Source organism: Strongylocentrotus purpuratus, unplaced genomic scaffold, assembly GCF_000002235.5.
Source record: "Strongylocentrotus purpuratus isolate Spur 01 unplaced genomic scaffold, Spur_5.0 spur5_scaffold_15, whole genome shotgun sequence".
In the NCBI taxonomy this organism is placed as follows: domain Eukaryota; kingdom Metazoa; phylum Echinodermata; class Echinoidea; order Camarodonta; family Strongylocentrotidae; genus Strongylocentrotus; species Strongylocentrotus purpuratus.
The window spans coordinates 25,680,589-25,805,517 of record NW_022145600.1 but is presented as its reverse complement, the minus strand read 5'-3'; the positions used below and the strand labels follow the sequence as shown (position 1 = coordinate 25,805,517).

At 36.9% G+C, this 124,929-nt stretch overlaps 5 protein-coding genes across 8 annotated transcripts in view; 2 read left to right on the top strand and 3 right to left on the bottom strand.

Moving 5' to 3' along the window:
- Positions 1 to 3,882: 3,882 nt before the first annotated feature.
- Positions 3,883 to 16,496, bottom strand: LOC115918647 (ribonuclease P protein subunit p30-like). The gene is made up of 9 exons (XM_030985903.1): positions 16,370 to 16,496; positions 14,871 to 14,929; positions 14,158 to 14,208; positions 13,724 to 13,798; positions 11,549 to 11,704; positions 9,892 to 10,038; positions 7,885 to 7,922; positions 5,561 to 5,640; positions 3,883 to 5,033 (listed from the first exon to the last, which is right to left on the bottom strand). The coding sequence occupies exons 1-9, from the start codon at positions 16,452 to 16,454 to the stop codon at positions 4,819 to 4,821; spliced, it is 906 nt and encodes a 301-aa protein (XP_030841763.1). The 5' UTR covers positions 16,455 to 16,496; the 3' UTR covers positions 3,883 to 4,818.
- A 112-nt stretch (positions 16,497 to 16,608) lies between these two features.
- Positions 16,609 to 55,073, top strand: LOC579091 (kinesin-like protein KIF20B). Of its 4 annotated transcripts, none has more exons than XM_030985899.1 (38): positions 16,609 to 16,684; positions 19,468 to 19,738; positions 20,515 to 20,773; positions 21,545 to 21,753; positions 22,690 to 22,834; positions 23,747 to 23,974; positions 24,523 to 24,634; positions 25,203 to 25,274; positions 26,073 to 26,222; positions 27,056 to 27,221; positions 27,853 to 28,170; positions 28,613 to 28,761; positions 29,302 to 29,479; positions 30,493 to 30,582; positions 31,301 to 31,417; positions 32,057 to 32,173; positions 33,186 to 33,302; positions 33,734 to 33,817; positions 34,105 to 34,221; positions 34,569 to 34,685; positions 35,164 to 35,280; positions 35,531 to 35,647; positions 36,338 to 36,454; positions 37,493 to 37,609; positions 37,769 to 37,885; positions 38,578 to 38,694; positions 39,293 to 39,397; positions 42,318 to 42,428; positions 42,839 to 43,030; positions 44,064 to 44,174; positions 44,537 to 44,599; positions 45,229 to 45,440; positions 46,501 to 46,615; positions 47,968 to 48,078; positions 48,629 to 48,755; positions 51,205 to 51,216; positions 52,862 to 53,058; positions 53,888 to 55,073. In XM_030985899.1, exons 2-38 carry the CDS (start codon positions 19,502 to 19,504, stop codon positions 53,981 to 53,983), a joined length of 5,136 nt encoding a protein of 1,711 aa, XP_030841759.1. In that variant the 5' UTR covers positions 16,609 to 16,684; positions 19,468 to 19,501; the 3' UTR covers positions 53,984 to 55,073. The 4 variants fall into 4 exon arrangements, with proteins under 4 accessions (XP_030841759.1, XP_030841762.1, XP_030841761.1 ...); XM_030985900.1 differs by having other exon boundaries at positions 16,611 to 16,684; positions 19,471 to 19,738; XM_030985902.1 differs by lacking the exon at positions 37,493 to 37,609.
- Positions 55,074 to 58,894: 3,821 nt separating this feature from the next.
- On the bottom strand, positions 58,895 to 97,301 carry LOC577835 (AT-rich interactive domain-containing protein 5B). The gene is made up of 10 exons (XM_030985898.1): positions 97,157 to 97,301; positions 96,570 to 96,827; positions 74,729 to 75,029; positions 72,267 to 72,506; positions 71,254 to 71,357; positions 69,335 to 69,560; positions 68,086 to 68,236; positions 66,399 to 66,582; positions 60,030 to 65,908; positions 58,895 to 59,659 (listed from the first exon to the last, which is right to left on the bottom strand). Exons 1-9 carry the CDS (start codon positions 97,259 to 97,261, stop codon positions 63,920 to 63,922), a joined length of 3,558 nt encoding a protein of 1,185 aa, XP_030841758.1. The 5' UTR covers positions 97,262 to 97,301; the 3' UTR covers positions 58,895 to 59,659; positions 60,030 to 63,919.
- Positions 97,302 to 102,093: 4,792 nt separating this feature from the next.
- Positions 102,094 to 118,468, top strand: LOC115924159 (peptidase inhibitor 16-like). The gene is made up of 5 exons (XM_030986008.1): positions 102,094 to 102,246; positions 106,559 to 106,789; positions 116,233 to 116,318; positions 116,983 to 117,086; positions 118,216 to 118,468. The coding sequence occupies exons 1-5, from the start codon at positions 102,094 to 102,096 to the stop codon at positions 118,221 to 118,223; spliced, it is 582 nt and encodes a 193-aa protein (XP_030841868.1). The 3' UTR covers positions 118,224 to 118,468.
- A 6,347-nt stretch (positions 118,469 to 124,815) lies between these two features.
- The window catches only part of LOC593316 (ornithine aminotransferase, mitochondrial), an 18,036-nt gene continuing 17,922 nt past the window's right edge, over positions 124,816 to 124,929 (bottom strand). Inside the window, 1 exon segment of the mRNA XM_030985897.1 lies at positions 124,816 to 124,929. This exon segment is cut by the window's right edge and continues 271 nt beyond it. The gene's annotated coding sequence lies outside the window, so the exon portion shown is untranslated.

Below are 124,929 nucleotides of genomic sequence, written 5' to 3'. Positions count from 1 at the left end.
AAGAAACTACTTGACAGCAAATATGTTCATTTTTTTCAAAATGTTCTTTAGTTAATAACCACGGGTCCATTTGTCACTGCGAACAAGTTATCGTCATAATAATGTTCTTACTGTGGCATGTAACTGGATTTGGTTTGAGAAGACGGTTTAGACAATAGGCGACATGCCACTATTCATTTATTTTTTTACCGCATCATGCATGATTGAAAACGGGAGAATCCGCCATTTGAATAAAAAAGGATCGCAAACAACAGATGGAATGTGTTGGTATAAAAGAAACTACTTGACAGCAAATATGTTTATTTCTTCCAAATGCTGTATATATTAATAACTACGAGTCTTTGTCACTGTGAATAAGTTATCTGTATAATAATTTTCTCTATTGTGGCATGTAACATTTTGGCAGAGAAGACGGTTTTACAAGTACCTTAACATGCTAATTTAGTGATATTGCATTATAGAGTTCATACTTCTAGATACTAGCAAACAAACTCAAGAATTCAAGATACCTTCTATGCGAATTCCATTACTTCTAAAATCAGTACAAATAGACAATGAGTTGTCATTTGTCGTCTATTAAAGCACTCTGGTAGAATTTTGCCCTAGTCTTTACTCTTCCTAAAGAGAAACGAATTTGAATCATCCTCTGCCATTAAACGAATATTGTATAAAGGACTCGTCAGCCTAAACATGAATAGGGAATATCATTCTTGAAGCAAATTTGTCGCATTTCACACAACAGATAAAGTGGAAAGGGTGGAATAAAACATTGGGACGACATGCATGCAGAGCCGAAAAAGGGCGCAGAAGCTTCATTCTTACATGAATGGATCGTAACATTTAACTAAGAAAAGTGAAAATCAAGAAGGGAACTGAAATCGGACAAAATCTAAGTTCTCGAGAAGAGCTAGCACCGCTCATATTCTGATTGAAGGTTTTCTGCTCGATTTTTGTTTTTGTTTGAAGAAGAAGTAGAAGAAATAGAAGAAGGATAAGAAGGAGAAGGAGAAGAAGAAGAATTACGAAGAAGAACAACAACAAGAAAAAGAAGACGAAGAAAAATAGGCAAAATAGGAAGATCGAACAAAGATCGAGGCGATGGAGTAAAAACACAAGTAGAATAGCAAGTAAAAAGACAATCCAAAACACGAATGTCAAAAAATAGATTGGGGCAGCTTACTTGCACTCTACCGTTTCAAGATTGTTATGAACTGTAACATATAGCCACTCACTCTGTCACCCGTATACATACGAAATGAGTTCAATCTTTCACGACACATTTAGACTTCATGTTAATCAAAGGTCACATGCTGAATATACAATATGACGAGAGTACAACATTCTGGGGGCACTGACATCATTTGGGGCACCTGCCCTACTCTCAAAATAATATATACATGAAAAAAAACCATGACTTGGGGAAGGGTGCGGGAGGGGTCTCATTGAATTCTCGTCTCGCCCTTTTTTCCAATTTATCTTGTTATCCTTTTTGTTAATTTTCCTTTATCTCCGACTAATTCGATGGGAGGGGGCACGTATCTCCTCTGTCCCCTTTGCCCCCATGTAGCTACTCCACTGCATGCACCCACTCCCTATTTTCGTAGTTCTATCTTGCTCTTTTTGTCCTCAATTTCCAGTCAGTGATGCGATCAATCTGATCAGATATCCGAAAAGATTCGTCTCTTATCGGGTCGATCTATCGTCATGCATATTCAGTAGGATTATCCTTTAGCCCTGTGTTCCATAAAGGAACCTCCGAGAGTTTCGTAAAAAAAGAAGTGAGGATTAGAAGAGGAATATCTAGTTCTATTTCCATCTATCACCCTAAAAGGAAAGGTTGGTCAAGGCTCACGTTTCATTGGGATTTCCGGACGATTTGTGTTTCGTATACCTCTTTTTAGAGTGCACCTCAAAACTTAATCAGAAAAAATTCAAAACAAAATCTACTTCATGGAAGGTCTGTCAAATGGGAGAGGCGTTTCTTAAAAAGAAATCGATAAGATTCATCTTTCTTTTTTCTTTAATACTCAATCCTTTTTATCCATTTCCTCCCCCTCAGTCGCTATGCGTTAACAGTCTTTGCATGGTAAGTCTAGGGTGACACATAATGTATATATAGGCTCTGCTCAAAACTTTAAGAATGGTAAAAGGGTCAAATTAGAGTCTGTGCGTGCACATTACTCTCCCTCTCTGCCCCTTTCCCATCCTTCTTTTTTTATCCCCCAGTTTCTCTTTTCTCTCTCTATTTTCTTCTTCTTCCTCCTCCCCGTCATCTTCTTTTTGTTCTTTTTCCTCCTTTTTATCTTTTTTTCTTTCTTCTTCTCCTCATTCTCTTCCTCATCCTTTTTCTTGTTTTCCTTCTTCTTTCAATTACTTTGATGAAGGAATTCTCATAAATTAGTGGGTATTTCAATTCAAATTTACATCTAAAAATGGAAAAGTACAAGTGAATGTTAAGAAATAAAATCAGAGGTTTTTATTACATTCCTATATAGTAATAGCTTTGAAAGTTATAAACTGTCAGTACACATGGACATTGTATATTTGGAACTATAATCAGTCACAATTTTACACGATAGTTCCATTCTGAGAACAAACAAATACACAGTTTTGAGGTCACTAAATGCGAAAAAAAACCTCACTAATACAAATCCGTAGCTTCTCCAATTTCCATTAGTTATTCATTTGGCTGATATGTGACTACCTTTTAATTAGTCCATTTTGCTTGAACCCATATACGCAGATCAACTTAAGTCGCATCACTTTTTTGACAAATATAATCCTCCTCAAGCTTAAACTAGAGCTTCACGCATAATTGATCTTCATTCATACTGCTAGGAGTTACTGGCAAGGTGAACGATTGCCCACGGTAGTTTCTGTACATCAGGGTTCTACAGAGGAGGGGGTGTAAAATCTTGATAAAATCTCTGACAAGCAAGAAAAAAAGAAGTGAATTAGTTTTTGTTTATATTGCCAGATGTCTAAAAATAAAGAAATAAGGGGCATAAGAACAAGATTAGGGGCACATTTTTATTTTCTTTGGTGAAGTTAGCGTTTTAAAGGGATCCGGTAACTTTGTCTCAGATCCTTAAAAAAATCCTTGATTTAGCTCGTGCTGCAATCATAATTATAAACCTTTAGGACATACATGAACCCAATGACATTTACAAGCTGATCGCCTGTCTGATTATCAAGATATTTATGATTGGAAATCGAAATCAAATTTTGCTTTTCTAACGGTTTTCATAACACTACAGTCTGATGGGGAAAATGAGTACCGGTATGGTAAAACCAGTCACTCAAAGATTTTTACTTTTTTGAGGAACTTCATGATCATTTTGAAGCGCAATTTTTTCAGGGCTTCAATATTACACCATTTCACAAACACTGATAGCACGTAGGGCCATGCATATCAGATTTAAAATTGTTAAATGATGTCTTTAAAAGGGATTATGGACCTGTTGAGTCCCACCCCTTTAAATCTGCCACTGCTTTACATGAAGTATACCGAAATGTTCAGATCTTAGTTCATCAAATCACCTCTCAGCCCTATTTTCCCCCAATGTTTCAAGACTATTTTCATTTTAAGAGGAAAATGGGAAACTAGAAAAAGTGTACAACCACTGTGTCACAATCACCCTGGAATTGGATCACAAAACATCTTTTTAAATACAATTGGTTTGCATGTTATGGCAACCACCTGTGTGGAATGACCACCGTTCAATGAAGATCGCATTCTGATCCCCCTGAACAATGTCTCTCATTAAAACCTGCATTAAAGTAAACTGTCCCACATAAAGACCAACTACTTGTCCATGAAAACAGTGTATCTCGTCTCCCTCGAGAGGTCTTTATAAACAGGTTGTTTTACCATACAAAAACACAATGAACAGGAAAGTGAATCTAACGCCATGATTTTTCAAGTGTACTGGCCAGGATTCCTCTGGGTTCTATAGGTTAATCAGGCATCCCTGCCTGCTGAACCTATAAAACTTGAACATTTGTTGGTCGTCATATAGGTCCAAGGGATGCCTTCGGTCCCGAAAAACCCTCTCTCTCCTCAGAGCTGCGGCGTGTTGTATTGCGTGCAATATGGCAGCCATCTTGGTATGACAGCTTACCGTAATTGACTGATGGTAGTTAATGCTACCTTTATAGCTGTAGTAAAGTTACTGCTGTTTTTGAAGTGCTTACCGCTAAAAACTGCTTTAACTATTAATGCAATGGAAAGTTAACACTAAAACTAAATTTAACGCTGTTTCCAGACTTACCGCTAAAATAGGGGCTTAACGCTGCATTAAAAGTTTTATGCAACGGGGCCCTGATGAACTTTGGGAAAGAACTATAGATCTGAACTAATAATAGTGATCGTTCTTTCCAAAACAGGAGAAGGTATCAATATGATAGCTATTTTTTTTAGGGAAACAGAAATAGGCAATATACAAAAGAATAGCTTGATTTTGGTATAACATAGCTATAGGTACCGTCTGAAAACGGTAGAATACCTACTGTTTATCCTAACCCAGGAAAACATTTAGGCAGCAGTACATGTACTTGAGCTTAGGTCTTCACATCAGAAAAAAGGAAAATATCCCAGTTTCAAAATATCATGATACACTAAAACATAAAATTTGACCATTTCTATAGTGTAGTTTTAATTCTTGGCACAGATGGAGTTTTGCAGAATAAACCAGCAATCATAATTTATTTGCCAGTTCCAAAGAGGCAAACAGATCATGATGCCACCATAGCTTGCAATTTTCATAAGAGTCTTTAAAAAACAGGAGCTGGAATTCAAGTCCTTGAATCTGAAAGGTGTCACCTCTGCTTCTGCCTCTTCTCTTTAGGCTCCTCCCCAGGAGTTATCTCCTGTCTTGGTGTCTTCTTAACAGTCTTTGCCTCTAACTCTCTCAGCTGCTCCACTGACAAACCACTGGCTTCCAGACTAGCCTTCACCTTCCACAGTTCATCAGGGGCCAGTTCTGTCACCTTCTGAACGGACATTGCAGACCTGATGGTGCCATTCCTCGTGACTGGAATCATAATTTTGAAGAAGAAAAAAAAATACCGGTAAATATAATTACATGATATAAAAAGGACAGAAATCATAATTTTTCTAATTACGTGGATCAAGTATTTGTTGATAAACAGAGATAATGAGGAAATGAGAAAGAAAGTGGAAATGTGATTAAAACTATTTTGGGGCACTAGAGGGGTCACATTTGTTTTTTTGTACATAAAATGTACTCAAGGTGTGCAAAATTGGGTTGTGCTACAGGGGATATGCCTACAGAGTTTAAAGAAAATTATGCTCCATAATTTTCAACCCAGTAACTAAAAAAATTCCTCATTTATTTCGTTAAAACTTTGTAAGATAGTGTTCAAGACCCCTCAGAGAGGGGCCTGTACAATGTGTCATTTGCTGAGAGCTAAAAGGATGTCACAATGCAAAACTAGAGTTTACACCTTTCTTGCTTTTAACTGACTATGTGTGTTAATCTCAAATGAACCTGTAAATTAAAGGGGTTAAAAATCTAGCCTTCCTTCCACTCATACGTACATGCGTGGACGAGTGCTGATTGGCAGTTGGTGGAGATAGCAGCTTTTGCTTTGTCCTCACTCAGACCAAATAAGCTCCCTCTGAAGATCATACGGTTAAGGGAAATAAATACATGTAGTATCATTATGATCTGAATATCTCGAGTGAGGCCCGATGGCTCAGTGGTAGAGCAGGTTCAGGATAGAGTTTGGTCCAGGGTTAAGTTAAAAATTCCTTTAGTGAAGGAGATTGACAATGGAGCAATTGCCATGGGAGCACTTCTGTATGGTGCCATTTATCTGTGAACATATTCAAAGGCATCTTGCAACTAACAAATTACTATTTCACACATAAGAGCGAAAAACAATGATTGACTAACAACAAAATATTTCTTCCTACAATCTACAAATACTGGAAAGTTTAAATTGAAAGAGTATCATTTAATGTGTTTAGGAGAATTTTTTCTTCTTCAAGGAGCGTTTTATTAGAAATACCTACATTCCATAAAACTTTTTATGTTAAAGCTGAGATGCACGGCCCTACATGTTACCAGTGTCTGTGATATGGTGAAATATTAAAGCCCTAAAGAAAAAATGTGCTTCAAAATGATCAAGAAGTGCCTCAAAAAAGTAAAAATCTTTGAGTGACCGGTTATACCATACTCGTTTCCCCCAATAGACTGTAATGTCATGTACACCGTTTGGCAAACGCAAAATTTGGTTTCGATTTCCAATCATAAATATCTTGATAATCAGACAGGCGATCGGCTTGTAAAAGTTATGGGGTTGGTGACTGACCTAAAGGTTTATAATTATCATTGCAGCATGAGCTAAATCCAGGATTTTTTTTCAGAATCTGAGACAAAGTTACCAGATCCCTTTAATGACATTTGCTGCACCTGATGCTACTATCTTGTGGTTATAGAAGAAGTGTGCCACAGGCTTAGCAATAAATACAGTATTCCTCGAATCTTTTGTGTCTGAAAGAATTAACGATAAAACAATAAAAATGTTCTCCATAGGCTATATCTTTTCCATTTATTTAGATACAGAGTATTAAAGAGAAGGTTGAGTTCTGGGAGAGGTGAACAATAATTTGTGAGCGTTATCATTGTTATTATGCAAGTGCGGAAGAACATCAGAATACAAATGTTCCCTGAAAAGCATGGCTCTTTAAATGCCTTAATATTTTAAATATGGCATGTACCATCATAAAAATCAGGACTGATTTTTTACGCCACATGTTTGTGTACTCCCATATGCATCTTTCTTACAGTGCTTGTAATTCTACCAAGACTGGGCCAAATTTCTTATCATTTTGATGAATCCAGAACCTTGCAGTACACACCAATACTTAAGTGCTAGGTGATCAACCTTTTCTGATCCTTTCCACAACGTTTCTTTCACAGTGCAATTGCATGACCAGAACTCAACTATATCTTTAAGATTTGTGGAATTTTATTGTTCTACCCTCTGGCAAACTTCTGTTAGAAGCGGTTTCAATTCTAAAGTGGCTCAAGATTCTAAGCACTTTATGGCTATATATATATATACCCTACAGCTTGGATTCTTATAATCCTTTCAATCCCTCTTTCAAACATATAATCAGTATTCCAAGAATTGTTTTATCCTCTAGTACTTATTAGGCTTTAGTACCTTTATGCAGGTTGTTAAATTGCTACACTATAGCCTTTGGCAAACTCAATTACACCTTGAAAGCAAATGTCAATCATTGTGATTTTTAAATTAATGTCAAATGTGTGTTTTTATAACCTAATTTTAAATCCTAGTACACTGTCAACAAAATTTAAACTTATTCTTTAAAAATAATCCCCCCCCCATAAAAATTTTAAAAAAAGGATATAAACGTGGAGCCAGGGTGCTATGTGTGTTCTTTTAAAGCCACACTGTACTACATGTACTTGTAGCTACTTGCTCCCTCTTTATAGAAAACTTCCCTAATTGCATACATGCCAACATTTGAAAATCAGAAATCTGTACAAATTATGCTATTTTCAAAAAAAAAGAGGAACAATCCTAATTCTCCTATTCAATACTACAGACAAATTTGTACAGGAAGAGGAACACCTGCATTAAAATGATAATTATCTTCTCCCAAAAAGAGGAATGTTCCTCTTTAATTTGAACAGTTGGCATGTATGTAATTGGTGCCCGTTGGTCCCCCATGATCCTCTTTTTCTTATGTTAATTGAGAGCTGAGTTGATGAGATAACCACCTGTCAGTGACCATGCTGGGTGGTCTAATCCCTTCTGGCTGCACTAGTACAGACAGGCTTTAAAACAATGCATATATCTCATTCCCTGTCTTTGACTTGATAAGGATACAAATTGGCAACATCCTGCGGTCCTCTCAGCTCCATTGCCTGTATTAAGAGCATCACACAAAAGAAAAAAATTAAATTTGTTAATCTATTGCATAAAATTGTTGTTATACTAAATAGACTGAAAGGCCACAAAGAAAATATGGAACTCATGAAGAAATCACACATGTATTGTTACTTTCCATTCAAATCAATGTTTTCCTTCCTTCTATTCTCTTCTTTGTTTATATTTGTTTGACATTCTCCTACAACAGCAAGTATATATCTAATGTAATCAAGGATAAGTTGAAAACAGATTGTCATCAGCATCATTCCTAAATGCTTTAAAAAAAATGAAGTTAAGAGAGGGGTGGTAACGTCAAACTTTACTACAGATGAGAGAGCTAAAGAATTGTTAATACAACTTATAATAATAATATAATAAAATTGATAATTTAGGAGCCTTAAAACATATTTTAAAATACCATTGCTCTTACAAAATTATAGAAAATATATGACATACATAGACTTCAAAATAGGTAAATCGCATTCAATTACTGAGGGAAGAACTATGTTTAAAGGGATCTTTTGAAAGGAGGAAGAGATATTAATTCTCTGGTGGAAAGGGGGATAATGTTTGATGTTTTCAAAGCAGCCAATGTAAAACAATTTTTGGTTGATAAGAGTCTGGAGATTTGAATACCGTATTTGCCGGCGTAAAGGCCGCAGTATTTTTGGAAGAGAAAATATCAAAAAGTCGGGGTGCGGCGTATACGCCGAAACAGTAAAAATCGCAAGTCAAAACAGCACGTCCATTATTTGTAGGCAACTTCATACAAAAAAATATATTAACAAAATTGACTTGAAAACACATCGGACAAGATCTAGTCTGAACCACGTCAGCAGCAAATTTGAAGAAGTTATCTTTTTAATCAAAAACTGACCAGAAACTCGTACTAAAAATCGTACTTGTAAAAATGTTCTTGGCTTAGACAGCGCATGGCCCGGTTACCAAAATCATACCTCGCTCACACACTCTGTGGTGGGGAGCTACCGGGCTGGGAGTTGCAACAAATCCAACGCAGCTTCGGAGATTCGCAAAATCGTCAGTGTTCTTAACTTTTCAGTAAGATAATTCTGAATTATAATTGAGACTATCTAAATAATTAAAGCGACAAACTAACCTCGGTAGATCTCTAATAACAATACAAAAGCTTGTTTATTTTCTCCATTTGGCGGTACGATAGGGGTAAGACTGGATAACATTATGGCCACAGCTTGGTTATGGCAGGCCATTCATGTTTCTGTATGCATGCGAAGCATCCTCTAGTGTCCAATGAATGTGCTAATCTGCCTAAAAATCAATGAAGATTTGCTAAATTACGATCATTTTTTAGGTAATCTTCCTGTAAATTTATAAAATGATTGAGAATTTTGGTATTAGTTTGTAGGAAAAATAGAGTTCTACAAGAAAATTATGATTATTTTCTTTGGTCCGTTTTTTTTAAAATTTTTTTTTCTCTCTACGAAATGTCAAAGTTGGGGGTGCGGCCTATGCGGCGGTGCGGCCTTTATGCCGGCAAATACGGTAATTAGTTTACATTCCATAACTATTCAATACAAGAGGATGGCATACATAGCCTGTGTCTTTCTTTAGCCCAAGGCAAGCATGCAACATTTCTAAGAAATTCCTGTTCTTCCTAAGGGCCACCATGCAATTATTATTACCCCAGCAATTGCCAGGTGCCAGGTACCCATTTACAACAGGGTGGAGAGTGGCAAATGTAGATTAATGTCTTGCCAAAGGGACGTTAGTACCAGACTGGGATTTGAACCCTCAACCCTTGAATTGAGAGTCAAGTGAATGAACCACTACACCACGGCCCCTCCACACAAGAAAGATTTCTATACGTCTACTTCTTTAGCAATCTTACATGTTTCTTATCATGAAAATCTCTGTGAATTTGTATTTCATTTTATTTACAGAATTATGAAATAAATTGAATCCTTTCAACTTAAAAAAGATACTCACATTTTCAACTCCACTGCTGATGATTATATTCTTGCCCTTTAAAGAACCAACGAGAGCAAGAGCATTGTGGAATACATTCCTTCGTAGACTGGTGTCTCGGATTGCTGGTGTATAACAGATCTCAAACTGAACTCCCCTTTCCAGTGCCTTGATAAAGAGTAGATAGAAGTTTGTTATGCAGCGTTCCCCTCAAAGAAAGATGAGAACCACAGTTCATAACTTTCCATGAGCCATTTTATTTTCGTTTATCCATGACCAGACGAATACCATGCAGTGATACAGATTTGTTCATGTTTGTGATGGCCTCTGCCTCCCCGGCTCCCCTCACAATTTTGGGAGATTTGTTTTACTTCTCCATAACTTTCAATGACTTTCCAAAAGAATGTATTTTTCCATGACCGTGGAAACCCTGTTACCTTTAATGTCTTGTTGTATGACGTATTAAATATGAAGCATACATGTAATTGTATAAATCCTGTCTATACATGTAACACTACATTTAGATAAATGTCAACAATGAGATAAAAAAAATGTCTAAGAGAAGACAAATGATACTGTATGCTGAGAGCCAAAAGGGCATTCATCCATATCCATTAAAGGGATTTGATTTGATTTGATTTGATTTATTTATTTCTGTTTGATTTTCTTTTTCTTTTGCATTTTTACAAATATATAACAAACAAATATTGCAAATTTACACATGACAAAAGAATATATGTAGAATAAAGTAAGGCTGGGTGTAACTAATCCAGAACATCAAACAGGAGGGTTGACAAAATAAGCAAAGCTTGATAGTATGACTACCCTCAAAGGATTACATAATAATACAAATATGGAGGAACAAAATATTGGTAAAAGGGGGAAAAGACAGAAAAAAGAAGAGAAAAGAAAGATGGGATGCACATCAATATTCACAGACTTATGTGGTAGTTGGATTTCAAATTGATATATAAAGATTTTAAATAAGAAAAGAAATGCAAATTTGAATACTGAGTGGCCAACTTGGGATACAATAGAATGAGAAGACTCACGAGGTTCGGACAGTAAGAATGTGAATGTGGGATAGTTGAGTTTTGTTGCACAAAATAATTTTTTGTGAGATAATGAAAAACTGAGTGTCAAATTTGAAAGAACATAATATTTGAATGACAAAATCATCTTTGTTTGATCAAAATCGGTTCAGAGACTGCTGAAATATAACGATTTCTAATACTTGTGTACCACCACAAATATTAGATATTTTGAAAAAAAAATTGAAGAAACCGTTGAAAAAAACACAATAACGCCCTTTTACGTCGTATTTCAGCCAATGCCAATGTTGGCTTTTTTGTTGGCATTTCCGTGTTGCTTATATTACCCACAATTAGCTGGCTCATGTATTGTTATTTTTAATTAAATAATTAATTAACGGTCACCATGTTTTTTGGAAAGTGGAGCTGAATTGGTATGATCATATTGGCTAATTTCACACATTTTGGGGTCTAAAATTACCTTCATCGCAAGTTTAGGTTCTAAAAGGGCACTATAAATGTCATAGATAAGAATAAGAGCAATAACCATGCACTTTGAAGGCATTTGCGGTCTGAAAACAGAACTCAACTATCCCTTTAACACATAGTTAACACCCTTCTGGCTCTCAACAGCTGACATGACTTACTGGTTTGATGGAGTGGTGCTTGAAGTAGAAAGGTAGCTTCATTGTCATGTCACACGAGATGATATCAACCTCGAGCTCTGTACACGCTTTGTGAAACATTTTCTCTGTGGTCGGCTCAACAGCCAGAACATCGTATGTCGATACACCGTCAGACCGCTGAAGGGAAATTTAGTAGTTAGATAAAGGTTTGAACATTCACAAAAGCATCAGTCTAACATTAGAAAATTAATCATATCAATGTCAGTTTAGTATCAGCACTGCACATTCAAATTGTGTACTTACACCTCTATATCATACCTGCCAAGATTGGAAAAGGGGAATTAAGAATTTTTAGCACGGTATGTCTTCGAAAATCAGAAATCTGTACCCTTAACAGGCGTTCGCACATGCAGCAGCAGTGTAACTGGCAATACGCGGTAAATCTGTGCTAAAAAGTTAATACAAATTCGCTGCTCAATCATGCAGCCCTTCAACGCACGCAATACGTGAACTCTCACATCGCGGCATATGATAAAACAAGCTAAATTTGGCTTAAGCAACACAATTTTTTTTTGTTGAAAATCCGGGATATCCCGCATTTTGGGGCCTAAAAATCCAGAAAAACAGGATATTCAGGATTATTCGGGAGGGTTGGCAGGTATGGTATATGTGGATGCCTAAATGAACCTACAAAGTATGTTTCTGTGTCCTGGTTTTAGTCAAGCTGCCTTGTAGAACTACAGATTTTCAAGGAATTTCTATCTACCCGTTACCAATTCTCTTCACCTGGATTGAGAGGAGCAAATGTAGATCCCTGTCTTGCAAAAGGAAATTAGTGCTGCGGCTGGGACTTGAACTGAAACTGTTTGATCTACAGTCCAGTGACATATCCTATAATTGCTAAACAGACTCTATAGGCGCAACTCCACTGTCTCTCCAGAAAGACGGTTGCCAACAACAATCGCTTTAGTGTGCATAAACCAAGCATGGGTTTTTGAAAGAGGTATAATATATGGATAGGGTATAGTCAGTTGTGTCATTGTAGACACACATTAATTATTAGAAAAATAGATTTCTAAAAACAATCACATTTATACATTATATTACTTTGTCATTCTGGGGGCAGTTTCTCGAAACCGTCATAACTACAAGATCAACGACATCTCGCCACTGTCGCGCAACTTGTCAGCTATGTGTTTCACGAAGCCGTCTTTGCCAAGATGAGCGACAACTTCCGCGACAAGCGAGTTGTCACTGCTCCGAACCTGTCATATCTTTTTAATTGCTGTAAAGCGCCATCACAAGTCAGTTTGTTGACATTCCATGGCCCGAGAAATGGACGATTAGTTTCACTATCATTTTGAGAAAAATATAGACGAGTTCGGTACGTAATTCTCTGGGATGCGAAATGCAAATGTACAAAAGTGAGAATACAAATTATACAGAAACTTTAAAAAGCTGAATATAAACATTAAATCATAAATCATTAAACTATAACTTATAAATAAAAGAGGTAATAATGTTACACACCGTTTTCCATAGTCGATCCATAGTCTTTTCTTAGGATACCGTCATACCTTTGGGGCCTTTGTGCATTATTATCCCCTCTCTAATTACTTCTTCCAAATTATATTTTCAATATCAAATCAATTATATAACGAGTATTTATGAGACTCTAGAATAAAAACTGGCTGAGAAAAGACATTTTGCCTAAAATTCCTCGTCACAATAAACAAAAAAGTATGTATTGATAAACTATCACATTACGGTATCCTTCAACTAACTTTTGATTCGACTGTCAAAAAAAAAACACTCACCGGTTTTTCTTCAATTTAAGAATCTTTACAGAAATATGCAAATCGTTTGATGATGTAAATATGATAATGACACTATTTATTATTTATTTTAGGAGAATTTGTATGTATATATTTCTTTTTGAACAATTTTAGCCTCAAAACTTGTTATGGGTTAAATTCATAAATCAAATAGATCGTGACAAGACTATCTTCTTGAGCTGCTAGTATCGCGATATATCGATATCATGTCTGTCATGGCTTTGTGAAACGGTTTATCCAGTACATGACATCTCCGTAGGTCGCCGACAAAGATATGACTGTCATGGAGTTGGTTTCGAGAAACGGCCCCGTTTGCTTTTTGGATGCTTATGTTTTTAACAACAACAAAATATAAACTTACCAGAACAATAGTTTGTGCTGAATCATTCAGAGTCACAGTCAATCTTGAGAGAACCTTTATTTCCTTGCCTTGAACCTGTTTTAAACGAAGATTGAAAGTTTTTGAAAATCCCCAACCTAATTCTGCCAAACATCCTCTTATTAATTTGTACTTGCGTTTTCACCACAAATGTTGTAGAATAGTGAAGGTTACCTTCAAATATTGCTATAATCTAATCAAAGTTTTCAATTAACATTGGCAGGCTTGTCACAGAAAACAGTATTTTGAAATTCTGTAGAAACACACTGTTCATTCAGCCAATAAACTGAACTCCATTTTTGTTTTGGTCAAGCTGCAATCATGCAATGATAACATTGATTGCTTCAGGTTTATTTGTTCAAACACAATGTTCTTTAAGAGAGATTTTCATAAGCCTAAAGCTTCAAGAATATTACCTTCAGATAATCACTTTCCACCTCCTTTGGTCTCTCAGGGGCACTTGGAATCTGGAAAAGAGTGGTTAAAGAAAATCTTGTAAAGGAATTCATGCATTTCCCGTATTACTTTTCAAAGACCTTCCATTTGACAATATCATCATACAAAGCTCAAGTGTTAATTATCACTTTGTTTAAAAAAAGAAATCGGGGGTAAACAATCAAAACAGGCATTTGTTTGTCTTTTTACAACTTCCATTCTGAGGTGTACTATACAAATGGAGGTGGAACAGGAGTCCAATTGAGTGTCATATTCTCAATCTCATGTCCAGCCTTGAAGGTGCTGCTTATGATTTGGGGAAAATCCAACTGAAGTAAAAAAAAATATTTAAAAAATACCCACACCAAACAAATAAATGAACAAAATGCATACCATTGAAGTATTTCTGAAAAAGCCCTATCAAAGAAGTTAATTTGATAACAGCATTTTCTGGAAAGTCCAATATTTGCCAAACCCTTTGAAAAAAGAGCCCTTTCAGCTTTAATCAATGCATGGTGCAACCATTTCCATTATTCACTGAAAAATTATGTTTCAGTGAACATGTTAGATCTAGACATTCAAATATGATGTCCACGAACGTAGACATGTATATGCCACTTTAGAGAAACTTGCACCAATAGAGTCTAGACCTATAATTATAACATTTACTGAAGTTCTGAACTGCAGATCTCACCTTTGTTTTACGATCCAACTTGGCCTGCCTATGATTAATTGCAACAACTTCATAACCCACTGGAAAGGAGGGAGACAGAAAATAAACAAGGTCAAATAACTAATCAAATAAACTGCATAATTTTCATTAATATTGCTAATACCATCAGAAATTTTGATAATTGACTGCTTGCATTGGTAGGCATCACATCAATTTGTCACCTCTCTCCAACTTCAACTTAAAGTTCAACTACAGTAAGCCTAGCACAAGGCGTTTGATTTGAAAATATATCTAGCGGGTCTAGACTATATTTGCCTTTTGTAATGATCCGCATTATTTCCTTCACTGGTAATACAGTGCATTGGTTATTTGACAGTTAAGTATTTTGTTATATACAATCGTTTTGCGATTGATTTTAATCATAGTAAAACTATAACTGGTTACTTTTGAACAGTAGGGGCGCTGGTCCAAGAATAAGGATTGTCTTCATAAACGAGAAATCGTCTTCATAAACGTGGACCGATGCGTCCTCAAAAATAAGGATCGTCCCCATTTTCGCAGATATTTCGTTTTTTTTATCAGCGTGTTGGCGATGCCAAAAACGGATTCTGCCATGATTTTCGCGATACATTTTACATTGATTTTGTACAGAGACCTTCACATTATGAGTGATAAACCTAAATCCTCGAGAAGACGGACAACCCATAAAAGTAGATGGTAAACAAGGGTTATTTTCCCAAGGGGAATCCATTTTTCGCATTGCCAGCGGGCGGTTAACCCGAAACCTGCAGAGCACCGATGAAAAAAACGTCCGCGAAAATGCAGACGATCCTTATTTTTGCGGACGCATTTGGTCCATGTTTATGAGGATATCTTCGTTTATGAGAGCGATCCTCATTCTCGGACCAGCGCCCCTACTGCTGAATTTGACAAACATTGACAGTCAAAAAGACAAATTCTAGTGTGTATTTTGAGCATGGCGAGTCTGTTCTCAGTTTCACTCCCATTTTCCAACATGTAGGCTGTACCTGTTTCAGCTTCAGTTTAGTCTGGACTAGACTAGATTAGATCTAGACCCCAGACAATCTAGAGATTCTATTTTAGGCCCTAGAAGGTCTACATTAATTTAATTAAGGGTGACAAAATCAATCATTCAATCATGTCTGTGTATCTATGCAGAAGGTTAACATTAAGTTGATTAACTAAATACTTTTATAACAGTAGGCCTACTTAAGCTTCCCATACCAGACTGCCGACATTTTTCCTGTGAGATTTATAAAGTTGGACTAGATTGTTTCGGGCGTGACTTTGAGTTTGAGAGAGAGTCAAGTCGAGAGGTGCAAGCAGTTCGTATTTGTCCACCGTAATCCTACTGCAAGTCACGCCTACACTCCCGGCTAACCTCACAGATCAACTCCGCTCAGCTCCGCCTCCAGTGGGACTCCAGTGATGGACTGCACTGCGAAGTGTAAGTTAAGCTAAATATAGCTCACTAGACCATATTCAAAATTAATACTTACGCCTTGCTGCTCTAGCAATCGCTTTCTGTTTTCTTTTCTCGTCAAGACGGCTATCTATTAGATTTAGGTCGCTAAATTTTGTCATCTTGAGTGTTCTCGTGTTAGTCGCATCAAATCTTGAACACAGCACATGTATACACACTAATGACGTCATGGATAGCATGGACGGATATCATCCAATCACATCGCTCGTCATGCATAGACCTAGAGTTTTCATTTTAACTCGTTATTGATTGGATAGGAGATTTCGGCAGCGCTCTAACCGGTTCAATTTGAAGCAGATCAGCAACAATTTTCAAAAGAGAATTGTTTAGGGTAAGAAATGTCTTTATTCACTATAATCTCATACGAATCAAATTATTCGAAAGTACTGCTCTGTAAAAAATGATATGTGGATGTTGTTAGAGTAAATGTCACGTAATATCAGGCAAATACACAACGTGTTTTCTGTGACTTCTGACTTTCTGTGTGTGTGTTTGGCTGTTGATGCAAAGGCCATGCCCATGGTATGCCTTGTTATGAGCCGAGTAACCCGCCTGAGCGCGGGGCAGTGCCGTGCCGCGCGCGCTGGCGAAATTCGACGATGGTGCACTTGTACTTGTGCACAGATTGATGTAGCTCCACAGGGCAGTGTCACACAAAACCGTTCACCGACATCCCATTGAAACATGTATATATTTCGGCACAAATTCACACAAGCCGTCCACCGTCGGCAGAAGATCACCCTTGGCCTTGAGCCTTGTCTAGATGCTGAACAGGCTTAGCCTTTGACAAGTCATAGATCTAGAGCTAGCAGAATAGAAATAGAAATAGAAAAAAATGTGTGTTAAACTTAATTATACACGCTTAGGATGCCGTTGACAGTTTTCGTGAGATGCTGCCCTGTGTGGCTGTGCGATTCGACTTGATATTGAACCAGAATTTCTTTTTTTAAATTCTTCTAATCAATGCTTGAAAGGCCGTAGGTCTAGAGATCTAGGGGCCGTTTCTCGAAACCAACTCCATGACAGTCATATCTTTGTCGGCGACCTACGGAGATGTCATGAAGCGGATAAACTGTTTCACAAAGCCATGACAGACATGATATCGATATATCGCGATACTAGCAGCTCAAGAACATAGTCTTTGTCACGATCCATTTGATTTATCAAGAATAACCCAAAACAAATTTTGGGGCTAAAATTGTTCAAAAAGAAATATATACATATAAATTCTCTTAAAATAAATAATAATTAGTGTCATTATCAAATGTAGATTACCAAACAATTTGCATATTTCTGTAAAGATTCTTAAATTGAAGAAAAACCGATGAGTGTTTTTTTTTTTGACAGTCGAATGAAAAGTTAGTTGAAGGATACCGTATTGTGATAGTTTATCAATACGTACTTTTATGTTTATTGTGATGAGGAATTTTAGGCAAAATGTCTTTTCTCAGCCAGTTTTTATTCTAGAGTCTCATAAATACTCGTTATATAATTGATTTGATATTGAAAATATAATTTGGAAGAAGTAAATAGAGAGGGAAAAATAATGCACATAGGCCCCAAAGGTATGACGGTATCCTAAGGAAAGACTATGGATCGACTATGGAAAACGGTGTGTAACATTCTTACCTCTCTTATTTACATGTTATAGTTTAATGATTTGTGATTTAATGTTTATATTCAGTTTCTGTATAATTTGTATTCTCACTTTAGTACATTTGCATTTCGCATCCCAGAGAATTACGTACCGAACTCGTCTATATTTTTCTCAAAATGATAGTGAAACTAATCGTCCATTTCGCGGCCCATGGAATGGCAACAAACTGACTTGTGATGGCGCTTTACAGCAATTAAAAAGATATGACAGGTTCGGAGCAGTGACAACTCGCTTGTCGCGGAAGTTGTCGCTCATCTTGGCAAAGACGGCTTTGTGAAACACTTAGCTGACAAGTTGCGTGACAGTGGCGAGATGTCGTTGATCTTGTAGTTATGACGGTTTCGAGAAACGGCCCCCAAGACTCTACATGTAGATCTAGATCTAGACCTTGAAGTTAGATCTAGATCTAGACCTTAGATCTAGATCTAAGATGCACCAAGGTCAAGGAATTTTTTTTTTTTTTTTGCTTTTGGTTTTGGCTTTTTACCAGATCGCGTCTTATTTCAGCGTTCGGAAACCATGCATGCAGCTAGGGAAGGACTTTTTATTTATTACGAGGCGCAGTTGAAGTGCTTGTGAACTTGTCACAAATAGTAACAAATTTCTTTTTAAAACTAAAGATGACAGGCAAATTTTCCTATGAGTCTAAACAAAAATTTGGACAGGCTAGTTTTCGAGTGGTGAGTCCATATCCCCTGTGCGATCATGACGATTGAGCTACAAGAATTGATCTACAAGATTCCCCACCTTTACCATTTACCAAAGTGTACATGAGAGAGGTTTAGCAAGATAACAGTTTCCCGGCATGACATCGGCATTGTCTTGATAATTTGACGTACTAATACTATGCATTGCAAGGTCGTTTTTCAACTAAATCATGTATTCCAATTGATTAATAATAATAATATATGGATTCTTCCTTCCTGGGTACCTGTGGTGATGAAGCATTCACTTCACCTGCTATTAATTATCTTTTGTACTATGATTCTAAATTTGATAAATAAGTTGGTGCCGGAGTAGCTTGACCAGGAGTAATTATTTATATGTATTATTTATAATTTCTCAAGCACCAAGATTCCACTTCGACTTATTGACATGTTCATGAAATAATCAATGACTTCATTTTATCCAAAGAGGTTGTACATGTACATGCAGAATCAACACAATGAGTAGTATAGGAAAGTTAGGAACCTTGTGTAAACGCCGTAAACTAACCAGTCTTTGGTAATTTACATTACCAAGACCAACACTGACATCATAATCCAATCTCATTTTCAATTTATCACACGTCAGCAATGAAAAAAGAGAAGACATTGCTCCAACACAATGAGTACCGAGTATAGTAACCTTGCGTAGACGCCGTAAACTAACCAGTCTTTGGTAACATCTCCAACACTGACATACATAATCTGAAGACATTTATAATTCAATCTCATTTTCAATTTATCACACATCAGCAGTGAAAAAGAGAAGACATTGCCAGCCAGCACCATGAGTAATCTACCAATCTCCGGTAACTTCTCCGACACCGAGGATGACGTGGTCGAGGACGAGGATGAGGAGTTGCGCTTCCAGGAGAGCATCAAGAAGGACCTCTTCACCGAGTTCACCTCAGCCACACCCATGAAGATGGCCAGGGTGAGCGTCGCTCACGCCAGGGAACCCATGAAGGTGTACCTCAGAGTCAGGCCATTCACGAATATTGAGATTCAAGACGGAGAGTCACAGGTACATAACTATTATATCAGGGCCCTGTCTTATATAGAGTTGGTATTAATCGCAACGAGATGGGGGACTGCAAACTTGCGACTGATTAGAGGACTTATGATTGATTTGGATCAATCGCAACTCTCTATAAGACAGACCCCAGTAAGGATGAGAGAGACGGGAACTGTTGAAGCTTGTGTGAAAACCAGGTAGAAAATTGAAAGAAAGAAATTAGGGTATTGCTATGTTTTTCTTATCTTTCAATTGGTTGTATGCATGTCCAAACACTGGTTTAAAGGGCAATTAAACTTTTCTAGCAAGTTATATTGGGTAAAGAAATATAACCGGAGAAATATATATATTCTAAGTTTTTGATTAAAAAAAGAAGCTAGCCCCAAGTACAAAGCAAGACATTTTAAAGAAATCATTTTTATATGACACTTCACTAAATGTGCAAATGAGGCACAGAAAAGCATCAAAGTACAGTATCAATTTACAGAGCATGTGCTCTATACATTATGGCTTTCTTATTGATTAATGCACTTCATCTCTGTATAAAAAAAAAATCCCCATCTCTTTACTCAACATAGACTTGAAACAATAATATGGGTGCTTTTCTGAATTATTTATTTATGTTCGGGGGGGGGGGGGGCATTTTACAAAACTTGTCATTAGTGACAAATGACAGTTTTTGTTATAAGCTACTGAAATCCTGGCTTCTGATTGGTCATCGGCAGATTTGTCACTAATTTTTGATATTTGTCATTGAAAAAACGCTTTTATGAAACTCCCCCCAGGAGTGTATGGACCAGGAGAACCGCACCACTCTCCTCATGAGGGCACCCAAGAACAGCTTTGCCTTCAAGAGCAGTCAGCGAGGCTTCGGGGAGATGAATCACAAGTTCACCTTCTCCAACATCTTCGACGAAGACACCAGTCAGAAGGTGTTCTTTGACGACACCATGCTGGCCACGGTCAAGGACGTCATTGACGGCCACAACTGCCTGGTGTTCACCTACGGCGTGACCAATGCCGGCAAGACGTACACTATTCAAGGTTGGTATCGCATCTGGGCCCCATTTCACAAATGTGACAAATGACAGTTTTTGTTATGAGCTAGTTATATCCTTGCTTCTAATTAGTTATCAGCAGCGGAATTGTTACTGATTTTTGTCATTGAAAAAAGGTTTTGTGAAATGGGTCCCTGATTTGACCCAATGTAGTTGCACAATGTTTTTCAGAATATCAATCTTGTTGGAGAAGACTAAATGTATTCAATGGTTAGAAACTATTCAATTAGAATATTCTACAGGAAGTTATAAATGTCATTGTAATGATGCTTGTTGATTCATCATTACTATCCCAAAAGAACAAAAGAAAGTCAGTATGCTGTGGTGAGTTTCATTAAAAAAAAGTTAGAAGATGTTGCATCAAGAAAGAAGTCAAGAACCAACTGGGAAGAGAACATTAAGACATGGAATGGAATAATACTGCAAGAGTGTATAATAATTTATAAGAATAGAGGTGTGTGGAAAAAAACTATTCAACCATTGAACTGGGAGTAGAAAATACTGTGAGAGATAGATAATTGTTATAATGATCACAGAGAAAAATATTAAAAAATTTTTTTTTTTGGGGGGCTACTATTCAAGCTTGCTTGCATGAGAGTAACACTCTTCAATTTGTTTCGCATTGAACTCTATGCAAATTTTTAGGGCTTTTTTATGACCTTCAGGGACTCTTTTGGGCATTTCTGGGGCTCATTCGCCCCGAGCCCCCGTGTATTTTCCCCCTAATTCATCACCTTTTTGTTGGCATTGTAACTAGGTGTTCCACAAGATGGAGGGATTTTACCACGATCCCTGGACGTGATCTTCAACAGCATAGAAAACAGACAGTACTTTTCAAACAGGGTGAAGCCACGCTACTTCTGTGATGTGGTCAAACTCTCCGAGAAGCAGCAGAAGAAAGAAGAGGATGTCAAGTCCAAGCTGCTTGCCCTGGGCAATGTCCCTTCCACCGGTGCAGCAGATCAGGTAGCGGATCTTATGTCTTAGATACAGTGCGTCCCAGAAAAAACTAAACCAAGTGTTATCGATGTTTTTTGATACCTTAATCACAATTATAATTAATAAATGACACATATTTGTACAGCTTAAATCCTCTTCTTTCATTTGATGCAACTCATATTATGCATATTTCACGCATGAGTGATTACAAACATTTTGAAGAGAGGGTACCAAAAAGTCATTTGGGGAGCTGTATCTGAATTTCAAGTAGAACATTGCATTGTTGATTTTCTGCCCTTTCAAATGACACCTCAGTCAGGAATAATGAGCGAGGAATTAACAAAGTTCTGTTTGTTTAAAGTATTGCTTGCATTTCCATAAATTGATTAAACAAATTCGTTTTCACTGGCTGCCTGCCGTAGCGACAAACAGAGTTGACAAAAGACTTATCTCCGTTTCGTTGACGAGCAGCCACGCATCAAGTCTTTCGTCTTCTTTGTGCATGGCTGATCGTCAACGAAACGTCTTTTGTCGGTTTTTTTTGGACGCACTGTACAGGCACTTGTCGTGGGAAACAAAAATTTATCAATGCGTATTAAAGTCATATTCTTGCCCTTTGCAGCAGAACTTTTTTCGTCTTCCATTTTTGGCACGATGCAGGTAAATGTGTCCCATAAGACATACGTGGACCTTATGTCTTTTATCCAGTTATCTGATCAAATTTCTTAAACTATCTTTCGTGCACCACAACTTGAGAATATTTTGGTAATTCAATTATCTTAGATATGATGTTTGAAAATCGAAATTGCTTTCTAAGATCTTTATGCAAGAGTCTCATCATCTGTCTTTGCTAGTTATCAGGGTTGTTACTGATGTTACTGATGAACAAGTTAGGTTTGTTAGTAGCTGTTACACAAGGAAAAATATTTATTTTATTTTCTTGTTGACAACTCCTTCCTGCAGACGACGATGTTAGAGGGTGAAAGCATGATGGAGGATAGCCTGAACACAGACCTATCGCGGGCTTCCTATTCCGCCAGCAACGACGACACCCAGGACTCGTCCAAACTCTCAGAGAGCAAGATGTCTACTACAAAAGACTTTGAGGGTAAGATTTTTACGGCGTTGTTTAACAATGTAAGAGTTTGAAAAGTTGCCATGCCTGCCATAGCAGACAAAACTTGTTGAAATATCCCTCAGAATTCCATTTCATGAATGATTCATCATCTATTTGTCTCTATTCACATGTATATACCCAAGTGTTGAATATTGTCAGAATATTGTTTAAATACATTTAAGCATGTAGTCTGTGGTCATTTACACTGTACCATATTTACCATATGGTCATATATGCAAGTCAGACTGTCATACTATTTGCCAATGAAATAAAATACTATATCAAGGGTTTTCTCGATCTTTTGAGCCATTTGGTCATAATGCAATCTGTGTATGACCGCATGAACGTGCCTATGGCAAGCCAACGGTGCCTACCATGGTCAACGGGTGAATTTTCACAGCAAACACGTGCGTCTGGCTGTCTTCTTTTGGATGACTTACAGGGGGCAATTGGTGGCTCTACGAACGCAAATTTGCGCTTTGCGCCCGCTTATTTCAAGGGTTGTCTCTATGCTTTAATCCCTTGTTACAATTTTGAATTTTGTGGTCTAGACTTTGATTTTGGGCACCTGTGTTTTCTACATGTAGGTGCATTTTAATATCAAACCCTGTTATACAGTCAAACCTTCTTTATTGACCACCTGTCTACAAAAGCCACTTTTTGTGTTTCCCTTGGGTGGTCGCTATAGACAGGTTTAACTGTACCAGTCAAACCCTCATTTGTAAGGATGTAGTATTTCTTTTCTTTTTAATTGGCTCCTCTACAAATTACCCCAAGTCACACTAGAACAGTTGTTACCATAATAAAAACAAAAACAAACAAACAATTCACTATATAGTCTGTGTTCATTGTGTTGGACTTATCGTTAAACAACTTCTCATTAACCTATCCACTATCCTACAGCCTTGAGCAACCAGACATTCCTAGATGAGGTCAACGCCCGCATCCCGGATGACACCGTGGTCAACGTGGACGCGCAGGGACCCGTCAAGTTCAGCATCTGGATCTCCTTTGCTGAGATCTACAACGAGTACATGTACGACCTCCTGGAACCGCTGCCCAAGGAGAAGAAGATCAGACGACAGGCCCTCAAGCTGGCCGAGGACAAGAACGGCAGCATTTACATCAAGGGTAACCCATTGAATACTGAATTCATTCATTCTCATAGGCTCAATTCAGTAGCCATCGGGTTCTCGTAGGCAATGGTTAAGATTTTCCTGGTTTCCAACCGTTCAACAAACTTCAGAGAAAAAATATGAACTTTTCTTTTGTTGAATCAAAGAAGACCAATCTCTAAACTATTCCCGATTATATCAGCCATTTACCAACACACAACCGACAAATAGTTCTTCTTACGTTTCTGATAAAACATGTCCTGATTTTGATTCAATCATGATTTATTACGATACAAGAATAGGAAATCATGTCAGTAAATATTGACGAAAGTGTGCCTTGCATTTAATTTAACTGAAAATTTCCTCTACAGCAATGAAAAGCATGATATAATGAAAGCATGAGATTTACCCCCCCCCCTAAAAAAAAGCACTATCTGTACTAAGTAGGTAATTAACAAAGGTCAGTCGATTCAATTCAACAGTCCTTTCATATCTACCTATTTCAAAATTTAATCTTCAGATTAGGCAACATTACATATTGTATTGTTCATATCCTCTGTATAGGACTGAAGCAGATCCAAGTCATTAATGCAGATGAGGCCTATAAGGTCCTGAAGATAGGTCAGAGAAACCTCAGCATTGCAGCTACCAAACTCAATCACTGCTCCAGTAGAAGGTAAACAAAGGCAGGGCTTTGTCAAGAATTCTCAGGAATTCAATAACCCTTTTTTATTGCAGCCATATTTTATGCTCCCTCTGCATCACCTAGACTGAAGACACACTTAATTAAAAGCCTCTTTACATATGCTGAAGTAAACAGTTACAGCTTATTGCAGTTTTTTGTTGTGTGTGTGCGTCCCATGTTTCACATGTTACATCTTATAACACCCAGATAGAAGAGTATGCTTCGGACTTTTACAATAACTTTTACGAGAAGTGGTGTACAATTTCTACTTCATTTGTCACTGAATCTAGAGCAGCCTTAATGCTCCATCACTGTTTAAACTGCTGTTGAACAGCCATCGTTCTTTAATCAAATCATTTACTGTGCATATGTTTTTGATGGATGGTAAGCTAGATTACGTTTCCCATATATGGAGTACATATCGCCTTACAAGATCGCCATATCAAATGCAGTGTAATTTTTATTTAAATATTTTTGAATCAACAAGAATTTTAAACCTGTTATGAAACATTTTAGTATTCATATCTAAGTGTTAATTGTGGTATTTCTCATTTTTCAGTCACTGCATCTTCAGCATTAAGATCCTAAGAGTTGTAGACGTTGATGACCCTCATGTTGCCAGAGTCAGCCAGTAAGTACCTCAAATATACTTTTTTGAAAACGTGTATTTCTTGCAAAACATTTTCCCACTTGAGAGTACTGTTTAATATCAAATATTTTGCATTGATGCATTTTCTTTCCACATTGAAATGGACTTTGATTATACATGTACCTCTAGATATTGTGAGTTTTATATTGTCATTCATTTTCTACAAGAAAGATAAGAATCTTTGTGACTATAAAGCTGCTTTTTTAGAATCATTTTCTGCAAAGCATGTAGGCAGGGCTTTGGCCTGGCCCCCAGCTTTGAATTTTGGATCACCAAAATGTTGAAATTTAAACTTATGTAAACAAGCCCTTCATATTTCTATCCAGACAACTTTTGGAGAAAAAAATTAGTATGGATTGAGTCCTGATGTAAGACAAATTGAATCACACTTGTTTCTCTTTTGTTAGAAAGCCCTTTTAATCCACAAAATTTCCAAACTATACGTGTATATATGCCATATTTTGACTCCTCATTACCAAATGCTGCCTGGAAGACCTATAGTGGCAGCAGATGAGAAGGCTCTTCAGTGTGCAAGAATCCTGGCAGAACATTTGAGCTTGGATGATGGACACGAAGGAAGATTTCCAATGAGACAATATGATTGACTCATGACATGTGTCTTGTATTAAGAATAATAATAATAATAATAATAATAATAATGTCTTGTTTACCCAGGGTATTCTCATCAGTATTCATACTGTTCTCCCTGAGGGCCCTGCAATCATATCATAGTATTGACTTAAATTGATGAATTTCCCTCTCACCTTGTATTCATTCCAGCCTCTCATTCTGTGATCTCGCTGGATCCGAGCGCTACACTCGTACCCAGAACACGGGAGACAGACTGAAGGAGGCAGGGAATATCAACACCTCCCTCTTGACCCTGGGAAAGTGCATCCACGCTCTGCGGTACAACCAGAACCATCCAAAGTAAGTTTCACAACAGTATCAGTCATCTTTTTGTTGCATTTTTAGTGTTTTTGTTTGTTTGTTTGTTTTGGACAGGGATATCAGTTTTCAGCCTTTCCCTGATTTCTGATTACAATCAGAACCATCCAAATTAGGTCTTCCTGCAACACTTTCAATCGTCCTGTTGTTGCTGTTGATGCACTTCAGCTTTATAATTGTTGTGTTTTGTTTGACAGGGATATCAGTTTTTAGACTTTGCCTGATTTCTGATTACAATCAGAACCATCCAAATTAATTAGGTCTCACTGCAACACCTTCAATTGTTTTTTTTGTTGCTTTGTTGAATTTAATTGTTTTTCATTGTTTGTTTCAGACAGGGATATCAGTCTTCAGACTTGCCTAGATTCAGACCCTGGTACCCTTCTCTTCAGGCTTTTACAGGCTTGGTTTTGTTTGAAATATAAGAGACTCCAACTCCTATCTGCCTCTTTTCAGGCTATTGGGTACAGCCAAATAGTATTCTTGTTTTCATACATCCACCTTGCAGAGAACACCACAAACATGTGCTGGAGATTAAGAACAAACTGAATTTCAATTAATCAATTGTTGTGTGCCCCTTCTATTTCAAGAATACAAGACCACCTTTCCAATTTGTAAGGTGCCAATCAAAGTGACCATCACCCCCTAACCCTCACCTCCTATTCAATTATATCATTCCATAAGTGGCCTCCCCCCCCCCCCATTCCACAGAGTTCTAATTCTAGGCCTGGAACTTTATTCTATCCTACTCCTTTGTGCAGAAGTAATCCTTGAATATAGCCATTTCTAACCACGTTCCTTAACATTTCTTTCAGGGTGCATCCAAAGATCATCCCGTTTCGCGAGAGCAAACTGACTAGACTCTTCCAGAGTTTCTTCCTTGGCAAGGGCAAGGCTTCCATGGTTGTCAATGTCAACCAGTGTGCATCGGGATTCGATGAAACCATGCATGTCCTCAAGTTCTCAGCTATTGCCAAACAGGTCAGTGGCAAAGATTTGTGTAAAATATTACGTTTTTTTTTGCCATGAGTACGGAAGTACATTTTTTGTATGTTTTGTAAAAGATTTTTAATTAAAAACAAATAATTATAAATTGATGTTTTTCTTAATTTCCGATCATGGGCATTGTTTTGTATGTGAATTATGTACCTATGTCTTCAAAGGATGCACGTAAGACGGGGATACGGGGCCTCGATTTCGCTCAAACTTTTTTTGATTGGATCATCTGATTTTTCTGCTTCTATTTGAAAGTAAGTTATTGCTGGAGTGAACTTGCCCTTTAATTACATTCAAGTTTGTAAACTGTAAGTACAGGGAATGCAGCTGGCATTAATCATATTTGCGTTTAATCATTCCTGGAATCGATGCCATACTGACATTCTATTCATTAGCCATTACTCAATACAATATTCATGGTACCAAATCAGGGATGCCAATTTTCAGGCAATAGGCTTATTCAGGCCCTGGTGAGTTATTTTCAGACCATAGTTTCGGCTTTTTTGTGTACAAAATAGCTCATTCTAGGTGATTTTCAGGCCCTCTGATCACTTCTAACTGGCATCCCTGACCAAATGCAAATACATTAGTTCAATGAATTCAAATTTTAACCTAGGTAACGACCGTCACTTCAAAACTGGATAACAAGTGGAAGGAACCTCCTGCCAAGAAATCAAAGCGCCCTCTACGAAACGTCTCCCTGGCTCTGAACCAGGCCCTGGACTGCAAGGTCAAAGGTCAAAGGCCGTCGGTGCCGTGGGCGACCCCTGGCACCATCGCCCAGGTGATGAAGGAGACCGGGCACGTGGCATCCATCGAGGATACAGTCTTTGAAGAGGATGAGGAGGAAGAGGAAGAAGAAGAGGAGGAGGAGGATAGTGAATCGGATGTAGCCGATACTCCAGTAGCTAAGAAGAATGAGAACACTTCCAAGGTGAGACAAGTGAAGATGATGCTGATGTGATAGTGATTTGGGGGCGTTTCACAAAACTTGCCATCAGTGAAAAATTACTTCTTTTTTTATAAGCTAGTGATATCCTTGCTTCTGATTGGTTATCAGCAGATTTGTCACTGATTTTTGTCATTGAAAAAAAGTTTTGTGAGACGGGTCCCAGGACTTGGTTTTAGCTGTTGTTTGATGTCTGAGTGCCAAGGCCAAAGCGACTGGAGAATTTTTTTGTATCTGTTTTATCGTCATTTCATGTAAATTTTATTCGTTGTAATATAAATGACCACCATGAGTTTAATATGGCAACATGGGGGGGGGGGGGGGGCTCTCAGGCCCCCTCCCAGTCAAGGAGACGCTCAAAATAGCCCAGTACAGTAAGGGTTAAATATATCCCTTTTTTTCCCTCCTTCTCTTCATTGTTCAACAGATCCAGAAAGAGCTAATGGCCGTCATTGACGTACTGAAGCAGAAGCTGGTGGATGAGAAATCTGAGAAGTTCTACCTGGAGACCAAGATCAGGGAAGAGGTTTGCCAGGAGATGGCTGATCAGCTGGTAGAGATTGAGCAAGACTACAAGTAAGTAGTATACAAAGTATGCGTTGAATGAATGACAAATGCCCCGGCAACCATTTTTCCTATCAAATATAGTCAATACTAACCATTATTATCTATGTAAGGCTTCCAAGTGGTACAGTAAATCAGTGTTTCCAATATTTTTAGCGCAGTACACTCATGGCATTGTTCTTACCTTGCCTGTCATATCTATATTTTTTAAAACTTCATACCTGTTTTCCATACATTATACTTGATTTGAAATCTAATTTTTGTGCGTGTAATATACGCTTATACGCTTGTATTTAAAATAAAAACAAATTAATTTTTTTGTTGTTGATGTAAATGTGGAACAAATAAACTTCAAGGCCATCCAATATTATATAAATATTACCTCTCGTTACCAGGGACAGAGTTACTAACTTTGGTTTTTGCTTTGGTATCACTTATATGACCTTCATGCCTGATTGCTTAGCAGAGTTTTGGAATCAAATTTTTGTCAACATTCAATAATTTTCATCAAAATGTTGAAATGCTTGTTCTACTTTTGTCCTGATTATACAGTGAACGGCTGGAGGAAGATAAGCAACGAGCCGAGGAGGTCTACGAGAAACGTCTGGAGATATACGCCAAGTCCGTCAAGAAGACACGCAAGAGGGAGCGCAACGACGGGGATGCGGCAACTGATGCGGCCGAGCAAGTTTCCATCTCTCTTCTAGCCGCTGAGCAGAACAAAGTCAGGGTAAATATAAAGATGTTGATAGTGATGATTATAATGATGATGAGGGTGATGATTGTGATGTTGACAATGATTGACAGCTACGACAATTATGAAATACAGAATGGCAACCTCTTCTGGATTTTTTTTCTCTGTCTTTTTTTGAGGGGGGGGGGGGAATACAGATATGTTCCTAAGAATGATGATAACATAACATATTGTGGAATGCATATCACAGAACACATACATGTCCCTAAACAATGCAAGTACCGTAACTAACGGTGTATAAACCGCCCCTCGTGTATTAACCGCACCCCTCTTTTTCGCCCTTAAAAAAAAAAAAAAAAAAAAAAAAAAAACTTTTTGCCGACTTTGTCGGCAGCAAGCCAGGTCCGTGTTAAAAAACCCACGTGGGAAGGCCTTTCACTTAACTGCGAGGTGCATCTGAATTTGTAAGATCATTAATGTAAATTAAAAAAACAGTAGAGGACCTAGGATAAAACCTTGTGGTACGCGGTGTAATAGAAGAAAAATTGAAGGAATTATTATTATAAACTACATATTGAGATCTATCAGAAAGATTACTTTCAAACCAAGATGACAGACAAATTTGAGTGTTGTTCTAGTTTCCGAGTGGTGATTCAACACACCGATTACTGAGCTGGGAGACATTGCCAGGCATAGCGCCAGGTGGAGGGGAATAAATCGAAACTTTAAAAAAACATAATTTTTGTTGTTTTTTGTTTTGTTTTGTGTATCGTGTATAAACCGCACCCCGACTTTGAATTCATTTCGGCGGCAAAAAGGTGCGGTTTATACACCGTTAATTACGGTAGTGAAATACAAAACGTGCTGAAACGACTGATACACAGATTAAGCAGGACACATCTTCAAGCCCCTTTTTACTGTTGGAAGCATTTGTGAAGAGAGATTGATTTTATCAAGAATGTCACTTTTTAATAACATATGTAGTCTTCCCGTTCTGTATTTCTATCTATACATTGACTTACATTTATATTTATCTACTTCTTTGATAGGATCGCAATGCACAGATTGAAAAGCTGACTTCCGACCTGGAGTCAACTGAAAATTCTCTGAGAGACTTTGAGGATCGTATGCACAATGAAGTAAGACATATCTTCTGAAACGATTTACATGTACAGCTAGAAAAGTTCATTTTGGTCTTTGCCTTGTTTGTTTCAAATTTATTTTTGCTCCTCTTGTCATCTTAACTTGTGTGTGTTTACATTTATAATTGCCTGACTCACTGCTTGTATAATGTTGTCTATATAGCTCAGGTTGAGATCAAGAATTTAACAATGTGTTTGATCACGTTTTCATGCCACATGTGAATTTGGAATACACTCTTGATAGAGCAAAAAATTAGAGACAAGGTTTCTTAAATTGTGACTCAAGTTATTTTATCCCAGTCACCCCGAATGCCAAAAAGCTGTAGTGGTATGAGGGTTCTAGGGCTAGTCAGCTGAGAAACATATGAAGATTTGTGCATGCCCATTATATTTTACAGATTGATGATCACGCACCAAGTTGCCTAATCAGACATATCAAAGATATTTCGTAGCACCCTTCATTTCCACCTGTCATATCAAGATTTTCTGAAAATCAGAGAACTTCTGATATACCGTATGTCTCTTTACAATAATAATAATAATATTCCGCTTTGATTTAGCGCCCAATACATCCACACAACGATGTGCCTATCAAGCGCCTTACAGATATATTATTACCCCGGTCATCGGATTCAGGCTTACCCGCACACAATGTATGCACATTTTCCACTCCCTGGGGAGCACGTCAGTTTCATTTTTCTTTTTTAATTTGCAGGCTACTGAGCTGAACAAAACAATTGCTGATCAGAAGAAATGCATTGCAGAGAATGAATCAAAGGCCAGCAGTCGCGAGAAGGAATTTACGGATAGTAAAGAGGCTCTGCAAAATATGGTAAAAACTTTTTACAAAATAAAATTAACTCTTACAGTTTAGTCTATATGAATAGTAGAGGATATGATTTTGGAAACATGTGTCTATTTTACTTCTGTTTCAAACAAATTTTATCAGAGCAGCATTTTCCCCCCTTAGATGTATATGAAGGTTTTATTTCCTCCTAATATTTGAAATAAAAAGCAAGATTAAACTCAACTATTTAGGAAATAAGTACATGTTAATTTCTTTAAAAAATTATTGAGTGTCATTCAAATTGAGTCAAGACTTTATTTATGTCATCAGGTAAGTATTTTCTTCTTCAATAGCTCTTATATTTTCCCAAAATATTTGAATTAAAAATAACTCAATTATTTAGGAAAAGAGTACATGTTTATTTCTTTTTGAAATATTAATTGTCATTCAAATTGAGTCTAGACTTTATTTATGTTATCAGGTAAGCATTTTTTCTCCTTCAAAAAGAGATTCAATAAGAATATGTTTATTTCTTTTTAAATCATTAAGTGTCATTCAAATTGAGTCAAGACTTTGTTGATGTTTTGTGACAGCCATAAAAACTGCAAGTTTTTTTCTGAATTCTGAATTAACATATCTTTCAATTTCAACAATTTGTTTTTTTTTCACCATATTTCTGTCTAGATTGATGAATTAAATAGAACCATCGTAGAACAGAAGCATAGGCTTGTAGAGCAAGAACGAGACATCAATTCACATGAGGAGGAAGAGATGGGAGATAAAGAGTCCCTTCAAGAACAGGTTTGTTTTGACTGATGGCATGGAAAGTCTTTTAAAGGAGCTACACAAAGAAAATTCACTAACAACTCATAATTAGAACAAATTACATATGGATGGAAAGATTTTCTCTTGAAAAACATGAACAATTTGCTGAGAAATCATATAGATATCATGGAAAGGCGTAAAATGCAATTTTTCAAGACCCTCCTTGGACCCCCGAACGCCCCCGAACGTAAGTCAAACACACAGGCGTAGCGAGCTCTGAATTGTGACGTCACACAAGGGACGAACAGCTCAGTGCCGTGTAGCAGTATGCAGCTAGCCAGCCGTGTCCTGTATGTGACGTCACAAATATTGACGCTCTACAAAGGACCGCTGAAGGCAGAAAATCTGGATATCAAAACTAATATTTTTGGGAGTTGATTACTGCGGGCCCCAAACATATTTTTAAGAGAAGAGTTGTTGTATTTGATCGTCAAGGCTTCCTCTTCGCAATGATATGAGTTTTGCATCAATTCAAAACACTTTTGATTTCTTCATGTGGCTACTTTAAGCCCCTTTTACACATGATGTGATACTCCCCCTCCCCCCCCCCCCCCCCCCATTAAAAAAGCAACAAAATACAATGGCAGAATGTAAAGGGTAATGTGCGTCATATTTCTGTTTCCAAACAAAATAAGCAGCATTGATTTTTCTTGCCCCCACTTGACACGTATGTACCCAATAATTGTGTTTTATTTAGCTACTGATGTTTTTTTTGTTTTTTTTGTGGGGGGGGGGGGGGAAGGGGGCTGTTTACCATGTCTTTTATGAATGAAGCTTTTTATGAAATTTTTGAATTTTACAACCAAATTGAAGTTCAAAACTTTTTTTGTTGGTGTAATTTTTGTCCTGTTTGTAACAAACATTTGTTATCTTTGATTCAAAGCCACTTGCCTTTATCAAGGGTTCTCCTTTAGAATGTAATGTTGTGTTGATTTTGTTACAAAGGGGAAAATAATATTTCACTTCAAACTTGTGTTTTACCTTATAGATTTCGGAACTGAACAAGACAGTTGCCAATCAGAAGAAATGTCTTGAGGAGAAAGAGGCGTGGTTTAGCTGTCAAGAGAAGGAGCTAACGGAGAGTAAAGATGCACTGCAAAAACGGGTATGGGGTCTGAGTTCAAAACTTGAGAAAGAAAGTGGTATATTTGTGGTTCAATGAAAATCAATTTATTGTCTGTTTGTACCATTTTACACAGAGTTAAATTCCTTCTGGTTCCAAAAGATCAATTTTAAATTCAATTTTATATATCAACATGATGGAAAAGGGCTTGATTTAAACTCAGCTGAACATCATGTGCATATTTGAGTGAAATGTTAAAGAAGACAATTTCCAAGAAAACAAATTATCTCAAAGATTAAATGTGCATTTGTAATGTGGATTCTAAATTAGAAGGTTTTATAATGATTTTTTTTTTTTTTTTTAAAGAAGAAAATAAATTGGAGAGTGGCACTGAACCTAAGCCAGGAGATGTACTTCTGTGCAAAACTTTGATTACAATACAAATGGTTCTCCTTGGCTTTCTTTGCTTGCAGGTTGAAGAACTGAGCCAAACAATTCGAGAGGAGAGAGAGAAGGGAAGAGAGATAATGGAGAACAATGAGACTATCCTGGAACAGGTTGGTTACCTAATCACTAATCAATTAAAATCAAAATATTGTCTGTTTTGAGCCATAAGGGTGTTACACAATTTTACACAGAGTTAAAAAAAATAATTTTGGTTCCAAAAGGACAATTTAAATTCAATTTTTTTTTTTTTTTTTTTTTTAAATCAACATGATGACATGATGGAAAAGAGCATGATTTAAATTCAGTTGAAAATCATGTGCATTTTGTGAGTAAAATGTTAAAGAAGACAGATTCTAATTTTAATACCGATGGTCCTTCTTGGATTCTTTGCTTGCAGATGGAAGAACTGAACCAAACCGGTAGAGAAAATAAAGAGGCTTTCACACAGATGGAGAAAAAAGTGAGCTCACGTGCAAAGGAAGAAAAGGAAGTCAAAGAGGCTCTCCAGAAACAGGTTTGTTACCTAATCATTACCAGGGAATAGTTCCACGAAATTTCCATAAGTACACGTTCACTGATATCCTAAATAAAAAGTGTGCATTAAAATTAGAAATTGTTAGCACTCGGTTAGACACAGGATCATTTATATTTCTAACATTAGGGAAAATGGACACGTCATACATATCCAGCATTAGTATAATCATTTTGGATTTGCGTTGACAATTCTATACTATATGTTTAATGTATAACATGAATTCTCTTCATAAACTGCAATGTTTCCAATATATTTATTTATTTTATTTTTTTAATATTTAAATATGAGCAATGTGTTACTGTTCTTTTTTTTCTTCTATTTTACAGATATGTGAGCTGAATCAAACAATTGCAGATCTAAAGGACTGTCTGAATGAGAAGGAATCAGAGATCAGCTCTCAAGAGAAAGAGATTTCAGACACCAACGAGACAGTGCAGAAGCAGGTATGTTTCATTCCAGATCTACCTTAAAAATGGATTCAAATTTACTGTAAATTGTTATTATTATTTTTTTAACGAATGTTTGATAATACTTTGAAATTTACCACAGTATACATATGCAATGTAAGTTACATTTTTCCATAGTTGATATTACATCCGAGTATTGAGTGATGATTTCAAGAAATGTAATTTATATTCTTTTTCATAAATACAATAGGGCCATTCAAATCGAGACAGATACTGTTCTTTTTTTACCTCTTATCAAAGAATTTTGTTTTGTTGCTTGTGTCATAATTTTCCTGATATTGTTTCGTGTGTACACTGTAGATTGCGGACCTAAATAGCAACCATTGAAGAGCAGAAAATAAAGCATGACATTTCTGTACTATATATTTACTCTATCACATGATTTCTCTCCATGTTCCCAATTCTGTATTTAAAAAATATGAACATTTTAATAATGTTCTGTCTTCCTTTTCAGATTTGTGAGCTGAATCAATTAATTGCAGATCAAAATAACTGTCTGAAGGAAGAAAAAACAAAGATCGATGCTCAAGAAAAAAGGATTTCAGACATCAAAGAAACATTACAGAAACAGGTGTGTTTGACTCAAGATCTACCTTAAAAAAATGATTTAAATTTACTGCAAAGTTTTTATGTAAACAAAATTTAATGTAAGTTTTTCCTTAGTTGATATTACGTCAGAGTGTTCAGTATTAATTTGAAAAAAAAGTGATCTAGATCCATTTTTATGAATACAATAGACCATTTAAATTGAGACAGATTCTGTTCTTTTCTATCTCTAATCAAACAAGTTTTCTTTACGTTTGTCACAATTTCTTGTGTAGATTGTGGACCTAACCCAAACCATAAAAGAGCAGAAAGAGAAGCTTGTAGACAGGGAGACAGAAATCAGTGCACATGAGAAGGAGCAAGTGGAAGGAAAAGACTCTCTTCAAAAAGAGGTTTGTGACTTAATTGTTACCCTAAGGATTAGGAACGTACTTACACCAACAAGACCAAGACCAGACCAAACCAAAATACAGTCAAACTTGTCTATAGCGACCGCCCAAGGGAAACATAAAAGTGGTCCTTGTAGACAGGTGGTCTTTGTAGACAGGTTCCTTTAGTACATGTTTCAGTGAGAAACCATTTTCAAGGGAAACAAAAAATGTGGCCTTTGTAGACAGGTGGTCACTAAAGCAGGTTTGACTGTACAAGATTACTGTTACCTACAAGTGGCTTTGAATCGATCAGTGTGGAATGGTGTGGATTTAGTTTGGTGATGTGACCAAGGAAAAACGACCTCACACTTTCACTGCCTCCAACTTTAGCACTGTTACAAATATGTATACTAATGGACTTCGATCTCCATATTCAAATAGTGAATGGACATGTGCTGTTGAGAAATTATGAAATACAACAATTCAATTCAATTCAATTCAAATTATTGTATTCCCATAATTCAATAAAAACTTTACAAAAAGGAGTAATAATACAATTAGAAAAAAGGAGAGTTGTCAGCCATGTCTTTTTCCTTTATTTCTTCCAACTACTTAGCAGTGCAACTGTCTTATTGATTAAATCATTTCCTTTCCAATCAGAATTTGAAATTTGAAATGTTAATTTGGCCTTCCTTTGTTGACTTTTTACAGATTTCTGAGCTGAAAAGAACAATTGCTGATCTAGAGAAAAGTCTAGAGGAGAAAGAGGCCAAGTCCAGCGCTCAGGAGAAGGTGCTTATAGAGAGTAAAGAGGCACTGCAAAAACAGGTATGCTAGCTGTCGATTTAGACATTTCAAGAAAGCCAAGTAAAATATTTTTGCATTAAAGGTACTACGTCCCATTTGCATCCAACATCAAATTCTGTAGAACTTATGAATATTATTATAATTATTATAGTTTTTTATTCAGCAAAAACAAAGAAACTCATTGAATACAAAACAACAGTACATTTGGAAAATAGTCACATGGATGCTAGGAAAAGAAAAAGATTAACTAAAACCTATCTGTGAAATTTAAACGTTAGCAGTGTCCTGGTATTAAAATTATGCAGACACCATAAAATTCCAGCGCAAGATTCTTTTGTCTAAAAAATTATCGCGAAAAATGTAGAGGGGGGGGGGGGGGGGGGGGGGGCTCGTAAGGGGCAGGGTGCCATGTTGTATAATTCAGCGTGCATTTGTTTCATTTTCCTTTCCAGTACCAGTGCCTATTTCCCCATTCTCAGCTCAATTATTGTGTCACATTGTTGTCAGATCGATGAACTAAATGGAAGGCTTGTTCAGATATGGTGCGATAAACTGCAGCAAAAAAACTGCTGTGGTTTTATGCGTCTTAAATGAATGGCAACTGCGAGTTATGAAAGACTTGAGCGCATCCACTGGGCTCTTTGTTATCAGGTTCAGAAATCTGAAGTGCATTGTACTTTATGCCATCGCGAAAAGCAGCGGTTTTTGCGGCATCATATCGGTAGGATGCGACCGTCATTGTTTGTCAAACACTTTTTGAGTCGAGATTGTGCACACGATTTGCGGGGCAAGTATTGAATCCAATGACCGGGGTAATACTATATCTGTAAAGCGCTTAGAGACATCGTAGATCATATAAAGCGCTGTTTAAAAGCGGAATGTTATTATTATTATATCTGAATGAGCTTTTACAGAGGTGAAGCATAGTGGTTTACAGAGAGAAACAGAGATCAGTAATAAAAATTTGCTATCATAGTTTCATTTTTCTTAAGTGCATCATTCCCTTTCTGTTGGAAAAGATGAGAACTATATCTTGATCTGATGTATTTGCTTTTATAGATTTCTGAGCTTGAAGGAACAATTGAAGATCAGAAGAAATGTCTTGCAGAGAATGAAGCAAAGTTCAATGCTCAAAAGAAAGAACTTACGGACAGCAAAGAAGCCGTGCAAAAACAGGTACATCAATTATTTCCTTTACGAGTTATATTTGGATTCAATGTATTGATTTTAAAAAAAAGAGGCTATGTAGCATGATTGAACTGTTATATTTATATATATAATGTTATACAATTATTGATATAAACCATCTGTTTCCTTTCACCATATCTCTTTTAGATTGATGACTTAAACAAAATTACTGTAGAACAGAAACAGAAGCTTGCAGAGAGGGAGACAGAAATCAGCACACATGAGAAGGAGCAAGTGGAAGGAAAAGAGGCTCTTCAAGAACAGGTTTGTTATCTAATACAGTACATATTTTAGCATCAGAAAAGGTTTTAAATGAAATTCAGGCAGCAGCCTGCATAAGTTTTCAGTTGTAACAAATTTGTCCATATGTGACCCTATATTTGGTCTTGTGTATAGTTCAGGTGTTTATTTTGGGGTTCAAAATAGTTGAATTATTGTTAAAAATGAAATAAAACGATAAAATACATACAGTTAAAAAAACAGAGAAATACGTAAGAAATTATCAAAATAATAGATAACATAAGGAATAACCTGGCTCTTCAAAATTTTTGTTGTATTATTATCCCAAATGATTTAAAGAATATTGTAGTGAAAACTAATGTTTAAATATGAAGAATATATGATTTATGGGTTTTAAAAAAATGTGAATTTTATTACCTTCTTTGCATACATGTAAGTTACCTTAAATATGCAAATAAGTGAATATTTAAAAAAAAATTAAAATTACCATAGTAATCTATACACTTCACTTGACATGCATGAACAAATTTTGCGGAGATCATGGGGGGGGGGCCTTAGAAGCCTCCCCCCCCCCCAGGCTATGCAGATTCAAAATAGCCCAGGCTAGATAGGGGTGAACAAAGGTTTTATAGTTTGGATTTTAATCAGGAAAAATTGTCCATTTTCTTTGAATGACATTCAACTGAATACATGAATTCTCTTCTCTGGTTGACCAGATTGAAGAGCTCAAGACAGTGGTCGATGTACAAAAGGACCAACTCTGCAAGAAGACTGACAGGATAGACACGCTCGAGAGAGAACTGGAAGCCAGGCAGATCGTCCTCGCCGAGAAGGTATAATTTAGAGCCTCCTTTCAGATATGGGGCCACTTGATTACCTAAGCGTTTTGCTTGAGAGAAATTTGAGGTCTGGAACACAGGCCTGATAATTACCAGATTTGTTTTGCTACTCGATTTTACCCCTATTTTCCCAATTTTCTTACTCAAAAGAGGGGAATGTTGTTAAATGCCATGATTTTTTTTAAAGAAACCTTTTTTCTTTTTTCTTTTTTTTTACTCAAGGGAGGGAGAGGGGGGAGGGCGGGTTGAGGAAAAAAATGATACCTTTTTTTTTAGTCCTCACTATCACCCCTGGGAACAGTTCCATTAGAATTTTCATTCTGTTGTGGAATCATGTCACAGTTATGATAAGACATGAAAAGGAATGCTGTTCAAATGATTTCGGTTTTCCATATGACTATGTTGGGGAATCTCGTGTACTCGTATCTCTGTCCAGTGCTCTAAAAAATCATTGTTTGTTATTATTTTATCCTAAGATTTGTGAATTTGTTATTCTTGTATGTATGTCATGAAGTGCTTACAATTTGATAATTCATATTTGATGAAAAGGGTTTACATGATTTGTCTAAGGATTTGTGCTCTCTTTTCTCAGGTTGGAGAATTAACGACTGTAATTGAGAACCAGCAAGCAGAGATCAAGAAACAGGCAGAGGGTCTGGAACTGAAGACTAAACAGATGCAGGAGAGCACCTCACTGGTAATGAACACATTGTTGTCTTTCTGGAATTAGATTGTTACTAGCAGGACCCGTGGAAAATCCACGGGATTCTAGGGGAGGGGGCCAAATAGATAGATAGATAGAGGCCTATGTGCTATCCAAAAAAACTTTAGATTATCTTTATATAGAGAATTTTTATAATATATGCTGTTTGACCATGAATGGCGCATCGTAAAACAAACTATGTCAGATAGGATCTCGATAATTACTATTTATTTGCATAATTATTGTTGTGATTTCAATGTAGTTTCATGAAAAGACTACATATGCAGAGGCTTGGATTATGATTATGTTGGCATTGTTCACAAAATGTGTATAATTATTTTCAAAGTAAAGATTTTACGCGAAAAATCGGACGGTTTGTGCACAAATTGACTCGACTGTGTGTGGGACTGTGAGCGTAGAATCCAGTGAAAGATTTTTTTTTCGGGGACTCGATCTATATCAAATTTTGGGAAAATTTTTGGGGGCTACTTTTTCATTAATTCATTTAAAGATGCAGTTTGTTTAGTTTAGTAGCGTAGTGTTACGTAAAAAAAGGCGTACTTTCTGCGTCAAGTTTCTACGCCGAAAATACATGAATTTTGTTAAACATTAAATTGTTTGCGTCCATCTTGCGTACTTTTTTGCGTCCCTCAGGGTATAGTAACGTAGGCCAGCGTACTCTCAGCTCAGCGTAGTTGGTACGCAACTCTACTATGGACCCCACGCCAATTAGTGATCGACCTGCCAGTGTCACAAATAAGGCATTAAAAATATGCTCATCTGACCGTAATTAAATGCCTAAAACCCCTGAGCTTTCGGGGGTTCAGCCCTTTGTACCCGTGGACACCACGCCTGCACTCAAATCGCTTTGAGTTACCTGACCCCCCCCCCCCCCCATACTTTAAAAATTGATTTGATGCAAGAACTGTATCATACTAAAAGTATTATCATGTTTTTAAACGACCATGACGACCGTCTGATTTCTTGTGAAAACTTTAATTTGAAAAATGATTATCGAAATTCAGTATACAACTATACATTGCCAGAATAATCACAAACCAAGCCCAGGTTTCATACATCTATTCACGAAACTATATTGAAATCGGGGCAATAATAGCAATTTCAAAGTGTTGTTTAGACTCTCCTCACACCACGGACAGACCTGGCTACTCCGGTCACAGCTACTCCATGCTCACACACTCAGCTTTGACAGCACCGCCGACAGCAGCGCTCAGCTGCCGTGGCAATACACTGTGGACTCAAGGCAGTTGCAACTGAACTGTCACGTGAAGGCGTACTATCACAGATCTATTTGCGCTATTCTTGTTGTGATTTCGATGTAGTTTTCATGAAAAGACCAATAAAACAGAAGCTTGGACTATGATTATGTTGGCATAGATCACAGAATTTGTATAATTATTTTCAGAGTAAAGATTTTACGTGAAAATAGGTCCATGGTTTGCGCCAGTTGTCGCAATCACCTCGACTCGAATCGACTGTGGTGTGTGCATGTGTGTGACCTGAGAGCGTGTAATACACGTACACTATGGGCGCCTGGCCTACAAAGCATATCCTATAGAAAGACGCATAACACGGGTACGCTCAACCCGTTGAGCGTACATATTGGCTACATCCCATCACCTGAGTGAGTCATCTGTTAATGTGTATTTCTCTTACACGCTACAAAGCGTATCCTATAGCAAGAGGTCTAATTCGGGGTACTCCGCACACCCGTTACAATAGGATTTGCTACACCCGTTGACGCGAGTGGATTCTCGTCCATCGTGTGTCTCTTCGTCTCTCTTTGATAATTAGACAGAGGGCGGGTGCACGCCTTGCCGACTCGCTCTCGCGGGTTCGTCGCCTCCTCGCAATCCACGACGCCCGCCCGTCCTCCCCGGCACCCGAAACCGCGTTTAACGGCGTGGACGTTAATCGCGGGGTCGACGTGGCACGCGGGTTACGGGAGACAGGCCTCGTGGAATTGTGCCGCCCTCCCCGCGCCACGGCGGAGGCGGGCGGGGTCGGGGAAAGACGTTTTTGAGGAACCGTTTTGGCCCGTGTTGGACCCCCCGCGGCGATTTTGCGTATTAGTAATATAGATATTGAAAGGTAATCTAGAGGTTTGATGAAGACTAATTACATCTCAAAGAATAAATGGTATCTGCCAAATGATTTGAAAATGTGCAATAGCTGAGTAATGAGCAAATAAAGTAGAGGAAATGTAAGTTGGATGGCCATGACAACTTGGCATCGTTCTCATGACAGTAAGATTTAATTACTGGCGCTTAAGATTGGTTTTAATCTAAGGCCTAAAATAAAAACTTGTTGTATTGCCCTTTGTGACCGACCCAAAAATCTGAAAATCTACGGTCGACATTTAAAAAAAAAAAAAAAATTTAAACCGTTTTTTAAAAAATTTTTTTTTTATTAATGAATAAAAAAAAATATGTATTTTGTTTGTTTAAATGGGATATAAATGCATAAAATCAAACTATTCCAAAATTCTCACTCGTGCAGACCGTGGATAATTATGAGGTGAAAAAGATATCAATGGAATGATGACGTTGAAACACATGTATTAAAATATTGGCCCAAAGAGGGCGACAAAAAAAAAAAATTCAAAAAAAAAAAAATTCTGACCGACCCATGTTATCAACGAATATTATTATTTTTAATTGTTATGCTTTATAATAATATCTCTTTCTCTGTCTCCCTCTCCCTCCCTCTCTCTCCCTCCCTCTCTCTCCCTCTCTCTCTCTCTCTCTCTCTCTCGTCTCTCTATTTACTCTATCTCTCTCACTCTCTCTCTGTCTCTCCCTCCCTCCCTCTTCCCTCTCACACTCTCTGTCTCTCTATTTACTCCATCTTCTCTCACTTCCTCTCTCTCTCTGTATTCGTCTTCAACCTGCAGCAACACAAAGATCTGGAGGAGCATGATACTCTAGTGTCTGATCTAGAAGAGCGTATAGAGGTCTTAGCAGGAGCAGAGAAACAGCTTGCAGATGCCAAGAAAGAGATGGCCGTAAGTCAAATTTAATGATAATTGCATTGTGAAAGAAAGGTTGTGGAATTGATCAGAAAAGGTTGATCATCTAGCATATAAGTATTGGTGTGTACGGTGAGGTTCTGGAGTCATCAAAATGATCAGAAATTTGGCACTGCACACAGAAAGATGCATATGGGACTACACATGCCATATTTAAAATATTGACGCATTTGAAGAGCCATGCTTTCCAGGGAGATTTTTTATCTGATGTTCTTCCACACTTGCACAATACAATGATAACGGTCACAAAGTATTTTTCACTTCTTCCCAGAACTCAACCTTCTCTTTAAAACCTTGCTGATTTGCCAGATTCTGAGATAACAAAGATGATTTAACATTTTCTCTGTTGAAAGATTCCATCACATTGTGTTTGTATTGGATCCTAGGAGCAAGAGATTCAGATAGCTGACCTGTACAAGCAGCTTGAAGAGAGGGAGGCCAAGGTCAAGGAAACCGGGGAGACCATGGCCGCCGAGCTCTGCGCCGAGATCAAGATGCACGAGGAGGCCCAGAAAGAAATGAGGAATTCCATCCTCAAGAAGACACAGAATGAAACGGAAGCAAAGAAACTGATCGAGGTGCATGGACTTTTGTTGTTGGTTTGTTGGAGGAAACGAGGGGAATTCCTTCTGAGTTATCCTGCAGTTTTGTTTTTCTGTTGAACTGTGACAAAAATTGATACTAATGGATATTTTGATAGTGCTTGTATCCACCAATGCAAGGTACTTAGGTGCTCCAATGTTACCCCAGCTCTAGCCTGCTCACAGCATTCAAGCGATTCCTACTGATACCCATTTTTTTAACAACAAGGTAGAGAGGTGCAAATGTAAATGCCTTGCATCCCAAATACATCACCTCTGTTGTTTAGACATTGTGTTAATCCACAACAAGAATTCAACTTCCTAAGATGATACAAGGCACTGATCGCAAAACACTAATCTCATGTGACATACTTAAGAATAAGATTCTTGTCTACAGCACACATCTTGCTGTTCAGATCACATGTCCAGCTGTAGCCTCGATCATCAGCCTGTCTGCACTTGACAGTTTTACCTTTCTTTAAAGGCATCGTTTAACAAGGTTAAATCTAAGATGCATGGCCCTACATGTTATCAGTGTCTGTGATATGGTGTAACATTGAAGCCCTAACAGAATTGTGCTTCAAAATGATCATGATGTGCCTCAAAAAGTAAAAAATCTTTGAGTGACTGGTTTTACCATCCTCATTTTCCCCAATAGACTGTAGTGTTATAAAAACCATTGAGAAAACGAAAAATGAAATTTTGATTTCCAATCATAAATATCTTGATAATCGGACAGCTGATTGGCTTGTAAAAGTGACTGACCTAAAGGTTTATAATTACGATTGCAGCATGAGCTAAATCCAGGATTTTGTTTCAGAATCTGGGGCAATGTTATAGAGTCGCTTTAATTTGCTTTACTGAAATACGTTTCCATGTACATGTACATTGCTTGGTACAAGAACAAGAACAAGAACAACATTGATGCAAGCTTATACTGTAAGAATGTTGCTGATATAATGAATGCTTCATACAAACATCATGACAGTGATTAATATTGTTTCCATTGGTATGTTTCCCTGTGTTGTAGGACCAAGAGGCCTCCAATGAAGAACTGAAAGCTATTGTTGAGACCAAAGAGAGACAGATTGAGGAACTGGAAGAAACACTCAGCTCTAGAGACGAAGAGATCAAAGAAATGGTAAGTAGAACAGTTAGTAAAACGAGATACGCTACAGCCCTAACAGAACTGATTTTAGTTCAGGTATTGAAAAGCTGAAGGAAAATTTGTCAACAACTGCTCTTTACAACTCAAATGTGTGCCTATAAATAAAACAACTTTACACCTACATGGGGTAGAACATTCCTATTTGATGTTCACTTCCTTTTGACTACAAGCTTCGAGCGTCTTACGTAAAATCATAGTGTCATGTTGCTTTAAGGATGAACGTAGGAAGATGTATCAGTTATCGTAAAAGAAGGAGTGTGTGACAGACAATGATCATACATAGTTTCATTCAGTAATGTTTATTTGTTGTTGTTGTTGTTTTTTTTTACAAATAGGAGGCTAAACTAGAAACATCTTCCCGGAAAGCATCAGTAGAGGAGTCCGAGACACAAACTGAGGTAAAACATTTGAATTGCATGTTCAGGAAATCTTGTACGTAAAACCTCTAAAAAAAAAAGACGAGAATAGTGGTCTTTACATGCAGGCGTCTCAAGAAATGCTTTAAATAAAAAATTGTGATTGTTCTAGATAGATGCTCTCTCCATTCAAGTCGATATTAAAATAGGTTTCACTGTATTGTTCTATTCTTATTTCAGAATATTTTGTTTGAGAGCAATTTCTTCAGAGACAGACTGATTGAAACTGCAAAAGACAGTGAAAGTTTGGAAAATAAAACAGGATAAAATCATGAAGTAATATCTAAAATTTCTATCAACATGAAATCCCCATTGTCCGACTAAGGAGAGTGCTGATCAGGAGAAGTGTTGCAAAAAGCTGTGACTATTTGAGAAAATTCCAAATAAAATCATTTTAAAGCCCGTCTACACTAGTTTGGCCAAGAGGGATTAGTCCACCCTGCTGGTCACTGACAAGTGGATTTCTCATTAACTCAGCTCTCAAATAACAGACAAAAAAGAGGATCATGGGGGACCAACAGGCACCACTTAGGCATTGTTTTCTATATAGAGGGAACAAGTAGTACAGTAGGGCTTTAATTTAAAATATCGCAAAATCTCTCTCTTTTTAGATGGAGTATTCCTCTGAGAACTTCACCTCCTCCTCCTCCTCCGAGGAGAGCGCTGATCAGCAGCTGTCCCGCAAGAAGATGTCGGGTATGCCTTCCACCACCTCTCTGGCATCCACCATCTCCACCACCAGCACTGAGGAGGATGATGATGATAGTATCATTATCATCGAGCCGGAGGATCAAGCCGGATACAAGGCCGGTCGCCTCTCAAGGTATGGATCATACATAGAGCTCTGTATCATCATCAGTCAGTCAGTGAATAGACCAGTTCACGGTTAGCACATGGCTGCAATGACCCCGAATATCCACAGATCTTCAAAACATGAAGAGGTCCCACTTTGTACATTTTGAAATAATCAGTCCTACAGCGATGAAGATGCTACATACTTAGCCTTTGTTTCCCCTTTTCAGAGAATACTTCCACCTGTGTATCATGGAGTTCTCTACTTGTACATAAATGAATAATGATTACATAATTTTCATGAGCACGTATCCAGTATTCCATCTCTGTGCATTTCACAATTTGTTCTGCAATGACCTTTATCTGCTCATGCTCAGACTGCAACCGTGAACTGGCTTATTAAAGGGAGTGTAGCATGGCAAATACTGGTTCACGCCATCTGCGACTTCTTTTGGACAACTGCTCGTAAACGAATTCACTTGATTAACGGTAGTCAGCAACTTTATCTCTACATGGTCTGCCAGCGTTCGTGAAACAGACTGAAATTCTCCTGACGCTTCGGTTTTGCGTATGTTGCACGCACCTGATTGCTGCGGTCGCATTGTCCGTAGTCGTATTAAACCTGATTGGTCCCCGAGTCAGGCCACGGGAAAGACACATAGTCTCATCATGCTACACCCCTTTTAATCATTCAATCCATCAATCAATACATCAGTCACTCAAGCAGTCAATCATTCTCGGCTATGCTGGATAAAAATTAGGGAAATCTCAGAAATGAATTCCATTCTTTTCCAGTCAGGGAGAAGTAAAGGAATTTATTATCCCCCAAATAACATAGCCAGTCACTCTTATTTTGTGTCCATGAGAAGATGTTTTGAAGACATTTCAAACTTGAAATAGGTGGAAATTATGATCATTGAAACTCCATCAGGAAAAACTCATGGAAAATCTGGGAATCCTGATTTATTAAAATCAACATATTTTGATTCACCATATATTTGTGTAACTCTTGTTTAGAGCATGAAGTTAACCTTTTTTCTGGCAAGCTCCAGATTTGAATGCAATGCTAATTCTCTCTGCATCTTTTTCAGAGTGGAGATAGATGCTACTCCTCTTCAGAAGAAGAACTCGCGCAAGGGACGGGCCACCAAGATCACAAAGACATCGCTGAGGTCGTCCAGGAAGAGGGGAGGAGGAGGAGATGATGTAAGTAGTCCAGCTCTTATAACAATTCATTTTCTAGGACTCTAGCAGAGGTGCCAGCCAGTACGATGTAATCGTATTTAGTACGATAATACGATATTACCTCTCAAAATACGATTTTCCAAACAAAAAAAGAAGAAAGAAAACATGTTTTTTTTTTTTTTTTTTAAATATTTTTTTTAATACCGGTACCCATAAAAACCACGGAATCGCATTAAAACATGAACAAGTAAACCCCCGCAGCCCCAACAAAAACTTTGCTTTACAATTTTCTTTTAAAATTTTAATGAAAGAGCAAACATTTTACTTGACTGTATACGTACCAGTATCACATTTTTCTGAAATTTTACTGGGGCCAACCGGCCATTGGTAGTGTCGAGTTTTCGTGAAAATCTGATTTTTCTCTCCAAAATCTGATTTTTTAGGATACTCGGTCTGTATTTTTGTGTCAAGAGGTTGGCATCTCTGCTCTAGGTACAGATAACATAATGATACAAAGAAAATAACTGTTTTTCTATGTACTGCCTCACCATTTACAAATAATTGACCAAAACACATACGTTACATTATACACCTGATCATTCAGACTAATGACCATTTTGCAATTTGCACTCCACACTCTCCACTTCACTTGGAAGCATTCCAGCCAGCTCGTCCCCATTTTTGAAGGGATTGGGTAACTTTGTCTCAGATTCTGAAACAAAATCCTGGATTTAGCTCATGCTGCAATGATAATTATAAACCTTTATAGACCTTTACAGACCTTCAGTCAGGAACCCCATGACTTTTACAAGCCGATCGCCTGTCTGATTATCAAAATATTTATGATTGGAAATCAAAATTCAAAAATTGTTTTCCTAATGGTTTTTATAACACTACAGTTTATAGGGGAAAATAAGTATGGTAAAACAGGTCACTCAAAGATTTTTACTTTTTGAGGCACTTCATGATCATTTTGAAGCGCAAGTTTTTTTTTTTTTTTAATATTACACCATATCACAGACACTCATAACACGTAGGGTCATGCATCTCAGATTTAACGTTGTTAAACGATGCGTTTAAAGGTGCACACTTGCTTATTAGATAAAAATGATGCTCACGTCCTTCCATGTACCCATTTTAACACCTGGGTGGAGAGAAGCCATGTACGTGGGGGCGTACTTGTAGATGAAGGTAGGGAGTAATTCCTGCAGCCCCTTATCAGGGCAACCGAGCTCTCGCCGGGTAAAGATTCCAAAGTCTTGTAGAAGTGCATATGGACGTTTTATGATGATGATGATGATGATGATGATGATGATGATGTTGTCGCCATCGTTGTCATCATAATCATGACCATTTGTTTAATTATTGCTCAGGACCAGGAAGAGAGTTCCAAGAAACTGAGAGGAGACGATGGAGTTGGGGTCAAGCCAAAGGGTCGTGCACGTCGTGCCACACGGGCATCCAGTAAGACCAGTCTCAATGAGGTAAGGGAATGTTTGACTAGAACTGTACATGTGTGTGGAAAATAGGTTGTGAACAGAGCTTTATTTCTGCTGGTCAATGATTAGTTTGTTTTGAATTGGCTGCAACACTTCAACAAAGTGAGATCTATAATAGCCCCTGGGATCACACAATAATAGTTTGTTGTGTTTGTCTCTCATTCCATTGCCTGCTGTTCTTAATTTGTTTCCCCTTCTTGTTTTTAGTGGGGGTGTGTGTATCCCTCTGTTTTCTTTGTATATATTCTCTCTCTCTCTGTTTCTTTGATGTACTCTCTTTCTTTTCTCTCTCTCTCTCTCTCTCTTTCTTTTTCCCTCTTATTTTTCTCTCTTTCATTTCTCTCTCTCTCTTTCTTTTCTCTCTCTCTCTCTCTCTCTCTCTCTCTCTCTCTCTCTCTCTCCCTTTCTCTCTGTCTCTCAGAATTCCTATCCCTTTACCCTTCCACACTCTCAAAGACATCTATGTATCATGGTGTACCTCTCTATCATTCAATTGATTGTCTCCATCTTTGTCTCTCTCTCTCTTGTCCTGCAGGAGATAGAGAACCAACCGGAGGATAGGACATCCCCTTCCGCGACCTCGCTCTCAGGTAGCAGTCAGAGGAGAGGCCCTCTGGCCAGGATCAACGAATACCTTCAGAACTCTCCCATTGGAAAATCAGGTAAGTTCATATCATGGGATCGTAGGACATATCGAGGGGTCAGTGACACAAAGACGTAACTCCATATTTTGCCAAAATGAGTATTTGATATCAAAATGTTCAGAAAATGTGCAGGAAACACAAAGACTTAACTCCACCCAACATCCCATTGAAGTCGCTAGTGAAACATAGACTTAATTACTTAAGGCCCAAGTGCTCAGTGACACATGAACCACTTTTTCTTGAAAGGGTCAAACTGGAGTTACGTCTTTGTGTCAGTGACCCCTCGATATGACGTTGGCTGTTTGCTAGAAGGTTGTAAGAGATATGTCTTGTTGATGGCAGTAAGGGCCTTTTGGCAGGCATCCAACCATTATTAATCTCAGAGATGTTGATGCAGCCTGTCATTGTGTATCTTTGTTTCATGGTACTGTACTGTATTCATGATCATTTAGCTGATAGATAAGCCTTATTCTCTCTTGATGCAGTAAAAAAAAATTGCAGCAGCAAGATAACCATGTACATGACTCGCTAAGGGAGGGGGGGGATCCCATCCATGACCTCACTGTCGGGTAGCAGTGACAGATGATGCCCAATGGCTAGGCTCGACGAATATCTACATAACCCTTCCTTCGTCTGTCTGGTGACTTTTAATCTTGGAGGTGTTTTAAGGGTGACCCCACATTTGCTCTCACAACAGTTGATCCAGGCTTTTTTCGCCAAAGGTAAAGGGTTAGGTTAGGTTACAGGAGCAAGTGTCTTACAACTGTTTAGATGGATGATGATCGGGATACAGTCTTCTATTTTCTTCTTTGTACAGTGCGCTAAATTCAAAATGACTCATTAGAAAGATAACCCTCATTCACAGATGGCGCAGTGAAATGCCTTTAAAAATGCCGTGTCAAAAATAAGAATCATTTCAAGTCTAAATGTGAATGGCAAGTGAGATAGAAAACATGAATGGTTTGCAGGCAAGTGCTTATAATTTCGATTATATGCTGTATATCCTGTGAAACACTCAATGTATCATACAAATTGTGCTGCACGTGGCCTTCTAGTACAATACCTGCTCTATCCTCATAACCATATTACAAAATTAATTACTCACCCCCTTCCTGTCTCCTTCAATCCTCTTGTAGACATATGGAGTCTTTCAAGTTTTTCAACAACAAAATAATTGTTCTAAAAAAAAAAAACTTATCTATGAATGCTACAATATGCTTCATAATCATACTTATTGTGCAAGAAGCATTGTTGAAATTGATTTTATTTCCCTGTTGTTTGTTTTAAAGCTGATTGTCACGTGCCCTGTTTAATTGTGGTTAAGATTAGACGCATGAATTATAATAATATGAACTCTCTCTTCGTCGTATTTTGTGGAAGCCCCTATCATGTCTCATATTTTCCTGAGATTGTAAATCTTTGTTATCATGCACCAACTATACTAAAATTAAACAATCAAAAAAAGAAATCATGCAATCCAGTTATTGCCATCAATCATGTTTCCAGTTAGTTGTCCAATCAAAACTAATAGGGACTTTTAGATTTGCACGAAGACAATGGGGATTGCTACGATCGACGCCCTTTTAATGCACTGCCTTGAATGGACGTCACACGTATCAGTCCACGCAAATCTAAAAGTCCCTAATGAAGCACCTTCAAAGAGAACAAAGAAATGAAGCTATTTGTACCATTTTCATGACTTTTTATCATTACGTCCAAGACTTTCTTGTTCATCAAGTTTTCAAACACTGATTAATTTCATTTCATTAAGGTTGTCATAATAGATGTATAGTACCCCTGTTGGGATCCTTAACATTCTAATACGTGTATGTACATGTATAACATTTATACTCATACTATAGTGTCATTGTACAATTCTCAATATGACTCTAATTTGTAACCATGCCTGTCTAATTCTACATGTAAGAAAGTCCTGCAATACATTTACCTTGCCTTTCTGTATCTGAAAATAGAGACCCTGTTAAAGCTTAAAGGTAAAGACCACTTTTGGAAACGCCCCCCTCTCAAAAAATGAAATGGAAGCTCTTATTACCAATCATGTGAAAGGATATGTTTCGACTAATAAGTGATCACTCAAATTTTGCCGAGAAACCGCCTACTAATTGATATATTTGGTAAATTATTATATCTATTTGGACCTGATAGATTTAACGCACGTGTGCGTAGTCCCATATACATCTTTCTGTGTACAGTGCTTGTAACTTTACCAAGACTGGGCCAAATTTCTTATCATTTTGATTCCAGAACCTTGCAGTTCACACCAATACTTATAAGCTAGATAATCAACCTTTTCTGATCGATTCCACAACGTTTCTTTCACAATGCAACCGCATGACCATAACTGGTCTTTATCTTTAATGGAATAAATGAATGATTAGTACGTGCTCACTATCATATTCTTTCTTTGTCTCGCTTCTTCCCTTTTACCGCTTCCCTCTCTACATAGTGTATGATACTGGTGAGTAACTTGTGCATATGAGTAGTGAGTCAAAGAAATATACTGACTTGGATCTGTCTCTCTGCAACAATAAATACTGCAATTTCCATATATTTATCCTGCCTCTTTTCTGTGTTGTAGCGTTTTCTTCTCTGCATGCTTTTGCTTTGGAAAGGCTACGGTTTCTTATCTACCTCCCCTCCCATCTCCTCCCCCTTCCCACCCCAACAACTAATTGTGAATTTCTATTTCTCCCTAGTTCTCTCCCCTTTTACTTTACCACTCTTTTTCATTCTATCTATGAACATGTTTGTTTTAGTTTTTTATCTCTCCTTTTGTAGCTCCTCACTTTCTCTCTCTCTCTCTTTCTCTCTCTCTCTCTCTCTTTCTCTCTCTCTCTCTCTTTCTCTCTCTCTCTCTCTCTCTCTCGATGATCGTGATCTTGAGTTGCGCGTTGAACCACTTCTTGCTATATATCTACATGTAGAAAGCATATATCTGGCTTCCTTTAGTGCAGTATAGTACTGTTCATAATTATGGTCATATATATTGTATTGTATTGTGTTCAGTATTTTTATCTCGCCATTATAAATATCATTCTTGAATCATTAGTAGAACTTATGAACAAAAGCATTCCATAATTTACTTTGTGACAAACGTTCCTTGCTTTCAAAATACATGTACACAGAGCTCATAAAATGTATTTCTGCTAAATGTACATTACATTACTGTTTATGTATGTGCCACATAGACACATGTTTCAAGTTTTCAATGTTTGATGTGTTTACGATCTAGCAGGTTTGCTAATAGTGTGCTGTGTTTTTCTTTTTTCTTCCCTTGCATGATGGCTCATCATTTTTAATTCAAATCAATTCAAATCATTTTGTTTGCATTGTTGATTTTATCTTCTTTTTTACCTTGCAATTTGCTCTTAATGTTGCTTGATAATTTGCAAATGTATCAATGGCCATTTGTTATTTTTTCTTTCACCTAAATATACTAACTCTTCTTTGGGGTAAAAAATATGGATTTAATCTTTTTCTTCTTCTTGTTTGGTAACTTTTTTTCTTCTAAATACTTCTCTAATATATTACAACTTTTCATTTCATTATATTTAATGATTTTTATTTGCCTTCTTCTGCGCCATTGTATGATTATTTAAATATTCCTTTTTTTGTTTGTTCAATGCTACACTGTACCTAACTTCCTTCCATGTGTGAAATCTCTCATTAACATCTCCTTTGGTTTTTGCTTTTGTATATTATTTTGCTGAATTCTTTTTGTGGTTATTATTTTGGCATCCATATTATTCTACATATTTTGGGGGAACAACATTAATTAATCGCAATTCATGATGGCGAAACCTTTTGCATCCATTCTCACCTCTCTCACCCTTATCTTAACCTTCACCATTTCCTCATCGATGAAATCCACCCCTGCCCTTGCTCCGTCTCCCATGCTTAACATCCACCATTCAATATCTGTTGCCATAACAACATCATAGCCCCATCCTCATCATTATCATGCACTTCCACGGGTGCGGCCATGGGTGCTGCATCCCCCTCCGCAGAGGAGGTGACCCCGTCCCCACCCTCTTCCCATATCAACCTCATGGTTAAATCATTAGCATGCACAGTCAACCTCACTCCAACCGTTATCCTTCCAGCCAAACGCCTGGTAGACACGGCCACGGCTGCTGCCTCCCCCTCCTCCGCTGAGGTGGTGAAGCCTCCGTCCCCCTCCCCGCCCAAGGCCGTCGAGATGGCCACCTTCGTCCCCTCCATGGTGCCGGAGAGACAGAAGAGGAAGAGGAAGCTCTACAAGACCGATATTTCTGCACCGTTTGAGGCCTCCCCTCATGAGGTAAGATTCTCTTCTTTTTCTTTAGATCCATCTTTTTTTTTTTCTCTCTCTCTCTCTCTCTCTCTCTCTTTCTCTTGTACAGTCAAACCTGTCTATTGTGACCGCCCAAGGGAAACACAAACAGTGGTCATTGTAGACAGGTGGTCTTTGTAGACAGGTTCCTTTAGTACATGTTTCAACGAGAAACCTTTTTCTAAGGAAACAAAAAATGTGCTTGTTGTAGACAGGTGGTCACTAAAGTAGGTTTGGCTGTTTATTAATTGTTAAGTAATTTACAATGTGCTTGTCCACTTAATACTGTATGGTGCACATTTTTAAAGTTACATATTGAGAAGTTCTAATATATTTAGGTAGAGTCATACTAAATGTATATCAAGGATAGCCCTATTTCCTTTTCTTTTTTCCTTTCTCTTCTCTTAACTTCTCTTTTCTTCTCTTTCTTTCTCTCTGTCTTTCTCCCTCCCCTGCCTTCTCTCCCAATTTCCAATATCTCTCTCTGTCCTATTCTCTATAATATAATTGCAGAGATGTACCTATGACATCACACCTACTAACTCTCACACAAGTTTATTCCTATTTGAAATAAAATTGTTAAATATCAAATATTGCGAGATTTCCCCCCTAATACAGTAAGTGCGATACAGGGAATGTCTTTCATAACATGACCATCTCAATAATAACTATTTGGTTCCCCTCCCCCCCCCCCCCCCCCCCTGGACCCCTTTTGGATGTAAGACCATTTGTCACTCTCTCTCTCTCTGCATGTAAAAGTTATACGTATTGCCTAATAATGTTCTCTCTTTCATTTCTAAAATTTCCTTGCTTGCAGATGATAAGCCGACAATATGTAGGCGAAGCCAAATCTACGGAGGGCGCTGTTACAGTTATCACACGAAAGCTTCGCTCTCGAGCCAAGAAATACTGAAGAGTTTCCCGCCATGTAGCTGTGAAAAATGCATTGAAACAAAATCCTGAATGTGGTTGCCAAATTTTTGTGAACTATGGAATGCTCTTTATTTCGAGAATATGCATGATGCAATGGGGTTACAGTTAGATGTGACTTTGCTTAAACAAATACTATGTCCCGACAATAGAAATGTGTCCTTCTTATTTTCTTAACTTTTACATCTACTTGTAGTTATCAATCCTTTTGCATATCGTCGGTGGGGTGACACAACCTTGTATCTCAATTTTTTGAGATTTTTATTTGTTTGCATAATTTTGTTCCTAATGGCCTACGACACCACCTGATAAATCCATGGATCGCCTCCTTCTCAGTTTTTTCACAAATTCCACACAAACACCCTTAAACTAAACCTCGTAACTTTAACCCCCTTTGAAGCTGCACTGACAAAACCTCGTAACATAAGATACGTAATTCCTTTTCCTTGTAACTCACACACGGCCTAACAGTACTGAAGTTAGTGTATTCAAATCCTCGTAACTCTTTCAGAGTTGAAAGTAAGGACTCGTATCTCAATTTGAATAAAAACTAAAAACTCGTATCTCGATGTAGATAAACGCAAAAACCTTGTAACTCACTTTCAAATATAAAAACAATTATTTTACTGTATTTCAACAATGACATGAAAAATTGTATAAATATTCCAGTTTTAAAAAGAAAGGATGGTGTCACAGCACTAAATTTGTTGAGACAGGAAAATTCATGATTTTTGAGATACGAGGTTTTGTCACCCCACCGACGATATACTTAAAGTACTGTACAATACAAGATGAATGTGTCATTTTGTACATTGCATTTTACGGCTGTACAGGAATGTAAACTTGAATTAGTGAAGTTTCAAATATCAACATAAATCATAAATTGTTCTTCATATTGTTGTTAGTGTATATTTTTCAGCATATGGTCTTGCTTTTGTTAACTTAAAGTTTAATCCTGAATAAACGTTACATAGGGCCCAATGTGACTTTCAATGCATATTGGATTTGATTCTCTTGTAAGCGCTGTTATATCATGTCATCAGTGTGGGATCAGTTCAAATTCAAGAAAGGGGTAAATTAAGAGAAGGAAAAATATCAGGAAAAATTGCATTTGCAGCCAAAACTTTATTCCAAGCTCAGTTTTACTCTGTAAACAAAATATTGCCATTCAATTTATAGTTGTTGCTGAACCCAAGATATATGTTGAGTTGTGGACAAAACATGCTTGTGGCATAAAAGTTAGAACTTTACTGTATTTTGTAAATAAAAAGTAGATGAAAACATTCTAAGATGTTAAAAAAATACAATCACATTATTTTATTTGTGCCACATTATGCATACAAAAATTATATGTGGTATATCTTCAATTGCCAGATAAATGGATATTAACAGAGGGAATATTCAGTCCTTTAGAGTATTAGGAACTCTCCCTGCTAATGCTTTGCTGCAAGGCACTCAGCAATATCCAATGAAGCCCAAGAAATGTGTACCTTTAACTGTATATGATGTGTAAATAGAAAAATATAGAGTAATAATCTTGTTATATGACAAATGTAAACATGAATAAGGCAGATCATGGTACTTTCTGCATCAAATTTGAAGTAAATAATGAGAAAGAGAATGTGTAAAACATGACTTGTATAAATGTACATGTAGTTTCATAGAGATACTAACAGTGCCTGGCGTTAAACAGAATTTTTTTTACATAGAATTAGGCAGATATGGACCAAAATATGAGAAAGAAAATGGTTTTCTTCCAATGAACGGCCTTCAAAGCAATATTGTTGTACATCAGCAATTTGCATAGTGTATAGAACACATCTAACTGTGTTGAAACGGATGAGCAAAATTTGATGATACACTGTACAGAATGTACAGCGGGATAAAGAAGTAATCATATATGTGTACTTGTATTCATATGGCATGTATTTGTCAACACATCACATTTTGTAAATGAATAATGCATGGGTATAAAATTATAAAATGCATTTAGTACTAGTGTAAAACAGAAATTTGCCTTGTCTTTGGGCAGTGTGGGTTCATTTTCTAAAAAAAAGAAAAGTCATAATGCTATTTTGTATACTTGTACTATTAAGTGTGAATCTATTGTTAAAATGCATAACAGACTTCTATTTATAGGATTGCAAGATTGCAAGTAAACTTTGTAGGCAATATGATATTGTTGTATGAAGAAACTTCCAATAAAAGCAACATGAGTTTGCTTATCTTGCTATAAACATTTGTCTTCAGTACTTTTTTGATTCATTTGCCTTAGATACAGTATATTACTTTGGTTTTCATCAATTTCCAAGCTCTCACTAATTTACATGAAATCTCATGTTTTGTAAATGAAAATGTTCTTTGAAATAGGTTCCTTGGTCCCCGTTTAAGATATCCTAATGTGCGCTTATGAAAGTTGCGTTGCATTGAGAATATACCTCGTAGATATTCAATTCAGGTTTTCAATTTTAATCTATTTTCCATCTTTAAAAAGAAGAACAAATATAACATAGTATTGACACATTGTATTAAAATAATAATATAAACATAAACATGGAGGGATACCCTTAATAAGCAGGTGGCTTGTAGGCAGGGCCCCGGTATACAATATAAAATTTACAACTTTGTTAGAGAAATATCTAAACATTTGAGAAAATTATAAGACAGCAAAATTAAATATAAATCAGGAAATTGTGATCATCTTAACAGCTGCTATAAATAGACAGATACAGGCACGCATCCACACACAGACATACAAACACCCTAGCATACACACACACACACACACACATGGTATGGTCTGTTGAGAGCAAGAAAGCTGTCAATTTCATGTGTTATAGCACTTTACATTGAGTTAATGCCTTTCTGCTCTAATCAGACGGTGTTGTGAGTTTGTGCATACAAATTTGAACAGATTGTAGAAGTGGCATGAGTTGATGTTGTCAATTTAAATTATTGTCTCTTAAAGGTCCTATGTCCCATTTGCAGGCCAAAAAAATGAAAAGTTAAATTCCAACTGCATTTGAAAGATAATACTAATTTAGAACTTCCCTAAAAAAGGTGGGGCTTGAAAATGTCTTCAAGTGGGAAAATAACGACAATTAGTTGTCAAATCGACTTTAGGGCTATAGAGCCCAAAAGTAATAGTCTTGATTTTCAGACAATTGTACCGAATGGTCATACGTTTTATGCTGCACAAAGATTCAATCAGTTTAATCTTGGCCATCACAAGAAGTGGGTTATTAATGTAGACAAATGCTCATGTACCCTTTACAACTCTTTTCATGTATGTTATTACCAAAGAAGAAAAAAAGCCAGTCAGTCACTCAATAGTGTCTGACAGTGAAGTCTAGCAAGTAAACGGGTTTCCTTGCATAATTTGAATATGAGGACACTGCTAACGTTTAAATTTCACAGATAGGACATACATGACATATTCATAATTCCTGAAAGTTCTACAGAATTTGAGGTTGGCTGCAAAAGGGACATAGTACCTTTAAACAGCAATCCAAACTCTGTAATGAGTTAGTTTGTATGAGAGCAGAAAATGAGAGAAACAGAATGGCAAAAGTTTGAAATACATTGATTGGACCATTTGTATTAAAGGGAGTTATGAATGTTTGAAAAATGAGAGAACTAAATCTACCAGGTATGTGAATCTGAAACTGGCATTTTGGTCGATGGATTGTGACAAGTAGTCATGTACAACGCTTTTGTTTCTCATTTACAAAAAATGATTAATTTCTGTTTTTCTCCTTAGTCCCATTTCCCTTGGGTTTACCACTCTCAGGCCTGATAAAAACCCGATTTAAATCGGTTTCCCGATTTTTTTTTATTTTTCCCGATTTTTTCCTGATTTTTTTTTTCTTCCCGATTAAATTAAAAAAAAAAAAGAAATCTTGATTTTTTTATTCTTCCCTATTTGATCCTGATTTTCCCGATTTCTCTCTTATTTTCTCTATTCTTCCCTATTTTGCCCTATTTTTGCCCAATTTTTCTACTCGAAAGGAGGGAATGTTGTTACATGCCATTTTTTCCCAGCGAATCCTCTTTTTTTTTTTTTTACTCACGGGGGGCGTGGTTGAAGGGAAAACAAAAAAAAACTTTTTTTTTTTTAGTGCTCACTATCACCCCTGCACTCTAAATTTACTAAGGATAGCATTATCTTCATCACCTTGAAGCGGCACTTAACTGGAAGAAGAAGAAGAATATGATAAGTGCTCTTGATAGAAAAGACCCTCCTGACTCAAACATTTTGAAACATTTACATTTTAGCCATTTTGCGAGTTGAAATTAATGCGACAGTTATTCGGCACTGCCTCACAGGGACATTTAAGATTCAGTCAATTTGAAGAGCCCATATACCTTCAGCGTATACAAATATTTAAAATTGATAACTTTCCTATGTTTTGTCAGATTTTAATTCAAGTTTTACCAGTCTAATTTTTGTCTATTGAGGTTGAATTTTCCTTTAAGTCCCATAAATACTTTTTTCTTTTTATTAGATTAGAATAAGGCAAGATTCAAATCAAATTCTTGTGTGATTCAACATTCTCAATGACAATTACTCTGTGGCCAATATCCCACACCTACATGTATGTAACCATATGTCAGAAACCTTGCCCTAACCCTGTACCTTTTGACAAAATAAAAAGTTTTTCTCCTGCCATAGAGGATCGATGGATTAGAGGATCAATGGAGGTACAAAATAATGGATCATAACTAACACTACTAGTACTGTTAGGGATTGAAGTTCATTCAATTCACTCCACACTGGACAGCTTTCAACAAAGCTTTTTGGGGTGGAACAAATTCATGATCCAAGATTGAGATGTTTGGCCCATACTTTTTTAAACCAACACATACATAATCAATAAAACAAAATGCACAGCTGTTCTGAAGAATTCCTATGCAAATACTGCATAGTTTTTATTTACTTTCATAATCAAACAACATGATATATAAATAGTACATCGGTTCCAGTTGGAGTATAAAAAAATTGTCCCTACCATAATTTCAATATCTGATATTTCTCCCACACACAATAAGTAACAGATGCTTTACAAGAAATAGAGGGGTTTTGATACAATTAAGCATAAATGCCAGTTTTGGAGTATTCAAATATCAAAGCCAAGATTGTCAATATAGAGACCCACTGCAAAAGCATACTCTATTAATTAAAGCCATATATACTGTACTAGAAGTGCATGTACCACCGCAAAATCCCCTCCAGCACCATCTAAGGTCATCTGTAGCAGTATAGTCCCGTAACTCTCTACTTCTCTAGCTGCGCTGTTGGTTCTCGCATTGACTTCTCTGTCTGCAAAGTGGAAATTAGGTATCGAGTTACGTGCTGTTGGAGAGTTGACCATGAGATGGCGCTGTGCAATAAACAGTCGCTTGGGCAGAAAGTTCATTGGTTCAGTATCGCTTTAAATTATCAATACTAGAGCAGGCAATTGACAGCCAGAGGTGCGTTGACGAGTCTCTTCACACCGAGGTACAAGCCAGTTTGGCTCAAGTGCACAAACATGTTAACGGCAGCCATAAAGACAAGGATATCTAACCAGGCGTCTAGGTGTTGTCCGTTCATAATTTTGTGCATTTTTGGCAACAATTCACCTCCTAAATGATAATATCATCATCAGATATGTAAACTCTTTAAAGGTAAAGACCAGTTATGGTCATGCGATTGCATTGTGAAAGAAACGTTGTGGAATCGATCAGAAAAGGTTGATCATCTAGCATCTAGCATCTGCAAGGTTCTGGAATCATCAAAATGATAAGAAATTTGGCCCATTCTTCGTAAAGTTACAAGCACTATACACAGAAAGATGTATATGGGACTACCCTATATCTCTCACAGACCATGAGAGAAACAAATTTACCAAATATGTGAATTAGTAGGCGGTTTCCCGGCAAATTTGTTATCATCATGTATTAGTCAAAACATATTCTTTCACATGATTGGTAATGAGAACTTCCATTTCATTTTTTGAAATTGGGGCGTTTCCAATACTGGTCTTTACCTTTAATGTACATGTAGTTGGTGACGTATGGGACAAGATAGAGTGATGTCGCCATCTCGAGGAATAGAAAGAAAACATGTTTTACAAAGAGAGGCTTGAAAAACGATAATTTGGGGGAATCAAGAGGGTACTGACTACTCTATAACGATTGGCAAGTTGGCTTCGATAAATGACCCAGTCCAAAAAAAAATGACACTTATGTTGCATACATTTCTCATACATATACCGGTAGCTCACTGTACACTGAAAATGACACTTCTTTTTTTTTTACATTATTCACAAAGGTTTAATTGAATAGCATACCAAAAACAGCTTACAAAAAAAAGTTAGTATGATACTGATAACAAAGACATTATCGAGTTTACCCAAATGTATGAAATGATTGGAGCATAAAAATGTGTTGCCCATCTAAAACTGTCTATTTGTGAACTGAATTGGAAGACAACAACATGCAGTAAAAGCAATGTGGTGTTTGAAAACAAATTGCACATTTGTTCACTAGTAAATTAAATGTTTTGACTCAATAAGTTTCGCTCGGTGAACTCCGTAGCAGGAAAATGACAAAATGTATTGGTATAGTTAATCCAACACAAATAAATATATATTTTTAATTAGATTTGTTATTCTTCCGGGAAATTAAAAATTAATTAAACCGTAAACATTTTGTGTACATTACGGACAATAATATGCCATTACTTGTTTAAACAACAGATTTTGAAAGCAACCATATATTGTATGATCGCCTAATTTACTATTCAGCAAAAACTTCTTCCTTCATCGACTGTTTTATCTTCATAATTTACATCCTTTAAAAATTAGCTTTATCAAAAATCACATCATTCATTTAATTAATTGCAGACATTGTATAGACGACAATCTATTAGATATTATTGCAGCTTTTAACACCAGAGTAAAATGTTCCTAAAGAATGAATGAACCCTTCATAGTCTTACTGTTGCATAACACTCGATATTTTTAATACTAACAAAATAATGTAATGTGACATAACAGTGGCACTGAAAAGGAGTGCCTCTGCTAGGCTTGTTTCTTAGGCAGAAACTATTCTTGCATATTTTAATTATGGAGGGAGGGGGGGGGGGTGCATTAAATATACTATTTATCCTGACATCATTTTCTTACAGCCGATAACTTTTTAGGCATTATGCAATTTTGCAGGATCCAACAATTTAACTGAAATATGAATCCCATTTCCCTCAATTGAGTTGCAATATAAATCCCAATTTATCAAGTCCAACCTGTCAAGAGTCGATAACATCTAATGTATGTTTAGCACATAGTGTAGTGAACGTGAAGCATGGGTACTTTGGTTTGTACATGTATGAAAAGTAATGAAATAATGACATGATCACACAGGCATATTCATGCAAACTGAATCAATCTTTCAATACATTTTACACGTTGTATAATTAAAGATTGTATAGGCATGGCAATGGTAACGTAAGTGGTGACATGATCATGTACATGTGGGAAGGCCGGCCCCATTTGACTGATTACAGTAACAAGTCGTCCCCATTGGTCTCCAGAAAATTTTGCGGAAAGGGGATCGGATTTCGGTCTTGAAGTTCCCATCTGACAAATCTTTGCTACTGGTAATGAGCTTTAAGCACCAATTTTCTTGGTTCAGAATCACCAAAATCAATTTTCCAAAACCCGTTTCAAATCAATTTCAAAAGACCAATTTGGGAATGCTTTATACATGCAGTTATCATCATCATCATTATCCATCAATGGGATAGGCTCTTTAATCCTTATTTTATGAATATAAGCTACAGACTTTTCAATTTATTGGGGGGGGGGGGGCATGAAAAAGAAACATAAATAGTATCAAAAAGTTAGTCATTTGTGATTGTTATTGAGAACATCTTGCTTTTCATTAGCTACATCCTTGAGACTGTTGACCTTTGGGGCTAACTGTCGAAATGTATTTCAGAGGTAGTTACTGAGATCTATTTTCTTTAGACTATTTATGTCCTTCATGTGACATTACTCATACATCTCAGAAGTTTCATCAAAAGAGAAAAGAAAATCAGAAGTAAATTCCCATAATTTTTTGTTAAATCATCAACAGAGGTAGAACGTATTGACCTGAAGAGGCTTAAACATACCTGTAGTTCAATTTTTTGTTATAATTCCTATATTTACTTTTTAAGATAAAAGATACCAATCAGAGTCCACTTTTTACCATCTTTAGGTCATAGTATTCATACGTAAGTTTATCCTGGATTTAGGTTTAATTATGCTTAAGGTCCAATGATTTATAGAGCGCCTAATTTCAATCTCTTTACTCCATACAAATGATCGTATGCCTGTAACAATATGATTAAATGAAATTAATCAAGGCATGATTTTCAAATCAGAAATTGATTTCACAATGACATGATTTCCATTTGTACATCATGATCGTATTTCCCGGGAAGCGGAGATTGGAATTTGGCGCTCCATAAATTAGAGGACTAAATCTAGCATGTCAGTCAGGGTTTAAAGCCATTCTGTACTAGACGCACTACAAATCCCCTCTAGCACCATCTCAGGTCAGCTGTAGCAGTTCAGTTCAGTATAGCCTTAAACCTGGATTAATGTTAATTCACATTTATGAATACTGGCCTCAGTGTCATATTTCTGTCAAGATTATCTTCTCATCAACACCATGATCTCTAAATCTCACTGATATCGCTACTTGCTAGAATAAAAAAGTGTACTCCTAAAAATGTCTAGTACATGTAAGATTGCCCATCCAATGGCATCATTACTGGTAGATGTACACACTTGCTGTGTTTGAAATGGATTCCCTGCAAAACTGCTTTGATGGTATTCTATTAACGTTTGAATTTGTATAACAAAGAGTGAGAAAATTGACAGGAGTTTAGGATTGATAGACAGGAACATACTTAATGAATCTAAGACATTTACTTATTTCAAGAAGACGGATAATACCCATGATTCAAATCGCAGCAACATGACAACTATGACAATTGAACATCAAAACATCTTAGAATAATACATACTTTACAATGGCAATGGCATGTAATGTCCCATCCACACACAAATACAAAACAAATGGATCACAAATTCACGATACCCCAAAATAAACTTTTAAAATCAAATGTAAAATGAAATATGAAAAATATTACTTTCATGAGAATGAAGGCTTTGTGAAAAATGTATAAAACACTTGATTTGTGCAAAAATATAAATTTTATACAAGGCACATGATGGAAGACTTACAAAATAAACAAAAACTGACCAATAAACAAACTGGAAAACATACGTGACAACAAAACTTGATGTGCAATTGCCCAATGGATGTTTATCGTATTTACGGCAGTGCTTTTGTCTTTTTCGGCTCGGATACCGAGTAACATATGGACAAACTGTATTTACCAAGCTGGACATTTACACGTAGATGTAATTGATGAAGTACGTGTACATTTAAATTTCTGTAGACTTGATATATAATGTTGGTGCTACATGAATGTTCGAAGCAACCAATACATGATTCTGCTTCTGTGCCTGCTTCTTCCTGCCACATATACAGGTCTCCTGAGTTCAAAGGTCACAAATGCAAATTATAGGTCACGGTACAAACTGTTTGTAAACTTCTGTCGATAGTGGTTCAGAAGTACAAACGTCAATATGAATATGTAGTTTAATTTACAAGAAATGTGCATACTCTCTCCGCAATAAAATTTTCCTTCAAGAACAAATTGTGGAATGGTTCTGCACAATATATTTGGAAGCATACACAGGGTCCGTCTCACGATACATCAATAAGATAAAGCAAACCTCCATAATTCTCCCAATAAACATAATGGAGATGTGTGTGGTCATCTAAACCTTCAATTACGCGTGTATGTCCAGCAATGATATGACTAGCTTCTATACAAGGAGGCCTGGGTGGAGTCCCGAGGAAGCTGTGCAGTACTATAAGGCACCGATGGCGCAAAAGGGAACGGAGGGCGGAAGAAAAGCCCCTGCTGTAGCATACTCTCTGCCTGACTGGTAGGTATACCTGGGACAAGCCCCTGCAGGAAGGGCGACCCAGCCGGTAGGAATGTTGGGCGTGGAAGCATAGGGTAGTAAGGGAGCATGGGAAACCTAGAGAGGTGACTAAGATCAGTCAGGGGTTGGAGAGGCTTGCCCATGCTGTCTACTGCCATCGGAAGACTGAGAGCTGCGGGGAAGTCCAGAGGGAAATGTTGGGGGACGAGATCCTGGGCCAAGGATTTGGGGGTGGGGGCCTTGGAGGGGTCGACGACGGGGAGTTTGTGTAGAAGGGAAGGATGGGTCTGGTTAGTGGCTGGGTCAATGATACCCTGAGTGATGGAACCTCGAGGATTGGGTGTCATCTTCACTTTAGGTGCCATGCCAAGAAGGGAAGATGAAGCCATCAGTGGGGCTGAATGAGTCGAGTGCAATGGCGACGAGGAAGAAAGCATGGCATGGTGCTCGCGAGAGTTGGAGAGAGGGGACGAGGAACGCTTGCGGACTTTCTTATCGGAAGTTCTTAATCTATGCACTGGAGAGTTCCTTATCACATTGCTTGTGGAATGCAAGTTGGCATTACTGATGACACTCGGCCTACGCTTCCCATAAATCTCGTCTTCTAGCACATTGTCATAATACCTCTTCAGCTTCTTAGGCATGCTTAGGTCACAAGGTTCCTCCTGCTCCGGAACGGGTTCATACTTGACCGAGCGAGAGGAGGATGCAGAGGAGGAGGAGGAGGAAGAGGAGGAAGCAGATGAGGAAGAACGTATTGGAGGTACTATAGAAGCATGAGGTTTGACTGGAGTTGGTTCTGGTAGAAGAGATTTGCTTTTCGAATCATCAAATTCATACTGGCTTAATTTGTTAGTCACCTGAGTTGGGGCTATACTCATAACAGCTTGGTTATTGAGTTCTACTGGAGGGCGGAAGAGGAGAGGGGATTGTGGCAGGAATGTCATATGATACGGTGATAGGAACCGTGGTCCTGCTCCCAGCAAGCCTGGCATCTCTGCCACCACTTTCTTGTAGTGTTCCTGCTCAGCTGCAAATTGCTCTTTCGTCATGTTGCGTAAGATGAGGTCGTTGGGTTGCACAGCGCTTGCAAGTGGTGAATTGATCAACCCCGATGGCACATCACTTTCCAGCTTCACCTTTTTGGGATGCGTGTGCTGTATGACTGATGGACGTGGAAGGAGGCTTTCCTGACTCCCTAACCTCAGGTCACCCATAGTGACATTGTTCAGATGGTTCACAGGGCTCGCACGACTAACATGCTTGCTATCAACTCCTCTTGAAATATGCCTTGAATGATCTACAAGACCTCTTTCTTCTTTGACCACTGAGTTATTCATAACTGAATGTGTTCTCTCACTTTTGATAGGCACTGCCTCCTCTTGTTTTACCTCTGCTTTTTCTCCCTGCTGCATCAGTGGTGCCCCGCCGCTCACCTTGTCCAAAACAGTCGATGGCTGCGACTGAGGAGCAGGCTGTTGCTGCAACGGTTGTTTCTGGTCCTCGGCAGCCTGGTGGCCCAGTGCGGGACTCTCCCTCTCCTGTTTGGGTACTGTTGTAGCTGCTAAGACGGGTACCTGAGGTATGGCCAGGATGACTGGACCCATGTTCTTCAGACCAAGATGATGATGGTAGAGGTGGCTTCCCCCTTGAAGCTGAACGACGGGTGACTGTGGAATCATGGGAGGCATGGTCATGATGGGCATGCCGTTGATGCTCATCGCAGGCTTCACCTCTCCGCTGACAGTCATTGATGGAGTTATAGTGGCTGTGCTCGTTGGCACAGTGGTAGTTACTGTTGACACGGATGCACTTGTGTCTCTCATGACGACACTATTCAATCCTGCTTGCTCTAGCATCTGAAGAAAAAAAGGAAATACACAAGGATGGATTTAAAATTTAAATTAAATCCTGACACTGTATGCAGGGCAATCAATATATATACTTTGAAATGTAATGAGCTCTAGGCATCACAACCTTCAGAGTTCTTCTCACATAAGAATCCCATTACCTACCTAAACAAATTAATTGTTTAATGTGGAGAATTTATCAACATTTGCTTAGAGCAATAGGTAGCGAATTCATTTCCCCCTTAGTTTATAGGTTTCAACAACTCCATGGACACAATTATTAAATATACTGTATGTAAAGGTGTCGTGGTCGAGTGGATACGTCACTGGACTGTGGATCACAAGGTCCGCGGCTCAAGTCCCGCCAAGGCACTAATGTCCTTTGGCAAGACGTTGGTCTACATTTGCCAGGAGAATCTAAAGCTAAGGTATTACTTATGGATTAGAGTCTCTGAAATGCTCTGCTTAACACAATACTAGACTTGAAGCAATCTCTTACCTGCTCTTGCGCTCTCCTCTCTGCTTGCCGCCATGCCTCAAGCTCCTGAAGTTGTTCTCTGACGTGTTTGACCCTCGACCTCTTCTTATCTTTCTTGTCCTTCTTCTTCTTCTTGTCCTTTGCACCATACATGTCTGCTGGTTTGTCTGGCATGCGAAGGTGCTGCTCAAATGGAAAGAGCAACCTACAAAACAAGAAGAAGACAAGATTAACTAGATGGAACTTTGACTGCGCGCAGTCAAAAATGATGCCTCCGCCATAAGAGCAATTTTACAAACCAAAACAGAAACAATTTTTAAATTCAAGTTTGATTGTAATCCATCTGTGGGTTTTAATGATAATGCATGCACAAGCTATTTTTGGCATACATAATGAGCCATGTGACCTTTGACCTTCGACCTGGTGACCCCAAAATCTAATCAGTTCATTGGCTCTGCAAGATACATACATGACTTGAGTTTGATAGTAATCTGTCTATTTGATCTCATGATAATGCGATCACAAGCTATTGTTGGATACATAAAGACCCCTGTGACCTTTGACCTGGTGACCCCAAAATCGAATCATTTCATTGGCTCTGCAAGATACATACATGACCTGAGTTTGGCAGGAATCCATCAATCGGTTCTTGAGATAATGCGATCACAAGCTATTTTGCATACATAATGAGCCCTGTGACCTTTGACCTTCGACCTTGTGACCCCAAAATCTAATCAGTTCATTGGCTCTGCAAGATACATCCATGACTTAAGTTTGGCAGGAATCCATCAATCAGTTCTTGAGATAACGCGATCACGAGCCATTTTCGCATACATAATGAGCCCTGTGACCTTTGACCTTGGATCTCGTGACCCCAAAATCTAATCAGTTCATTGGCTCTGTGAGATACATACATGACTCAAGTTTGGCAGGAATCCATAAATCGGTTCTTGAGATAACGCGATCACGAGCCATTTTCGCATAAATAATGAGCCCTGTGACCTTTGACCTTTGATCTCGTGACCCCAAAATCTAATCAGTTCATTGGCTCTGTGAGATACATACATGACCCAAGTTTGGCGGGAATCAACCAATCGGTTCTTGAGATAACGCGATCACGAGAACGGGACGTACGGACGGACGTACGTACGGACGGACGGACAACCCAAAAACATAATGCCTCCGGCTACTTTGTAGCGGAGGCATAAAAACATTTTTCCCCTTCTAGTACATTTATTTTATTTATTTATTAGTCTTTTTTTAGTAGGGTGGCTCCATCAGTAGTTAAATACTGTTTTCAGTGGAGGTCATATCTTATCCCGTACTTCTCTACATTTCTATTATTCTCCAAGTCCTACTTATGGTTCTCCTTCTTTGGTCCAAGCTTTCTTGAAGACCAGTTTGTTTGCAGAAACCTTTTCACTGATTGGTTGTGTGCCCTTAATGAACGAGCATTTAGATGAAAGTTACATTTAGCACAGAAAAGTAGCTGTGCTTTATACCCGTCTTTAAAACATATATACATGTGAATACACTTTCCCCGCATATCTCTTTTTTCTATTCCAAAGCATTTCATTCTAGTAATTTGAAGATGTTTCTAAATACATGGTAGGTTAAATTAAGGGTTTAAAAATATATTTTAAAAATCTTTTGATAAAATATCTGTCTTTGAATTCATTTTGAATGATCATTTTTTATATTTGCAAACCTTTCATAGTGTTTCCTGGTGCATGTTGCAGCACTGGTACTGTTAGGGTTGCCCCCTAGCTGATCATAGATGACCTTCCATTGTTTCTGTGATGTGATACTCCTATAGCCACCAAGCTTGACAGCTAACTCAAAGAAGGCAAACAGATCAACTGCAGGCAACAACAAAAAGAGACAATAAGATGGATTTGTATGAAGTTACATCAGTTGAGGTGGTTTAAAGCGGGACTGCACTACTTGTAACTACTTGCGCCCTCTATATAGCAAACAATGCCTTAGCGGTACCCGTTGGTCCCCCATGATCCCCTTTGTCTAATGTTAAGTGAGAGCTGGTTTGATGAGATAACCACCTGTCAGTGACCATGCAGGGAGGTCTAATCCCTCCTAGCCAAACTAGTGCAGACAGGCTTTAATCGTTTGAATTTCAATTACACATATTAAAGTTACTTAGTTGTTGTTTTTTGGTCTTATTTTGTGTGTGTGAATGTTGCTTTGGTATAATTTCATGACTTGTTGAGATAACATTTATGTTCAAAACAAAGCCTGCAACTCTGGGTACTTCAATAACAAATATAACAAATATAAAGTAATCTAAAACACTCAAAATAACAGGGTATGGCACAAGGCTCTAGTACTCATAAACTTTCAAATATTACCTCCCCCCCCCCCCCCCCCTCCCCCATCCATTAAAAAAGGCCATTCTTAGTAGTTCAATTGTCCAATTTGCAGGCCAAAAAAATGAAAAGGTTAAATTCCAATGGCATTTGGAAGTAAATACTAATTTAGAACTTCCCTAAAAAAAGGGGGCTTGAAAATGTCTTTAAGTGGGAAAATAACGACTATTAGTTGTTGAATCGACTTAAAAGCTATAGAGCCAGTAAGAAATAGTCTGATTTTCAGACCATTGTACCGAATGGCTGTACGTTTTATGCTGCGCAAAGATTCAATCAGTTTAATTTTGGCCATTACAAGAAGTGGGTTATTGATGTAGACAAATGCTCATGTACCCTTCACAGCTCATGTTATGTATGTTATTACCAAAGAAGAAAAAAAAAAAGCCATTTTGTCACTCAATAGTGTCTGACAGTGAAGTCTAGCAAGTAAACGGGTTTCCTTACATAATTTGAATATTAGGACACCGCTAACGTTTGAATTTCACAGATAGGACATACATGACATATTCACAATTCCTGCAAAGTTCTACAGAATTTGATGTTGGCTGCAAAAGGGACATGGTATCTTTATCTTACGCTGTTTGAATCCAAGGTGTGGCACTCTGTCGATGGGTGTGTTCCTGTCCTTCATGTACTTGTAGAGGTGCGTTAGGAAGAGCTCCTCACTGGTCACTCTACCCATCCTAAACTCCGCCTTCAGCTGAGATAGGGTGTCGGCCCCACTCGACCCCAGCTCCAGTCTGTCTCTTGACCTCCTTGACCCCACCCTGTATGTCCTCTTGCTAGCAAGCAGGAAGGTGTTCTTTTTAATGGAAGATATGAACAAAATAAAATATTCCGTTAGGAGTTAGGATTAAAACACGCCTAATTCTTAGGTCAAAAACAGAAGGGCAATTTAAGCATGTTTCACTGTATATGTATGCTATTGGATTTTAATCTTTATACTTTAAGAGAAAGTAGAGTTCTGGGAAGAGGTAAAACATAAATTGTGAGCATTATCATTGTTATTATGCAAGTGTGGAAGAACATCAGATAACAAATGTTCCCTGAAAAGCATGGCTCTTCAAATGCTTTCATATTCTAAATATGGCAAATAACAACATAAAAGACAGATTTTTATCCCACATGTTCATGTAGCCCCATATACATCTTTCTGTGTACAGTGCTTGTAACTTTACTTAAGACTGAGCCAAATTTCTTATCATTTTGATGATTCCAGAACCTTGCAGTACACACCAATACGCTAGATGATCAACCTTTTTACATCGATTCCACACCGTTTCTTTCACAATGCAATCGCATGACCAGAACTCAACTTTATCTTTAAAAGTAAACTCTGATTAAAAGTAAGAACCATCATTGACATGAATTTATTATGTAGTGATTCTCCAGGTAGTCCACGTAACTTCAACTTATGTCATTTACTTTTGCAGCAGTTTTTACTTTAACTATTCATTTGCATGTCATGAATGTATAAAACATATGGAACATAGAAAAAGAAAATTTGCCTGGTGCAGGCATTAATTAAGCGTCACCCGCATCAATCTAATAATTTATGTACCGTTACAAGGGGCGCGTGTCCCATATTAGTGACAATGATATCTACAACTGCAACTACGGAAGGATCATTAGCATTAATTGCTGAACAAGATGATATCGATTCCTTTTCCTCATAAACTCCAGTGCTCCGTCTTGCAAAGAGTTGATATCAATCTCAATTATATACATAAGACATAGGATACTACAAACTTACGATTGATTGGAGGACTTGCGATTGATTTGGATCAATCGTAAGTCTTTGTAAGACGGGGCCCTGGAGACCACTTTTAACAGTTTTATTTATATAATATTGACTGGCCTTGAGGGGTATATCAGAAATATTGACCAAGCTCAGATCATATTGCCCCGAGTCGAAAGACGAGGGCAATATGGTCTTAGCGCGGTCAATATTTCTGATATCCCCCGAAAGTAAAGCCAGTCAATATTTTTATTGTTATCCAAATCAGACATCTAGAGCAAATACAGACATCCACCATGACAATCTCAAGAACTGAACAAACTTTGTCAAACCAGCACTGTGCATCCAGTGCTTGACACAATTTTCGATACAGTGCAAACTGTGTGCATTTGGTGTGATTATTACGTCACAATAGAGTGCGCGCAAAGTGCGCAGGTTCTCGTACGCATAATAGATGCGCAATGAAAATGACAAAATACGGCGCAGTCAATACAAGATGCCCGGCCGGATGCGAGACCGTGGAAAATACCAAGGTATATTTTCACTCGTCTCTACACGCAAAGTCAATACGCGCAGGGAGACCAAGGAAAATACAAAGAATATACCCCTCCGGTCCCACTGCTAGTGAAAACTAGGGCAATACGGTTTTGTAAATGACCAGCTCAGATGTCTGATACGGGTAATAATCATCATTATCCTTATTGGAGATATGGGTTTGGCCCTTGATGCTGTGGACCGAAACTGTAGTAAAACTCACCTGAAGGTTATGTGAGCCGCTGTGATTTCTAGGTGGTTCATACCGATCATCATCTGATTTTAACTTCACTTTCTTCTTCCTTGGTCTACCTTTCAGTTTGGGAGCTATACAAAATCAAATCAAATGCAAAATATCCACATTAGAAATATACAAATGCAATCATCATATAAACATAAAACTTTTAAAATGGCATTATATTTGATTAGAGTCTAAGCAACAAAACAGTGTGTATGTTTTCAGGGTATGGCAAGTCAGGTTAGTATACAAGCAAGTTACCAATAGTACTCTGCAAAGCCAACTGCAGTAGTAGCTCCAGGCTCTATTTCGTGGTATAGGGAAAGGATTGGGTTAGTGATGGGTTGTAGGTTATTTTTATTGTGATGATATCAAAGGATTCACCTAGTGTAGAAGATTACTTTAAGCCTGGCATCATCAGCTCGAGATTGCCAAATATCCCGCAATTTGAACCATCCCGATCGCAAATTATCCAGCTAATTTGCGTCTACATCAGCCCGCAGTTGCAATTAGCGGGATATTTGGTCAAGAAAATATCCCAAGAAGTCTTGGTCTTGTTTCCAAAATAGCCCGCTATTTGGGAAATAGCGGGCTAATTTGTGCCCGTCTGAGCTAGTTTATGAAGAGCGTATTGGTCTGGTGGAGACGCAATTTTGAGCATCAGGATAATATCCAGAGTCTGAAAATAGCGGGTTATTTGGCAAACTCAAGCTGATGAGGACAGGCTTATCGAGCTATTGTCTGTAAAATATTTGTCTCACCATCCTCTGGGGTGATAGTGAGCACTAAAAAAATAATATTTTTTCCCTCAACCATGCCCCCCTTGAGTAAAAAATGGCATCAAACAACATCCCCCCCCCCCCCTTTTGAGTAAGAAAGTTGGGAAAAAATAGGGAAAAATAGGGGAAAATAGAGAAAATAGAGAAAATAAGAGGAAAATTTGAAAAAATAGGGATATGATCGGGTAATTATCAGGCCTGCATCCTACATACACCTACCTGTATATTCACACAACCTCTCGTCCTCCTCCATGATGGGATGATCAAACTCGTCTCGGCAGAAGAGCAGCTTGGTGTGAGGGTGGGGCATGGAGAGGAGCCCCAGGGCCTTCAGGAGGGGGTTGCTACGCCACTTGTCCCCCTGCTTCTCTATCCTCTTCAGGTTGCCATGGTAACGGCAGTAGCTGGGGTAGCTGACCACCATCAGCTTCTGGTCCTCTTCCGTATCTTTGCAGGGTTCTAGAATGTTCAAAAGGGTTTGAAATATTTTTAAAGTTAGGACCAGAGTCATCATACTGTACAACACAGGGCTTGACACTATAAACAAGTGCCCAGTTCACATGGACACCTTGAGTCTGCCCGGACCCCCACAATTTCAAAATTTAAGAGTACAGCTCATGCATACACAATCTAGACCCACTTTAGTAAAAGGGTACTTTGGAGCCCTGATACAGTCATTCAGAGATATTCTATTTAACTTGTAGTTGTGTCTTGTTTTACTGCTGTTCTTTTATGTTTCATTTTCTTTCTATTTAAAAAAAAAAAATTAAATTATTTTTTGGGGGGCCGAGTTTGTTTGCAAACTTGTTTAATGTTCAGAATTTTCACAATTTATCTCATATACATTTAAATTTTAATATACCCATGTGTTTACTCTGAAAGTAGTTTTATTTGAATTTTTGAATGCTGCAGTTCAATTATGCCCTTTTACTGTATTCTTGTTCTTATTTCTATGCTTTTGTTTTCTAATAATACCAATATTCTCACGTAGCAGATAATAATATACACATAATATCAGTAGATTGTACATCATTCGCAATCTTTGGAGTTTGGAAGAAATTATATTAACTTGTATGTTTTCAGTGATTAGGCAACCATTTTGAATTTCTGTGGCAATTCATTATTCATGAACTTGCCTTTTATCATCTACACAATAATTTGGTTTCCACATGTGTAAATATCACACAAGAAGCACATTTATTATTACAACTTGGGGAATGCTATTCAAATGCTCTATTGTAATTAGATTGATAGGCAACAACATCTTCTGATATTGTAAAATCAAACAGAATTACATGTATTTGATTTTGTTAATCCTGTACAGGGATGGGGTTTTTTTCCTGCATAATAGATTAAGTTTTTTCTCACTTTATCCATGGTACATGTACACGGTATTGAAAAACATACCGGTACAAACATGTAACACCAACAACAGATATGGTTTACACATTGCCAGTAAACATGTACTCATTCTTTTTTTGTTCGTCATAAACATATGGTACCCATCTGGCTAATAAAATAAGAAACTTACAATCTGCTCAAAAATTCTCAATTAGATGGAGGCATCTGTGTCTTTTCTCCTGTATCGGTTGTTCAAATTATTATTGAATGGAATTATTCTCATTACTATCCTTAAAGGGGAAGTCCACCCCGATAATTGACTGGTATTAAAGTGACTTGGTAACATTGTTGAAGGTTGATGAAAAAAATTGCATAATTTTTGTATAAAATGTTACTTACTATATTCCTTCTACTATACTAACCCTCTGACATGCAAAAAATCCTGAACAAATTCTCAAACCACGAAGATATCTATGGTTTTCTTTGAAGGCGTCGATGTGAGGCACCCTCTAACAGTGATTAACAGTTAATTCTCCCAACCATTTTTGAATTTTCCCAACCGTTTTTCCATGAGAAAAATACATAAAACAGGCTATAAAATCTGTCAACACATTTTTGAATTTTCCCAACCGTTTTTCCATGAGAAAAATACATAAAACAGGCTATAAAATCTGTCAACAATGGAATGGAACGTAGAGCCATTTTATTGCTTTGTGACGATTTACATTCACCTAAAATGTAATTAAATTGTCCTTGTCTTGATGCTGAACAGGCTTTGACAAGTAGCAGAATAGAAGTAGAATGATATAGTTGGGAGAATTAAGGAATCGATCGGATCAGTTTTTCCCAATTTGTACCATGAATAATGATCCGTTTTCACTCAAATTTTCAGATTATCTTTAATTGTACATCTAGCATTGAAGTCACTACCTTAGCACCACTATCTCTCATCTGAACAATGTTACAAAGTCCCTTTAAAGGGAAAGTCTACCCTAATATTAAAGCCCATCTGTACTAGTGTACAGGAGGGATTAGACCACCCTGCAAGGTCACTGGACAGGTGGTTATCACATCAACTCAGCTCTCAATTAACATAAGAAAAAGAGGATCGTGGGGGACCAATGGTCACCGATTAGGCATTGTTTGGTATATAGAGGGCGCAAATAGCTACAAGTAGTGCAGTGGGGCTTTAAGTTGGTTTAAATAAAAGTAGAAAAATGAGAGAAAAAGGTCAGTGACAGTTTGAGATGTATACAAGTTTACAGCTACCGGTATTGCCTTCAGGTACGTGAGACCGGGCTTTCAAATTGATTTCATTTATATTACAAAAGACCACTGACCGTTTGAGTTTGTGGCTTGTTCATCTGTACACCTTAATCTGCTCAATGGTAACTCTTCAATAGCATCTCCATCCTGATTCTTAATAGACGCCACACCCTCGAACGTAAATGCCCCGCCCTGTTCCTCTGTGGTGGTAGTAGTGGAGGGTGCACCATGCCTCTCCCCTGTGGTCCTGGAGGCGTGGTCGTTGGGGCAGATCGTGGGGAAACCATCGATCCACCTGACATCTTCCATGATCACCCATTCGAGGAGGTCTTCGATGCTCATGATGGCCTTGCCGTTGACTGCTATCACTTCATTCTGAAAGATTAACAAATGAGAAAAGTATTGCCATTAGTATGAATATAAATGGAGAAACAAACATAAGGGCACATGTCTGTATACTATGAAATGCATTTGAGGGATTCAGTGTTAACATTTGTGGGCCCAAGTACAACACATGTACATTCAAGATGCAAGGTTTATTTTATTCAATATTCAGTCTTTATGGCACAATTTTAACTTAATAAGTTTATTTTCATATTTTGAAATTAAGAAATACAGCAATAAAGGCAAACAAAATACATGTAATTAAAGAAAGAAGGAAAAATGGAGATTGCAAGGCAAGGACAAAATAATGACACAATAACAATAGTATTAATACTAATGTAGATGAATTCAATCAGTATAACTATAAGAATTGTTTACTGTTCAAAAGACTAGCTAAGAAGGGGAATTGAGTGCGCTACATACAATGTACCGTTTAATTTGTCAACATAAATCCTGAATTACTACATCATGTGCAGACAGGTGGGGAAAATCAATCTAATGACCTGAAAGGACCTTGTATATGATATTGTATGCGAAACATTTATCACATAGATAACCCTTCTGACATTGACCTAGATTTATTGTGTTTGTTATCTACACGACACCAACCTACCCCAACATCCCTGTCATGTCGTATATCTTTCTAAAATTTACATTGTAGGCCAGTCAAATGTACATGTAACCTGAAGAAAATGCTTAAATTCCTTCAATGGGGAATGTAATGTATTCATTGCAAACAAAATATGCATTCAAATCATTGAATACAGATTTCATATTAGAATGAAGGTCTATTGTTCATGCATACCAGTAGATGTACAATGAATCATGTTTATTTTGTGTCATTTCATGCATATTTTTTTTTTTTCTCTTTGCCTCTTAGAGGTGTTTATTCAATATTCAAACAATAACATAATTTTGCTTACAGTTCAGCAAATCAATGGAACATCAATAATACACAAGTTATTTATTCAAATATAACTAAGCAAATTCGCAGGAAATTTCATATTTTGTACTTTCAAATGTTCGTTTATTTCTATTCTGTTAGTCATTTCTCTCTTAAATAAGTAAATCAAACTCAAATCTCTATTATCATACCCATACTTATTACGAAAAATAATCAGTTTATAAATCGACCAAAAAGCAATAGTCATTATCAAATCTATTTCGGTTTGCGAATTCATTTTGAGTAATAAAACAATATCTATCTCTATTCTAAGATTGAAAGCACGTGAAAATAAGTCCTTTAAATAGGCAAAGAAGGTTTCATTTGCCTTACATGAAATGAAAGCATGAAGCACATCTTCAGTCTTTTTGCATTTTAAACAAAGGTCATCGTATGAGAGACCCCACTTGAACAGATTGTTACGAACTGGTAACATATTATATAAAAGCTTGAAATTAAATTCACGTAGACGAAAATCTTTTATCCCAATCAAATTCCTATTAAAAATTAAATATGCATTTCATGCATATGATTCATGATTCTCTGTATTAAATTTTAGAAGAAAGACAAAGTTTATATACATTGATGAAATGCCACCTTATGAGCACAAAAAAGGGGGGGGGGGTGAATCATATCAATTCACCTGAAAATATATTTTGGTCACACATGACATGCTCTACATAAATTGTGACAATTCACTGACCACAGGAAAACCCTAGGGGTAAACAACAGAGTGACCTTTGGCAATTACAAGTATGCCTCATCTGAGACCATTTGAAAGAGCTTGAATCATTCATTACAAGGCAGGTGTTCTTGGGCTAATAATATTGTTGCAGCCAACAAGATGATCCTTAATGACTGTTCTATTCATACGCTGACAAGTACATGACCTTCCACCTCCCTTTCCATACACTCTCTCTCTCCCCACCCCCTTCCCTCCCTCCCTCCCTCCCTCCCTTCCCCCTCCCTCTCCAAATTCTATACACTCTCTCCCTCCCTCCCATCTCTCTCTCTTTCTCTCTCTCTCTATGATACTATCTCTCTCTCCCTCTCTCCCTGTGCACTGTAACAATCACATACATTTGTATTTGTTTTACCAAGGACTTCCTAGTAATTAGTCCATGGTTTTACTCACTCCTTGGTATTTACATTGTTCAAGCAATTACGCAATGCTATCTAATACTAACTTGATAAAGGGCAAGGCATTTACACAAATATTAAATGCACATGTGCCAGAGAAGATGTGGAAATGACAATTACACTGCAGTTATTGATGATCGAACTAAACAGGAAACAGAAAAGTCTGCAAGACCCTAAAGAAATCATCCATCAGGGGCAATACTGTGCACACACTTGAAAGTGAAGTAAACATGATGTTCAGTCAAACCTGCTTTTAACGACCGACCTGTCTACAAAGACCAAATTTTGTTGATTCCCTTGGACGGTCGCTATAGACAGGTTTCACTGTAGTATGTACATGTAGTAGGCTTGAAGTTGATAACTCCATTTGATGTTAAATTTGTTATAATAGGTTTACCCATTATCATACTATAGCCGTCCACGCAGTATTTCTTTGGTCCATGATAGTGATAACATTTCATAGTTGGGGGGGGGGGGGGGGTATGATCAATATAAACCTACTGTCTTTGCTCTCACTCTCATTGACCTGTTGGCTTCTGAGTTCCCTCAATCCTATAAAAACAGGAGCCACCAAATTTATGTAGGCAAAGGCGATTTGTAACAATGTATAGAAAAGAAGGGGCTCAGGGCACTTTGCTCCTAAATTACATGGAATTTTTAAAACCTGTAGGCCTACAGTAATAGAAGGAAAAATTGAATGTGATATACAATGCATATCTGTTGAATTCTATTCTTTCTTTGAATAAAGAGATTTAAATTGGCTTTAATGCCCCTCTGCACAAGTTTGGCATGTAGGGATTAGACCCCCCTTCAAGGTCACTAGACAGGTGATTATCTCAACAAATCAGCTCTCGATTAACACAAGAAAAAGGGCATCATGGGGGACCAATGGTCACCGATTAGGCATTGTGTGCTATGTAGAGGGCGCAAGTAGCTATAAGTAGTGCAGAAGGGCTTTTTAAGATCTTGATTCTCATGAATAAAGATATCCAGCTATGACGATCTAACGGCAATATTTGTGGCAAATATGTCTCGGTATCCTCAAACAGGTCTTGGGTTTCGTCAAGTACCATGACTCACCGAGACAGAACCCACCTCCAGTGGCAGAATTTTAATTGGACTCGAAGCTCAGGAGGAAAAGACACGGTTTAGTCACAAATAAAATAAAACTTCCCTCTTTCATGAACCCAAAAGTCATGTACAAGAGTACCAAGTTGACTCACGATGGTCATATAATGCATATATCCGTTGTCATGCAGGAAAACTAAACATTCAACCACTACTTTTTTCCTAAAATATTTCTTGGCTGACAAACCCCCTATATGAATTGCATATGGTGATTATACACTGCAATATTTTACTCCATAGAAAGGCAAAACAAACAAAAGAAAAGATATGTACATGTGCCTTTTGTTAATCAAACTGTGAAATGTAAATACATAAATTTGCCTATCAAAAAGAGTATTAAACTACACCTGTAAGGTTAAATGCATAAATAATAAAAAGAAACAAGCAAACAAAAAGGACAAACACGGCAGAATTTATACAATGTATATGTGTAGGCCTACATGCTCTGTAACTGGTGTTTCAATACGCCCAAATTGCCTTTAATAAGTTGACTTCACGGACAGTATAAATTTCATGATAGTTTCCTCAATTTATGTTCACATGTAAAGCACTTAAAAAATCTCTCTTTAAATGTTGAATAACTATTACAATAAATGAATGAACATTGAACAGTCATTAATTTAATTTATCAAGTCAATGACAAAATGCACTTTGTTCTTTGTACATCTCTTATACTTCATAATGAACACTGATACTGATAGCCATCAAAATAATCTCATTGTATTTCCTGTCTGAAATTAAATATATCAGCCACCATCAGATGAAAGAGATATCGGAGCTACTGTGCAAGGGATAGGATTTCTGCAATGAACTACTATCATGGTTTTCTTCAGAGCACAGTATAGATCTCATGCAATATACTGTACTTCTGCACCATCTTGGTGTTTACAATAATACATGTAGTCTTTGGTTTCAGACTTTTGGCATCTTGCACATACTACAGGCATCATGTAAACTAATACTGAGGTTGTTGAAGGGAAATACAACCTGTTTAATACGTTCTGTTTTTGTGAAAGCAGAAAAGTATTTTTTTAATTTAATGGAGAGATTTATGAAATAAATCTGAGATTAAGAGAATAAGAGAGTTAAATGGGTCATATAAAATCACTATAGCAAAGTGAATCACAAATGTGCAAGTTTTTAAGTGCATTGTGATATAACCACAGACAAATTTCCCTTTTGTTGTCTCCCTGATGTTGGTACTCTTAATGTCAGTTGATTATTACTTCATGTTTAATCAACAATATTATCATCAGAATCACCATCAAAATCCTCCACATCATCATCATTATTATCCTAATCATTATCATTATTGTTATTATTATTATTATTATTATTAACATACGGTAATCATTATCATTACTATCATCATTCTTCTAATTCTGCTCACTATTCTTTATGCCTATTCTTCTTATCATTATTATCATTATGAATTTAACTTTTAGAATTGTTATTATTATTATTATTATTATTAATATTAATATTAATAGTAATATTATCATTATTATCATCATTAATCATTTTATTTTAATTCTACTTGTATTATTATTACACACATTTTGTCTTTCCTTATTGCCTCTGTTTGATCTTTGAATATTGAAATATATTCACCATTACGTAAAACATCTTCAACATTCCAATAAAGAGGGTCTGAAATAAAAGCCTAGCTACATAGTAAGACAGTACAGTTTAAATTTGCTTACTGCTTGCTGCTTTTAATAATTGAGAGAGGACAAGAAGGGAAAGGGAACACTGGTTCTCAACTGAATATTAATTTGAGCCCAATAGCATGTACACATGTTAAACATGGACATTATTTATAATGATGCATCAATACAAATGGCAAGTTCTAATTGTATTCACTGTGAACAGCAAGGGATTTAATTTCAAGTCCGGGCATATTATTGATATTCCTATATTCGTGGAACATCATCCTCAGGAGCTAGGCTCACACTCACAATACCTATGAATAATTTATGATAATCATTGCCTTAGCCATTCCTTTGGTACATACATGCAGGCCGAAGAGTTTATAATCAAGGGATGCGTGTGATGTCCATAGACAGCCAGTTGAATTAAAGGGCCACTGCTGAATACTTAAAGATGTAAGCATTCTCAAGAAACACAAATCAGGACAAATATATCTTTTTTCTTCAAATACTTGAGAAAAAAAATCAAAAACTAGGTAGGGGTATGAATAATTTTAATAGTACAGTATTAACAAGATGCCACCACATGGGGACTGGGTGGAGGTACATTAAATACAAATTGGTGTACTGGTAATGAAATTCCTATCATGCTATTAGAACTTGAAAGAATGTACCTCGATCGCTCTTGATGTATTGCATCCCAAACTGCCTATCCTATTGCATCTCAATAAAAGCCGCCTCGCTCTGCTCTGCTCGCTTGCGTGGGAGTGTGTGACTGTGTGTGTACACATGTTCAACAACATAATAATCCAGGAGCTATCAGCCATGCTTTATTACAAATCCACACTTGATGGAAAGAACAGGGATTATGCCAAGAAAATGAACTAAGGTCAGGTTTCTTTCGGAATTCATCATGTTATGTACGGTACTGTAGTTGAAGAAATAGGAAACTGAGCTCAAAATTGATATCCAGATTAATTCTGATAAGACTTTATATTTGTCTTGTTAGTGAGGCAGAGGTGATTGAGTTTTTAAGTCCTCTTCTAAATATGTACATTTGAAAGCAAATCACTGTTTTAAAAAGAAAAGAAAAAAAGGAGAATAATAATTTCAAAAAGAACAAAATCAATTACAAATATTTATCAAAAAAATAATTTAAACAAACAAAATTACTGTATCTTCCGTATTCATTACTATACTGAACATGTACAGTGAGTACATGTTGTGAAGACGCAGAAACTTGTATTCTTATCTCTTTTTCTTTCTTTGATGATAAATTATTCTTTATGTTAATGCAAACAATGATTACAGTGAACACATCATTAAATCCTTTATTCTCAAGACAAAATTGTTCCAGCAATATTGCATCAATTGGTATTTGATTCTGAGCGTGATGCGAATATCAGATATTGAGAATGAATGAAAACTCTGTCTCAGATTCCAATTCAATATGCAGGCCTGTAATGTGTAATGAATTTACCTCAAAGGCTCAAAGCCTCAAACCTAATACATGTACAATGTACAATTCCATATATATAAGCCCATGATGTGCCAGTTGCGGCAACATCATTAAGTTGTACAATGTATTTTCTTCTGCTGTAGGTTTTTCTTTTTTTATGATTTTTTTTCATCCCTTATTAAATTTTGGTTAGGATGTCTTGTGTGTGGGGGAGTGCACGTCATTAAGCAGAAATTTACGTCAACAGCATGGATTTGCATCCATTATTAGGAGATGGGAGACCGATGATTCTCGCTTTCTTTAACAGCTGGGTTTTTGTAAGGTTAGGAGGGGGGGTTGCTTGTAAAACTGGTTTGTACGACAGAGATGATATCATTTGTGGACTGTCTCTAAATGTCAAACAGAGGATGTACATAATATGCACTCATAGAATTCAAGTGTGTATACTCAATGATGACTGACTAAAACATAATACCAATATAAATAATAATAAATTGGCATAAAAAGCAAACCAGATCAAAAGCAAATTTACAAGTAAATATTAAATGTACAAAATTAATATACCGTAATTGATGTAGTATTAACTGCACTTTTTCGCTGAAAAAAATTCAAAGTCAGGAGTGCGTCTTTTTTTTTTTAAAGTTTCGATTTAATGCCCCCCCCCCCCCCCACCTGGCGCTATGCCTGGCAATGACTCCTAGCTCAGTAATCGGTGTGTTGACTCACCACTCGGAAACTAGAAAAACACTCCAATTTGTCTGTCATCTTGGTTTAAAAGTAATCTTTCTGATAGATCTCAATACCGGTATGTAGTTTATAATAATAATTCCTCCAATTTTCCTTCTATTACACAAGGTACCACAAGGTTCTATCCTAGGTCCTCTACTGTTTTTTAATTTACACTAATGATCTCACATATTCAACTGCACCTCGCAGTTAAATGAAAGGCCTTCCCGTGTGGGTTTTTTAACACGGACCTGGCTTTTCTGTCGGCAAAAAAAACTTTAAAAAAAACCCAACTAATTGTTTGTTTTTTGGGGGTGTTTTTTTAGGATGAAAAAGAGGGGTGCCGTATGAGGGCGTTTTATACAACGTTAATTACAATATGCAGAAATATAATTTTGCTTAGATCTGTTTTTTCCCTTCCATAATCCGTTTTATGATTTCACCATTTCAAAAATACATACTGTACATGTACATCTGGGAAGCAACACAAAAGCCCCTCCCCCACTCCTCCCACTTCTTCTACTAAACTGGATAAGTTTGAAATACATGTACTGCAAAAGCAAGAACCTACATGAATTTTGCATGAGCCTTCAGATTTACAAACACTACATCAATTTCTAAAACTCATGAAAGCTTTTCCCTTAAAAAAAAAGGTTTGCCATTTACAATTTGCATTAGTTTCATACCGCTAAAAATTCTAGTTATAATGTACATGTACATCAGACCTGATTGTAATTGTGAATAGGCTCTCAAAGGCCAAATAAAAATTTTAAAATGTTTTAAATAGCGTCCTGCCTTTTTGAAAAATAGGAAGGAGGAGGCCCTTTTTTTCAAAATGGCCGCTCAAGATGGCTGCTCTGCACATTTTTCCTGACAGTCAGGCTATATTTCAAGATGGCCGCCAACAAATTTGTGTTTTTTTTAATTAGAAATAGATCCATTTTATCAGTGTTTTTCATGTTTTTTTTCTTTAAAAAAAAAAAATTAAAAAAACTTCAAAAAAAAAAATAGAAGGGGGCCCCCAAAAAGGAAGCGGGCGGGGATGCTAAACATGTATATTTTTTAATGGCCTAAAAGAAGGCTGAAATATGGAATAAGAACTGTACCTCCATGTACAAAACCAATATGACACTTTTCCAGTTTTCCTGATCCCCAACGCACCAACAGTAAATGACAACAAATTATATTGTTTTGATCAAGTTGGCCATCATACACTCCTGTAACATGAATAGTTAGTTATTCAGAGTTGATTGATATTGACAGCTGTATATTTTCACAGTACATCTGTGGGGTTTTTCACAAAGACAAAGATCGACTTAAGTTGGACTTGAACTATGGCAGGCCATTCATGCCACTCATTTTGCTCTCACCATTGGTCTCTCAACCATGATCTTTAGGTCCTATTTTTTTCTTTAATCATGAACTATCAAAAAAATGTAAATTCTGTAGATTTGCGACCATGATTTGTAAACCAATGTCAGGAATGATTACCGTAGAGGAACTCGTGGCATAAACGGCTTGTCTACATGTAGTTTTAAAAGTCCAACTCGAGTCAATCTTTAGTCTTTGTGAAACACTCCCCTGATTTATGAATGTGCTGGAATGCAACAGTAGGTCTATTCATGGTAATGAAAGTTGTAATAGCCAGTTCAGACTACAGAAAACATACATGAAACTTGTAAAAAAGAAACGTCATACCGTATTTGCCGGCGTAAAGGCCGCAGTATTTTTGGAAGAGAAAATATAAAAAAGTCGGGGTGCGGCCTATGCGGCGAAAGAATAAAAAAAAATAAAAAAGTCAAACCAGCACGAATTTGCACATATGGGACTAGATCTACGAACGGTACAATAACTATACATTGCCACACATTAAACCGACAATTTTATCTTGCATTGTTGACATGAAGACGAAAATAAACTTCCAAAAACAACATCTGCCAATAGATCTTGATCTAAGTTTGTGCCAATGCATTTCAAAAGTAAAAGAAGGGCCCATTTAACGGAGCTGCCGCGAAGCATCTAGCACGCGAAGTCGCTATTTTGAATCCATTTCAATACACAAGAGAGAGGCGCAATGTATACATCACAGAAGACTTCATACGCTAGCATCAGTGCGGCATGGCCGAGCGGTCTAAGACGCTGATTTTAGTCACATCAACATTTGAACGCAAGAGATCAAATCCCGACTTCAAATTTTTAAATTTTTTTTTAAATGTCAAAATCGGGGGTGCGGCCTACATGTATACGGCGCTGCTGCCTTATCGCCAGCAGATACGGTACAAATGAGGTCAACTGACACAACAGCTGACCAATCATCACTGCACGTTCATAATAAGCCCCGCCAAGTTCTATGATATTTGAGCAATATGAAATTCAAACTACCAAGGACTCTTGATTCTTTAGTGAGTTTTTGTTCAGAACAATGGTCAAACAAGTGTTTCGCTATAAGAAGTTTTGTTATGAAATTTTTATATAAGACATTCACACTAGGAAAAAATAATGACTAATCACTATATGTTCATTGTACATAGGTCTATACAATGAAATCTGGTAGTCTAAATGGAGGTGACAAAAATGGCCGCTGAAGGGGTCTCACTCTTCAACAATCTTGTAGACCAATTTTGTAATACAACACCTAAAGTTTGAATTTGAAGGTCACTTGGGATTTTTTTGACTGTACTCGAAAAGTATAGTATAGCTCACCTGAGCAATGTAGTGAGTCTTTTTTCTTCAAGGCATCTACATGCATATACATGAGTAGTTGAATTGTACATTGGTTCATGTTTTTGTAAGACATCTTGCCTTACATTTTTTTAATTTTTTTTTTTTTTTTTTTTTTTTGGGGGGGGGGGGGGCGAATGTCTAGGGAAAAGAAAGGTAGCATTGAATAAAACATGCATTGTGCATGTACTGAAATACTTGTTTCACTAGGAGAGTAAAGGAACAGGGAAAAAAAATGCATTTTAATCCAAGTGCAAAATTAAGTAACATTTACGGCTACACATATAAAGCTACAACCTGTACTCTCTTTCTATTTCTCAATCAAGGGATCAAGAAAGGTCATTACATTGACGTGCATGAGTAAATGCCCTTCTACTTCTAGCAATTATGAAAGCACAAATGTGATCAATACTTTATGTATCAGTCATAAATGTAATAAGCGTCCTTTTTGAAATATCACTCCAAAGTCTCCCTGATACATGTACATACAGTACATGATTGTGGTAAACTAATTATGTTTACATCTGCAGAGGGAAGTTGTGATGAAATCTGACTCATAATTGAAGACAGAAACTGAAAGTAGACATGATTAAAAGTAGATCTGCTGCACTGAAAATACAATAAAGAGTAAACCAAGAAGTTGCAATAACAACCAAATAATATAAATCAAGCAATATTACTTATGCTCCATTGTCATTGCTTTTTATCATGCCTGTAATGCATCATACATGTATGTACGGTACAAACATGTAATTGATGTACATTACAGTGTACATGTATGTACATTGTGTCTCCTTTGCATTGCATATTTGAACAATGTCCAGATGTAAAGAAGCAAAAAAAAAAAAAAGCACAATGCACCTGCGTGTTTATAATGTGAAGTCTCATGACACATGTTCATACAGTATGATTCCATGAGACAAACAAATTTGGTTACATTTTCAATAACATTTTGAAAGAAATTACACTGTGTTTGGAACTGAAATCTGTTTAAAAATGAAAATGATAAGTTTTAGAAAAAATAAGCTGAAGTAAATATTTCAGCCGTTGCACTACATGTACATGCATGATCTCACTGTGGATCACAATGACGCTTGTTTAATCTTCTTCTAATTGTCTGCTCGGGACCAAAAAGGCATTGACTGATGTACCTTGTATCATTAAATATCTACATGTACATGTATAGAGTTATGTAATGCCCTTGTGGCTCCTACAAGATAAAATCACTGATTTTCTCTTTATTAACCCTTAAAATTAAGTTCAATATTGTACATTAGTGATTAGTACATGTAGTTGTTACTTGGCACGAGTCCTAACTTGAGTACTGACTTTGACTTGATACCTAGTACTTAATGTACTGTATGATCAGCAATATTTGTTCTTGAAGACTTGAACTCTAACAATAACAGATAAATCATATCAGTACCAAATAATGAAAAGAGGGTCAAAGAGAGACAGAGGAGAAGGGAGAAGAGGAGAGAGACAGGGAGAGAGTGAGAGAGAAGGACATTCAAAGACATACAACGTACATGTACATTGTACATGTACATATTGTAGAGAGAGAGAGAGAGATAGAGCTAGAGAGAGATAGACAGAGGTTGCGTTTATCGACCAAATTTTTGGCTAGAATCAGGTTTCTCAAACGTCTTTCAGGCAAATTTAAAAATTTCTTGCATGTTTTTTTTTTTTCTTCGTTTCAAATAATCTATTCATAAATATAATATTGTAATGTTATATCATACATGTACAATGTATGCATGTGATGACATTTACAGCAAATACCTTGTATGCCAACATTATCCAAAACGTTTTTGTTATCCAAAATAATGAATACAAAAAGTAAAGTAAAATACAAGCAAACAAAACAAAAATCAATTAAATATGCATGAAGTGTAACTTCATATCATGCAAATGCATGGGTACCAGTAATGTTGTAATACATGTATTCAATAGCACTGCTTATAGTTGCTAGCTATTAAACGAAGGAAATATGTACACACAGGGTATTGATTGTTCATTGTGATAATATCCCGCGGAATAGTAGTGTTCATTGAGCGCTTATGTTTACAGGGATGTGCACTTCGCACAGTGCTGATACACATGTTCAGATTTGAGATACCAACTTGACACCAGTAGTCTCACAACTAGACCCACTATTAAACCCTCTTTGCATTAATTTCCTTCTTCTCCAGAATATCAATTGTGCAAACATGTGATCAATTATCTACTTTATCTATAATTTCAATAACATCTCTGCTTAGTGTTGTCTTTTTCTCTTATTTTTTTGTTTTTTTGTTTTGTTTTGTTGTTGGGGTTGGGGTTGGGGGGGGGGTAATTTTCTGTTCTTGCTCTTAGTCTATGCTCAGAAGTTTATTGTTTGTATGTTAACGTGATGAGACTAAATGCTAATGTCATCATACAATCAACTAAACAACATCCAGCTATTTATATGACCTCTCTTGTCAAAAGTGTCAAGTTGTTTCCTGATTGAGTCATGGCATAAAAACAATGCACATTTCCATTTACATGTTTAATTCCCAGTGTAAACATAAATGTATGTGTCATGTGTGCAACGTGAATACTTGTACACGTACACCCACACAACAGATCTATGAAGCCCAAATGGCTCACTTAAAGTCTTCAGCTATTAGAGTCTGATGTTAAAAGACTATTCCCAGGGCATGCATGGCTCATTATAATATCATTGATTCAATTTCAGCTTTCTCTATGCATGACCCCTCATGATCTCTGCACAAGAAACTTGCAACAAGTCAACTCAATTGCAGCTCAAATTGCTATTCCTGCATTTTTCCTGGTTCTTTAAAGTCACATTGTAATTCAGCGAGACATGTGTGCCCATTTTAAACAACTCTAAATATACCTATAAATCACATTTTTCATCATTCATCCAACACAAAGATCTACACCACGCAATAAATGGCTGTGTGGCTTGTCTTGTAGTTTTAAATGTAGGATCACTTTACAACCTGCTGCTGTTGTTGCTGTACACATGCAGATGCAGGCCTTGACATTTTGGAGGATGGAATTTTCATTTTAATGGGTCTAATTTTGTTAGGTACATTATATTATTTCATGCAATGAAAATCATTACATTAGTCAAAAGAGGCAAGAGATAAATTGGAATTTTTCACTGTTTGAAGTTATATTTTAATTATTAATTTATCCAACATGTACATTACACTTGAATAAAATTATGGACTTGTTTGTGAATACTATCAGCTCAAATACACTGTACCATCTCCAAAAAATAGAGTAATAATACATTTGCCTACAGATACTGTACATACATGTATCAGTAGATCAAACAAAACCACTTTGATCAAATTAAATAATTTCTATTAGGGTACTCCCACTCACACCTCAACTCTAATAAGTGGCATTAAATCTACTTGTACCTATGTCCCATGTGATTGTGAAGGGTAATTACATGTATAATGAACTGCTTTCATAATAAGCACACACTCTACGCGTTACGCATTGTAGGGTCATACACATGTAATGGGTGTATTGTTTGACCGATAATGAATTTGTCAGGGACAGACGCTCTTGATCATAATATATATGCCCGTGATTACGTCTAATGAGTAAATTGTAGGTCTTCGCAAGAAAGATCGCCTGAATTTTGCCGACTACCGCTCAACCATGATCAAGGCGCTTTGTCTTTGGGTTTATAATGAGGAAGAGATCTGTATTAGTTTGATTTTTTTATGTATTCTGTAGATACACATACATGTACATTGTACGTTCATGCACATCCATTTGCAATTAACACCTTTGAAAGCTAATTATTAGTTGGCACATGTACAGTGCAGGTATGGACATGATTTAAAGCTTACATTGCACATAATGTACATACATAAAACATGTACATGTACATGTAAAGTAGTAGTGTACATGTACATCTCATTTTGTTAGTCTTCACAAAATATTTATCACTCACTATTTTTTTTTGATAACTGTCAAAGAATTGTGCATGTATATAATTTAAAACCAGTAATTGATAAAATAGATACATAAAATAATGCCCCCCCCCCCCTCACACACACACATTAAAGTTGCGGTTTCCTATGAATGATCAACACAATTCAGGTATTAAATGTTGCCTCTGTGTGTGTGTGTGTGTGTGTCTGTACATACAGTGTACATTTATTAATCTGGTATGGCAATTTAGGTCAATAAGTTCATCATTTTATGAAAGGAATCGGAAGTGAAATCTGAAATAACATGACAGAGGAAATTACACTCGTCTCTCGGTTTCCTTTTATTAACACAATTCTCAAAAGGATTACAGATAGTGTATAATTAAAACATGCTCTTGTGATTTACATGGACTGTATGTGATGAATGTATTTATGGCATAGTTTGTGAAGTGTATAAGATTGGTCTTCCTTCGATACTGTATGTATTATTTGTAAAATACATTTACAGATGTATACCGGTAACAATGAGATTTTGCACTTTGCGTTTTTTTTTTTTGGGGGGGGGGGGGGTTGTTGGGTTGTTGTTTTGTTGTTTACAAATAAGTCTACAGGCCCTCCAACAGTCCGACTACTCTGTACAGGAAAAATTGTTATTGTTACAAGTAGGTTAAAAACTATCATTTTTGGAGCCATGTACGGAGTATGAATATAGTTCTGTTTTTTCTCATCATTAAATAGACATTTAGAAACTTGTTTGAAGAAATGCATTTAAGTTTAACATTAAATGAAATCTTTGAATTGTTAAGGGGTCCTTTTGAAAAATAAAAAAAGGCTGGAAATGTAAAATTGTTAATCAAATTTTTTTCAAGCTGTCAGTGAATAAAATAATAAAATCAAATATAGCAAATTAAAAAAAAAATTGAATTAAATAAATATAAAAGTTATATGAAAAGTGATTTTTTTTTCTCTTTCTTTTCCATATGATTTAATTTCCTATCTCATGTATCATTTTCTATTCTAAAACAAATTGAGACATTTAATGCTTATTAATTATTACTTATTTTCTTTGTGATTGGTTATCTTTTCTATCATTCAATATTTCAATTACATTATTTATTTGATATTTCAGGTAAAGAATGAGGATTTTATTAAAACCACATCCTTTTCCATGATTGCTGAAGTTGTATGGCCTTCTACAATAACTCATGCAACATTCTCTGTGACTTTCATCGGGGGTGAGAAAAGAGAACAATAGATAACTATCATTTCCAATAATACCATTTAGTTTGTTACATGGTTCCCATTGCTTTGTGCAAACAATTTGTCTCTTCCTGCTCTCAATTCTTGCCAGTAAACGGAAGACACAGACAAGTGGTCACCATCAACCACCTTAACTCGCGTTTCCTGTCGCTGTCCTAAAAAAAAAAAAAAAAAAAAAAAATCTAGTTTTTGAAGCATTTCTTTCTTTTAATTCTCCATATGGTTGTGCCATTGTTTGCACGCGTTACGGGTGTGCAATTTGAACTCGTTATTGATAAGCTTCCCGCGCAGTATACTTGGCACATCATTCATTATGTGAAGTTAATGATTATTGGCTCGAGGTTAAACCTGAATATATACAACATGTACATACACACAGTACATGTTGAAAACCCAAGAATGAAATAATTTGCGACGAGGCACTTATCAAAAATTTGTGCATTAAATTTGATTACTTGTTGAATATGGCCTATGGCCTATTACTTAGTTGTGTTTTGTGTTCATATTGACATATTTCAAAAGTATACAGTATGTACAGAGCACTATACAGTATGTACAGAGCACTGTACAATCAATTGACCTAATTATCATGGTAAATTATTCCACAATTAACAATGGTGTCAACTGACTGGGATTAAAGTATGTGTGTACTTTAATGCATACTTAATCATTATCCTCATGAATATTCATAATGTCAAGTTTTGCTCACGCCCCCTGGTTGAACAAACACACAATGCACCTGCATCAGAGACTTGCACCCCATGCAAAATACACTGTACACACAGACATAGTAGTACTAGGATTAGTAGGTCCATGGTTCAGCACACAATCAATGAAGGGTAGCAACAATGACAATTATTTTGACTGTGATAATATCACCAGTATATAGTCTGCTGTATAAGAATAACATTCTGAACTTCTGAAGTAGCTCTTTTCTATTGCTTGTATTGGCTTTGTGTTTTTGTTCAATTGTTGGGCTGAACATGTACAATACAGCACACAAGACTATTGCTCAATCAATCAGTCTACTACACGTACATATCTACAGTATCATCTACTATCTAGCAATCTTTTTATAATGTTCTGGCAACTTCTGGAATGGAAAACTATAAAGGAAAAGACATCACACTATTAAAAAATGTTGAAGCTTATTGTAGGGTGTACATAATAACAAGGTAATAAACTTCTTGCAAATTATGTTATCCCCATTTTCTATTTCATGAACATGTACATCTTTTTTCTCTCTTTTATTCAAAGACTCTTTTCTTTTATATACATGTATTTCCCTTTCTTTTTCTATCTTTCTTTTCTCTATCATTCTATCAATCAAAATTGAGTAATGTGACTAAACCCTAAAGTAAACAAAGCAGGAGAATTTGACTAAATAAAAGCAAATAAGATGAAAAAACATAACAATAACACAATAAAAGCCAAGCTTCGTCCAAAGTTCTGTGACATCGAACAGAAGATCCATAATCAGGATGCACCACCAGCACTTCAGAGGTCTATTATCACAAGAGAGATCTGCATAATAATGTACAATAAACCCATTCCTCTACACACAAACATACATTTGATAGCCTCATATGCTAAATAGAGCTCCCATTGTGTTTGTGCACATTACCGGTGTATACATTGTGTATATATAACACCATCTCTGCGCCGTTTTACAACAGCCAGAATTATATTAAAAGATCAGCAGATTTCATTGTGCAGTCGTCCATATATTATGAGGTTCAAGCTACATTGTGCATGTAACCTCAAATTTCAATTGATTTGTTTGATAAAAAAAGTAGTTAGAGACTTAGTGGTATCAAATCATATTATCAAGGTTATTTTCAACAGAAGCTGTCTCTTATTATATTAACAGTGGTACTCAGGAGAAACCTCAAAGGCCTATATGTACAACATATTGAATGTATAAATAATGTATTGCAAATTATATTTAAAGGTAATACGGGTGTACAAAGTTTTGGTATGGGGTCATGAATTTGGTTCAAATGAACATATAGGAAGCATACATGTAGGCGATCCTACAATATTCAGTGATCGTTGCCGTGGTTGAAATCAAGTTAAAGTGATGAAATTGTAAATAATAAACTCATTATGTTGTATAGCGCCCTCTCAAGGTCAATATATTAATTTAGCTATAAAACAATGTTTTTTGAATAAAAACGACCGATTTGCTATTACCGTTTGGAAATTATATATCACAACAACATATTCTGAGATTTTCAAGGTCGCAGATACCATCGTATGGTCGTAGGCGCTATTTGAAATTTGTCAAAATTTACCGGGAGCACCGGTAAATTTGTATATTCAATTTTTCTTGAAAGCAGAAGTGTTTTAGGTGCTAAATTTTTTAGTGCTTATAAAACATCCATAGGGGCATCCAGTTAAATCAAAATTGTAAAGAATCACGGTCAAGCCAATTTTCAAAATTTACCGAAACTTTGTAATACCTTTAAGTCTACTAGATCACCATTCACCACCTAAAAAACTAAGGTCTGCGTACATAGACTACATTGTATACATGTAGGCCTAAAAATATGCATGTTTGTAACTGTTTACCGGTAACTATTTATAGCACTCGCTAAAAGATGATGAAATAAATGAAACCGCTTCATTTCATGTTGTTTGCAAATATCGGGAAATGTACTAACTAGACATTTTGAGGAGCAGGAAGTTACAGAAAATCCATGTACCGGTAATTTAAATGAGCTGCACAGATGCCCTTTTTCAAAATACGCTTTTGCAAATCAGAGTTCTCTCTCTCTCACACTTTCTAGGCTAACACACATGTACCGGTATGGGCATTACAATTTACAACTTACAAGTACTCAAAAGTTTTTAAGTTTCTATTGTACTGGTGTAAGGAAAACATTAACAAATAAATAAAACATTCAAAAGACACCACCCCCCCCCCCCCCCAAAAAAAAAAAAAAAAAAAAATACATACCGGTAAATAAATAAAAATACATGTACTTAACACACAAACAAAACAAAACATGTATGATCAATCATCATAAAAATATATCATACAAGTGATGATACAACCAAGTTCAACCTTACAATAATTGCAAGTGGTACACTTCTTGTGATTGCATCATTGACAAGGTGGAAAGAGAAATTCTAAGTACGGTACAGGTACAAGTATATGAATATTACTGAAACAAAACACAAATACAATTAAAAATTGGTTCCAACATGTACATGTACATGTACATTGTATGCCTTGTTCATATTTGAGTAATTGATTGAATTTCTAATGATTGGTAATATTTGGAAAATACTAACAGACACAACACTTAACCTGTGTATGATACAGTTGTGTCAATGCAGGCATGCAGATAACATCAGTTTCCATAGATCTATATTAAACTCAATTGAGCTTAACAATACAGTGCATCTCAGTAGGTAAACCACAAATTCTAAACCTGTGTTGGCTTTTGCAATGGTTGAGAGATCATTTACATAATAAAAGGGTGATTCCAAACTCAAACTTTTCATGACAGTGTGCGACGACGAGTCATTGGTGGTCTGGGAAGACTGCTTTGTTCATAATCACACAAAAGTATGGTAGTGTATTAAACAGTGGAGGAATGCAATGATGGGGCACAACAATCTAGACCTATTATATAGCAGGCAAGATTAGCTGACATACTATACTATGTACCTGTATGTACAATAATAGTGCTCAGTAGATTAGATGCTTCATTACTTTGTTTACTTCTTTGCCATAATTTCTATGCTTCTATTGCAGACAAATTCCCTGATTTATATTCCTACTCTAGTTGAACTGAATTTACTCTATCTTTTTATTTTATTTTCATTTTTGTAAAAAATTTGGTTTATATTGTGATTGATGCAAACTTGCAAAGTGCAAAGATATCTTTTTTTCCCTTCAACTTGATCATGTGTCAACATACACATGTGCACATTGTGGTCGGTCAACATTCAAGCGCCCAAAGAATGATCTTACTTGCTTTAGTTTTCTAACTTTGAAAAGAGCACACGAATGTACAGTACATGTACATGAAAAGAGCTAAAAAATAATCTTTTAATACATTTTATTAACAGAAAAAACTTTTTAGTCACTTTTTGATAATTCAACATCTCAACAATTGTTTCATGCAGCTTTGGAATTTTTTTTTAAAATGTTGAGCATAGAAAAACTACTCCTACAGTACATCTAAAACAGCAAGAAAACTTTACAGACAGGACTTTTTTTACCCATTAATATAATATACAGTATTCATTTAGGTTATTTGCACTACAGCAAAATCATATTACTCTGGCAAATTGATTAGATCCAAGTATCTGATCGAAATGAACTAGTTGGGGAAAGAGTTTCAAATTTCATTATTCTCTCCTTCTCCCTCTTTTCTCTTTCGCGATATTACAAGTGAGCTCATATCCAGGTTCACAACGATATGTTGTGACTCACAATGAGTTGGCAGGCACCGTTAACAGGCAGAGACCAGATCAAGTCTCACCGGTATTGACACAAGCAAAGGAATCAGAGTCAAACCTCGGAAGTTGACGAATTAAACCGTTGAAGAATCTAGCGCTAGCACCTACTCTCTAATTCTTTGCTATGTACAACAATCTATGTTACGAGCCTGTTCCTGTCATTTTGACTCAATGAAAAATGGCTTAGTCTACTACATTTGCATCATACAACATGTACTTAATAACAAACATACAGGTGTACATCACACAATGCCATGGTGAACATTAATGAAGTTCGTGATTAAATTTACAAGTCAAATTACATGTTGTTTCTCAATGAAAAAGAAAGCCAACACGCCCATGCCCACACAACCAATTCAATACAAATATGGATTAGGTAAATAAGGAAGAAATATCATTAAGAAAAAGCTCCTGGATCCAGTGACAAAACTGTTATTTCATTTTTTGTGTTCAATGATTTGAAATTTTGAATTCCTTTCTGATTTGGGTTATTTTATTGTATGTTATTGTATGTTATTTTATGTTATTTTATGTTGTTATTATCAGTGGCCTAATGAGCAAAAACTTTTTCGGGGGCAGGACAAAAAAAATTGCCTGCAATAGATTGGGGAATTTGTAATTCTCAACAAACGCATAAAAAAGTACAATTTTAAAAAAAGTGAGAAAAAAAACCAAGACAAATCTTGTCATTTCAGCAACATTTGTAAATCAATGGTATCGAATGAAAAATAAACCATGTTATAATTTTATTTGAGGGTGGGAGATGCCCCCCCCCCCCCCCCCATCAGTACGCCAGTGGTAAATACTACATGTATACAGGATGTAATGTTGTTGTTATTTTGCTTTACTTGTGCCAGTGTTTTAGATATTTTTTAGTTTTTGACATTCTGGAAATCTGTTGATAAAGTTACAAAAAATCATGGTATCTTTACAGAATGAAAGCAAAACATTGAAGAAAAAAAATGAATTGTCATACATGCATCTTGATAGAAAAAAGAAATATGGTATGAATAAAGATATCTTTTACATATTGACTACCAGGTTTGTAAATTCTTTTTGTTCTTCCAATGACACAAGCCCAGATTTCTGCCTATTAAGTTTACATAATTACTATAATCATGTAAAACAGGGAATTGAAAGAAAAAAAGAAAAAAATTTAGATATCCAAAAGAATCCAACCAACTTGAAAAAAATTAATAACACAATGTACATTGTACACTATCAATACCCCAAATTTGTGAGAATGAATATCTATTGGTTATTTATTTGACCCCAAAAAATAACTTGCCATTTGCATTTGCAGTGAGTTAGTATTGAGGTATCCCCCACCCCCTCCCTATCACCAGCCACCGTGACCCATACAGCAAGATATTGTTTTTAAAGCATTGTCATTGTCAATTGTCATCAACATTGTTTGACAGAGATTATATTTTAATAATGTAGCACAAAGCAAAGCAAAGCGAAAGCTTTCAGACAATGTATCTCGCCAGGCACTACATCACCCCCCCCCCCCCCCCAAGGAGAAGAAAAGAATTTCAGACCGAATCAAATGGATGTTAAAAAGTATTGTCAACATTGTTTGTCAAAAGACAATGTCGCACAAGGCAAGAACTATAGCAAGGCCACAAAGTTTCAAACAATAGCGACCCTATTCGTCTATATGCGAGCACATTTCATTATAGAGCAAGGATGCTTGAGGAAACACAATTGAGATTAAATAAAGAAAAATGGCCAGTCCAAACTCTTATGTGTAAAAAAATCTTTTCAGACAGGGTTACAAGATACAAAGGTCACTCAATAGATTTTTTTTTCTTCTCAAAAATCAATAGGCAGGTATTATCATTTGTGTGTATCATTGTGTGTTTGTAAGAAGATGTACGAGTGTGTATCGCCCGCTTGTGAATGGTTTTCAATTTGTTCACTGTTCCATATAAACAACCAACCATTATCTGTGTATCCAACACCTTCAAGACATTGATGGCACCAAATCATGGCACAGACAATTTGACTTTATTTATGATTCTATTTTTATTTCATTCTAATTTTAGGAAAAATTATTTTTAAAACATGAGAGGAGAAATAATAACTCACTTCTCCGTGAGAATGATGTCTGCCGTCTGGAGTATGTTCAGGGAGAAAGTAGAGCCGTAAACTGGATAGCATAATTCCTTCCGTGCCCTTGTCTTCCCATAATAATTGCAGTTCGGCTATGCAAAGAGGGTCGTTTTCCGAGCACTTGACGAAAAAGAATTCGCCAAGCGAAATCGTTCTCCACTTCGAGTTTTTGAGAAATTTGAAGCCCTTGAAGAAAGTGTAAGGCCCATGTTGCCCACACTTGGACCCAACCCACTGTAAATTAAAACAAAGCGAGGAAATCATTAGAATAACGAAGTATTTGGAATGCAATTTAGGCCTAATTATATCTTAGTTTATGCACACAGCAGCAGCGCGACACACACACACACTAAATTCACGCATATCGTAACATTACACTCCCCCTCAAATATTACACCAAGGGTCAAACTTCGAATCGAAACTTCACTCGCGGTCTTTGAATGGTAGCAATATAAAATCACTCTCAAAACATAAAAAACGTCATGAAAATTTCCAACAACTACACCACACTGATATCTTATATATAATACTTGATTTGGTAAAATATTTCAGCAAAAACTCACCTGCAACCGGTATTTATCCATAATTTTAGCAGTGATATCGCGCTGTTTAAACAGTGGTAGTTGTGTCTTCGTGAATACACACTTGTTGTTTGACGGTGACGTCATTCTTCATTTGCATAATTTATTACACTCTTTGCTGCTTGATTTGCATCGAGAGCAATAAAGAAAGATTGACACATGAAATCACGTGATTTATTTTTATTGATAAACGTGTGATTTGCATGACAATTACTTGTTGGCATTTGAGGAAGCTAAACATCACTGCAAGATGACGATATAGCCTATTATGACAATTTAATACAGCAGCGCAAGTGAAGGCTACGATATGGAGCTGCGATATTGATGAGAAAAGGAATGCAATATTTACTATTTTCCTTACCTAAAAAAAATATAGGCCTAGACTATACTATATAGTCCTATAACTATGATATTTTCCCTGTCATTCAATCTCAGAAAATGTAGGCCTAGCCTATAGCGCATGTAGACCTATTTCAAATTAATAATTGACCATAACCTATACATATTCTTATTTTTACTTATAATTCCAAATGATAATTGTCATATAATCGGAATGACGTACATAAAGACTCTCTTCAATTACGAATAATTACTTTGCTATGATTTCAATTTTGACAGTAAAATGATAGGCCTATATAAAACTATGACAAAATATAAGTGAATTACATTACAAAGTTTTTTAATTTGTAAAAAAAATATTTTAAAAAGGAGGCGGCCCCCGAAAAAGAGGCGGGCGGGGACGCTACACATGATTTTTTGTTTTCTTTCTTAATGGCCTAAACTGACATCGACTTGACAGTAACCAATTAGATTAAATCAGATATCAAGGTCTATGGAAGAACTAAAGTTTTTTTTTTTTTTTTAAATCAATAAAATGGGATAGGAAGCCAAAGGGCATCTGTCTTCAATGGCTCATCAAGAGTGGGTGCATGGGGGCACGGGCCCCCGTCCCTGGCAAAAAAAGAATTTAAAAAAAAGATGGCCCCCACCTCTGGGGAAAAAAAGAGGAAAGATGGTATCCACAATTTTATATTTGTTTTGCTCAAGGAGGGGGAGGGGGGTGTTGAGTAAAAAAAAATAAAATAGTGCTCACTATCCTGCCCCCCCTCCATTGAGCACCCCCCAAAATGCTCATTACCCCCCCCCCCTCGCGCCGACGACTGGATCCGCCCCTTGCTGTCTCATCTCCTCCTCCCCCCCCCCCCCTAATCATAATCATGCCAACGGGCGTACAAATTAACTTGAATGGGATCGATGAGCATTATTCATTCCAGTTCTATTTTGTTTCCCGATCACCGCCCACCCCTGTAATGAAGACGTTGATGCTAGCACTGATCATTATTTATATCACCTGATCATGCTGCCCATGAGGTATGGATAGTATCCCTCAAAATGTAAGGCAAGCTAAGAAAGTTCAACAATTCAAAACTGCTCTTAAAACATATTTATTTAATATTATCATTTTTTTGCAGTTTTTCTATTATTTTTTAAACTCCGTCTTCTTTTTTTAAAACTCTTTCCTAAGCGCGTTGAGATCCTTTTGAAAGGTATATTGTGCGATATAAGAACAATACTGTTATATTATTATTATCATAACCGATGTGATTCCTTTCAATTTTAAATGAATAAGTTTAACATTATATTACTCCATGTCTCCATTCATTCATAATATATGCATTAACAAAATGTAAAAAATGGATCACGAATATTAACACTGGATGAATGTGGAGACAGCTTTTAAAGGTACTTTGTAACATTGTCAATAATGTCAAAAAATGCTTTTAGTATGGTTATTTATTCCTGGAATTAATAATTAACCATCTCTGAAAGTATGAATTGAAAAGAGGATCATTTACCCACACAAAATGTAAAAGAATGGACTTTTCGAAGATAGATTGCACTGAGAGCGGGGGAGGAGGGAAGGGGGATCCCCATTCAGTAGGTAGTTGTGCTGGTCTTCAGTGTAGCGCAAATACAGGGGCACAGTGCAAGAAAGAGAAAGTTGCAGAGAGGGGCCCGGAGGTATTGTGTGAACTTGAGGAGATATAGATAATTGAGATTGAGAGAGACAGAGAGACAGAGAGAGACAGAGAGAGAGAGAGAGAGAGAGAGAGAGGGGGGGGGGAGGGAGGAGGGGGGGGGGGTCAGAGAGAGGGTCAGAAAGAGTGAAAGAGTAAGGAAATAATTGCCTCTGACAAAGTTTACGTAGTCAGAACAAATTAGTATTGGTCGTATTCCTCTAAATTAAATGATGATTCCGTTAAATCGGCATCACAAAACAAATCACAAAATATAGATACAGAATAAATAATAGGTCAGGGCCTCTAAGAAGCAACTTTTGCTTGTACATGAGGCCCCTATCAAGGTAAACTCAATATTAAATTAAAAAGTGAAATAACTAAAACTTACTAGGTACGTACATTAAAAAGAAGAAAGGAAAAAATTACCGACCATTAACTTTCAGCAGGCATTACATGCAGTGGCGGATCCAGGGGGGGGGGGGGGGGCGGGCCCCCTGGGAAAAAAGTTAAAACACGTGATTTTTAGCTTTTTGGGGGGTGCAAATTTTCAAATTTTGCGGGAGCAAAAAAAAAAATAGTGCTCATATTGTAAAAAAGTGAAATGTGAAAAAAGTGTATTGCTTGTTTTTATACTTTTTGCTAAGGAATGTAATTTTTTAACGAAACAAAACTTCAAAATCGTTCACTATGCTCCCTCGCTACTGCTTAGCCCCGTGGACCCCACATCAATTTACGCTCCACTTGCTTTGCTCTACCTGATCGTAAATACCCCCCCCCCTCCCCCCCCCCACACACACACTTTGAAAAACATTCCGCGTGGCTTGCATGTAACATGAAAGAGTGGTGGTGATGCAGAATTTCTTTTTCTGCCTCCCCCCCAAACGTTTTTGCTCATTACGCCACTGCTCACTCGTCCCTCGCATTACGCCCCCCCCCCCCCGGGTCATGAAAAGAAATCGCCGCCCCTGTTCAGAACTGTAACATTTGAATAGAGTTCTAACACGAGAAAGTGCGGAGTTAGATGTAAGGTTATTACAAATTGAGTATTTTCAATTCTTATCGGGTCAGTGTTTGATGGATTTTTTCCCTTTGAGAATGGAACATGAATACACACTTTGTTTTCTTAAAAATCAATAACAGCGTGTAACATCTCAACCAGTCGTTTAACATTTGTAACTAGGTGATCTGCCGCGTAGCGTAGCAGAGCACCTATTGTCATATTGATTTCGTCAGACTGTATATTGGTTTCTTTTCTTTCTGTATGCATTTTGTTCGCTTCATATCTCAAAAAAAAAAGACAAGGGTAAATGACAATGTCGATGACATTTTCATGACATACTAGCCAGATTATTTTTTCCTTTCCTTTTTGTTTCTTTTTTTAGCTACCAAAGAAGGGGGGGGGGGCGACGGGTCGGCCGTGCCCCCGCCCCTGAATCCGCGCCTGAATATGGATCACTTTCAAACACTGATAATTTTCCATGAAATTGTTATATGCCTGTACAACTCGGCGAGTAAAATCGTTATAACAAAACTACCGCTCGCCGTGAGCTGACGTAGAGGTCAGTGAAAAAGTGTCGTTACCAGAGCCATTGATTTAAAGGTCGGATGAAATCCAAATATAAGTTGATTACTGTTGATGTGCAGGGCTGCATACAACTCATATTTTGATGTTCAAACATCTGAATATATTTCATAGATTTTTAAATATTTTTTAGAATAATTTTCTCAGACCTACTAAGCTCTACCCTAAAAGAATGCTCCATATCTCATTCCTAAATGACATCACCTGTCAATCATTAGTGAGCTCACAAGAGACAGTGATATGTATCTTCACCGTGGCTGACCACTTGTTTACAATAGAATTAAAGGATGGGGATGAAATGAGAAGAGAAGCTGACGACAGGAGGAAGTGGTAATAACTGTTAGTATATGGAGAGAGATTTTTGCAAAAAGCAGAACTGAAGGGAGAACTTACGCAGCCCCCACATCTTGTTATATTACGAAATGAGAATTGAGATTTCGATACCGAAAGACATTTGGACATTTTTTTAAAATTAATGAATTTATTTTCTTTCTTTGCTTGTCTAGACTTTAAATTAGATTAGGCCCTATCTGAAAATAAGCAAACATCAACCTTTTTCGAGCAAGAATTGAAAAAAAAGGGTTATGGAGAATTAAAGGGACCATACGGTATTCAATGTCACACAATGAATATTTAGCCAATACATTTCGTGATTTTAAATTAGATTAGGGCCTAGCAGAAAATAAGCAAACATTAACTTGAATTGAAGAAAAAGAAAGGTTATGGGAAAATTAAAGAGACCATACGGTTTTCAATGTCACAAAATGAATATTCAGATTGGATTCCAAAGGACATATGAAAGTCTATTCTGACTCAGTGAATCCAATATTTTGAAATGAAGATATTTTTGTAACATGAAGTCCATAATCAAATGATTTTTTTTCTTTCTAGGAAGAGTTCAGATTGCAGTTTTTTGTATTAACAATGTCTCAACTACATTCTGCTAGCTAACATTTATCTATGTGGGTTACTCAAATAACATTTCAAGTTTGGTGTTTTCAGAGGGGTGCACCAGACGTGTGCAACAGGCATAACGGCGGTGGGGGAACGTGCCCCGCCCTATATCTCTCTCTTTCTCTCGTGATGTCCTTGTAGTAACTTCTTCGCCATACGGTAATAATTGGAATTTGCATGATATAACGGCCTTGTATATTAATCTTCCTCTCACTGTCACGCATATTATCAATTAATATTTCGACTGTGAAATTCACTTTCTCCGGGACGGAGAGTAGGTCACCAGCCCTAATATAAACGTCAGTATTCCAAGAGCTGTTTCATATCTGAGCTGTGCCTACCTCTACCTATACCACATCATCATGATTCCCGCAATGAGCCTCGTACTTGTGTTGGCAGCCCCCTTTGGAGAGATGGCTTATGGACTCACCCCAGAGGAGAAATCAACTATCCTGACTCGACATAACAAGTACCGTAGTAATGTAAATCCACCTGCTGCAAATATGGTACCTCTGGTAAGTTTTGTTATATACGATACTTACTGATCTTGCGACACCACTTTCTTTTGCGAAACTTGCTCCAAGTCAATTTCCTAAACACTAACCGAATTCGTAGCTTCAACACTGGACCAACATTATGCCTAACCATAAACATTTTCAAGATTTGCAGAGAGAGGCACCAAGAAATATTTGTTAAAATTGATAATATTGATAACGATAAAAATAATAATAATAATAATAATAATAATGATACTAATAAATGCTATTATTATTATTATTATTATTATTATTGTGAACGTTAAACATTTTAGATTAATATAATGCAATGTCTGGTTTAAAAGTTAATATGTCTGTACCTAATCCGCAGGTGAAAAACTTTTGAAAGATATAGATGCTCACTTTTATAGATTTCTATGGGGGGGGGGGGGGAGAGAAAACCTGATAAAAATAAGTGGAAATCAAATGTCACAAAGTTATGCAGGTGGGGGGGGGGGGGAAGGGGTCAAAATGATAGATATATACACACATTGCCAATCATTAAAAACTTCCTGAATTAAGAGATTGGTAAGTGGCTCAATAGAACGCAATATCCTCTTTCTTTTGCAATTTTTCTTGCCCGAACCGCATTATTTAAAATTAACCCTTACTGTACATTTCCTGCTAAACCTTATGGAATAATGATTACATTAAAATAGGCAATAGCCCAATAAATAGTAAAACATTGTGTAAGAGTTCGTTTTGACAAAGATATTTTAGAGACAAAAATTTAATATTGATATTTTTGTTTCTCTCTGGAAGATAAGTATAATATTAAAATAATTTTCCTTTTTTATCGTTGATTATGCGATGCAGTTAGAGAAGGGTTTAGCAATGATATTGTACTTTTTTTTACAGGGAGCCACAACCCCTTTTTCCAGATATTACGTATTTAAGGATGTTGACATATGACATATCTATGCAATCTTATTAAAGAGAAGAAAAGCAGAATGTAAAAGTTTTCTTAAATGGAAATGCATTTTCGACCTGAATGACAAGAGTTGGGGAAAATATTGTTCAATTGGATTTAATTGTATCATTGATGTGGGCTTACGATGGTTTCAGTTTAAGGTTTTGCAACGCATATTAAAAATTACGAATGATTTACTGTTTAAACTTAATATAGTCCAAAGAAAAGAATGTCCATTTTGTAATGAACAGAGTGAAACAATCTGCTATGTCATTGTACGCATGTTAAACATAATTATTTGGGATAGGTTGGCACATTGGATATATACTGGAACCAGAAATAGAATAATATTTTCACTGCAAGATAACTTATTTGGTTTAAGAGGTTCAAATAATTATGCATTGAATGTATACTGATTGTGGTGCGACAGATGGTGTATACGTGCAAAATAAAGAAAACATTGCCCGATATAGTGCCGGGCTACGAAAAAATGAGACGCTGCCGGGCTGGTATCGGAACCCTGAACACTTGAATTGAGAGTCAAGTGAATGAACCACTGGACCACGGCAACGGTGCATATTAAAGCTAATTGCGCTCACAGGCTGATTAATTAGCGCAAGTAATAATGCAACAGGTGAGCAAAATGAGTTTGTTGATAACGCCATTTCGGCGGCTTGAATCAAGTGTGTACGTCCATTTGCGCATACGAGGAATGCTTTGCATCATTGCTTGCGCTAATCAAACCGTCAGGGCAAATAATGCATACACCCATAAATTAACAGTAACGCTTAGTTCGTTCGTTCGTGTCTCCTTAGATCAAGATAGTTAATATGTAAAGTTCCTTAATTAAAAGTAAATTAAATTAAATTAAGTTCTTCCATCGCCCGATTGCTGCAATGGCCGTTTCATTAACAAGGGCCAGGTCTTCATCTGTGCAACCCGTTCCACCGCACTGCAAGAAGTGGTCCATCGTCTGAGTCTCTCCGCAGTCGCAGAGAGTATCTCCTTCATGGGCATAGCCCCATCTTGCCATATTGACCTTACACCGCCCCATTCTCGTCCGCATTCGATTTAGGCATTGCCACTCCGGCCACTTCAGGTTAAGCCCTTTGATGAGTACGGGCTTGGCTGATGGTGGAGGATTCTGTTCAGGTGGTGGGACAGAATCGAGGAAGCTGTGTCGGGATATAAGTCGTTTGTGGGGTTGTAAGTATCCGTGTATCATGTGTCTGTCATCTGTCGCCTGCTTCATTCGTTCCTTTAGGCAGGTGTTAGTGCGCCTTTGGTTAGGAGATCCAATGCCAGCGAGGTGATATATATCTCCTCAACTTTTGTTGGTTTCAGGCAGCCTGTTATCTTTCGATATGTGTTATTGAGTGTGGTGTCAAGCTTCTTCACATGGGCTGATCTGCTCCAAACTGGGCAAGCATATTCTGCGGATGACATGCAGAGGGCAACAGCTGCACTTTGTACAGTTTTGGGGTCAGCGCCATAGTGTGAAGATGCCAACTTCCCGATGATTGCATTTCGAGACTCTACTTTGCCTATTGTCTTCTCGATGTGTTTCTTGAACGATAAAGTGCGGTCAAGTTTTACACCTAGATACACTGGATACTCGCAGTGGTTAAGCTGCACATTGTTCCACTTTAGCTTCAGTTCTCTCTTTGCTTCCTTGTTCTTCAAGTGGAAAACACACACCTGAGTCTTGGATGGGTTTGCCCGTAGGTAATTTGCCCTGTAGTACGTACTCCGAAAGGTTTGCGAGCGCTGTGTTCAGATGGAGTTCAACAGCTTCGAAGGTACTATGCTGGGCTGTGATGCAGGTGTCATCTGCATAGATGAAGTTTCGAGTGTTCTTTGTTGAAGGTATGTCAGCAGTGTAGATGTTGTAGAGTGTTGGCGCCAGGACGCCACCCTGGGGGAGACCGTTTTTCTGTTTCGCTTAGTTTGCACGATATCACTCTCACATGACGTATCAGAGACCGCGCCAGTCGTTGACGCAGTCTTGCGTCAAGCAAATGACGCCTCGTGTACAACGATGATTGTCTTGCGATCTTGTGCCATGCATTAATGTGCTAAAACCAAGTTGATAATATTCGAGCACCAAAAGTAGCAGTGCTAGACATGAGCGCTATATGCGAACCCACCATCGTAATTATGATCCTACATACCCAATATCATTATTCAATGCTAATTATTTAATTACCTGTAAAGGTTTCAATGTAAACTATATGAGCAAATGAAATGGCACTCTTCTGATTTTGTTTTTCTCTCCCTCTTTTCTTTTTTTGCAGTATGTCTCTTTACGTTTCTATTTTCTGTTCTTACTTTATTATGAGAAATATTTTGATTTGATTTGATTTGATTTGATTTATTTATTTCTGTTTGATTTTCTTTTTCTTTTGCATTTTTACAAATATATAACAAACAAATATTGCAAATTTACACATGACAAAAGAATATATGTAGAATAAGGTAAGGCTGGGTGTAACTAATCGAGAACATCAAACAGGAGGGTTGACAAAATAAGCAAAGCTTGATAGTATGACTACCCTCAAAGGATACATAATAATACAAATATGGAAGAACAAAATATTGGTAAAAAGGGGGAAAAGACAGAAAAAAGAAGAGAAAAGAAAGAGGGGATGCACATCAATATTCACAGACTTATGTGGTAGTTGGATTTCAAATTGATATATAAAGATTTTAAATAAGAAAAGAAATGCAAATTTGAATACTTAGAGTGGCCAACTTGGGATACAATAGAATGAGAAGACTCTCAAGGTTCGGACAGTAAGAATGTGAAAGTAAGATCAACCAGCTGGTTTTAAACCTGGGCCTGCGAGTCAGAGCCTTGAAATGTTTGTATAGAAGACAGTGTTTATTCAGTATCCCAAGTAGGCCACTCTTTATTCATACGTGTATTCATACCAGGTCATGGAAGGTTATAATCAACGTTTCAATAAATGGAAGCAAAAAAAAGTAAACAGTACAGAAAATTATCGAATTTTGTAACGATGGGTAAACGAGGAGAATTTTTTATGATTATTATCATTATGAAATAGTTTCACCAGGATGGTTGTAATAATGACTTTAAAGTTCTTCTATCACGTCCAAACGGAAAAATTACCTGTAACAATTTCGATGTCTAGAGTTTATTATCTTTTTAAAGATAAGTGCAATATGTTGAACAATTCTTCTTACTTTCTTATCCCTTTTTTCGTTCCTTGTCAGTTTTGGTGAATTTATTCTTTTCAATGCAATTATATAATGTTTGTATGTATCAGTCTTTGGACTGTTTCTACAACCCATTTTCTTTCAATGAACCGAAATAAATGACAAAACAAACAATCCAATTATTGCCTCGTTCTCTGGTAACAGCAATGGGGCAACAAGCTTGCAACGTTGGCGCAGACGTGGGCTGACCAATGCACCTTCGGCTACAACAACCCGTCTACAGAAAGATGGGACGTGGTAGGCCAGAACATCGCCAAAGGGTTCGGCAGCAGTCTCATTTCTTTGATGAATTCGTGGAATAGTCAGAAGGCTAATTATAACCTCGACACCAACATGTGTTTAGCTGCCGGCGGATCCTGTAACGATTACATTCAGGTAAGTTTTAAAGCTTAAAACTAGCTATTGAAAATACATAAACAGTGGCGGATCTACGGGGTTGGGGGGGGGGGGGGGGTTAGCGGGTTTAACTCCCCCTTTGGGCTGCCAAGTGAAGATGTGATGTGCATAGAAAAACGCCATCATAATGTCCGGACCCACACAAGAGGACACTTTTTTTTTTTTTGGTCTCGGAATTTGAAAATTTGACATTTTGCTCCGTTGGAGGGGAGGGGGGGGGGTAAGGTCACCTGTTTTAGGTTAGCCATGTGAATAATTTTTTTTTAATAATTAAAAAAAAAAAAAAAAATCAATCCAATTTTTTTTTTTTTTTTTTTTTTTTTTTGGGGGGGGGGGGGGGGGGGTTACACACATAAAAATACAAAAAAGGGGGTTTAACCCCCCCCCCCGGATGACATCCTGATAAACGGCCTGTTAAGACGCGCGCGGAACTCTACCCGGGTAGAGTTGACGTCAGGGCCGTGAAAAAATGTATACAAGTCATATAATATGTACACAGCGCGCGCCAGCTGATCGCGAGGAGGAAGGTGCGGTTATTATGGTAACCTACCCGGGTGAGGTTTTCGCGGATGGCTGGTTAAGACGGTGTCCATGAGCCTGGCAAAAGCTCACCCCGTGTTTCACGATCAGACCCCCAACTGTTTCTCATCCACATGTCGCTCGGCTGAGATCGAAAAAGTTCTATTATTGGGGCTTTAATACTTGATTAAAAAAAAACGTTATCATGCACTGCTTTTATGATGTCCATTGTGTTATTAGTACATGCCAGGAACATATCACAAAGTACGGGGGTTCAAAATAGCATCGTCATTGGGTCAACCCCCCCCCTCCCCTTAGAAAAAAGCTAGATCCGCCCCTGATACAATTAAAGGGATAGCTGAGTTCTTGTTTAAGACCGCAAATGTCTTAAAATTGCATGGTTATTGTTCTTATTTTTATGCCATTTCTAGTGTCCTTTTAGAATCTAAAATCGCTATGAAGGTAATTTATTTAAGACCCCCCAATACGATCATACCAATTCAGCTCCACTTTCTGAAATATACGGCGACCGTTAATTAATTAATTAATTAATAATAACAATACACAGACCGGCTGGCTGTGCGTATTATAACCAACACGAAAAAGCCATCAAAAAGCAAACATTGGCATTGGCTTGAATAAAACGTATAAGGCGCTGTCTCGTTTTTCAACGGCTGGTTTAAAATTACCAAAAATTTGTGGGGCACCACAAATATTAAAAATGGTTATATTTATGGATATTTCAGTAGTTCTCAGAACCGATTTTGATCTTGATTTTGTCATTTGAATTGTATATTCTTTCAAATTTGACACTCAGTTTTTCATTATCTCACCAATTTCTTTTTGTTTAGCGCCCTCTGCAACAAAACTCAACTATTCCTTTAACAACTTTATTATTGATATCCTTACCAAGTTTGGTCATGTTTAAGTATGTTTCTTGAAAATGTGACACATTACAGCTTACATCTAAAAGTATTCAACAAAAGACCTAATTCAACCAGTCCGCCTTTCATTCTTGAGTTACAAAGAAACACACAAAACATTAGATTTGCCATGGGTTTGAACAATAATATTTAATTGTTTGTTGGTAGAGTCCTTTTTACAAAAAGCGTACCCCGACGACGAAGATGATGGTGATGATGATTATTCTTTTTTGGACCCTCCGACAGGCCATTTATTGATGATAAATATCTGAATAACATCATGTACAAATGAATATCATATAAAAAATCAGAATAAGATATACGTATAATGAATATAATAGCGATGAACCCGATCAAACGTATAGCGAACGATGTATACAACGTAATAGCTGCAAAATTGGAGGAGCAAGTTGTGGAGAAAGTGTATGAAGCTGTCAGTTTGGATTTGAAGAAATACACAGATGAAGTAGGAACCATGAAAAAGAAAATAGCTGAAATGAAGAAGGAAACAAAAGTGCTACAGGATGAGAAAGAAGATGCAGAACAATATAGTAGGAGAAATTGTCGGCGAATTCCTGAAGGACCAGAAGTGAAGACAGACGAAGCTCGGTCTTACAGTTCAACCGGATAGATAGCAGTCACCGCCAGGGGCGTCGCTAGACCTTTTTCAGTGGGGGGGGGGGGGGGGGGGGGGGGGGTGTAGAGGCCAACAATTACCGACAAAACTAGCCACCAATTACCGAAAAAATTAAATGTCCAATATCTACAAATTCAACCCTATAAACCTGGGGCCGACTATCTATCTATAGTAATTGCATATGCGCAAAATGGTCATTTCCTCGACGACATAAATATACGAATCATTTCTTCAATTAAGTCAGCATCATAGCTATATATTTTAATGCAGGCGCGGAGCTAGGATCTTATTTAAGGGAGGGGCGGTAGTGAGCAAGAGAATCACTTAAAAGCGCGCTCATTAGTGGGGTATGGGTGATTGGCCTCCGCGCGAAGCGCGGAAGCTTAGACGTTTTCTTAAATTATTAGAAGAAGACGATTAATTGTACCGTTTTCGACTGGTAATCCTTGGCTGTATGAATCCCCCTTCCCGCGCCAAGCGCGAAAGCTTTGACGTTCCATTAAATTATTATAAAAAAGAAGACGATTTGCTGTACCGTTTTCGACTGTTTATCCTTTTCTGAATTCAGTTCCCCCCCTCCCGCGCAAAGCGCGGAAGCTTTGACGTTTCATTAAATTATGAGAAAAAGCAGACGATTCGGTGTACTGTTCTCGACTTATAATCCTTGTCTAAATTCAGTTTCTCCCCCTCCCGCGCGAAGCATGGAAGCTTTGACGTTTCATTAAATTATGAGAAAAAGCAGACGATTCGGTGTACTGTTCTCGACTCTTAATCCTTATCTGAATGAAGATTCCCCCTCCCGCGCGAAGCGCGGAAGTTTTGACGTTTCATTAAATTATTAGAGAAAGAAGACTATTGGTCGTACCGTTTTCGACTCTTAATAAGCCCTATTCATCCAAATTAAGTTCCCCCCTCTCACGCGAAAGCTTTGACGTTTCCTCATATATTAGAGAAAGAACACGATTCGTTGTACCGTTTTCGACTCTAAATAAGCCCTATTAATTTTGTCTTAATTCAGTATCCACCTCTCGCGCGAAGCGCGGAAGCCTTGACGTTTCCTTAAATTATTAGAGAAAGAACACGATTCGTTGTACCGAAACGCGGAAGCTTTGACGTTTCACTAAATTATGAGAAAAAGCAGACGATTCGGTGTACTGTTCTCGACTTATAATCCTTGTCTAAATTCAGTTTCTCCCCCTCCCGCGCGAAACGCGGAAGCTTTGACGTTTCATTAAATTATGAGAAAAAGCAGACGATTCGGTGTACTGTTCTCGACTCTTAATCCTTATCTGAATGAAGCTTCCCCCTCCCGCGCGAAGCGCGGAAGTTTTGACGTTTCATTAAATTATTAGAGAAAGAAGACTATTGGTCGTACCGTTTTCGACTCTTAATAAGCCCTATTCATCCGAATTAAGTTCCCCCCTCTCACGCGAAAGCTTTGACGTTTCCTCATATTATTAGAGAAAGAACACGATTCGTTGTACCGTTTTGACTCTAAATAAGCCCTATTAATTTTGTCTGAATTCAGTTTCCCCCTCTCGCGCGAAGCGCGGAAGCTTTGACGTTTCCTTTAATTATTAGAGAAAGAACACGATTCGTTGTACCGTTTTCGACTCTAAATAAGCCCTATTAATTTTGTCTTAATTCAGTATCCACCTCTCGCGCGAAGCGCGGAAGCCTTGACGTTTCCTTAAATTATTAGAGAAAGAACACGATTCGTTGTACCGAAACGCGGAAGCTTTGACGTTTCACTAAATTATGAGAAAAAGCAGACGATTTGGTGTACTGTTCTCGTCTCTTAATCCTTGTCTGAATTCAGTTTCTCCCCCTCCCGCGCGAAGCGCGGAAGCTTTGACGTTTCATTAAATTATGAGAAAAAGCAGATGATTCGGTGTACTGTTCTCGACTCTTAATCCTTATCTGAATGAAGCTTCCCCTACCGCGCGAAGCGTTTCATTTGACGTTTCATTAAATTATTAGAGAAAGAAGACGATTGGTCGTACCGTTTTCGACTCTTAATAAGCCCTATTCATCCGAATTCAGTTTCCCCCTCTCGCGCGAAAGCTTTGACGTTTCCTCATATTATTAGAGAAAGAACACGATTCGTTGTACCGTTTTGACTATAAATAAGCGCTATTATTTTTGTCTGAATTCAGTTTCCCCATCTCGCGCGAAGCGCGTAAGCCTTGACGTTTCCTTAAATTATTAGAGAAAGAACAGGATTCGTCGTAACGTTCTCGACTCGTCTAAATGAAGTTTCCCCTTCAGCGCGAAGCGCGGAATTTTTGGGCGTTTCATCAAAATATAAAGAAAGGAAGACGATTCGTCGTATCGTTGTTGACTCTTAAACCTTGTTTGAATTTAGTTTTCCCCGAAAATTTTAAAGCTCTGATTTCTTTAGCTGATATTAGAGGCAATTGAAACTTCGAAAAAATACAAGTATTGTAGTTGTAGTCACTCTCGAAGTCGTCACAGAGGATAAGAAGTAACAGTTCGTAGGGAAAAAAACTTGTCGGCCGACCGACAATATACATCCCACCGACTTCAAACTTCTGCATTGATATAGTACACGAGGATCGAGCAAGAATACCGACACAGCTGACCCGACACAGCAACATATTTAACCGTGTTTTTCTTGCTCCCTCGACGAGACGACTCCATCCATCAACCCCCTTCTCTCTTTTACTCCCACTCCTCCTCTCTCAGACTCTCTCTCCTCTCTTTCATCCCCCGTTTCTTTTGTTTCCCTTTCACTCTTTTTACTTCTTTTTTTCCTTCTTTCTTTTCTTTCTTTTCCTTTCTTTCCTTTCTTTCCTCTCCTCCCTCTTTTTCTTTTTCTCTTTCTTTCTTCTCTTTTCTTTCCTTTCTTTCCTTTCTTTTCCTTTCTTTCTTTTCTTTTCCTTTTTCCCCCCTCCCCCTTTTCTCTTTTTCCCGACGGCAGCGCATTTTTACCGACAATATCCTGACAGGTGGGGGGGGGGGGGGGGGTGTCGCACCCCCACACCCCCCTTTGCCCTTTGGCGACGCCCCTGGTCAGCGCATCTCTCCACGTCCGAGCCACGCTGCTGATGAGGGACGCGAGTCATCGACTTCGCCACCGTACGCGAGTACTACGAGGAGGAACAAACCGAAACCGATCATAGTAAAATTTAGCAGATATAATATCCGTAATTATGTGTAAAGAGCCAGGACGAGACTGAAGAATGTTGATGGACCGAAAATATGGCTAAAGGAGGATCTCACTACAAAGCGAGCTAGCCTCTTTTGGGAACTTGTTAGCATCAAGAAGTCTAAGTCATGTTGGACTCAGGATGGAAACATCTTCGCTCTAAGTACAAGGGACTAAAAAGACCAGGATCAGAACTACACAAGACATTGAAAACTTGTCAGAACTCCTTTTCCACTCTGTTATATTTCGATAGCTAATTATATATCATGCCTGGACAAATTAATCTGACTCACGTTGAATTTCCATGTTTAGGTTGCCGGAAAGAAGTGAAAGAATATCATAATGCCTCATTATGTGTACATTGTAACAAATGAGCTCATCTGAGATGTACACATGCATCTACTGATACGTTTAACTCTGATGCCAATTGGATGTGTAATTTTTGTAGTCTTAAAGAACTCCCTCGATACGTCGATGAACCTGATATTTGTTCTCGAAATGCGGATGCATGTAACCAGGCGCGTACGCAGGGGGGGGGGGGGGGGGGGGGGTTAAACCCCCCTTTGGTATTTTGTGTGTGTAACCCCCCTAAAATTAATATTTGCCATTTAAATGTCAGCTCTCTGATGAAGAATTTTGAAGAGATTCGTAATATTTTAACCACATCTAACATGCATATTTTTTCTTATGTGAAACTCGATTAGATGGTTTTATTTCTAACCCTGAAATATTCATATCAGGTTATAAAATTGTGAGATTAGATAGAAATAAAAATAGTGGTGGAATTATAACTTATATTAAAGACACCGTACCATTCAGTATAAAAAATGAATTCTTTGTTGATGGTTTGGAACTAATGTGCTTGGAGATCTGCTTACCAAAGCAAAAACCCTTCTTAATAGGTCATTGGTACAGACCACCAAATTCCCATAATGCACACTTTGAGAAATGTGAAACTTTGTTACAACTCTTAGAGTCATCCTCTAAAGAATTTAATATCTTTTGGGATCTCAATTGTGATTTATAAAAAAAGCCCTATGTCAAGTCAAACGAAAACTCTGAAGCTTTAAGTGAAGAAAACATTTCGAATAATGCAGGTAAATTAAATGCAATGTGGAAATCATTGAGACGTATCATACCTAAAAATGTCAATGATAGCGGTTTTCAAAAGATAATTATTGACAATAAAGAAATAACAGGTTCAAAATATATTGCATCATGTTTGAATGATCATTTTGTAGATTTACCATCTAAAGGGAAGAGAACCAAAATATTTGGTGGTAATATGGATCAGTATATGACTCAAGTAAGCTCAACATTTAAGTTTAAAGAGATAACAGATAATGATGTATTGAAATGTATTCATGATATTGCAAGGAATAAGGCCACTGGCCTCAATCAAATACCAGCAAGTTTAGTTAAAGATTCTATAGAATAATGAAGAACAATAGAATTGTTAAACCGCTAACTCAAATCATCAATGCGTCATTAAGAAAGGGGACAATTCCTGGTGCCTGGAAAAGGGCCCGGGTGACGCCTATTCACAGAGATGGTGATAGAGCTAATCCACGCAACTATAGGCCAATATCGGTCTTACCTGTATTATTAAAGTGCTGGAAAACTTGTGTTTAATCAAGTGTATGATTACCTTTCAAAGAATGAACTATTATGTCATAATCAACACGGCTTCCGCCCGAAACATTCGACTTTGACTGCACTCTTATCTCTCACAGAAGATGTTTGTAAACAAAATTAGACAATGGGTATGTAGTAGGTATTGTATTGCTCGACTTATAAAAAGCGTTCGATTTTGTATCGTTTGAGATTTTGCTTAAAAAGCTACAATGGTTTTGATCAAAATTCAATATGTTGGTTTCAGGATTATTTCCATGATAGGGAACAATGCACTTTGGTAGACGGTAGCATGTCACAGATCAGAAAAGTAACAAGCGGAGTGCCCCAAGGAAGTATCCTTTGGCAATTGATGTTTATTATCACTCTGAATGATTTATATAAATCAATCAACAAATGTTCCCTTTCTCTGTATGCGGATGACACTTGCATGTATTTTTGCATCAAAAGACCCAAAGATATATTAGAGAAAGTAATCAATGGTGATTTGAAATCAGCTACGACATGGCTTTAAAATAATGAATTGTTGCTTAACGTTGACAACTGTCAGGTCATGTTAACTGGTTCAAAGTCAAATTTGAGTCGTTTCTGTCACAGATGAAAAAATAGCATTAATACTGTACAAAACCTTTATTCAGCCTCATTTCGCTTATTGCAGCACGATTTGGATGAACGGTACAGAAACTCGGTTAAAACAACTGCAAACTCTACAAAATAGGTGTTTGAGATCTGTACTTGGAGTTAATAGTAGATATCACCTTGAAATTCTTCATAAAACCCTTGAAATTGACATGCTAAAAGAATACTGGGTCAAACAGGCTTTAGTTACTATATTTAAGTTGTTACATAATCTTGGTCCACCTGTCTTATCGTCATCGATCCAACTTAATACGAATATAGGCTATATTTTCGTTATGCAAATTCACAAATCCCCTTCCAAGACCGCACAAATTTTCTTCAACATAGTCCATTATACCATGCATCATTTTTTTTTAATACCCTACCAAACGATATCAGAATTATGAATGTTTTAAATCTTACAACATTGAGATTAGTAAAATTCAAGATATTTGCTCTCTTCTTTCGTCTCGATGGTATTTTTTTTTTTCTCCCCCTTACTTTGTCACTATGATTCTATTTTTTACTTAAATTTCTGTAAATATGTTCACTTATTATAACTTTGTCACTATGATTCTATTTTGTACTTAAATTTCTGTAAATATGTTTACTTATTATAACTTGCATATTTGTTTGTAAATTTTTTTCATTGTTTTATATTCTATTCTAATTATGTTCAGCCTCGCTGAAAAACAGCTTTTGCTGAATGCGGGCACAATTGTATTTTTGTTTTTAACCGTGAATAAATAAAATATACCACACCATACCTGTAAAAGTATAACTTATTGATAATAATAACATGATAATGATAGTATACATACAGAACATGATAATAACAAATTATTAAATACATTTTCTTCATTATTACGCACTTTGTCAAATAATTCAATGCAAATACAAGACCCAATTGGAAAGTTGTAATATGAAAGTATATGGACCTTTATGCCTTGAAGATATTTCATGCTTGTTGGAAGATTAAAAAAAAAGGATGTAGACATATATATCAAGTCATGCTAAAAGAAAAGGACGATCATTTGAATATCATGTAATAGATGGCATGCAGATAGTATTTCAAAGTATAATAAATATATGAAATATTATTTCAGTGTTATGTTTCGCTGTATAATGCATACAACAGTTCGGTACTTCAGTACAGACTTTTAAATAGGATACTATATTTGAATAAAGATTTTGTGAAAATTTAAATAATTCTAAATTAGAACTGTTCCCTTTGTGGAAGAGAAGAGGAAGATATGGTGCACTTTTTTACTCATGTAACGTGACCAAATCGATTTGGAGTCGTTTGATTGACTGGTTATACATTGTAACACGTTGTAGAATAAAACTGTCGTTAATACATGTTTTGTTTGGTTTCATTGAGAAACGAAATTATTTATTATGTAATAATTTGAACTAGACAACAATTATATTTATTCGAATATACAAATCTATACGGACCTTCCAGACAATACAACGACATATCAGGAATAGTTACATAAATGAGAGGCAGGTTAGTATTCTTGCTAACAAAACTGACAAATTTGATTAAAAATGGTTAAATTTGGAGAGGATTTTGATCGTTTGATAGTATTATTTAATTGAGTTTCCAAAATTATTTTCAGTAACAATGTTGCATTTTTTTCTTTCTTCTGGAAATGAAGAGTATGTATGTTTATATGTTTATATATATAATTTTTTATTAATCTATTAGGATTATTAATTTTATTATTTTGCTTAACGTTGTTTATTTTATAATTATTATTATTATCATCGTATTTATTATGTCATAAATTAGCATCATTTTTATATCATTGTTATTGTTATTATTATTACTAGTAGTAGTAGTTGTAGTCGTTGTTGTTGTTGTTATTGTTGAACTTGTTTTATTGTCATCACCATTTTTTCTTCATTTTGGTTTATACAGCTGATTTGGGCTGCAACCTCTTTCGTTGGATGTGGCAAGGCTCAATGTGGGTCAAAGACACACCTCGTCTGTAACTACGGACCCGGGTAATTTGATTCGTTGTCATCCTCGCATGGTCATTGTTCCTATTTTGCCCGGGATATTTATACACACACACACACACTATCACAATAACACACACACACACACACACACACACGCACGCACACGCACACATACACACACGCACACGCACACACACGCACACGCACACACACGCACACGCACAAACATGAGTACATGACTGCTTTGAAATGGCACATTGCTTGGAAACGGAATTAGCATATTATGTATTGTTACACTCATAGTCATAATCATATCATATTTATCTTTCTCTATTATGTTGTGGAAAATATATATTGGAGAGACGGGAGATATTGTAAGAATTATAACTTAACATTAACCCATCAGAAAGTAAATCAAATACTGAATGTAAAGTAAACATATTTCAAGATGTGCAATTTAAAAAAAAAATTTTTGTTGGTGTTTGACTGCACAATTCTGTAAATTGAGAACCGTAAACGAAGCTGAACGAAAAACCCCACCCCCATGAAAAAAGTACAATGCATTTTATCAATATATATTTCAACCACAGCTGAACAAGTTTTAATTAAAAGTAGTGAAGAATGATGGAATTATTTGAATTAAACTTGTCCTTGAGTTGATTCCTCGAAGGTCTTGATATTAAATCGTTATTTTACTATCTTCCAGACCTAACATGTTGTCAGGTCGCCCATACCAATCAGGTACACCCTGTTCTATGTGTCCTGCCAGGGGAGGAAATACATATAGTTGCGAGGATAATCTCTGCACCTGTAAGTATAATTCAATTAACTTTATTACAAATTCAATTCAATCAAGGTTTATTAAAAAGGGAAGTCAACTCTGGTATTGATAAAAGCAGAAAAATGAGAGAAATAAATCAGTGAAAATTTGATCTCCGATTCAAATGATAAAAGTTATGAATTTTTGAAGTTGTCATCAGTGGAACAAAAATTGGCAACACTGACGTATCCTGCGAGCTCCTCTCCAATTCTATCTGTACAGAAAATTTCATAAACTTTAATTTAATTTTCTTAGTTATTGATGACAGTATATTAAGTGCCATATCGGGGTTGTATACAAACTCCTTTAAAAAAAAAGATATTTAGGATAATTGTATAATTGAACATTTTCTGAGGGGAAAATAATTTTTTTTGGAAGTTTTTTAGTAGAACCATTGACCTACTACAAACAGGGCGAATTGAAAAGGACCTCGCAAGATGCGTCACAGAGTTACCAATCTGTATTTGATTGATCGCACCTGCAGCAATTAATAACTGTACTATTTTTAGTCAGTTTTTGCTCAAACTTTCACTGACCTGACTCTTTCATTTTTCTGCTTCAATTAAAATACAATATCAGGTTGGACTACCCCTTTAACGATGACTGGTAGTCACAAACTGAATTATACATGTTTCTACAGTGCAAGTAAAATACCGAATTTATACAAATTGCAGCAATAAGAAAACATGTACAATAGAAAGTAAAATGTACGTGAAATAGATTACATTGATAAAATTGTAAAACAAAAGCCTATAAAAGACTGGTAAATGCATTAGCATTGCATCCAATTACCTCGCTGCTCTCAGTGTAAACATATTGCACTATAATAAACAGGACTAGGTCAAAGAAAATGAACGGTGTGTTTCTGGAAAGAAAAGTAGACTGCAAGCAACATAAAAGGAGATATTAGATACTGAATAGAGGAAGAAAGAGAGTGGGGGATTCTATTTGAAACAAGAAAGAGAAATACAGGTGCCCATTTACACCTGGGCTCGGTTTCATAAAAGTGATAAAACTTACCACCGATGATAACTTTGCCTTTAAACATTATTGTTGTGATAAGTGGTGGGTGTTTCGATGCGTTTTATTTATCTTCTCACAATTATCCTCTTTGTTTAGTGAACTAATGGCTTGGCAAGGCTGACATGACAACGAGATTGGACTGAACTATACCCAACTACAACACGTCCAAAGTACCTGATTGCAACTTTGAGTTTTACTTCTACGGTTCTACCCATCATTATTTCGGGGTAATGCGCTAAACCGCCACACGTACCGCGGCAGGTTCATTTTTTTCGTGTAAAATCTGCTGGTTGTGATTTACTTCATTTAAGATATATAGAGGCCTTCTTTTTATTTTTATTTTGAAGTCTGGGTTGGTAATATTTTAAATGTTAATGCATTGCACACTGCATTCTATTCTTCCTTAATCTTTATTGTTCATGTCTGTGTAACCATTATTTGTTTTAATTTGATCCTATCTGTCTTTTTTTTACCATTATCTAAATCTTGAATTATAGTTTTTATTCATCGTTGAAAGACAATATTTAATATTAGATACCTTAGACAAATTCCAAGATGTGATTGGTCCAGAGCTCGTCACGTGTTATTGCGAGGACCGTAATTGTTATATTTTCCTGGCCGGTCAGCAGCTGTCGAAATGAATATATTTTTATTCATTGCATGTCGCCCTCTTCTTGAGGACTGTATGTCAACAATAACACCAATACCGAGGGTCAATTTTTGACTGGCAGGGGGTATATAACATTCCTCGGACCTGAAGGCAGTTGCCAATATTTTCCCTCAGCGCTGCGCGCTTTGGGAAAATATAACCACTTGGGAAAATAAAACTCCCTTCAGCGGTCCAAAGAATGTTATATTACACCCCTTCCAGTCAATATCTGTATATTATTATCCCTACCATATAGGTTTTTTTCATTAATTCAATTTAATTTTAGTGTGCTAATACTTCTTTTAAAATGAGAATTCTTCTGTCACAGCCCTAATTGTGTTAACTAAATTGAGTCACAAAGGATATACTTGCCGTGGGCCGGGAGCGGCAATATGCGCAGCGCATGAGGCGGTATAGAAGGGTAAATTTTTACCACTTTTCCGGGTGCGGGTGGGGGGGGGGGACCTTTCTTTGCGGGAGAGGCCGGTATAAATATATTAAAAATGGGCCATAACAGGGAAAAATTCAAAAATGGTTGGGAGAATTTACTGTTAATCACTGTTACAGGGGTGTCATACATCGACTCCTTCAAAGAAAACCATATATATCTTCGTGGTTTGAGAGTTTGTTCAGGATTTTTTGCATGTCAGAGGTTTAGTACAGTAGAAGGAATATAGTAAGTAACATTTTATACAAAAATTAAGCAATTTTTTCATCAACCTTCAACAATGTTACCCATTCACTTTGAGCACATGGTGCCGGGCCTGATTTCCTTATCTTTCTACGCTCACTACTCAGCCCCTATACATTTTCTTCCAAAATCGTTTGGCATATGTCATTAATTTGTAATCTTGAACATTCTGTGTAAGTTTTGTTGGATTCTGTGAGAATGTATTTTCTAGCATTGCCAGAACTCAAGCTTATCATAAAGTTACATCTGTTAACGTGGTGTGAATGCTAAGTTATATCCCTTTTCAATCTTTGATATTAAATGAATCAATTTTATTCAAAGAGGTTTGTCAGTTGCTCTAAATATTCGACCCTTTCTCGAAAATGCTTTTGGTTAAATTATTTGTAACTTATAAGCTCAATTTAATACACTGCGTTGTATTTCTTCTAAATAAAATTCTGGTATTAAAGGGAAAAAATACATGTTTTTGCATTTTTTATTTGTCTCAAATGGGTTATGTTTCATTTTTAAGTAGGCTGAGGAGGCGAGGAGATGTCCTTATTTTTTGCCCCAAAGAAAGAAAGACCTTGTCAGTGATAAATACGCGTCGTAATGGTTTGGTATAAAACTGTCAGAGGTTAAAAGGCCAGAGTTAAAAATGCCAGGGGTATAGAAAAAAAAGCCCAAAGTAACAATTCTGCACTATCATTTTCGATAGATGCCAGGGGCGGCGATCTAAGGGGAAGGGGGGAAGGACACGTTTCCCCTTAATTTGTTTAGAAGGGGATCGTCCCCCGGAAAATTTGAAAAAAGTGCACACAAAGAAATGTATAGCAAATAGTGACTAAAGACTGCAACACACTTTTAGGCTCTGGAGGGCCCAAGAGAACAGCGTTTAGACTAATAAAAATGCAAACATCTTATCGCTCGGTCGTTACGTTCCCTCGCATAATATCCTTCAAAATGTAAATATTCAAGTAAATATTATTAAAAAAAGGTACTAAAATTTAACTACTAAATATTTACAACCCTTCGGACTGCACACCAATTACCAGCGAAGTAAAAGTGAAGAGAGAAAACGTATATTGCTTGTTTTTATACTATATAGTTTGCTAAAGAATGCAATTTATTAATAAACAAATTATTAAAAAAAAACCTGTGAGGGGGTAGTTACTTCCATCACCTTCGCCCCTCTCGTTCACTATGCTCTCACATCCCTCGCATTTAGTCCCCCCCCCCCCGGTAATGAAAAGAAATCGCCGCCCCTGAAATATAGACGCATTTCCATTTTGCACCTTTCCTTTTCTCAGATCAATTAAAAAAGAAACAATTAAGCAATTAAGCAATTAAGTAGTTTACAGGCCAGGAATTTTGTTTGGTATACTCAGAAATCAATAAAGGGTAGGGAGGAAATAAGAAGCGTAAGACAGGAGAAGATTGTAGATAGAACGACGAAGGTGGTAATAACTGCTACAGTTAGTATATTATAGAGAGAGGGAGTTAGGCAAAGGCAGAGGAGAAGGGAGAACTGTGCATCAGGTATGGTGTAACTTTAGATACAGAGAGAAGAGAGAAAGAGAGATGAGTGAGGGAGTGAGAGAGAGAGAGAGAGAGAGAGAGAGAGAGAGGGAGAGAGAGTGTGAGAGAGAGAGAGAGAGAGAGAGAGAGAGAGAGAGAGAGAGAGAGAGAGAGAGAGAAAGAGCATTTCATAGTCGAAAGATTGATTGATAATATTCGTCGCTGTTTTCACGAAGTGACGGTAGTGAACAAAAATTGCATTGACTTTGCGTTACGATTTATGCATGATAATGAGAGGAAGATAATTATATAAGGCCGTTATGTCACGCAAATTCCATTACCGTATGACGAAGAAATTACTACAAGGACATCGCGGGAGATAGAGATAGGGGTTGGGGCACGTGCTCCCACCACCGTAATGCATGTTGCACACGTCTGGTGCACCCCCCTCCGGACCCCCCTGAAAACAATTGAAATGTTATTTGAGTAACCCACATAGATCAATATTAGCTAGCAGAATATAGTTTAGACGTTGTTAATACTGTATACAAACAATTACAATGTGAACTCTTCCTATATAGAGAAAAAGAAATCGTTTAATTATGGACTTTATGTTATAAAGATATCTTCATTTCAAAATATTGGATTCACCGAGTCAGAATTGACTTTCATATGTCCTTCGGAATCCAATCTGAATATTCATTTTGTGACATTGAAAACCGTATGGTCTCTTTAATTTTCCCATAACCTTTCTTTTTCTTCAATTATTGCTTGTAAAGGTTAATGTTTGCTTATTTTCTGCTAGGCCCTAATCTAATTTAAAATCACGAAATGTATTGGCTAAATTGGTAAGGTCAGTGCGACAAAGTACCGTACTACTTTCCCATTTGTTTCAGCATACAAATGAATAAAATGTCAAATGTTAAAATGTATGATTCAGCAGTGTCTTTACTAATAGAGGAGCTGTAATAACAAGCAAAAGTTTAGAAAAGCGCCCGAGGAAGAAAGAACTTGGGAGCAAAGGAGAAATTAATGATATTTTTGAAAAACACAAACAGGAGAGTTGTCCAGTGACAATGTCATAATCCGCTGATCAAATTGCCAATTTGAGATTCCTAAGGATTTAGTTATCTCATATTTCAAACATTCATGACTCTCTTATTATTGGTTTGGCTTATTTCAAACTTTCAACATTCTTATTCTTTTAATTTTCTGCTGCCATACCAATGAACTTATTACAAGGATTGGATTGCCCCTTTGACTCTCGGCAAATGGACATTTATCATTAACACAATTTATGCAAATCCTGTATGAAAAAATTGATACAAGTTGTTTTTCACACCCACCACTTCACAAAGAGGGAAAACTTGCAACATGGACAATTTTAGCCAATCACATAAAATTTATTATTGACATGAATTCATGTACAAGCAAGAACATGTAAAGTACAATGGAATTATAGTGAAATATACTGAATACTAAATTAATACACATGTATTTTTACCAAAAAATATATCTTAATTTGTGTAAGAAGCAAAATTGATGTGCAGATTCAAAGATTTAGCATAGAACATAATTCTAAAAACAAAGCAGCCAAAAATAAAGATTCTAATAAGTCTGCCCCCTGTATCCAAGCAAATTTGAAGTGCTCTATATATGGTACTCTGTATATCCATGAATACAGATATGTTAGAAAGTAATAGCAACACAAATGGCATCCCTGTTGAAAGCCTTCAGAGTAATATCCATATTTCTACTTTAAAACTTCTTCAATCCTTTCAGCCTATGTATTTCTAAAATGCTGGCCTAAATTCGATTCGTGAAAACTTAGGTTTTTTTCTAATGAGTAAGTTAAGAGCACACATATCACTATGGAAAAAATGTAAATAAATAGCAGGAGAAATAAAGTAAAAGGCAAATAAAACGTTTAATTTTTTACCTCTATATAAAAAAATGCATTGTGCCATAACACTGTTGAACTTTTAAATAATTTAAGGTATCATTAACCTTTCAGTAATTATCTAATTTCTATTTCAGATGAAGAGTTTACTTAATACAATCTCTACTAAACATACTTTTAAAACTAAAATTGATGAAATAATTACATTGCTTTAAATCACTGATTCTTTTTTTTTTGTATATAAATTTCCCTTTTTTTTAATAGGAATATAATTTCTTATCAATGATCCAAATAAATGTTGCAAACCCTGATACAGGGTTTTTCAATGCCATTAAAATGTAATTGATTTCAGTGAATTTCTAGCATGAATTGTTGACTTGTTTATAGCGAGACAGTCGAATATCTCCATACATGTATTCCAGGTTAAAGGGGGGGGGGGGGGGGGGGGGCAACTCTGCCCCCCCCCCCAAATAAAAAAAAAAGAGAAAAAGAAAAAGCAACCACAAAACCCACACTGTAATGTACAAATCGGATCATACCTTCTCTTCATGTGAGCCCAAAAGAGAAATGTTGATATTAAGTGCAGCATCAATACGATAAAAGTCGAGTAAATGTTTTCATTGCTACAAATTGCCACCAGCTGCTAAGAAAAAAAAAATTAACTAGATGAAACTTTACCGGACCAACAATTTTATACGATATATCTATAATGTATGAATAATGTACACATAACACTATGAATATTGCCATATAAATGTATTCCTTGTACACTGTGACCGCATTCACCCAAGAACTTTCAAATCAGCTGAAAAAAGCAATTTTTTTAGAGAGAGTCAGAAAAGTATGACTCTCATAATTTTAAAAGCTATCAGTAGACAATATATAATTTCAATCAACCTCAATTCTATTCTTGATTTTGATAAGGCTTAGTATATGGCCCTATTTAGTACATTTTCAAGAAAACAGGCAAAAATGAGCATGTCTTTCATGCAATTGTTTTACCATGATTTGGGAGTTTCAACATGCCCTACCACTTCCCTTAGTGAAAGTATTAGGTGATTTATTCCTTTACAATCTTAGAGCCACCCTGCTCCTATCTTCCTATCCCAATGACCATGCTCCGATACTCTTTGGATAAACTCAGTACACTTACACTTATAATTCAGTCACACCAAACAGACCAACAACAGGCCTTACAGTGCCCCAATCGGCAAAAAAAAAAATTGCAATTTTCCTGCCAACAAGTTGCGGATGGGGGTGGGGCAAAAGGCCTTTGCCTCCCCCACCCCCGCTAAAAAGAAAGAGAGAGAAGGAAGGAAAAGGAAAAAAGGAGAGCTAAAAGGGACCAAAAAAGAGGAAGAAGAAAAAAAAGGGTGAAAAGAATTTTGATGCGGTGTTCGAGTAGAATTCTCGTAGCTTGATGCGACGAAGTGTCTCTATCCAGAAATCTGTTGATAGTATTATAGAATATAGAAGCCTGATATGACCTTCTGCTCGTAACCGACAAGTCACCGCATTAAAATTAAATTGCAAAACACGATGGTGGATGAAACTTTCTAATATTCGAAGATATATGACCTTCAGACCATATTGTTTCATCATTTTTTATTCAATCAATCAACGTCAAAGAATTGATTTATCATCGCACTTCAATTTATTATTTCACCTTTTAATGTACTTTCATTCTTATGCATCACGAATGAACACTGAATTGGATTCTTCAATGTTTGTTTTGATCAATTTCCTCCCCTTTCCTTCTCCCTGTTTAATACTGATAAAATTTTCAATTTCTTAATCAAGGCAAAATATTATTTTCATATTTTCTTTCTGCAAGACAGGGAGAGAGAGAGAGAGAGAATATGTTAAGTGAGTATTATCGAGTACAACTATGAATTGCATCCTTTTCAATATTATTCAATTTGCTGAAAATCTTTATTTTATAATTCCACGGGGGCGATTTTTAATTTTGAAATCGCCCCCCGTGGACAACCTGATAGGGGCGATTATGGAGCTCACGGGGGCGAATCGCCCATCGCCCCCGTGTATTTTGAGCGCTGCCGGCATCCCATTGTA

Bases quoted from the DNA above. Each gene is read 5' to 3' on its own strand.
- LOC115918647 (XM_030985903.1), bottom strand. From the start codon at position 16,454: ATGACAAAATTTAGCGACCTAAATCTAATAGATAGCCGTCTTGACGAG. The intron at 7,923-9,891 runs GTGAGTATCTTT...CTCTTAATACAG, and splicing joins TCAGCAGTGGAGTTGAAAAT to GCAATGGAGCTGAGAGGACC. The intron at 5,034-5,560 runs GTACGTATGAGT...TTATGATTCCAG, and splicing joins ATCAGCACTCGTCCACGCAT to TCACGAGGAATGGCACCATC.
- LOC579091 (XM_030985899.1), top strand. From the start codon at position 19,502: ATGAGTAATCTACCAATCTCCGGTAACTTCTCCGACACCGAGGATGAC. The intron at 24,635-25,202 runs GTAAACAAAGGC...CTCATTTTTCAG, and splicing joins AATCACTGCTCCAGTAGAAG to TCACTGCATCTTCAGCATTA. The intron at 26,223-27,055 runs GTAAGTTTCACA...CATTTCTTTCAG, and splicing joins TACAACCAGAACCATCCAAA to GGTGCATCCAAAGATCATCC.
- LOC577835 (XM_030985898.1), bottom strand. From the start codon at position 97,261: ATGACGTCACCGTCAAACAACAAGTGTGTATTCACGAAGACACAACTA. The intron at 69,561-71,253 runs GTGAGTTTTACT...TCCATTAAAAAG, and splicing joins GCGGCTCACATAACCTTCAG to AACACCTTCCTGCTTGCTAG. The intron at 66,583-68,085 runs GTTTGCAAATAT...CTTGTTTTGTAG, and splicing joins ACCAGGAAACACTATGAAAG to GTTGCTCTTTCCATTTGAGC.
- LOC115924159 (XM_030986008.1), top strand. From the start codon at position 102,094: ATGATTCCCGCAATGAGCCTCGTACTTGTGTTGGCAGCCCCCTTTGGA. The intron at 106,790-116,232 runs GTAAGTTTTAAA...TGGTTTATACAG, and splicing joins CCTGTAACGATTACATTCAG to CTGATTTGGGCTGCAACCTC. The intron at 116,319-116,982 runs GTAATTTGATTC...ACTATCTTCCAG, and splicing joins GTCTGTAACTACGGACCCGG to ACCTAACATGTTGTCAGGTC.